This window comes from Carassius gibelio, chromosome B12, assembly GCF_023724105.1.
Source record: "Carassius gibelio isolate Cgi1373 ecotype wild population from Czech Republic chromosome B12, carGib1.2-hapl.c, whole genome shotgun sequence".
NCBI classification, from domain to species: Eukaryota; Metazoa; Chordata; class Actinopteri; order Cypriniformes; family Cyprinidae; genus Carassius; species Carassius gibelio.
In genome coordinates this window covers 21992772-22136950 of record NC_068407.1, presented here as the reverse complement: position 1 = coordinate 22136950, position 144179 = coordinate 21992772, and the positions used below count along the sequence as shown (strand labels likewise).

General features: G+C 37.4%; 1 protein-coding gene across 3 annotated transcripts; it reads right to left on the bottom strand.

Annotated features, from left to right (window-relative positions):
- Window positions 1-26069: 26069 nt before the first annotated feature.
- Window positions 26070-143329, bottom strand: LOC127968703 (integrin alpha-X-like). Of its 3 annotated transcripts, none has more exons than XM_052570042.1 (30): window positions 143141-143329; window positions 127151-127259; window positions 126816-126919; window positions 126655-126725; window positions 126368-126482; window positions 126148-126275; window positions 125860-126005; window positions 123277-123427; window positions 122810-122957; window positions 122486-122559; window positions 122201-122327; window positions 121807-121943; window positions 121259-121405; window positions 117542-117742; window positions 117275-117408; window positions 116951-117093; window positions 116715-116863; window positions 46853-46984; window positions 46678-46748; window positions 45623-45764; window positions 45288-45386; window positions 29225-29304; window positions 29060-29146; window positions 28891-28969; window positions 28693-28788; window positions 28379-28459; window positions 28140-28250; window positions 27946-28056; window positions 27637-27747; window positions 26070-27557 (listed from the first exon to the last, which is right to left on the bottom strand). In XM_052570042.1, exons 1-30 carry the CDS (start codon window positions 143235-143237, stop codon window positions 27471-27473), a joined length of 3468 nt encoding a protein of 1155 aa, XP_052426002.1. In that variant the 5' UTR covers window positions 143238-143329; the 3' UTR covers window positions 26070-27470. The 3 variants fall into 3 exon arrangements, with proteins under 3 accessions (XP_052426002.1, XP_052426003.1, XP_052426004.1); XM_052570043.1 differs by lacking the exon at window positions 143141-143329 and adding an exon at window positions 135669-135821; XM_052570044.1 differs by lacking the exons at window positions 126816-126919; window positions 143141-143329 and adding an exon at window positions 135669-135821.
- Between the last annotated feature and the right edge of the window lie 850 nt (window positions 143330-144179).

Genomic DNA, 144179 nt, shown 5'->3' with positions numbered 1-144179 from the left:
ACCCGCTGTGTCTTTGAAAAACAGACTTGATGAGAAGAGCGTCTCCAACGCATCTTTGCTGTAGTTGATAAGACTCTCAATGATGCAATGGTAGGGGTAAGTGCTTAAGCTCTGCAATATCAATCAATATCCAAGACTGATGTCAACTTGTGAAAATATAGTAGAACCAGGGTCATTTATTAAGGCTCCATTTGTAGGGTCTGCGATATCTCCCCCTTTAGGTTTAATCATTTTAAGTATTAGGAACAGTAGCGTGTTGTTTAGGTCTATGTCATCTTCACTGATTCCGGTAATAGAAAACTCAAGAGGTGATGAGTCTAACATAGCCGATAAAGGTGGTACTTCTAAATTCAGGTGAACCCTCGGATGTCCCCTCCATCGACTGCTGGTTCCGGGAGAGTGAGAGGGTCAGGGACACGGCACACCACCAACTCCAACGATCATTGCGCAGATGGAGAATGACAGCCGACCTTCGCCGATCAGAGGCCCCAACTTACCAACCCGGTCAGAAGGTCTGGCTGTCCACCCGGGACATGCACCTGTGTCTACCCTGCCGCAAGCTAAGTCCCAGATTCATTGGCCCATTCACCATCATCCAGCAGATCAATCCGGTCACATACAAGCTCCAGCTACCCCCTGAGTACCGGATTCACCCCACATTCCATGTGTCCCTCCTTAAACCTCACCATCCTTCTGTCTCTCCCTCCACAGAACCTGGCGAAGCCGAAGCCCCCCTCCACTCCTCCTAGACGACGACGCAGCCTATACAGTCAGTGACATCCTGGACTTCCGCCGGTGTGGTGGACAACTGGAATACCTAGTGGACTGGGAAGGATATCATCCAGAGGAACGTTTCCGGGTCCCATGCTCAGGAGCGGGCTGTGGGGAGGGGGGTACTGTTACAAACATGCCAGGTTCCACCTCTACGCACTCACCGGCATACTGATCACATCCACCTGATCCTCATCACCACCCAATCACCTTAGCACCATATTGGCCACACACACACTCAGTCATTGTCCGGTCACGTTCGCGACAAGGTCATTCCTGTATGCTTACTCTAAGGACTAACTCCTCTTCTACTTCCCTCTCTCCAGCGATTCATTGAAGACCCAGATACCCAGTGTGTGTGTGGTTCACCTTCACCCCAGGACTTCTTCACCCAGCCTACACGGATCCATCCTCTCACTCATCCCTCACTACCTGCTCCTCTGCTTGTGTCTGTATAAATAAACATCTCTGTTACTCCTCAGCCTCCCGAGTGATCCGTAACAGTTGTTACCTTAATGCTGGAAAGACCTTTATTTAATTCTAGCCCATCATGCATCTAACCATCCACTCAGCTTTAAGAGCTATTCAGATTAAAACTGGCAGCTCAGCAGTGAGTCAGTGTCATGGACGGAGGACCTGTTAATATATTTTCTAGTTTATGTTTCCATCTCGTTATGCCGGGGTTTTTTAATTTTTTTTATAGAACTTATTTGTAAATAGAGCAGACACTTTCTGTGTGTCTACACCGGACGTGAGAGTCGTCATCTGTCCCCCATAGCGAAAAGTGTCTAAACTTGATCACATCACACTATAGTGTCAAATCATCTGAATGCAGTATCAGAACATTTTGTCACAAACAGAACAAGCATCAGTTCACTGATGGGGATTGTGTCCAGTGTATCCATCACTGGGATATGTTGTCTGTTGTTGGATCGCTCCACTTGTGTCCGGTGTAGACCTGGCATGCGTTTTTTATTTTTTTATTTTTTATTTTACAGCCCTGCTTGTTTTAATGTTTTTATTAAATATCTGTATTGACTGTATGGTCATGTTATCAAATAAATTACTGCCATGCGACCTACAAAAGTAAAGCTTGGCGAGTCGATCAATGAGCATTGCTGCAGGTTGATTTTTGGCAGATGTGCTGTGCTTGTGCTCCAGCGGTCGTCTTCATTTCGTTAGGTGAAACCTCTCTCTCACTCGCAGCAGAGTCTGTGAGCAGCAACAACTTCCCCTCCATGCGCACTGATACCAGAAACATGGTCCGCCTTCACTTCGTGAATAAAGTATTTCTGTATGTTTGAAATGTTATGTTCATAACGTAGTATATAAAATAATAATAAAAAAAATAACAGGAGAGTTTCAAAGTGGCTTAAGCTATTTTGTGTAAACTTTTTCCCCCTATATCACATGCCGAAACTAATAAAATTGTAAGCATTATATCTTTAGTTGCTGCTTTCTGCTGTGAACATTTTGTTTGTGATGAAAATAACAGTACATCTTTGTCAGTTATTTTATATAAACAGATCGATCAACTTCTTCAATATTTCAAAATCAGATAATATGCTGATAATGTAGTAGCACTGTAAGATTAAATTTATTTGAATGCATTATTGCAAAAGCGATTGTGTGTGAATCTGTTTAAATCATGCTTTAACCCCGTAAATAATCAGTAAAAGAAACAGACAAACTCTTAACATCCCGCTCGACTCTTGTAGTCATTGTAACCTTCTGATCAAGCAATAGCTAAATATGTTGAATATGAATTCTTGATGAATATGCAGTTATATTACGGGCTGTTGGCATGAATTGTACTCGTGATGGAGCGCTCTTTTAGTGAGTGAAAACCACGATGCTAATATTCAAGTGTTTGTGCAATAAATATCAGGGAGGCGCCGTCTCATCACTTACATTTTTTCCTGAAAATGAATTTATATTTTTTTAATTAACATAATATCGTGGTGTATCACATACATTAAAAATATATCCACAGAAAGCTTGAAATGTTTTTTAAACGAAAACAAATTGTGTAATTTGTGAGTGTTGCATTTCTCTCGTCAGAGAGAGCCAGCACTGTGAATTTCATCCTGCAGCTGACAAGAAAACATTTGGTTATGCTTTGTGAACACTCTCGCCTTGCACGGTGGCACCGCACCTGATTTCCACAGACACACAAAACATGCAGGATTCATATACTGTCTTTTTGTGGCTTAATATTCACTGACACTAGTCCATATCATGGTTTGATTCAAGTGTACTAACCTACTTTTCATTTATGTGTCCAATATGTAGCATATTCCATCTACATTAGGGTACAGGAATTCCATTTTTATGACTGGATTATACAAACCAGTCTGTGTTTTCTGCATCGCGTAAACTATAGGGCTGTTTGTCTCAGTGCATTTACGGTAACATTTATTTTGTAATTAACTTAAGTAACACCGTTATATTAACTAGTTACTCCCCAACACTTATTAGATGTTATGTTCAACAATGAATGTTAAGTAACTGTAAGCCCACAGTCAAATAAAAACTGTAAAATATTTAAATTTAAACCCCTACAATGACACAATGAATAAGAGAGCAAACTTACCACAAAAGATGCATAATATGATGAAAAAGTTCTGGTCCATCATATCCTGTCAAAAGCAGATACGAATGATGATTGAGTCAATACACATTAATGTGAGTACTAGATGTGGTTCACAGATGTGAAAAGGGGTGGAAGCATCAAACTAAACAGGAACAAAAATTTTATAAAGAGGAAATGAGCACCTATTCAAGAAAGATGAGTCTTAAAGTGAATACATAGATATAGAATAGTCAGTCAAATCATAAATTACATTGCAGTTTATAAAGTCATTTAATAGTCATTAAGGGATTACAAAATAGGTTATCCAAGTAAAGTATTAGAAAACAGATATTTTTAATGTGGTGTATGGTTGTGTTTTTAACCTTGTAATTAAGTATCACTTATGTGATTAACCCTCTATGGTACGGTGTTACCTCCAGGCAACATAGTCTATTTTAGCAAATAAATGAAGTACTGTTGTGGCAAAAACAATTACTAACAAATAGCATCTCAGTGTAAGAGATAAAGAATCAAATTATATTTAAGGAAAGAAGTTTATTTTTCTTAAAGAGGTGCGCTCACTGTTTCAGCAGCTAGCCTGAAACACAACAAACCTGAATCACACTGAAAACAGACAGCCTTAAGGCCTGTTCACACCGGGACGAATTTCGCGCACGATATTCGCAGACATTTAACGCCTCGTGACTAAACAAAGGGTGCCAATGTGAGTGTGCACATACCAACGCGAAAAACGCCACGCTTAAAAGCGTCCTTTTTTTTAAAAAACGCCTCGTTTTCGTTTATTTTTTTTTTGGTTTGACGCACCAGAAGACGCAAAAAAACAAGAAGCTGTGGAAATTTATGAAGGTCATGGAGTTCCTCGCAACATCAACTGAATTTCGAAGGTATTATCATTAGAACATTACAATACATAGCTGTGTGAGCTCTGCTATAATGCATTGACATTAAACATAGTCTAGATGGAAACAGGGGTCCACGCGCACCCCCCGGCTTTTTTTATGCCACCGTTTTTTTTTAAATCCTTAAAGTGTCTATTTTCATAATCTGCCAGGTGCCAAGCTGAAATAATGTCCCAAAGGGTTCTTTTTTAACCCTTTGCTGCACCCGACCGGAACCCGAAAAATCTAAAAGTGCAATAGAAAGTGGCATAACATTAGAAGTAAACAACATTCAGAGACAAATGAACACATTTTCCCATACAATTCTGACCCCAGGGATTTAATGGAATAGTTATTTTTGACATTTGACAACATATTGACCTTATTTCTGGACAAAAATAGCAAAAAATGGCCAAAGATGTGTAGAGGATCAACTATTTTTTCGTTTTCTCAAGCGCATAGGGTGATTTTTTTCCACAACATATTATTTCTTTATCATTCAAGTGTCTATTATGAGATTAAATTGGGTACCAAGCTGAAATAATGTCCCAAAGGGTTATTTTTTAACCCTTTGCTGCACCCGACCGGAACCCGAAAAATCTAAAAGTGAAATAGAAAGTGGCATATCATTAGAAGTAAACAACATACAGAGACAAATGAACACATTTTCCCATACAATTCTGACCCCAGGAATTTAACAGAATGCTGTTCCAAGATTGTATGCACATCCAACTGCTTCAGCTACAGTAATGCTGAGCTGTATAGGAGGTTCGACTTAATACACTAATTTTGTTGCACCTTGGAGAATGTGAGTTCATGAGAGATGTCTTTGTCTCCCTGTAACCGTATTGCCAATTTCTCACAGCGGTATTCAGGATTAGGAAAACCTTGATTTTCCAATGTCTTCATGTACAAGTTGCATATGGATCTTAGCTGGACAACCTCTTTGCATTCAATCACATTCCTATGAATGTAATCCTTTACCACACAATATGACTTGTTATGTGCTGCTATCTTCTGGGCCTGCAGGCTGTCATTGTTGTCTGCTGCCTTTTCTACTCTCTCCCTTCCACGCTCATGGGTTTGGTACTCTGTGTTGAAGTTGTTTCTGCATGATGGATGATACTTAGTTTCCATTACAAATAGGTCTTTGCCCTGCACCTTGCGATAAAGAGCCTCTTTCTTTAATTCCTGTGCCCTAGGTTCAATAACTTTCCAGGCTGGTTCCTTGTGTTTCCAACTCTGAAACTTTGTAAGCTCTTCAGTCTTGCCCTTGAACTTGGATTTTGCTTTGTCACATAAAACACTAGTTGGGAAACAAGAAGGAACATCTTCTTGGAGCTCCTTCCGATTGAACTGACAGTGATTTGACATGGCGCAGAGAGTCCCTTTTCAATGATAATGATTCACCAGATGTAGAAGCCTTTGACACTTGTAAACAATCTACACTCACCTAAAGGATTATTAGGTACACCTGTTCAATTTCTCATTAATGCAATTATCTAATCAACCAATCACAAGGCAGTTGCTTCAATGTATTTATGGGTGTGGTCCTGGTCAAGAGAATCTCCTGAACTCCAAACTGAATGTCAGAATGGGAAAAAAGGTGATTTAAGCAATTTTGAGCATGGCATGGTTGTTGGTTCCAGACGGGCCGGTCTGAGTATTGCACAATCTGCTCAGTTACTTGAATTTTAACGGGCAACCATTTCTAGGGTTTACAAAGAATGGTGTGAAAAGGGAAAAACATCCAGTATGTGGCAGTCCTGTGGGCGAAAATGCCTTGCTGATGCTAGAGGTCAGAGGAAAATGGGCCAACTGATTCAAGCTGATAGAAGAGCAACTTTGACTAAAATAACCACTCATTACAACCGAGGTATGCAGCAAAGCATTTGTGAAGCCACAACATGCACAACCTTGAAGTGAATGGGCTACAACAGCAGAAGACCCCACCACTCATCTCCACTACAAATAGGAAAAAGAGGCTGCAATTTGCACGAGCTTACCAAAATTGGACATTTGAAGAATGGAAATGTGTTGAGTGTTGAGTGTTGTAAAATTACCATACTTAGAAAGAGTTGAGACATGTAAAATACGTGTTAGGGAACGAATCCTCTTTGGAGGCACTTCAGCTGTGTTACAATGTTTAATTTTCCCCTTGATAAGTATGTATGAAATATTGAGCCTGGAAAAAAAAAAACTTTAGCTAGTAGATACCAACTAAGCTACCACCACTGCTAGTCAAGAATACAGATTCGATTTCCGAAAGCCTGTGATAATATTAAAAACTGTTGAAAAATCACTTTAAGTTATGACTACAAAGGTATGTCTTAATTATAGCTTCAAATACTTACTGAAATTTTTCCAAAAGAGAGAGCAGTGGGAGATGTCGATCTGCAGGTATGAACCGACGACCACCAACTGCAAAGCCCCAAAATTCAAAAACTTGCAGTTTATGCTCAGTCAACTTTTTGGACCATTTTGGATTTTTTCTGTATTTTTTTATTTAGTGATTTTATTTATTTATTTAAGCTAATTTGCTTTCTTTTGTTAACTTCAAAAGTAAAACTATTTTAAATATCTTCAGGTTCAGGATAGGTGAAGTAAAAGGTTCAAATAAACCCTATTTCAGACTGTTAAGTATAATAAAAACACTGTCAAATGAACTTTTTTTTTTGCTCTTTTTGACCACAGTTGGTCAGGATGTTATAAAACAGGACAAATAGCAATTTCTGGGGTCAGAATTGTATTGAGAAATGTGTCCATTTGTCTCTGTGAGTTGTTTACATCAAAAGTTATGCCACTTTAAATCATATTTAGATTTTTCGGGTTTGGTGCAAAGGGTTAAAAATTAAGCATTTTGGAGATTATTTCAGCTTGGTACCCAATTTAATCTTATAATAGACACTTGAATGATAAATAAATAATATGTCGTGGAAAAAAAATCACCCTATTCGCTTGAGAAAACAAAAAAAAATAGTTGATCCTCTATACATCTTTGGCCATTTTTTGCAAATTTTGTCCAGAAATAAGGTCAATATGACGTCAGATGTCAAAAATAACCATTCTATTAAATTCCTGGGGTCAGAATTGTATGGGAAAATGTGTTCATTTGTCTCTGTATGTTGTTTACTTCTAATGTTATGCCACTTTCTATTTCACTTTTAGATTTTTCGGGTTCCGGTCGGGTGCAGCAAAGGGTTAAAAAAGAACCATTTGGGACATTATTTCAGCTTGGCACCTGGCAGATTATGAAAATAGACACTTTAAGGATCTTAAAAAATCAGGTGGCATCAAAAAAGCCAGGGGGTGCGCGTGGACCCCTATTTCCATCTAGACTAACATTGATTAACATGATATCATTGCATGTTCCCTGTTCACCATGTGATCACACCTCTAGTTCAATATATTAGTTTATGTTCTGTGTATAGGTAACAGACATATGGTACATTAACTTTAGTATGAATCTAAACTAAATTGTTAATTAAACATTAAGCTCTGGAGTATTTTGTCAAGATGGGTATGAAGTGTGGCTTTGCCCACAGTGTGAGTTATTGTTTCTGATGTAAACTGAATTTGTCTTTACAGTGTTCAGAGCAATATTTCTCCTGAAAATGTGGATGAAGGGATTGACCAAGTGGTGGTTCAAAAAGAAGTGAGCGGCAGAGAAGAAGCACCAGCAAGCACATCTCCAGGATCGTCCTTCTCCAGCCCAACTGTGACAAGGTCTACTGTAAACAAAGGAAAATGGCCAGAGACCCCTGACTTCTTGGACCGGTACCTCTTGTCCAAAGAAGCCAGGGAAAGTGAGAAAGAGGAGCACAGAGAGCAACGAAGAGAGCAACAAAATGATGAAAATTACTTGTTTGCTCTTGGCTTGATACCAGCACTAAGTAGATTGTCCCCAGCCGTACAGTCTTAAGTCAAATTAAAAATACATCAGCTGTTGCATGATGCTGAGTTTGGCCAGGCCTCTTCTGCTGTTTTTCCACAGCAGTCGCCGGTGTCCCCCCGCAGACCCCAACAAACTATGGTTGCTCTACAACTTCTTGGCTACCCTAATAGATGTTTGTTATATACATTTTAATTCTGTATTTTTTTACATTCAAGAAATTTAGTTGAAAATGGCTATTTCATAAATGTTTATTTTAAATCGTTCACTTGCACTACAGTCATTGTGACTTATTTGCACTACCTTTTCTGACTCCCTTTTTTACTTTATGTTTGTGATTGTTATTGCAACTTGTAGTTCATTAAAAAAAAAAATTTAATTTTTCCAAAAGAAACTGTGCATATGTGACTTAAAAGTAATATAACATATTTTGAGATTTGGAATATATTTGTACATAAGTATTCTTGACCTCTTATTGAAATAGCTATGTGCCTAATTACAGAGTCACTGCATTTATAGGCAACAGTTATAAATCTACAGGAACATAACCATTTAGGGCTAAGCATTGTGCAGGGAATGAGAACATTTTAAATAAAATGCTAGTAAAAATGTTTATTAAAAATACACATTTTCAAAAATACAACTTAAATTTAGTTGCAAATAAGTATATGTTGAAGTGATCAAATACTTTACATTTTGCAAAAAAAAAAATGTTTTAACTTTGATAGAACATGTTATATCAAAAATATTTAATTTGCTGTGGTGAGTGCTGCCATATTAATTAATGAAGAATCAGATGCAATAGATTTGATAGTGTATTCAAGTTCACAGAAATTGTATATATAGACATACATTAGCAGATTTCACAATGGAAAATGTAATGAACATGGCTCAAATTTCCAGGTTGATTTCATCTGTTCCCCAGAGCATGGTTCACATGGTCATACTGCCAAGCAACTTCTCCTGCTGGTGAGTTGAAGTACTCTTCATCTCTGAGGCAGTGCCACAATGCATCACAGGTTTCACTCACTATCAAAGCCACAGTTGACACACCAAGCCGAAAGCTGGACACAATAGTGCGGTACGAGTCCCCAGTGCTTAGAAAACTGAAATAGAAATAGACAAATACTAGTTTTTAACAACGTTTCACTTATCTTTTTACGACATTCATTGAAAGAGCCAGTAAGATGAAAATTCTAAGCTTCCTATCACTGTTTATAAGTCCTGTACATTAGGTTTAAATCCATCCAAGGTTAAAAAACATTGTCATTTTGTCAAAATATCATTTTAAAATTACCTCAATTCTCAGAGATCCCCAAACGGTTCGCGCAAAGCTTTTCAAAAGATTCAGTTTCCTTAAACCCCACCTTTCGGTAGCATACTGAGTTCTGATTGGTCAACTAACATAGTCAGGTTTGATTGGTTGTTCCGCACACAACTTCACGGTAAACTATGCGTTAGCATCTGTTTGGGGTGAATTATGTCTTATTCCTCTCATCGCGAAGCAAACAGTAAAATAAAAAACTTGAACAGTCTCGCTGCTTTTTCTTCTGTGTGGGTGTATTCAAGCTGTGCGCTTCAGTTTGAATCTGAATAGCGCGTTCAGCGCGGGGGCGTGGTCACGAAGGGAGACATGAAAAACAGACATCGCGTTGTTTTCATATGGATTACTTTATCACAGAATATCTGTTTTCGGCAGCACTTGTTTAGTTTCAAAGTAGACATGTCAAGCTTTCTATAGATATCTCTCTCATGTCTCTTCATTGAGTATTCACGGAGTTACACTTCATTTTAATGACGTGTTTGTACATGACGATCATCACAAACAAAGGCTGCAGACAGCACCCAAACTGATAAGACGCTCGGGAGAAAACAAACACATAACTTCATAATCATACTTCGCGTCTATGGCCAAACGCTTTGAAAATCCGCCTTGTACTCACCAAGATTAGAAAAGCAGTCATCAGTGAAATGTTGTGAACACAACAAAAGGGATTTGTTGTACTGCTCTGGTATTGTGGTAAAAATGATGGCAGTGAAAATAAAACAAACTTGCCTTTACAATTAAAAACAAACTGTCTCCTCGACATGATGCTATCACACCAACCAGAGCGTCTGTGTGGGGGGGTGGGGCAGGTCAGAGTTCCGTTTCTCTCAACACGGTAGGTGGAGATTATTATGCAAAGTGCTCCTAGTGACGTACATAGAGATGGGCAAAAGATTTGAAATCTATAACGACTCGTTTCAGCGATTCAGAGTCGACTCCTTACTTTAGAAGCCAATAACTTTATAAATCGTGTACTTTTTGGTTTAATTACTTTGCACATTGTTTACACTGATGGACAGCTACATCATACACTGTAATACAGGTAATTTTTGATTTCCCATCTGTGTGGCTCTTGAAGTGAATAACAATGTAAACGAACTCACCATAAACACATGGCCAAACGCTGTTCTGGGTCGATTGGTTTACGGTAGTGTGTCTGTTCTTTTGTCAGCGAGGGAGCCAGTTGTTGAAGTAAATTTAGTACTCGCTGATGGACATTCTAAAATACCCCTGAAAACACTCATGATACATTTTCAGCTCTTGTACCAGTCAATAAAACTTCCCATGTTTTTCTCTTCTCATAACTATGGGATGTATCCAATATCGGCATATTTTCCGGCGTCTTTCCTCATTCAACAGAACAATAATTTCTTCATCGCTGGAACTGGAGCTGGAGCTACTGGTGCTTGAAATATTCACATTTTCTTTGTATGATTTTGACAAGCGCGTAAATACTTGCTCTCTTCTTCTGAGTGAAAAGCGAGTGTCAGAAGCGTAAAGTTGCGCTTTACATTAAGTTGTGTTTTACATTAAGTGCCATCTAATGTCAGGGAATGAATTTGTATGTTCACTCGCCTCATCGTTAGCGAAAATCGCTTGGGTGTGAACATAAAAAAATGCGTTGAAAAACGCTGGCGAATAACGCGCGCCGATATTCATCCCGGTGTGTACAGCCCTTTATTATACTGTTATCACCCCTACTTCTTACAAGGCTCCTTCTCTGTAAATTTCCACTTAGCCCCGTAAAGCAAAACTAGTTGTTCTCAGAAAACACAATGGTCCTCCTAGCCCCCTTGGCTTTTATTATCGTCATACCCGTGAGGTCAAAGTCTTTATTTATAACTAACCCCTCTGATCTTTCCTGAGTAAATTGCCCGCACTAAAGACTTAAAAGGCTCTTTGTTTTACTGTGTGATGTCTTCGTTGAATTTCAGGTGACAAACATAAATACTGAAAGAGAAACACAAGTTAAATCAAAAGGAAAAATAAAAATATATGAAAACCCACTAAATGTCTAAGTAAATAAGAAAGAGTAAAATATAAATTTTTCTACAACAATTCCTGCTCTTTATCATTGTTACGTAAGACAGAAACAGGATGTAAATGCAAAACGCAGTTTATTAATTCAGCACAAGGTCACAAATGACGAAAAACACAGCACAGGCGGGCGGACACAAGGCAGGGTGGAACGGTGATTCAGGGACTTCGATGAACAACTGGTGGTGGTGCTCAATCCCGTGATGATCCCTCGCATGGTACTGGGACTGGTGGATTAATGGGTGCCCAAAACACGGGTTTGATCTTAGATACATGGAAGGCGGGATGGATTCTCCTGTACGTAGGAGGAAGTTTGAGTCGGACTGCCACCGGACTAATGATCTTGGTGACATGAAACGGGCCAATGAATTTAAGAGCAAGTTTATTAGACACGGAGCGGAGAGGAATGTTCTTGGTAGAAAGCCACACTTTTTGACCAACAACGTATACGGGAGGCTTTGACCGGTGGCAATCGGCCTTGTCCTTGGTGCGCGCCCCCACTTGGAGAAGAGTCTCACAGGCTCTATTCCAAGTGTGGTGACACCTCTGGATGAAGGCGTGAGCGGAGGGGACCGCGACTACGGACTCCATACTAGCAAAAACTGGTGGCTGGTAACCTAAACTACATTCAAATGGAGTAAGGCCCGTGGATGACACTGGTAATGAATTGTGGGCATACTCCACCATAGAAAGTTGTTGGCTCCAAGAGGAAGGATTCTTGGAAACCAAACATCGCAACATTCTCTCCAGATCTTGGTTGGCCCTCTCAGTTTGACCATTGCTTTGGGGATGAAACCCCGAAGAGAGACTGACAGTCGCCCCCAAAAATATACAAAATTCTTGCCAAAATTTGGACACAAATTGGGGACCCCTGTCGGAAACAACGTCCATCGGGAGGCCATGTAAACGAAAGACGTGATCTATGACAGCAACCGCTGTTTCCTTGGCTGAAGGTAATTTGGGCAAGGCAATAAAATGAGCCGCCTTTGAGAACCGGTCCACGACAGTCAAAATGACAGTCTTGCCTTGGCAGGGCGGGAGGGCGGTAATAAAATGTAGCGCAATCTGGGACCAGGGTCTCGAAGGGACTGACAGTGGTTGGAGTAACCCATCTGGGGGTCGGTTGGAAGTCTTACCAGTGGCACAAACCGAACAAGCCAAAACAAAACTGCGGATGTCGCGAGCCATTAAGGGCCACCAGAATCATTGCTTCACCAAAAAACTGGTGCGAATTACTCCTTGATGACACGCTATACTGGAGAAATGACTCCACTGAATAACTTCAATCAATCACCTTTATTTATATAGCGCTTTAAACAAAATACATTGCGTCAAAGCACTGAACAACATTCATTTGGAAAACAGTGTCTCAATAATGCAAAATGATAGTTAAAGGCAGTTCATCATTGAATTCAGTTATGTCATCTCTGTTCAGTTTAAATAGTGTCTGTGCATTTATTTGCAATCAAGTCAATGATATAGCTGTAGATGAAGTGACCCCAACTAAGCAAGCCAGAGGCGACAGCGGCAAGGAACCGAAACTCCATCGGTGACAGAATGGAGAAAAAAACCTTGGGAGAAACCAGGCTCAGTTGGGGGGCCAGTTCAAAGTCAGATTGTGCAGAAGAACTTCAGGCCGATACTCCTCAGGCACGAATAACCGGTTCGGTGGACAATCGGGCGGAGGCATTAACCCTTCTAAGGCCTTCATGACCTTCGATTCGACCTCCCATCTAAGAGTGGAGACCACTAATGTCTCGGGTAAAATACACTCGGGAGTGGATGGGCGTCCGGCATGGTCAAAAATACGAGATAAAGAATTGGGTTTGATGTTTTTGGAACCCGGGCGGTACGAAAGAGAAAAGTCAAAACATCCGAAAAAGTGCCCACCAAGCCTGCCTAGAGTTGAGTCTTTTAGCGGTTCTAATATATTCTAGGTTCTTGTGATCGGTCCAAACGATAAAAGGTACCCCTGACCCTTCTAACCAGTGACGCCATTCCTCCAGTGCTAACTTGACTGCCAACAACTCTCTGTTACCAATGTCATAATTACGTTTGGCAGGTGATAAACGATGAGACGAAAACGTGCAAGGGTGAATCTTGTCGTCTGTGGCAGAACGATGGGAAAGAACTGCTCCTACCCCCACCTCTGACATGTCGACCTCCACCACGAACTGACATTATAGGTCAGGGGCAACGAGGATGGGAGCTGAAACGAAGCGGCTCTTAAGTTTGGCAAATACAGCTTCCGCTGTATCAGACCACCAGAACATTGTTCTGGGGGAGGTCAAGGCAGTCAAACCTCTGTAGGGCCTTACGGGAATCTGGACTTGGCCAATCTATCACAGCCTTAACTTTGTCAGGATCAATACGCACTCCCTCAGACGAGACGATGTACCCTAGAAAGGGAACGGACTGTGCATGAAAAACGCATTTCTCCGCCTTGACAAAAAGCCCATTCTCTAGCAACCTCTGAAGCACTCGTCTGATGTGCTGAATGTGAGGAAAAGATCAATATGTCATCCAGGTAAACATATGAATTCATCAACCATATCTCTCAGCATGTCATTGACGAGTGCTTGGAAGACCGTGGGCGAGTTGGATAGCCCGAAGGGCATAACCAAGTATTCAAAGTGCCCCCTGGGGGTATTAAATGTGGTCTTCCATTCATCCCCCTTCCTTATGCAAACCAAATGATAAGCGATACTTAAATCCAATTTTGTGAAGATGGATGCTCCCTGTAATCGTTCGAAGGCTGAAGACATCAATGGCAAAGAATAAGTATTCTTTACCGTGATGTTGTTCAACCCTTGATAATCAATGCACGGTCGCAGAGACCCATCCTTTTTCCCCACAAAAAAGAACCCCGCCCCCGCTGGAGATGAGGAAGGTCTAAGTCTATGGCACAGTCATAGGGATGATGTGGAGGAAGAGAAGCAGCACAAGACCTACTGAACACTTCTCTTAGGTCCTGGTACTCTTTGGGCACATTAGATAAATTCACTGCCTCCTCCTGAAAAACAGACACAGGTACAGACAAACACGCTGACACTAGACATGACTCATGACACATATTACTCCACATGGATACAGAATTGTGCCCCCAATCGACTCTAGGATTCTGCTAAGTGAACCAAGGATGACCAAGTTGATAGGTGCCGGGGTGAGCCCATGAGGAGGAATGTTATAGTCTCGGTGTGGTTGCCAGACGTGGTGAGAGTAATGGGTTCAGTGGCGTGTGAAATGCTGGGAAGCTGTTGTCCATTGAGAGCATTGACAGATATCTTGTATGTGAGGGGGGTGGTAGGAATGTGAAGGCGGCGAGCCAGTTCTAAATCCATAAAATTATCTTCTGCCCCCGAATCCAGTAAGGCCTAGGTGTCGTGTGTGTTGGTTGCCCACCTTAGTCTTACCAGAAGGAGAGTAGGAGTAGATGATGATGGTGAGGATGAGGTCTTCTCGGCGGAGATCCCACCCGATAGTAGCCTCATAGTTACTACCGGGCTTGATCTTTTAACCGGCATGAGTGGATGAAGTGACCCGCCCTCCCGCAGTATAGGCAAAGGACCTCCGCCGTTCTCTCTCCTACTGGGAAAGCTGAGCTCTACCCACCTGCATGGGCTTAGGGTCGTAAAGGGGACTGACCGTATCCAGGTTCTCAGAGCATCTGGTCTCCGTGCCGCGAAACGGATGTTCTTGTTGGAAATGGCCCATTCTGCTCAGCCGAGCATCCACTCAAAGTGCAAACTCGATCAGTCCATTAAGACTAGTGGGAAGGTCCAGCATATAGATCTCCCTCTGGACACGGTCAGCCAACCCATGCAGGAATCTGTCCCACTGCGCTTCCTCGTTCCATCGGCACTCTGCAACCAGGGTGTGGAATTGGATAGAATATTCCGACACTGAACTGTGACCTTGGCGGAGATCGGCAAGTAGTCTGGCCGCCTCCCTACCCGCCAGCACCCGATCGAAAACCCTCTTCATCTCCTCGGAGAGTGCCTGGAATGAGGCGCAGCATGGGTTTTGATTCTCCCACACTACCATTCTCCAGAGAGCCGTCCTGCCGGATAACAGTGTCAGCAGAAACGCCACCTTGGATCGTTCCTGATCGAACGTCTGAGGCTGTAATGCAAAGTGCATAGAACATCGGGTCAAGAAAGCTCTGCAAAACTCTGGTTCACCTGCATATCCTTCTGTTGTCGGCAGTCTCGGTTCTCGCCGCGGCTGCGGCTCTGGTAGAGGGGGAGGAGCTGGCGGTGTGGGTGGCACAGTGGAGACTCTTAGCTGTTGTATCTGTTGGGTGAGCTCGGACACATGCGTCACAAGCGCTTGGACCGCCCGTCCTGTGAGAGAGATGTTCTCCTCTTGGGTGTCCATTCTAGCGATGCTTCGAGCCGCAAACTCGTCCCACGTGGTAGCGCCTGCTACATCCATGAGGGTCAGATCGTTCTGTTACGTAAGACAGAAACAGGATGTAAATGCAAAACACAGTTTATTAATTCAGCACAAGATCAGAAATTACGAAGTAACAGAGTAGCACAGGCGGGCAGACACAAGGCAGGGTGGAACGGTGGCACAGGGACTTTCGATGAAAAACTGGTGGTGGTGCTCAATCCCGTGATGATTCCTCGAATGATTCCCGGTAAGTGTAGTAATCCTCGTGACGGTGTTCGGTAATCCAGTGCTGAGTGGTGATCCAGGGAAGAATGATGACAACACGGGGACTCAAACTGACTATACAGACACGGGAACAGGTACACGAACACACCGGGAAGAACAGCGATCTGACAACATGAAACACAGGTTACTGAACTTATATAGGGAACAAACAATTGAATCCAGCTGGCGCTGCTGATCATCAATGATCAGTGACCACGCCCACAGACACACACACACAACAGCACACTAGACGAGAGAGAGAGAGAGAATTCATTAACCGTGACAATCATTCTCTGATAAACGATTTGGATTAATTAACATTAGTTTTGATAATAACAACTTAAAAACTCACTTGTTTTTAATTCTATGCAAACTCATACATGATTATAATATCGAAAACATAAATTATTTTAATTGTTTCAAGTCATTTCATCACAGTTAGACTCCTCATGTCTGACTTTCGTATACCTGATCAATGTGCACAAATTTCTTTTTTTTTTTTTTGTAAATGTCATCATTTTCGTCACTCTAATAATCATCACAATTGTGTTCATTATCTATTGGTTAAGCTGTCACTTTTACTGCTTGTGTGGGTGTCACGGCCCTGATTTATCTCTGTACTAAGCTGGAAATACATCTCATAATTCATTGCAAGCAAAACATGATCAGAATTCCTATCACTACAATTGGCAGAAACAGTTTGAATTATCCAGTACATTCATCCTCCCCACAAAGATACAAACCCATCCGGCCCACAGGTTGTCAGTCTGCTCGAGTTCTCTTAGGGCCTCTCTCATGGGTTCAGTTATGTTGAAAGTCAAAATGAATGTAGTCTTACAAAGTCCACACATTCCTGGCAGTTTCAATGGGTAACATGGTCTTGAACGATCTGTCTTGTCTAGTGATTGCAGGTCTTTGCAATGTCTCTGGTTGTGGCTGCACAGATCGCTTTACTCTGCTCACCGGCCTTATCACTCCTCCTGAGTGACCTTGCTCTTGCACTTGGTGTTTGGGCTCGATCTTGGGGCTTATTGTTGAACTTGTTGTTCTTGTTGCTGAGGCTCCTCCTCTTGTTGCCCTTCCGATATGGGCAGAACTCTCCTGCAGTGGCTGGCGTGCACCCATGTAGCTCTCTCTCCGACCTTCATTGCCATGTGTGTTCTCAACAAAACTTGGAATGGCCCTCACCACCGTTTCGCCCTCCAGTTCTTCCTCCTCAGGTCAGGAATTACCACGTAATCCCCCGGCCTGATCTTATGCAGAAACGTCTCAGCAACCTTCCTCTGGGCAGCTTTCACCTGCACAGAACTGTTGGATAACAGACAAGACATTTCTTTGCAGTAATTCAACATTTCATTTTCAGACACATCCGTTGATGGAAGCCTGTGTTTTTCCCTCTTCTATTCCCATGAATGGTGGTCTACCAAAGAGAATTTCGAATGTGCTCAAATTTGTTTTGACTCTCTTTCTCATTTTCATGTACAATAACATGGTTGGGAGTGCTTTCACCCATGAGAGTACAGTTTCCTCACAACACTTTGCCAATTTGTTTTTTACCGTCTGATTTTCCCGTTCAATAGCGCCTCTGCTGGCACGATGTGCAAGGCACAATGTGTTCTCATATCAATTCTTAAGAACTGCCCACCTGTTTTATTGCCTCATTGACAAAATGTGTACTCAAACTGCCATTCTAGATCTGGTTGGGTAACCCATGTGTCAGCTTAGCATAATGTTTAAAAAAAAAGAAAAAAAGAAATGTTTGGGAAAATGAGGTGTTCCAACAACGGATCTCCACATGCTATAAATAACCTGATGCCTTCCAATTGTTCTTCTCAGCTCCTGTGGAAAAAGAAAAGAAAAAAAATCAACCTGATGATGTAACAGAAACTATGGACTCTCTCTTTTCTAGCACTTTAAATACAGTTGCTCCTCTATGCTTAAGGAAGGTTAATGAAAACAGTTTGACACCATGGTATAATGAGCATACTCGCACCCTAAAGAGAGCAGCCCGAAAAATGGAGTGCAGCTGGAGGAAAACAAAACTAGAGGTATTTCGTATTGCTTGGCGGGAAAGTAACCTATCCTACAGAAAAGCATTAAAAACTACTAGATCCGATTAATTTTCTTCTCTTTTAGAAGAAAACAAACATAACCAGGCATTTATTCAATACAGTGGCTAAATTAAAGAAAAATAAAGCCTCAACAAGTGTTGACATTTCCCAACACCACAGCAGTAATGACTTTATGAACTACTTTACTTCTAAAATCGATACTATTAGAGATAAAATTGCAACCATTCAGCAGTCAGCTACAGTATCGCATCAGACAGTGCACTATAGACCCCCTGAGGAGCAGTTCCACTCATTCTCTACTATAGGAGAGGAAGAATTGTAAACAACATGCATGTTAGACCCTATACCATCTAAGCTCCTAAAATATGTGCTTCCAAAAGTTATAGATCCTCTTCTGACTATTATTAATTCCTCATTGTCCTTAGGATATGTCCCCAAAACCTTCAAACTGGTTGTAATTAAGCCTCTCATCAAAAAAACACAACTTGTCCCCAAAGAACTAGTTAATTATAGACCAATCTCGAATCTCCCTTTCCTGTCCAAGATAGAAAAAGTGGTATCCTCACAATTATATTCCTTCTTAGAGAAAAATGGTATATGTTAGGATTTCCAGTCAGGATTTAGACCGTATCACAGTACAGAGTCTGCTCTCCTTAGAGTTACAAATGATCTGCTCTTATCATCTGATCGTGGGAGTATTTCTCTATTAGTTTTATTCGATCTTAGTGCTGCGTTTGACACAATTGACCACAACATTCTTTTGCATAGACTTGAACACTTTGTTGGCATTTATGGAAGTGCATTAGCATGGTTTAAATCATACTTATATGACCGCAATCAGTTCGTAGCAGTGAATGAAGATCACAAGTGCAGTATGGAGTACCTCAAGGCTCAGTACTAGGGCTGCTACTCTTCACACTTTATATGTTACCCTTGGGAGATATCATCAGGACACATGGTGTTAGCTTTCACTGTTATGCTGATGATATTCAGCTCTATATTTCTTCACGGGCCGGTGAAAAACACCAATTTTGAAAACTAATGGAATGCATAGTCGATATAAAAAACTGGATGACGAGAAATTTCTTACTGCTAAATTCTGAAAAAAAACAGCGGTGTTAATTATAGGACCTAAAAACTCTGCTTGTAATAACCTAGAACACTGTAATAAGAGCTTGTAATAACCCCAACTGAGCCTGGTTTCTCCCAAGGTTTTTTTCTCCATTCTGTCACCGATGGAGTTTCGGTTCCTTGCTGATGTCGCCTCCGGCTTGCTTAGTTGGGGTCACTTCATCTAGAGCGATATCGTTGACTTGATTGCAAATAAATGCACAGACACTATTTAACTGAACAGAGATGACATCACTGAATTTATAACTATAATTTTGCATTATTGACACACTGTTTCCCTAATGAATGTTGTTCAGTTGCTTTGACGCAATGTATTTTGTTTAAAGCGCTATATAAATAAAGGTGACTTGACTTGACTTGACATAAGGCATAATTTAGATATATTTTGGAGATGGAAAAATGCAGTTTTACAAATGCTAGAAAATCCCTAACAATTAAAACTTTATCTGCTGCCAGCACTAACCATTCACACAACTCCTGGAACCCGCCCTGAACACATCTCCAATCGAGCACTCTCACCATTCACACTTCCTTTTTCCCCCCTCTCCCCCACACCTGCAATCAGATCAGCAAGGATGCGGTGCTCCAGGTCTTCCGGAAGCAGAAAAGGAACAAAGCACCAGGCCCAGATTGTGTTACACCAGCCTGTCTGAAATCCTGTGCTGACCAGCTGGCCCCCATCTTCACACAGATCGCTGGAACTGTGCGAAGTCCCTTCATGCTTCAAATGCTCCACCATCATCCCCATCCCAAATAAATCCAAAATTACAGGACTAAATGACTACAGGCCTGTGGCTCTAATGTCTGTAGTCATGAAGTCATTTGAAAAACTGGTGCTGGCCCACCTGAAGGACATCATTGGACCCTTGCTAGATCCTCTTCAGTTTGCCTACAGAGCAAACAGGTCTGTGGACGATGCAGTAAACATCGGACTGCATTATGTTCTGCAACACCTAGACAGACCGGGGACTTATGTGAGGATCCTGTTTGTGGACTTCAGCTCTGCCTTCAACACGATCATCCCCAACCTCCTCTTGCCCAAACTAACTCAGCTCTCCGTGCCCACCTCCTTCTGTCAGTGGATCAACAGCTTCCTGACAGACAGGCAGCAGCTAGTGAGGCTGGGTAAATACACATCCAGTACCCGTACAATAAGCACCGGAGCTCCCCAGGGCTGTGTTCTCTCCCCACTGCTCTTCTCCCTGTACACTAATGTTTGCATGTCTAAGGACCAATCTGTCAAGCTCCTGAAGTTTGCAGACGACACCGTCTGTCTGGTGCACTCTCAACAACCTGGAGCTTAACACGCTCAAAACAGTGGAGATGATCGTGGACTTCAGGAGAAACCCCCCTGCACTCCCCCCACTCACCATCATGAACAGCACTGTGACTGCAGTGGAGTCATTCAGGTTCCTGGGCACCACTATCTCTCAGGACCTGAAGTGGGACATTCACATTGACTCCATCGTGAAAAAGGCCCAGCAGAGTTTGTACTTCCTTTGCCAGCTGAGGAAGTTTAACCTGCCACAGGAGCTGCTGAAACAGTTCTACTACACCGTATCCATCGGATCCATCCTCTGCACTTGAGTAACTGTCTGGTTCAGCTCAGCTTCTAAATCTGACCTCAGAAGACTACAGAGGGTAGTCCGGACTGCTGAGCGAATCATCGGTACAACCCTCCCATCTATTCAAGAACTGTACTTATCCAGAGTGAGCAAAAGGGCTGGCAAAATCACTCTGGACCCCTCACATCCAGCACACTCCCTCTTTGAACTGTTGCCATCTGGTCGATGCTACTGAGCACTGAGCACTAGAACGACCAGACACAGGACCAGTTTCTTCCCCCAGGCAATCCATCTTATGAACAGCTGATAATAACTGTGGAACACACTACACTATTTATATTTATATACACATAAACTTATTTATCTAAAACACATACTTAGCATACACTTACATTTTTTGCACATAAAAACCTGATGATTACATTATTTTAAATGAGTCCACCCCCCAAGATTATTGTTATAAACACGAGCCGCGTCTAAAAGGCAAAGGGGGAGGAGTTGCTTCAATTTATAACAACGTTTACAGGATTTCTCAGAGGGCAGGCTTCAAGTATAACTCGTTTGAAGTAATGGTGCTTCATATAACATTATCCAGAGAAACCAATGTTAATGATAAATCCCCTGTTATGTTTGTACTGGCTACTGTATACAGGCCACCAGGGCACCATACAGACTTTATTAAAGAGTTTGGTGATTTTACATCCGAGTTAGTTCTGGCTGCAGATAAAGTCTTAATAGTTGGTGATCTTAATATCCATGTCGATAATGAAAAAGATGCATTGGGATCAGCATTTATAGACATTCTGAACTCTATTGGTGTTAGACAACATGTTTCAGGACCTACTCATTGTCGAAATCATACTCTAGATTTAATACTGTCACATGGAATTGATGTTGATAGTGTTGAAATTATTCAGCCAAGTGATGATATCTCAGATCATTATTTAGTTCTGTGTAAACTTCATTTAGCCAAAATTGTAAATTCTACTTCTTGTTACAAGTATCGAAGAACCATCACTTCTACCACAAAAGACTGCTTTTTAAGTTATCTTCCTGATGTATCCGAATTCCTTAGCATATCCAAAACCTCAGAACAACTTGATGATGTAACAGAAACTATGGACTCTCTCTTTTCTAGCACTTTAAATACAGTTGCTCCTTTACGCTTAAGGAAGGTTAAGGAAAACAGTTTGACACCATGGTATAATGAGCATACTCGCACCCTAAAGAGAGCAGCCCGAAAAATGGAGCGCAGCTGGAGGAAAACAAAACTAGAGGTATTTCGTATTGCTTGGCGGGAAAGTAGCATATCCTATAGAAAAGCATTAAAAACTGCTAGATCTGATTACTTTTCTTCTCTTTTAGAAGAAAACAAACATAACCCCAGGTATTTATTCAATACAGTGGCTAAATTAACGAAAAATAAAGCCTCAACAAGTGTTGACATTTCCCAACACCACAACAGTAATGACTTTATGAACTACTTTACTTCCAAAATCGATACTATTAGAGATATAATTGCAACCATTCAGCCGTCAGCTACCGTATCATATCAGACAGTGCACTATAGACCCCCTGAGGAACAGTTCCACTCATTCTCTACTATAGGAGAGGAAGAATTGTATAAACTTGTTAAATCATTTAAACCAACAACATGTATGTTAGACCCTATACCATCTAAGCTCCTAAAAGAGGTGCTTCCAGAAGTCATAGGTCCTCTTCTGACTATTATTAATTCCTCATTGTCATTAGGATATGTCCCCAAAACCTTCAAACTGGCTGTTATTAAGCCTCTCATAAAAAAGCCACAACTTGACCCCAGAGAACTTGTTAATTATAGACCAATCTCGAATCTCCCTTTTCTGTCCAAGATACTAGAAAAGGTGGTATCCTCACAATTATATTCCTTCTTAGAGAATAATGGTATATGTGAGGATTTCCAGTCAGGATTTAGACCGTATCATAGTACAGAGTCTGCTCTCCTTAGAGATACAAATGATCTGCTCTTATCATCTGATTGTGGGTGTATCTCTCTATTAGTTTTATTGGATCTTAGTGCTGCGTTTGACACAATTGACCACAACATTCTTTTGCATAGACTTGAACACTTTGTTGGCATCAGTGGAAGTGCATTAGCATGGTTTAAATCGTACTTATATGACCGCCATCAGTTCGTAGCAGTGAATGAAGATGTATCATATCGATCACAAGTGCAGTATGGAGTACCTCAAGGCTCAGTACTAGGGCCGCTACTCTTCACGCTTTATATGTTACCCTTGGGAGATATCATCAGGAAACATGGTGTTAGTTTTCACTGTTATGCTGATGATACGCAGCTCTATATTTCCTCGCAGCCTGGTGAAACACACCAATTTGAAAAACTAATGGAATGCATAGTCGATATAAAAAATTGGATGACGAGTAATTTCTTACTGCTAAATTCAGAAAAAACAGAGGTGTTAATCATAGGGCCTAAAAACTCTGCTTATAATAAACTAGAACACTGTCTAAGACTTGATGGTTGCTCTGTCAATTCTTCGTCATCAGTTAGGAACCTAGGTGTGCTACTTGATCGCAATCTTTCCTTAGAAAGCCACGTTTCTAGCATTTGTAAAACTGCATTTTTCCATCTCAAAAATATATCTAAATTACGGCCTATGCTCTCAATGTCAAATGCAGAAATGTTAATCCATGCATTTATGACTTCAAGGTTAGACTATTGTAATGCTTTATTGGGTGGTTGTTCTGCACGCTTGGTAAACAAACTACAGCTAGTCCAAAATGCAGCAGCAAGAGTTCTTACTAGAACCAGGAAGTATGACCATATTAGCCCGGTCCTGTCCACACTGCACTGGCTCCCTATCAAACATCGTATAGATTTTAAAATATTGCTTATTACTTATAAAGCCCTGAATGGTTTAGCACCTCAGTATTTGAATGAGCTCCTTTTACATTATACTCCTCTACGTCCGCTACGTTCTCAAAACTCAGGCAATTTGATAATACCTAGAATATCAAAATCAACTGCGGGCGGCAGATCCTTTTCCTATTTGGCGCCTAAACTCTGGAATAACCTACCTAACATTGTTCGGGAGGCAGACACACTCTTGCAGTTTAAATCTAGATTAAAGACCCATCTCTTTAACCTGGCATACACATAACATACTAATATGCTTTTAATATCCAAATCCGTTAAAGGATTTTTAGGCTGCATTAATTAGGTAAACTGGAACCGGAAACACTTCACATAACACCGTACTTTCTACATCATTAGAAGAATGGCATCTACGCTAATATTTGTCTGTTTCTCTCTTGTTCCGAGGTCACCGTGGCCACGAGATCCAGTCTGTGTCCAGATCAGAGGGTCACTGCAGTCACCCGGATCCAGTACGTATCCAGACCAGATGGTGGATCAGCACCTAGAAAGGACCTCTACTGCCCTGAAAGACAGCGGAGACCAGGACAACTAGAGCCCCAGATACAGATCCCCTGTAAAGACCTTGTCTCAGAGGAGCACCAGGACAAGACCACAGGAAACAATGATTCTTCTGCACAATCTGACTTTGCTGCAGCCTGGAATTGAACTACTGGTTTTCGTCTGGTCAGAGGAGAACTGACCCCCCAACTGAGCCTGGTTTCTCCCAAGGTTTTTTTCTCCATTCTGTCACCGATGGAGTTTCGGTTCCTTGCCGCTGTCGCCTCTGGCTTGCTTAGTTGGGGTCACTTCATCTACAGCGATATCATTGACTTGATTGCAAATAAAAACAGACACTATTTCAACTGAACAGAGATGACATAACTGAATTCAATGATGAACTGCCTTTAACTATCATTTTGCATTATTGAGACACTTTTTTCCAAATGAATGTTGTTCAGTGCTTTGACGCAATGTACTGTATTTTGGTTAAAGCACTATATAAATAAAGGTGATTGATTGATTGACATAATATACATGTACATACATAAATGCTCATTGTAATATACCTGCCATACATTGTCATTTGTATATTGTCATTCCTTACCCACCTATTTGTATTTTTTTGTATTTTTTATTCCTTATTGTGTTTTTTGTTCTATCGCTGTTATGTTGCTCTGTGGAGCTTCTGTCATGAAAACAAATTCCTCGTATGTGTGAACATACCTGGCAATAAAGCTCATTCTGATTCTGGGATATAAAATCAGCACACTTAAATAAATTCTGTATGATGACCTGGTGGCCTGTATACAGTTGCTAGTACAAACATTGCAGGGGATTTATCATTAACAATTGTTTTTCTGGATAATGTTACATGAAGTAGCATTACTTCAAACAAGTTATACTTGAAGCCTGCCATCTGAGAAATACTGAAAACATTGTTATAAACCTCCCCTTTACCTTTTTGACATTGCTCTAATTTCTAACAGTGATCTTGAGGGGTATACTCAATTCAAATATTGTAATCATCAGGTTTTAGCCAGGTTTCTGTCGAACAGAGCACATCTAGGTTTATGATCAGCGATCATGATTTCAGCCTCTGTCCCCGAGGTCCGAGGCTATTAGCTCCGCCCACCTCACTGTTATCCTCGGCTCACACTGGTCAGTGGAAAGTGGCTAATGGGTAATGATGGCAGAAGACTGTACATTCGCAAGATGGGCTTATGCGCATCTTGTATTTTTACAATTTCATATGGCATTACAGTGTAAATATAGTCCTGTGTCTAATATGAATAGATCCAAGCAATTCACAGATATTGACAGATTATCACTTTACCTCTTTAGCAAACTTTCAACAGACTTGGATCATTTGTGATTCTGGCTAATCCACGGGTTGGGTGAATAAATTTTACTTTATTTGCAGGGCAGGCCAAATAATTTCATTAAAGTGGGACCCATGGGTTGGGTTTTTTTCCTAGAGTGCGCACCATTCAATCACACCTCACCAGAAACAAGGCAAATCGCAATTTGTGATGATGCAGACAAGACCCAGTTAGCGTTTGATTTTGCTGCCGTAAAACCGGTCTTCTTCTTCTGCTTCTTCTTTTAATTCTTCTTCTGGTGTTTTATGACTGTTTGGCAAGCCAGGTGTATTAATGCCACCTACTGATCTGGAGTGTGCATAGGTAAAACTTGTGATTTGAAGTGACAATATTTGAATTTGTGAAGAGCATGTCAGTCACCATGGGCTTTTCTGCTTACGTTTTTTTTTTTTTTTTTTTTTGGTGTATTTTATAGTTCTATTGCCAGTTCTTTTGCCCAACAAAAACAAAGTAACATGACAAATAAAGGTTAAATGATTGCAGAAATTGTATTCATTTTAAGGGTTTAAAGTCATGTCTTGTTTAACATTATGTAAGCTATTCTTGGAAACAACCTGGTTGCTATCACACAAAACAAAATAAAATATTATTTCATATAAAGTAAATGAGTAAACAATTTAATAATGCAACTGAACACATAATGTCATTGAAATGACAACTAAAAACAACAATAATAATACAATTAATGCACCGATTTCAATATTTATAAGGATTCCTTTTTAGGTGTCATCAATAAGTAAGTTTTGTAAATTTAAATGCTGAAAAACATAAGTATTTGTATGTTTAGATTATTAAAATAAGTTAGTATTGTACGCTTTAATGCCTCTAAAAACGTAAGTAAATGTACGTATTGTAGAACGACATTTTATGTCAAATACATACAAATTATATTGAGATCATGTTGCAAAATTGCATCTCCCTTCCAGAGTGTTTATTTAACTTTAATTGAATCTACTGCTTTGAAATCTCTACTTTTACCATTTATCATATCAAGCAAACCTATACAGTAAAAAAAAGAGCCAAAAATGATATATATATATATATATATATATATATATATATATATATATATATATATCTCTGCGGCAAAGTGGAAAACTGTTCTGTGGTCAGACGAATCAAAATTTGAAGTTCTTTTTGGAAAGCTGGGACGCCATGTCATCCGTACTAAAGAGGACAAGGACAACCCAAGTTGTTATCAGCGCTAAGTTCAGAAGCCTGAATATCTGATGGTATGGGGTTGCATGAGTGCGTGTGGCATGGGCAGCTTACACATCTGGAAAGGCACCATCAATGCTCAAAGGTATATCCAAGTTTTAGAACAACATATGCTCCCATCCTGCCATTGTCTCTTACAGGGAAGACCTTGCATTTTTCAACATGACAATGGCAGACCACATGCTGCATCAATTACAATATCATGGCTGCGTAGAAGAAGGATCCGGGTACTGAAATGGCCAGCCTGCAGTCCAGATATTTCTCCTCATCATAAAGCCTCATAAAGAGGAAGATATAAAAAGAAAAGGGGATGCCACACAGTGGTAAACATGGCTTTTTTGAGATGTGTTGATGCCATGAAATTTAAAATCATCTTATGTTTCCCTCAAAATTATACATGTTCTCAGTTTAAACATTTGATGTGTCATCTATGTTGTATTCTGAATAAAATATAGAATTTTGAAACTTCCACATTGTTGTACAGTGTCTAAATTTTTTTGGAATCTGACTTGTAATTAATAAATTCTGCATTAATTTTCATTTAGATTTTCCACTTCATCAGTATCTTGGGTTGGATCCTTCCTGTGTTGCTTGGCCTTTCTTTTAAAAAAACCACTCTATTAAGGAAAGGAAAATAAAACATTATTCATTACATTAACACTATTAGAGAATTATGAAAAGGCTGGTATATTGCACCTTATAGAGGGCAGCTGTGATGAGTGACATGATCAGCACTCCTCCAATAACTCCTCCAGTGACCTCCTTTAGGATGCTGAATTCCTCATAGACCTCCACCTGAGTGCTTAACTTCACAGGCACCAACACAATAAAGATTTCATACTATTAGAAGCTAAATCTCACAAATTTTGATGCATAGATAGTATAATGTTTAAGTAATGTCACTAACAGTTGGAGATTATTAGAATAATCTGTTTTGTTTAAAGTGTTATATAAATAAATATAGGTGAAATTATGATATTATCTTTAGTGAATTATACGCATTACCTCGCATACTGACACAGAGCCCAGGGAATCAGAGAAGTATATATATTTATCCTCATCATAATCCATAGATGCTGTACTGACCAACTGAAAAGATGCAGACCTAATCCCAATCTATGAAAATAAATGTTGTGTATATTAGAATGGCAGAAAAGCTCTCATCTAATAAAGATTTCACGCTCTGTAACTTCAGATACCTGCTCAATCCACCCAGAGCTCAAGTTGCTGGAAATATTATAGAACCTCCTTTCATTTCTCATTAGATTCACATCACACCTGAAAACTGCACACACCGCCACAGAGCAATTCTGACAGAAAAAAAAAAAAAAAAAAAAAACTTAAAACAGTCAAATGTTTATTTTGACACAATTTACAGTTAAATAAGATATTTTATTCAAAATAATTTCCAATTAAAATTAATACAAATCTAACCCACCAAGACATTTTTCTTTTTGAGCACTTTCAGAAAATTGGTCAAGGTGGGCTGCTCATCTCTTTCCTTGAAGCAATCTGGAATCTTTTACAAAGCAAAATATTTCTTTATGACTTAAAATGTCGGTTCACTCCAAAATATAGTTATACTTCTATAGAACCAGAAGGAAATTATTTACATTACAGACAATGAAAGTATTAAATTAAATTTGGACTGCAAAAGTTATATGGACTACAATAATGGCACCATGAAGACAAAAATTGACTTTGGTTTGTGTTTGTTTCTCCTTGATTTATTTGATTTGCACACACTTTTACCTGTAAGTTTTTATTAGTCCAGATGTTTTCAACTCCCAGTTTTACAGGTACTCTAATGAAAACTGTTAAATTTAGCTCTCTAAACTCATTCTTCACCTTTAAGACATAAACAGGAGGAGACTGATTAATACCAACAACTGATTTTATTGTGATATGTAAGAGGGAATAATGAAACACATAATTCAGAAAAAACTTTACCTCCAATATCTGTTTTAGTGGTTTTTCAAGATTATTCTTCCCACTTGTGAAATTGATGTAAAGGCTGGAATCTGTATGTCTTTAGGAGAAACATCCATTGAGAAAAGCAAACTACAAAGGATCCAGAAATCATAATTGTAAGCACACTACAGCAAACCAAAGCACTGACCTCAACAAGGCAACATAGATAGCATGTTTTACACTTATGTTTTTAATTTTCAACAGTTCACTGCTTTCAGAGTGATTTGTATTGCCACTGGAAATGACAGAACATTTTGGTTAGTGCTACTTTTCATGCTGATATAATTCATTTGATAGACACAGATTAACATACCTGGTAAGAGATGCACTCAATGTCACCTTTTGGTCAAAATTACTTTGTTTATTAATACTGTAAATAATATCAAACACTGCCTAGAAGAAAGAGGTAAGATGTTAAAAAGCATTATAAAACATTTTAAATCTAGGATGCTTACAATTAATATATTTTAATTTGTGCATATGTGTATCTAGATACAGCGGGATCAAGAAGTCAGTTGTGAGACAGTTGTAAGCTCTCCAACTCATTGAGTCTTAACCCTATTGAGTACTGGACCCCAGTCCAACTCTGAACCATCCTCAAGGATCCCCAGAGCAAAACTGAACTCATTTAGTATAATTTATATGTATGGGAGGACCAAATGCAATCAAGTATAATTCAAGTTATTGGACTTGTCCAGAAGTGGCAATATCAATATTGGATTTTTCTTTCATGGGAACATGTCATGTATAAATAAATAAAAATTGTGATATGAATACAATAGACAAATGTACATATTTATGCGCTTACTAAAAATACCCTGAAATTTGGTAAACTGGTATACCTCACTTCTGCTACATTGGAACAACTAATTTTGTGTTTAATGCATACTAATTATGTGTAAGTGCTGCTGAGATATATCTGACTGTGCTAAAGTGGAACTATTGCAAGTATACTTAAGGTGCACTTTAAATGTCTTGCATTTAAATAGTGATATTATACAGAGATCATACAGTCCTTATTAATAGTGATATTAATAGTGATAATAATAACAAAACACATTTTAGGTATAATATTATGTGCATTGAGCAATAAAGAAATGCTCCAAATAAAGTTTAATTATAATTTTAAATCATTAGATCTTAAGTGATATGTCTATATATATATATATATATATATATATATATATATATATATATATGTCAATGAATGAATGAAATAAATGTATTTTAAAGAAAATGTGCCATTTATTTTTTTTTATTTTTTTTTCACTAGGCTTCAGAATCTACAGCCATGTGTGTCTTGAGTTTGAGCTCTGTCACGTTGATTCTTTATCAACTATTTATTTTTAGGGATACCCCCGTTGACCGGCCATAAATCAGAACCAGACGGTTTTTGCTTAAAATACACAATTGGCCGGTTTTTGTTCTTTTTTTCTGGAAGTGCGTCTGCGTGCACATACTACATTGCAATCATTCGCTATCATGTAATTTGTATGGTATTTTGAAATCTGTGCGCGGGACACAGGCAGCTGTTGAGCACAGGAAGAGCAGTGCTATGGAGTCAAAATCATGCTGCATATATACACAAAAAAATAAGTTTTGCAAAAGAAAATAACGTTTTGCTGATGAAAATTAAAGCATTGAGGAAAATAAATGTGTTTTTTTTTTGCAAGCAAAAATAAAGAAAGTATTGGAAAATTATTGGGAGAAAAAAAAAAATTTTTGCAAAAAAAAATAAAGAATTGCAAAACATAAATGAAACAGCTCGAAAGCAATGATTTTGCAAAACATATTTTCCATGGTCATATCCATTAATTTATTTGCAACGCTGCTTTTATTTTGCGTATCAGTCTAGTTTGAACTTACGATAACGTTTTCCTTTTGTATTAAATTTTTCTGAGCATCTCACTTTGTGGCACTGTTTTGACATGGGGGTGAATTCAAGGGACGAGGGCGTGTACAATATGATGTCATCGGCCCATGATGCAGCTCACTGATCTGGGTACTGTCATGAGCAGTGGTTTGCCAGTGGATCGTTTCCTCTTATTCACTAGCATTAAAACTTGCATGTTTTCATTTTATTAACTTTATTGACAAATGTATGTGTGTATTAGCAGCATTGGCTCAAGTTAAAGAAGTTGTCAACATGAACATCTGCTGTTTATTTCTCTCGATGTATACAATTTTATAGCATTAAAATGTGTATTGCTTCATTTGGTTAACTTCATGTGTATTAACATTGTTTCTTTACCATCTCTTTACTTGTGGGAGGACGCCAAAACTTTATTTTCCTTTGCAAAACTTTTTTTTTTTTTTTTGCATATATGAGGCATTATTTTGACACCATACAGAGCTACATGTCTGAGACACAGATAGCAGGAAGTGAACAGTCGTTGGTATAATGGCGCACAAATAAGAGCCCTTTTCCTGGACTCAATGAAGTTGAGTGAGCGTACTGTACCTGTCCACACCCTGCACAAGCGTAGACAGTGAATCTCTGCCTACCGTGTTGGGAGAAACGGAACTCTGACCTGCCCTGCCCCCCACACACAGATGCTCTGGTTGGTGTGAGAGCATCATGTCGAGGAGACAGTGGGTTTTTAATTGTAAAGGCAAGTTTGTTTTATTTTCACTGCCAAAGAATGAAAATCAGAAGAACCAATGGCTAAAATTCATTTTTACCACAATACCAGAGCAGTACAACAAATCCTTACCAGACCAGAGCAGTTCACAACATTTCACTGATCACTGCTTTTCTAATCTCGGTGAGTACAAGGCGGGATTTTCAAAGCGTTTGGCCATAAAAGACCAACTTTATTTAGACCAACGAGCATCTCCGAATCACAACGCGAAGTATGATTATGAAGTTATGTGTTCGTTTTCTCCCGAGCGTCTTATCAGTATGTGTGCTGTCTGCAGCCTGTCTGCACTGATCTTCATTTACAAAAACGTCATTAAAATGAAGTGTAACTCCGTGAATACTCAATGAAGAGACATGAGAGAGATATCTATAGAAAGCTTGACATGTCTACTTTAAAAATAAACAAGTGCTGGCGAAAACAGATATTCTGTGATAAAGTAATCCATATGAAAACAACGCGATGTCTGTTTTTCACGTCTCCCTTCATTATATCTAATGTGACCACGCCCCCGCGCTGAACGCGCTATTCAGATTCAAACTGAAGCGCGCGGCTTGAATACACCCACACAGAAGAAAAAGCAGCGAGACTCAAGTTCAAGTTTTTTATTTTACTGTTTGCTTCGTGGTGAGAGGAATAAGACATAATTCACCCCAAGCAGATGCTAACGCCTTGTTTACCGTGAAGTTGTGTGCGGAACAACCAATCAAATTATGTCAGTTGACCAATCAGAACACAGTATGCTACCGAAAGGTTGGGTTTAAGGAAACTGAATCTTTTGAACAGCTTCGCGTGAACCGTTTGGGGATCTCTGAGAATTGAGGTAATTTTAAAATGATATTTTGACAAAATGACAATGTTTTTTAACCTTGGATGGATTTAAACCTAATGTACAGGACTTATAAACAGTGATAGGAAGATTAGAATTTTCATCTCACTGGCTCTTTAAAGAAAAAAAAAATATAAAAAAAAGAATATATATATATATATATATATATATATATATATATATATATATATATATATATATATATATATATATATATATATATATATACACACATGGAGACAGCCTTGGTCAGTTTCTAGAAAGAGTCGACAATCTACAGGTGTCTGGGAACATCGGTGGGGAACGCGAGAAAGGTATGGCTGCACTGCTCACCCGGGAGAAGTAAGGAAATGTTACAATTTTAAGTTAAGTAGAGTACTTAGAAAATGGGGGGGCGGGGTAATGGGGGGTCTGGTTAACATGTTAAATTAGGTAGAGCACTTTCAGCTGTGAGTCCCATAATGGGGCTGCTGGCTAACAGGTTAACACACCAAATAAAAATACCACCATGCATAGGCTGAAAACTGTGGAAGCAAATAAATAAGAATCATGTTTATTGTCTAGCCAATATTATTGTAATGGAGGAGTCATCACAAGACATGGAATCAATTTGCAAGCTTTTAATAAGAAATATTGTGGTCGTACAGGCAGGGGTTAATGACAGCGAACACAGCAAAGAAGGACAGACAGAATCGTAGTTGGTGCACAGGTGGAATGCCAGGGTATCAAGCAGAGAATCACAGTCCAATAAACTAGCAATAATCTGGTAGGCCGGCAGCAGTAATCGTAAACGGGAAACAGATCAAATCAATAACAAGCAGACATCAGAAATAGTAAACACTCAGAAATGCAAACCGTAGTAAGACAAGACCTCGCGATGAACACAAGAAAGCTGGCAGCTTAAATACTAAAATCCAATGAGCTGCAGTTGGAGAGTAATCAGAGTGCAAGGAAGAGTGTATTTGGGAGTGCATTTAGTGCAATAGTCATTGTGTGTGTGTGTGTGTGTGTTGTTGTAGGAAGAGTTTCAGGTGCAGGATGAATGTGAAATGGAGTTTAATGGATATGTGAAGTCCACTTTGGAGTGCCCTCTGGTGGCCATAACAGGCACTCTCACTTGTGATCATGACAATATCCCCCCTCACCCTTAAGGAGTGGCTTTCAGACGCTCCTAATTAAAGAAAAGTCCAAAGTTCAGGTGGGAGGTGGAGAGGAGGTAGAGGAGGTAGGGCCAGGTCCATGTGGAAGTGCCGACAGAGCAGGAATCCAGGGTGGAGCAGGTGGAACTGGAGCCCACCAGGGCAGAGCTAGTGGAACTGGAGCCCACCGGTGCGGAGCAGGTGGAACTGGAACCCACCAGGGCGGCGCAGGCAGAACTGGAGCCCACTGGGGAGGCGCAGGCAGAACCGGAGCCCACCAGGATAGTGCAGGCGGAACCAGAGCCCACCAGGGCGGAGCAGAAGACCACCAAAGTACAGCAGATGGGACAGAAGCCCACCAGGGCAGAGCAGACTCTTGGACAGGTTCAAGGACTGGGACAGGCTCTGGAGTGAATTCAAGGACTGAAGTGGACTCTGGAGTGGAGTCTGGAGTCAATTTCTGAACTGGAGGATGTTCTAGAAGGGGTTTATAGCCTGGAGCGAGTTCTAAAGTCCCTTCATGGGCTATAGCAGAGACATGATGACCCATTTAAAGATCTGTTGAGACATGACAAGATTCTGGAAGGTCTGTTGAGACGTTACAAGGTTCTAGAAGGTCTGCTGAGATGTGACGAGACTCTGGAGAATCTGCTGAGACGTGTCGAGGTTCTGGAGAGTCTGCTGAGACGTGACGAGGCTCTGCAGAGTCTGCTGTGATGTGACGAGGCTCTGGAATTTCTGCCAAGACGTGACAAGGCTCTGGAATGTCTGCTGATACATGACGAGGCTTTGGAAGATCTGTTGTGGTATGATGAAGCTCTGGAAGATCTGCTAAGATGTGTTAAATCTCTGGAAGATCTGCTGAGATGTGATGAAATTCTGGAAGATCCTTTGTGATTTGACTGGGCTCATAAAGATCAACTGTGACTTGATTTAGTTCACAAAGATTGGTGGTGACTTGACTTTGCTCATGAAGACTAACGGTGACTTGATTTGACTCATGAAGTTTACCTGTGACTTTACTTGACTTATGGAGATTAATGGTGACTTGGCTTTGTTTATGATGATCAACTGGGACTTGATTTTGTTCATGAAGATCAACTGTGGCTTGACTTGACTCATGAAGTTTAACTGTGGTTTTACTTGACTCATGGAGATAATGGTGACTTGACTCACAAAGATCATTGGCGACTTGACTTTGCTCATGAAGACTAACAGTGACTTGATTTAACTCATGAAGTTTACCTTTGGCTTTACTTGACTTATGGAGATTAATGGTGACTTGGCTTTGTTCATGAAAATTAACTGTGGCTTGACTTGACTCATGGGGGTTGGTTAATGGTGACTTGACTTTGTTCACGAAGATCAACTATGGTTTTACTTGACTCATAGTGGTTAATGGTGACTTGACCTGACTCTGGACAGTCAGCGGAGACTTGACCTGACTCAACTGACTTAACTGGACTTCGATTCAGGAAGATCGACAATGACTTGACTTGTGAAGATCAACGGAGACTGAACTTGATTTTGGAAGATCAACAGGGACTTGACTTAAGTCTGGAAGATCAATGGGAACGTGATGACTCCCAAAGATCAACTGTGGCGGCCATTTCATGTAGGGGGGCCGGACTGGGCTGGTGGCCATCTTGTGCAGAGGTGCTGGACTGGTGGCCATCTTGTGCAGAGGCGCTGGGCTGGCAGCTATCTTGTGCAGCAGTGTCGGCTTGACAGGCCTGGCAAAAGCAGACTCTGGAATGGCAGCCATGTCGTAGAACGTTTCTGGAATCGGAGATACTGCAGGACTGCAATGTTCCTCATCCACAACACCCACAGTGAACGCTGATCCAGCAGTCCAGAGAACATAATCCAAGAAGTTGCAGAACGATGAACAAGGACCCTCATGAATTACTTTAGACTTTAAAGGTTGATTAAGGCCATCACAGAAAAAAGTCTATTAACAGACAGTCCGGTAGATCTGAGCCATTGGCTAAGGCCAAATATTCCCCAATGTAATGTTCGATAGTCCATGTGCCCTAATACAGCTCTAGTAACAGACTTGCTGTGCTCATACCTGACCAGTGTTCATTGGGTAAGTCACTGGATTCATTCATGACGAGGTCTTCTGTAATGGAGGAGTCATCACAGGACATGGAATCCTTTTGCAAGCTTTTAATAAGAAACATTGTGGTAATGCAGGCAGGGGTCAATGACGGCGAACACAGCAGAGAAGGACAGGCAGAATCATAGTCATTGTACAGGTGGAATGTCAGGGTATCAAGCAGAGAATCACAGTCCAATAAACAAGCAATAATCCAGTAGGCTGGCAGCATTAATCGTAAATGGGAGACAGACCAAATCAGTAACAGGCAGACAACAGAAATAGTAAACGCTCAGAAATGCAAACCGTAGTAAGACAAGCACTGCATGAAAAGAGCTGTATACGGACAACTACGGGATGGGAAATCTCTGCTAAACTGTAGGTTTGCCAGATAAATGAGGCAGAGTGCTTGGAAAGGTAATATACAGAAGTAAACTTGTGAAACATCCAGAAACCTTACGTATGTGGATGTATATAGGAACTGGTGGAAGTTTCCAGGAATCCTTACAGCTGGTTGTGAGGAGGGCTGGGTGTGAGGTGTGAAGGGCTTTTTATATGTTAATGACCCCCAGGTATGGTGGGGGGAGTGGGGGGGGGGGGTAACAATGTCTCTTAAAGACAGCACATACAGTATTGTGGAACATAAAAACTGTGTTTGCTAAATACGTTTATTATTAATATAATTTAATTAGTCTATTTAAGAAACTTAGCATCATTCAAATTAACTGAAATTCAATGGACACAATTACCATTTTAATATGTGAAAATTATGTCTCTGACTTTTCATGTTCTTTTCATGATTTCATGATCACTACATTTATCAAAAATATATTTATCATTAGAAGCCTAATATTTGTTGCTAAGGACTTCATTTGGACAACTGAACGGTGACGTAAGGGAATGCAACCAATGACATGACAGTATCATTCGCGCGAACACAATTTAAATTGTCGGCATTGTGTGAAGTAATTTTTTGCGAATTGCGACTTGGTGAAACTGACTATTGTTTGTGATGGCGTGTAAAAGAAACCTGAGTTTTACTACTCCCGTGAATAATAGGGCTTTGCAACCCGCAGCAAATATGATTTAATGAAACCGTTGATCTCCGGTCAGAACGCTTTGTCTCGTCAGCTTGAGGGTTTGATGGAGAAGCAAGCTGCAAACACTGTTCTTCTCGAAGAAGATGCTATCCAGCATCTCTGTGCCTATGAGCGAAAGTTTGACGAGCAAAGACCGCAAGAGGAACAAAAGACCGCGGGAAGAGCCATTACATAAAATGATAAAGAGGGCGCAAAACATGGGCATTGCGGTAAGTTGAGTTTTATTTTAGCGGACAATATAGTAGTAAAGATGTGTATAATAAAGGCTAGATGTTTGGCCCGCACCGCATTTGGCGGCCATCTTACCACGGGGAGCTCGCTCGCAGTATTGTGTTTTAATGGTGCATGGACTTTTAAATAACCATAACTTGCTCCATGTTCTACCGATTTTCAAACGGTTTGGTTTGTTATAAACGTTAGAGATTAACCTATGACACTTAGGGATGTCATTCAATGTTACAGGAAGCTGCAAGGTGCCTTCACAATTCGGAAAACAACCCACATAAATATGATCCACAAACTGGGTAAGACTGCTGTTTTTCTGCTATGTTTATTTGGCCTTTGTGGGCCATGCCGTTTATGGGGTTTTACATATTCCTTTTAAATGTATTTAATGAGACACTTCTCTCTTTCCACACAGAATAAGTTCGCCTCGTAACCAAGCAGTCATGACTTATCTGCTAGAGGAATTGAAAACTTTTGCAGATGCAGACCATGAGTGTATACAAGGTAATTTTAAAATGTTTAACAATTTTAATGTCCATAATTTTAGTGTCTTATATTTTGTCCATCTTATGATTTCAATAGTGTAGTTTCTGTCATTTATCTGAAATTTCTTTTATTCAGCGTGTTGCAAGGCATACTTTGAAACACTTCAGAGAAAGTACAATTTGTCTCAGCCAGAAAAGTCCCAGCTAAGAGATACCATTAAAACAGGAGCTAAAAAACGACAAAGGAAAAGACTGGTGAGTGTAGAAATTCATCAACTTGTCTTTAAAGGGACAGTTCACCCCGAATTGAAAATTATTTTCTTCTGATAACCACAAAAGAAAATATTTTTAGGAATGTTTTAAATCAAACTGATCATGAGCTCCAATCACTTCCATAGTTTTTTTTTTTTTTTTTTCTACTTTAAAGTCAAAGGGGCTCATGATTGGTTGGATTATAAACATTCCATCTTTTGTGGTTATCAGAACAAAGACATTTACAGGTTTGTAACAACATGAGAGTGAGTACATTGGCAGAATTTTCATTTTTGAGTGAACTATTCCTTTAAGTTTGACCAGGGCTGGCCCTGACCAATTTGCTGCCCTAGGCAAGATTTTACCTGGCGCCCCATGCATCACAGCCCATTTCACCCTGTCATTGTGTTCATGATTTAGCATACACACACATATATATATATATATATATATATATATATATATACACACACACACACACACACACACACACACATTACAGCAGAACTGTTTCCAACACTCATAATAAATCATCATATTAGAATGATTTCTAAAGGATCATGTGATAGACTGGATGTCACATGTGACACTGAAGAATGGAGTAATGATGCTGAAAATTCAGCTTTGCATCACAGAAATAAATGATAATTTAAAGTATTATAAATTGAAAACAAATTATTTTAAATTGTAATAATATATCACAATATTACATTTTTCTGTATTTTTGATCAAATAAATGCAGGCTTGATGAGCAGAAGAAACTTCTTTCAAAAACATTAAAAATAGTAATGTTTCCAAACTTTTGGCCTGTACTGTATCCCCCCAAAACTGCACAACTGTAGAGTAAAACATTAATAAAAAAGTGATAATAAAAATGCGTCTTAAAACTGACATGATTATACAAAATCACAGTCTGGGGACTCAGAACTCAGACATTAAGTTTAAGGTAAAAATAACTGCCATGAAATCATCTTACTCCTATGCAATAAATTGTTCTTTCACTACATCTCTTTACCTCTGTCTTTATCCTCTTCTCTTCTTTTTGGCACTGTATCTATCACAGACTATGCTCATTTATTATGTGTCATGTAAATTCGGCCTTCCGTCACAATCAGGAAACTTTCACCGTGTCTAGAACTGGCGCGAGCTGCCAGGCCCGTTTCTACGAGCTATGTGTTAACAAAAGCAGTGCTGTCTACATTGGATGCGGCGTCGGGCACGCTACACAACAAATTACCAACAACTGATCGTGTGCGCGCTCTGTTTCTGACGCACTTCAAGCACTCGATGGGCGGGGGAAGATTGAAGAGCCGGACTTTTTTTTTTTTTTTTTTGCTTTATTTGGTAGTATTTCGAATTAATGGTTTTAAATAGTAGTAAATAGTAGTTTTCTCTCCACCTTCAATACCACGACTTAGGTGCCCTTGAGCAAGGCAGCATAAATGGCTGCCCACTGCTCCAGGTGTGTGCTCACAGTGTGTGTGTGTGTGTGTTCACTGCTCTGTGTGTGTGCATTTTGGATGGGTTAAATGCAGAGCACAAATTCTGAGTATGGGTCACCATACTTGGCTGAATGTCACTTCACTTTCACTTTCATAAACCACAAGTCAGCACTCTTAAAAAAAAACACTATAAATTTACATTAACAGTGTTTAAAGAGATTTGGGGGGGGGGGGGGGTAGGGGCTGCGGCTTGACGTCGGCTTCCTCCTAATTTTGTTCTCCCTCTTCTCTCACAGGGTGCATTGACTGTGCTTTCCTACCGAGGATGACCGTTTCTTCCTCTGTCATCTTCTTCGTCTCTTCAACATTCGGGTCGTGGTCACCAGTAGTACGGGTCCAAGAATGTTGTCTTGCACATAAGCTGCCGGCTTGCTTCTGGCAGAGCTTTATATTTCTCATCTTAAATAGACATGATGCCAGCTTTCAGGTTGGCTGTCAGTTGTCCATCCTCATCCGATGGGGCAAATGTGTCATCTTTAATGAGACGGCGCACAGGGAGAAGAATTGATGCTGTATGCTGATCTGTGATGTAAATGTCTCTTGACAAGCAGCATTGTAGATGTGTTGAGCTTTTAATTATAATGTATGCTCTCTTTTGAACTAAATTATTTATAATGTTTTTTTTTTTTTTTTTTTTTTCGGTGGGAAAGAAATGTAACTGGTGTTGCAGCTTAAAACCGGTAACATCGTCAACACAGTCTATTGTGGAAAGCATAATACATATATAATGTCTCCAAAAACTCCAAAATGTTTTTTGTCATGTCTGTAATGCATGTGCATTTCTCAAATCTAAAATAGCATATAAAACATGTTAATTTGTACTATCTAAACCTGTTTTGCAAGTTTGAAACCCTCATAAGACAATCGACATATGATAGAGCGAGAAATTCACACCTTTATATCGACCCCCACAAACTATACAGAACTACCCCACAAAAACCCCAACCCCCTCCAGCTGAACTGAAATCGGCCTGTTCGGCATGTGTTTAATCATGTTACTGGGTTGAAATATGCCTGCACTCACAGTAGCTGTACTCTTTGTATTAATTATTTCCTCACCGCCCATATTATTATTTTCACAAGACCATAATAATAACAAATTATCAATTGATAATTAATCATTATGTTTTGCGAAAATCATTGTTATTTGTGATTGTAGGCGTTTGAGGAAGGCTTTAAGACCAAGCTGAACCCTCTGTCAGCTGCTCCCACTTTACAGTGAGTGTGAGCGCTGACTGACCCAGCTTCATCGTCAGCAAGTTTTGATTTTACAAAATCCGTTTGAGCGAATACAACTCATTGATCATGAGCCCAACATTTGGCAAGGTAGGAAAACATTCAGTCTACCTGAAAAAAAAAGTATTTTATTGTTAATTGTTCAAAGTTAATGCTGTTAAATAGAAAGTAACAAAAAAATATATATATATTGTAGGCAATTGTATATTGCTAAAATTTACTCATGCCGATGGTTTGTTTTATTTATTTTTATTTTATTTTATTTTTTAGAATAACTGTAGCCTATATTGTTAAAACAAAACGTTTTTGGTTGCAGACAGATATAGGCCTATATTATTAAAAATATATTATCATTACAAATATTTGAATCGTCCCTTACCTTAATTTCTTAAAGAATAAACACTTATTTTATAAGAATAAACATTCTAAATAAAGAATAAAAGAAAGAATCTCAATTAGCCCTTAACACCTTATTTTCCATTTCTGGAGTTAACTGGCAACTCTAATGATGATGTAATTATTTTTTGACTCCCTAAAGTGGCACCTTGCCCAAAAAAATAAAATAAATAAATCAATCCCCCTTGTAGGAGATATGCGAGTGATTCATAGATTTAAAAAAGAAAAAAGTGTGTGCTTCATTTTGGAAAATGAATACAGCTCGGAAAAAAATTATATGATGAAAAAGTCATGCTAACATATTATTAATTCATATAAATAATTTAAGCATTTAAAACCTTTTTATACTAGATTCAACTTGAATTTCAATACTATTGAACTGACTTTAAAATCTCAAGGAGTTTATAAATTGAAACCGTAAAATGTCACTATGCATGTTACAGGTCCCCTTCTTCGTGATCCCTTGTTTTAAACTTTAGTTAGTGTGTAATGTTGTTGTTAGAGTATAAATAATATCTGTAAAATTCTAAAGCTCAAAGTTCAATGCCAAGCAAGATATTTTATTTAACAGAATTCGCCTACAAAAAATGACCCGTTTGGACTACAGCCCTCTAGTTACTGCAGTAATGACGTCACTAAAACAGTTTTTTGACTAACCTCCGCCCACATGAATTCACAAAAAGGGGGCGTGGTCTTGTTGCCCTCCGACCAAGAAGAAGGAAGAGCTGCGTTTGTGTTTGCCATGTCGTTGAAACGCTGTTATTTTCATCTCGAAATCCAATAATCTTTGTTTGGGCTTCCCAGGGACACTGCACTTGGAGATTATTGGTAATAATAATAATTTATGTTTAACTCTGTTCCCGAAAATTATAATCCACATGTAAAACTTTGTGCAGCACATTTTGCTGAGGACAACTTCCTCAATCAGTTCAATGCCGAATTTGCAAAAAGGTTATTCTTTAAAGATTAAAGAGTTCCCTCTTTGTCTGGAGAAGGCGTTGTTTATGGACCACAATCGGTAAGTGTATTTTATTATTTAAGTTGGTGCGTTTAACAGTTTCTGTAACTTACTACACAAAGGGCAACGCTGTTTAGCTTTGTTAACTGTATGTTAGAGCTGTGCAAAAAAAATGGATGCGATTTTCATGCGCATCTCGTCAGTAAAAATGCTCCTGTGATTATAAGTACATCTCCAGCACATGCTCCTGCCCACTTGTTTCTCAAAACTAGTCCAATCGCGTTACCAGGAGGGCAGCCTGTATTCATCTGGTGTCGAATCACAACACAGGAACCGCTGGCCCAATCAGAACTAGTTACGTATTTCTGAGGGAGGGACTTTATAGAACAAGGAAGTCATCAGCCCGTTTTTGTGACAGAGAATACAGCAGTATACAGATAGGTGAATTGTGTGAAAAATCATGTTTTTTTTTTTTTTACACGCGAAACATGAACACATGTTATATTGCACACTGTAAACACAATCAAAGCTTCAAAAAAGCGCGAAAAAGGGGACCTTTAAATACCCTTAATGAACTTTAATCTTTATCCTAAGACCTTGATTGCATGTTAGCATAAAACTAAATCAAGTATAAAATGGGACAACAACCTTTATATCAAATATTTTTAAATTGTCCGCAGCTAGGCAATGCGAGAGGCAGGTTCTGGGCAGAGCATGTGGAGTGAATGTGATGCACAAAGTCATTTTCAGATGCAATGAAAATTAAAGCTGCAAGCAGCGATGAACGGGCCCTCGCACCCTGGCTCTCCACCACCCGGTGCCCATAGGAGGAACCCTGAACGTTGGGCCATATGCTTATAAAATAGTAAATATTTTTGCCACATTTCCTGCTGTCAACAGGTGGCGTTATGATTATAATTGAATATCGCCATGTAAATGTCTTTAGGCCAGGTCTCTTACCAAACATGCAAGGTTTCAGGCAGATCAGACATCTCATGTTTAAGTTAGTATGTAATAAGTTATTCCTGTTGCCAGCAGGTGGCGCTATACTTATAATTGAATATTGGCCTTTAGGTGTGTTCAGGCCAGGACTCTTATAAAACATGCCATTGTTGCATGCTTTAACAATTAGCTAAGTGTTGCTAGCATGTTTTATTATGCTTCTAGCATGTTGCCAGCCTATTCAACACTTTTTGACACTTTTTAATTTATAAGTTCATAACAGAATTAGCCTTGTCACTTCCTGTTACCAGCAGGTGGCGCTGTGACTATAACTGAATTTGGTCATAGGTGTTTGTCTGGAATAGAACACTTATCACACGTGTGAAGTTTGGGGAAGATTGGACATCGCTTGCCTGAGTTACAGCAACTTCCCTTTTCACTACATTATTAGCATGCTTTAGCACTTAGCTAAGTGTTGCTAGCATGTATTAGTATGTTGCCAGCCTATTTAATTTTATACTAGCATGTATAAGTATGTATCTAGAATGTTGCCAGTCTATTTAACACTTGTTTACACTTTTTAATTTGTTCCTAGGAGTCTGTAACAGTGTTAACCTTGTCACTTCCTGTTACCAGGAGGTGGCGCTATGACTATAACTGAATTTGGTCATGGGTGTTTGTTCAGGACAGAACACCTATCACACGTGTGAAGTTTGGGGAAGATCAGACATTGCATGCCTGAGTTACAGCAACTTCCCGTTTCATGGCGAAACATCGAACTTTGTCAGGCTGCCAGGGACACACCCCTTGACGAAAACTCAAAACCTTCGCAATTTAACATCACAAAGGTCTTATGATGACCCTCACCAAATTTTAAGATAATCCGATTAAAACTGTAGGAGGAGTTCGTCAAAGTACGAGGCATGGAAATGGAAAAAACTGCACAAAAATCATACAGGAAATTCAAAATAACTTACTTCCTGTTGGGTTTGGGATTTTGTACCAAGATCATTTTTTTGTAGGTAATGGTGTGTTACATGTGTGTACCGATTTTCATGAATGTACGTGAAACACAGCTCGAGGCGCACTCCGTTGAAATTTAACAGGTGGCGCTATCGAGCCATTTTGCCACACCCACTTCTGAAACCTATATCATATGTACATTTTTGCCAGTCCTGATGCGTGTGTAAAGTTTCATGAGTTTTGGAGCATGTTTAGGCCCTTAAAAATGCGCTTCATTACGGAGAAGAAGAAGAAGAAGAAGAAGAAGAAGAAGAAACGGAGCAATTCCAATAGGGTCCTCGCACTGCATTGCTCGGGCCCTAATAATAAACGGAGCAATTCTAATAGGGTCCTCGCACTGCTGTGCTTGGGCCCCAATTAAAGCTGCAAGCAGCGATGAAAGAGCCCTCGCATCCGTGCTCACTATCACCCGGTGGCCATAGGACAACAGAGAACATTTGGGCCATATGCTTACAAAAAGGTAAATATAAAAAAAAAAAAGTGACATTGAAAAAAAAAATATATATATATATATGTATTTGTGCCCCTTCTGCTGCCAACAGGTGGCACTATGTTTATAAGTGAATATCAGCATGTAAATGTCTTCAGGCCAGGACTCTTACCAAACATGCAAAGTTTCGGGCAGTTCAGACATTGCATTTTTAATGGTTTAGCTCCTGCGTACCTATCTAGTCTTCTACCATGTTACAATCCATCATGCTTCCTAGGGTCACAAAATGCTGGATTTTGGTAGTTCCTAGGATAGCAAAGTCCACTAAAGGGGGTAGAGATTTTTCGCATTTGGCTCCCAAACTCTGGAATAGCCTTCATGATAATATATGGGGTTCAGACACACTCTCTCTGTTTAAATATAGATTAAAAACACGTCTCTTTCGCCAAGCATTGAAATAATGCATCTCATAATTTTGGACGACAGTTATATATGATCAAATGCACATTATTATTCTTTGATTGGAATAGCAGCTACGCTAATTATGTCTCTGTTTTGCCATGGAATTTACATCTTGTGGTAACTAGGATTTACACAAGCTCCAGTTTGGATCCAGAACACCTGAGAAGAGATGCCAACCCTTCAGATGATGTTTAACCTTTAATAACATACAAAAACTACACAATTTTGATAAAAGTTCGCATCATATAATAATTGCTGTTAATAGTGTTCATCATCTGTTTGATTACGACTTTAATTGATTTTTCCCTACATTTCTGCCATATGCACATTAACTACACATGAACTTACAGTCATTACTGATTAGCCAATACTAAATATTGTAGAAACATAATTTATATTAAAGTTGCTTTGCGTTGATTTATATTGTGAAAAGTGCCATACAAATAAACTTGAATTGAACTGAATTTAATTGAATCCCTTTATGGTATGAATAATTGAAAACTGGGTGTCTTTCTGATATTTCATTGAAGAAGCCTATAGGGTTACTCAACCATGCATTATTTTCTAAGTTCCAAGTAGATTTTAAAACCCCAGATTTGGTCTCAGACATTTAGACCTCTTTATATCTATTTGTGTCTGTTCACACAGATTTTGACTCACAGAAGTGTTTCCTGCGAAAAGAGGTTTGTTGACCTGACAGATGGTCTCCCCTAATAAAATTCCTTGCATGCCATCTGTAGAAAGGCAATTCACTCTGCCCTGTTCAAACAGAAAAAAAAAAAAAAAAAACATAAATACTGCAAAATCCTTTTCTAAGCATCCACATGACCCTACATAATACAAATGCTTTGGAAAATAGATGGAAATTTATTTTGAAAATATTTGTATAGATGTAAACTATTAAAATTACTCAATTATGTTCAAACATTATGTTAAATAATCAGCTATTCTTGCTGTATTTAACCCCACATGCCATGGACATCATCCTGTCTTACCATTCGAGACATAATTCTCCTGTAGGAAAGTCCAGAGGGGTAGTTGAGGGTGAAATGAGTGTTGTATGAGTTTTCTCCTGTGTTTTCAACAAATACTGTCACATTGATTTCCTGCATTATCCCAACTTCTATGTTAGCAGATCTGAATCAGAGAAACAAAAGAGATGCATGGTTAAATTTAACTAATTTTAGATTACACTCAAAAAAATGACTCTTTGGCTGAACATGATTCTTTCATGGACAGTGGTTCCACATGTTTGTACCATGTTATTTGGACAAGAATAAATCAAGTTATAAGGACATGTCTACTTTTAGTTGAGTTTACTCAGTTTGCTTTAGTTCATCCTTCATGAAATATCTGAGTAGAGATAATATGTTTACATCATGTAGAACCACTGTCCATGCAAGTTTAGAGTTATAAAAACATTAGCAAGTAAGATATAACTTTTCTTTACACATGATGTTAATTGTTTGCAGTTGAAGGATGTTACTATGTGTACATCATGCACTAGCACTCTTATTAAAGTTGCTTTTTTCAAATTAAGTATTTTAGACTTTCTTTTAACCAGGTCCTCAACCCAACCACAAGCTCCACACTTCACCACAATGGTAACTCGCACCAAATACACCAATATAAAGTATTTTAAAATGCCCACATAATAGAGCATTATACATGAAAAAGTCTCCTTATTATCACTTTTTACTAAAAACTGCATAAAATAACACTTTATTTCAACATTTTCTCTCCCCATATCCAGTCCCGTGCAAAGCATGATGGGAAGCGTAAAACTTATTTTGAGGGACTTGATTGAAACATGTTCTTTCAAAATGAAAACTTTATGTTAAACCAACGAGTCACAGTTTTAAGTCAGTTTAACATGACACAATCATGTTGAAATGAAAAATAGCCAAAATGGCATTAATTCAACATGAATTGTTCAGGTAAAGTGAACAAAACTGAAAATTCATTTTTTTGAGTGTAAGTCTAATTGACTGTCCAGCCAGAGGGAATGTTCAAGATGCAGAAATGAATAAACTTTATACCATTCACTTACCCAAAGCTAAAGTCCATTTTGAGGTTGTCAACACAAAGGTTGTCTGATCCACAGTTCATTTCATAATCTAACTGTAATATGATTAAAAGTGCACATATTGTGTCATATACTGTACATTTGATCACACTATTTACACTTTGTAACAAGTTAAAATTGAATATGAAACATCTCTTACCATCCACAATGTTGTGTTTTTTATCCATGGTAAGAGAACAGGCTGTAAATTCTCTAGGCTTCGGGAGGGCAGACCCTCAAAAGTGATCATTAATTCATTAAGCAGTGGGTTGAGATGATCCTCTGTGCAAGCCTGGACAAGACAAGCAACATAATAAATTAAAGGATTATTTTTATTTTACTTTTTTACTTTTTATGTTGGTATCTTTTCTCATAAAAAAAAAAAAAAAAAAAAAAAAAAATTAATATATATATATATATATATATATATATATATATATATATATATATATATATATATATATATATATATATATATATATATATATATATATATATATATATTTTTTTTTTTTTTTTTTTTTTTTTTTTTTATTGGTAGTGCCAACAGATACACCAACATGCTGCTGTGTGCATAGGAAATATGCTGCTGCTGCATCAGTGAGCATACATAAATCCTATAGCAGATCTAGACAGGTGGAGTTCAGGGAGGTGGAGGGTATCAAAGAAAATCTGATAGCACATTGCAGGAAACTGGTATAAAAATATCTGCAAAAAAAGGCAAATAGACGTCAAATAGACGTCAGTTTTGCCTCACTTATGTGTTACATTTGACGACTGTAGTAAGGGAAAATGAAAGAAAAACACTGTAGTTAAAATAATTAATATTCACAGATGAAAATGTGGTACTTATGAAGTAATATGAATTTCTTAGAACAAATTCAAGCAGGATAAATGTCAAGCTTATGAGCCTGTGCTGATATTTTCTCTAAGCTACATTGTTTTGAATCATATTTTACATTTGACACATTTAATAGCTATGCAGTATTATTTATATAATATGAATTATGTGTTATATTATTCAAAGAAATTGTGGTTTACTTTGCATCGGAGCATTACAAGGGTTAGCCTATTTTAGTGAGCTAGGATGCATGGATTAATATGCGAAATGTCAATATTCTCATTTATTAGGCCTATATTTTAATTTATATTTTAAAATTACTTTAATAAAACAACATGCATTTTTGTTATTCATTACCTGTCCTTTATTTTGACAGATAACTTCTTGGGGAAAATGTATTTGTCTGTACACTGATTAAGAAATTGTTACATCTTTTATGAATTATTTCCTTTATTTAAGTAAAATGTGAGGCACTGTATAATTTTGTTCCCATTATTTAGGCCTCATTAGCCTAAAACAAGAAATGAATAAATTAAATCTGCACGATTTAGCTAAATCTTTGAAACTCTAAAGAATGGATGGATTAATCAAATATCCTCAAGTTTAAACTCCAGTTCTCTCATTATAATAATAATTTAAAAAAAAAAAAAAAAACTTTTTTTTGATTTTGAGAGGAAGCCTTCTTTACTTGCTTTTAGGGCTGGGTGATGCCCCAATTTTTTTTTCACAAATTAATCAGATTTACGATTTAAATAAATTTTTCGCAAATCAGTCGCGTTTTAAAATCATTCACAAAACTACCACCAGGTGGTGCAAATGGACAGATTGCGAAAAAAAGCTTATAGTAAAATGACATAAGAGGAGGAAGTAAAACAACAATAACATTATGATATAACATTGTAACATCTTTAAAAAAAACTACATAGAACTACAAAGCCTATTTTATCTCATGAATAATGGTTAAGCATCAAATATGCAACATCACAAATATGGAAACATTTGGATTTCTCCCGAGTGAGAGAATGAGAAAGCCCAACCTTACCTTATGTTTCTTCTTATTATTATAATTTTTTAGTTTATAGCTAAGCCAATATTATTATATACAGCAATTATATTTATCCATTTGAATTTATTATTTGTAATTCTTGTTTTGTTCCGGTAAATTTGTTAAATTTAAAGGTCCCGTTTTATGCGCTTTTTTGAAGCTTTGATTGTGTTTACAATGTGCAATATAACATGTGTTCATGTTTCACGTGTAAAAAAAAAAAAACAGTATTTTTCACACAATTCACCTATCTGTATACTGCTGTTTTCACTGTCATAAAAACGGGCTGATGACTTCCTTGTTCTATGAAGCCTCTCCTTCAGAAATACGTAACGAGTTCTGATTGGGCCAGCGGTTCCTGTGTTGTGATTCGACACCAGCTGAGAGCAGGCTGCCCTCCTGGTAATGTGATTGGGCTAGAACGCACGTGCTGGAGATGTATTTATAGTCACAGGAGCGTTTTTACTAACGAGATGCGCATGAAAGCCGCATTTGTTTTTTTGCACAGCCCTACCATCTAGTTAACAAAGCTAAAAAGCGTTTGCCCTTTGTGTAATAAGTTACAGAAACTGTTAAACGCACCAACTTAAATGATAAAATACACTTACCAGTTGTGGTCCAGACAAAGAGGGAACTGCTCCATCTTTCAAGAATAATCTTTGTGCAAATCCGGCATTAAACTGATTGAGATTGAGAAAGCTGTCCTCAGCAAGCTGTCCTCAGCAAAATGTGCTGCACATAGTTTTACATGTGCATATTTAACTCAGGAACCGAGTTAAACATAAATTGTAACCATTAATCTCAAAGTACAGCGTTCCTGGGAAGCCCAAAGGTGATTGGACTCAGAGATGAAAAAAAAAGCGTTTCAACGACATGGCGACAAAAACAAACAGCTCTTCCTTCTTCTCCATCGGAGCACAACAAGGCCACGCCCCCTGTTTGTGAATTCATGTAGGCGGTGGTTAGTCAAAAAAACTGTTTTAGTGACGTCATTACTACAGGAACTAGAGGGCTGTAGTCCAAACGGGTCGTTTTTTGTAGGCTAATTCTGTTAAATCAAATATCTCACTTGGCATTGAACTTTGAGCTTTAGAATTTTACAGATATTATTTATACTCTAACAACAACATTACACACTAACTAAAGTTTAAAACATGGAATCACGAAGAAGGGGACCTTTAAAGGATTTGTGGTAAAGTGAAGGGAACTGAAAATATCCTGTTGGTACATTCTAACATCATTAGGCCAGTCGTTATAGTTTCTAAATGTAATAAAATACAACTTATGACTTTTTTTTTTTTTCCTCTCACAAGCTAAATTAATTTTTTAGCGTGTTAAAAAAATAAAATAAATGCAGCGACCAAAAATAGGTGATTAATCCATGAAAATGCAAATTATGCATGATTTACATATTTTTTCCTCTCACAAACGTAATCTATTTTTCAGCGTGTTAAAAAAAAAGTGTCACTCTGGGTTAACAGGAATTATAATTATAATATACTTCGAAACAGAGCCTTTGCCTAATCTAGGCTATCCAGGTTTTTTTTTTTTTTTTTTTTCATTGCATCTGAAAATGACTTTGTGCAGCACATTCACTTCACGTGCTCTGGCACAGATCCGCCTCCTGCATTGCTTAGCTGTGAACGGTTTAGAAATGTTTGATATAAAGGTTCCTGTCCCATTTTATACAGGAATTGTTAATAAAAATAAATAAATAAATAAATAAATAAATACATACATTTACAAATTTTAGTTCTAATTATATTGTTAACCCAATTATTTAACTATTGGCTATTTAACATGCAACGTGACATTTTACCCTTTTTAATTTTTAAACTCCTTGAGATTTTAAAGTAAGTTTAATAGTATTTAAATTCAAGTTTAAAAAAAGGTTGTAATTGCTTACATTATTTCTATGAATTAATAATATGTTGTCATGTTTATTCTTGTAGAAAATAAGTGTTTATTATTTAAGAATATAAGGGAAAAAATAAGGGACGATCCAAATATTAGTTTTGTTTCACCTATTTATGTAGGCTACAATTATTAAAAAATAAATAAAAATAATAAAATAATTTCATTAAAAAATGCCATCGGCTGGAGTAAATTTGACCATTATAGAATTGTGACTTTAAAGGTTCATGATTTAGGAGTTGAAAATACTGTGTAATTACAAATGGCTTGGATTTTAGAGCATAACATATGAAGTTCTATGAAACGTAAGCCAATAAAACATTTTTGAAAAACTTCAAGTTGTGAACTAAAATTTTATTTCAACCATATAGCCTGTGAATAAATAAAATGCATACTTTTCCTAACATTTCATTATTCATAAAATGCATACAATTTCTGGTGTTTGGATTTGTACTTCAGAATAATAAGCTCCATGTTTAAAAATAGCCCTAGACTAGGTTCTCTCTCTCTCTCTCTCTCTCTCTCTATTTAATTCTTTACTTAATAGCATTAGCTCAATGAAATACGTCTGCCTTCAGGTAGAATGAATGTTTTCCTGCCTTGATTAATGATGGGCTCATGATCAATAAGTTGTATTCGCCTCAATCTGATTTAGTAAAGTCAAACTGCAGATGGTGATGGTTGGCAGAGTCCCGCTCGCTGTGAGGCGGAGCAGCTGCAGAGGATTCCGCTTGGTCAATGAATTTTGTAAAATAATCATTAATTATCAATTGAGAATTTGTTATTATCATTATGGTTTTGTGAAAATAATAATAAGGGCAGTGAAAAAATAATGAATACAAAGAGTAAGGCTGCTGTGAGTGCATACATGTTTCAGCCCAGTAACATGACAACACATTGTTCCTTCAGACAAAAAACAAAATGAATTCAGTTCAGCTGGAGGGGGTTTGTGTTTTGGGGGGTAGTTATGCATATCTTGTAGGGGTCAAGATAAAGGTGTGAATCTCTTGCTCTTTCATCTGAACAGTGTCTATAGAGGGTTTCAAACTTGCTGAGCAGGTTTAGATAGGACTCATCGTATTGGTTATACACTCTAAAAAATGGTCTGCCCCCACATAAGATTTTTCTATTTCTAGTCATTCATTTGTTATATTCAACTAATAAGAGGTTTATCTAAAATGTACTTAATCAAGTCTTATAATCTTAATATATTCCGCTCTCAAGCACATGCATTAAGTTTGCAACAAAGCACATGCAGAAGTAGCCTAATAATTGTGAGACATTTTAATTATTTATTAATAAAGAAATGTTTTGTTGTCAGCTGCAAGATGAAATTCACAGTGCTGGCTCTCTCCGATGAGAGAAATGCAACTTTGACAGATTACACAATGCTTTTGTTTTAGTTTAAAAGACATTTGAAGCTTTCTGTAGATATATTTTTAATGTGAGATACCAAAATTTTAAGTAAATTCATTATCAGGTAAAAATTGTAAAAGTTATGAGAGGGCACCTCCCTGTAATTAATGCACATAAATAATTTTTACACAAACACTTGAATATGAATATTAATTCACATTTTGCATATGCATTGTAAATAATCTTTTGCATGCAATTATCCAAAATAAAACCAAACAAGATTTGTAATGAAGATAAAACCATTAAGAATAAATGCTGCACATCGCACACAGTATCACATGAGGCAATCTACCTCATGAACAGTTAAATGTTCCCCACTTATGCTTATGCAAAAAAAAATGTGCAATATCCTTATATTTATTTGTTACCCCTCCATCCTAGTACATCCCTGCATCTTATTCAATCCTATTCCATTATCATTTAAAGCACAATTGTTTATACACTTATTTATTTGCCTATATATATATATATATATATATATATATATATATATATATATATATATATATATATATATATATATATATATATATTAGGGCCGGGACTAGATTAAAAAAAATAATCTAATTAATTAGAGGCTTTGTAATTAATTAATCGAAATTAAACCCATTTTAATCGCATATAAATATTTGACCTGAGAACAGTGAGAAGTAATTTTTTTTTCACATGGATTTATAGTATACCATTGAATAATGACTGAATACATAAGCTTAAGCAACAAAATATTGTTTATTTTTGTTCAACCAAGTCTAGCAGACCAGTGCAATTTTTGCCATGAAGTGTAGCAATAGCATATTTAGAAACAATTTAGAAATAGTACATTTCAGAAATTCAGGAAGCTTATAGGTGCTGGAACCTTCTGTAAAGTGTTTTTTTTAAGTAAAACACAATACTGTCAATTACATTCAGAACATTGGAAACACTGACTATTAGAAAACATCTCTCTGTTGCTTCAGAGGCCATAACATTCTAAGTCCAACTCTCAATAACCTTGGCCAAAACAATAACGAGTTCAACATAAACTGTTGCACCAACAAAATAATACATAGTTCAACATAAAGTGTAAAGTCCACGCTAGCTGCTATATGTTTTGCGTTGAGGTGATACTTGAGGCTCGATGTGCTGCAGTGATATGCGAACGCTAGTTGGTGCTTCAGTATGATCGGTCCGCCGAAACTCATCCGGTGAGAAACGTTCCGCGGTGCAAAAATAAGTTATTAAAAATGCTTATCTGTGTACTGGAAGCTTATGTCACTGGAAGCTTATGTCACTAAAACAAATTCCTTGTATGCGCAAGCATACTTGGCAATAAAGCTCTTTCTGATTCTGATTCTGACATGCGCCGTGAAAATCTTGCACATATTTTACACACCTGCATTTAAATGCAGCTGCAATTTTTTATATTAAATTATATGAAAGCAAGTAGGACTGGGTGATAAATCGATTTTATCGATTAACCTGAATGTTTTTTTTTTTTTATCATCTTGTCTCAGTTATACATTTGACTGGTAAATGAATGATAAAGAACTATATTAAAACTTGTTTTTAAAAATGTGTTTGTCATTTGAACATTGCTTTTAAAATCAATTTAATTCATACATTTCTGAAAAAATCAGGGATTTTTTTTTTAGGCCATATCACCCAGCCCTAAAAGCAAGTAAAGAGGGCTCACTTTAAAATCACTTAAGTTGTCAATTAATGAAGCTCTTTTTTACATTGAGTGCATTTTATAGATTATAATAAGAGAACTTGAGTTTAATCCTGAGGATGTTTTATTAATCCATCCATTTTTTAGAGTTTCAAAGATTTAGCTAAATTGTCAGGTTTAATTTATTTGTATCTTGTTTTAGGATAATAAGGCCTAAATAATGGCAACAAAATTATACAGTTCTTCACGTTTTACTAAACATGCAACAATTTCTTAATCCGTTTACAGAAAAATATATTTTTCCCAATAAGTTATCTGTCAAAATAAAGTACAGTTTATGAATAACAAAAATTAAAGTTGTTTTATTAAAGGAATAGGATAAAATATAAATTAAAATATAGCTGCAAGCAGCGATGTCGGGCTCAAGCCATCAGTGCAACGCCACCCCGGTGGCATCGGGACAACTGTGCCCAGCGGGCATAAGCATTTACAGTAACCCTCTGACAATCAAGTTTTAAGGGATGCGGCAGTTAAAGGGTTAATCCGACCAATCTAGACTTTGAAATCACATACACAGAACAATATATATAACTTTAGTAACACTTTATTTTTATATTTATAAAAATGTATAAGGTGTGCATTGTAGCTGACACCTATATGAACACATTACAATTGTTTTGTGACTGCAAGTCTTTCTTCTCAAATGCTATTGAGCTTCAAATTTGCATTTGAGCCCATGTGAAAAAGTAGCATAATTTACATATGACTTACAGTTTGTTGTAATAAATATCAAACTTTCAAAATAATTGTGCATTTTAGCTGTCACCTAGATGAACAATTAAAGTTGTTTTTATGACTGTAAGTTATTCTCTTCAAATGCTACTGACGTTAGAAAAGTGTATAACAATATCACATGTAACTTTAGAGATCGACCCTAAATTTGAGACTCTAGAAGGTCCAATGTCAAGCCAACTTTATGCCTGTTTTTGTTTTGTTTTTTACTATCTTTATTTTTCTTTTCTCTGTGCCGGATTGCTGATGTCCTATACCCAGGCATAGATGTCCATCCATCAATTACGAACATTCAGCCACAAACATGAGGTGTGAGCGGTTGCGAGCGCGGATGGGAGAATGGCGCATGTTTGTTTTTTTGTTTTTGTTTTTTTTTGAGCAACTGGGATGGTGCCCCCTCTGGGAGTTGGTGCCCTACGAAGACTGCATACTCTGCATATAGAGAGCGGCGGTACTATCTGGAAGATATATTCCTCAAACCATCATACAAGAGCTATTCAAGTGTACAGTTTCCTTTTATTGCATCTTGAAATAAATATTTCTGAATTCTGAATCAAACTGGGTTGTGTTTATTTAATAAGACAACTGAGACTTTAATCTCCTTTGTAATATATGTGCTTTTAAACCAAGAACAATTTATTTATAGATGTATTACTGCTTAATAATGACTATTATTAAGGGAAAAGGCTTTATAATCATGAACTATTTACTAATGCTTAGCTAATGAGTGCAGTTATTATCAAGTGTTACCAATGCATATACTAATGTTAACAAATTAGACATTATTTTACAGTGTTACCAAATCCTTAAATAATGTATTAGTGTTTTGTAATGATTTTAATGACCTATAAGCATTTGTGAAATAGTTTTGCTTGCATTGCAGCTTTATCTGTCAGTTGAAGAGTTTTATTGTTACATCCATGAGATTAATAAATGTCATGTCACGTCACAGGATGTCATAGGTCAGTATCAAATGAGTTTGAAATTATTTTTTGCAGCACAAATAAGGATTCTTAGGATGTTTTTAAATCCCTAAAACTGTCAGAAAAGGATAAGGCCTAAGAGATTTCTTAACCTGTAATGAAAGGAAAAAAAAACACCACCATTATCAACGTCAAAAACAATAACAATTTAAAATACAGATTTTTTTTTCCTGATTATTAAAGGAATAATTAGGTCTCTCTCTCTCTCTCTGCCAGTCAGCCCCTCCCTACAGTCCACACACACTGTCAGTCACCAAAAATTCACAGTCACCAACCCCATCACACTCCCCCTCCCTCTCCCCCTCCCTTCCCTCACACAGACAGAGTGGCCAGAGTGAGATCATGTCAGTTGAGAAGTCTGACAGTTTTTACATTTTCTTTTATCCATACAGTGTTGTAAAGTCGTGAAACTATGCATATTTCCTCAGAATGATTTGATCTCTGTATGAAAAAATGCTTTGAAGTGTTTGGAAGCTGCAATTTAAACATACAAGACAATTAATGTTTCCCTTTTTACTGTCATTTCAAAAAATCACCACGACAAAACCGTTCAAGCTAACCAAAATCCGTTCGCAATTTAAGTTCCTCAATGTTTTTTCTTCGTGTAGACAAAGTTTGGTGTGTATAGTGTACTTCCCCTGTGAGGAGTATGCATTAATTCACAACTGTAAAATCTCAAAAATACACATTCAAATCAAAATAGCTGACTTCCTGTTGGTCGTAGCTGATGACTGTGAATTAGAAAGTTGTCCGTCTTGATAAGAACAATTTATGTACCAAGTTTGGTGTCTGTAGCTAAAACGAACCCCCCCCCCCACTTTTGACAAAAGGTGGCGCTATAGCGTGCCTCCTTCATGCCCTTTTAAAAGCTTTCGCCATTGTCTAGCTATCACTTATACTGATATGTGTTTTGAGGTTCATGTAAATCTGAGGTTGTTGTCTGCCTCAAACTCACCATAACAGAACATTCAAGTTTGACACGTTGCCATGGCAACGCCATATTAGATAGCAATATCCCCACAACAGATTTACATCGGCCGTGTTTTGTCATTATTCTGATGAAGTTTTAAGTAAATCGAGTAAAAATAAGATGCTGAATTCAAAACATTTTGAAAATGACTCACTTCCTGCTGCCAGTTGGTGGCGCTATAACGTCGACTCTTAATAGTCACATATATAAGATCGGTATCATACAACGAACAAACCAATGAAGATTGATAAAATTCAGCAAATGTATGTGGATGTTATTAGACATTTCCTGTTTCTCATTTCTCGCCATAATTTCCACGCTCGCCATGGGAAAACCGTTCGAGATATCAAAAATCCCCTCACAATTTTTCATCCCCAATGTCTTGAGATCATGTTCACCGAGTTTCGTGGCTAACGGGTTGAAAACCTCAGAGGAGTATTTCAAATTCCAGAGCATGCTTTTTTTAAACAGCCCTGAATAGCTGACTTCCTGTTGGGCGGAGCCTATGACATAAAGTGTGAAAGTTGTTCGGCTCAATGAGATCTATAAGTGTACCGAGTTTCATATAAATACATGCAAGTGTGTGTGAGCTATGGTTCAAGATTTCTGACTGTGTTCCAGGGGGCGCTGTAGAGTCCCTGTGCCACGCCCGGGTCCCAGCCTCTGCAGCGTCCTGATGGCCGCAGATTTAAATGTGTGTGCCAATTTTCAAGAGTTTTTGAGCATGTTAAGGCCCCTAAAAACCCCCGGAAGGTTTAATAAAAAAAATATATATATATAGCTGCAAGCAGCGATGGCGGGCTCAAGCCACCAATGCCATCGCCACCCCGGTGGCATCAGGTAAACTGTGCCCAGCGGGCACATGCATTCACAATATCCCTCTGGCAGTGAGGTTTTAAAGGATATGGCAGTTAAAGGGTTAATCCGAATCATCTAGACTTTAAAATCACATTCACAGAACAATATATATATATATATATATATATATATATATATATATATATATATATATATATATATATATAACTTTAGTAACACTTTACAATAAGATTTCACTTATAAACATTATGTTAACATGAACAATATTTATATAGCATTCATTCATGTCAGTTAATATTCCAAACTTAAACATTAAAACATTGTTTTGTGGTGATTTTTTTCCAAGCACATTTTACCAATTCCAAACCATATCAATCTTAATAACTACCATTATTTTTTATTTAATCATTTATGAGTGCTATACAATAGTCCAGGAAAGCTGGAAGAGAAAAACTCCTTATATTCATGTGCAGAATTATTAGGCATGTTTTCTTTTACAGATGAAATGCGCTAAAAAAGAGTTTTAACTCAAACTGTTTTAACTCAAAGTCGAAAATTATGAAATACCCATGAGAAATATCAAACACAAATGCAATACAGAAATGGATAAGTTAAGATTTGACCATTGTACAAAAATGCTGACTGGGTCATGAGGTCAGAAAAGAAGAAGAAAAAAAAACAGGTCAAGAAGAACTGACAAAAATAATTGCAAAATAATTAGGAATTAATGTGAAGATTAATTTTTAGTAAATTCTGCAAGACAGACTTTCAGGAAAGGAGGTGGAATAAAAATGAGCTCCTAAATCTTAATCCCAGATTCTGTAAGATATGTTCCTCAAACCATCGGACAGGAGGAGATGGTGCTGGTCCTTCACGAGTCACTCTAATCTGTTCATAAAGCCTATATATAAAGTCTTAATATATAGTATTTCACAATACTTCATGGTATTCTAATTAAATAATTTTTTGGAATCTTAGATCTCTCAGAACCTGACACATTGTAATTCTGACACTCCAGGAAAGTGGCAGTTCTGTAAAATGTTGGTGATGGAGACTAAATGCTCCTTGATAGTTTCACACCTAATTCACTTAACACACACACACACACACACACATTACCCACAGTGACAGAGGGACAGAGTGACATCATGTCAAACATGAGTTTTTTTAATTTTCTATCATCCATATAGTGTTGTATAGTCATGAAACTATGCATATTTCCTCAGAATGACTTGTCTTCTATGTGTACATTTTTTTGAAGTGTTTAGAAGCTGCACTTAAAAAAAATAAAAGACATTCACTGGTTACTCTCTTACTGTTATTTAAAAAAAATCACCACGACAAAACCATTCAAGCTCTCCAAAATTCATCCGCACCTGTACTGTTAGATACATTCTTTAAACAGTGGTAAAAGAGGATGTGGTGCTGATCCTTCAAGAGTCACTCAAAACGTATCTGTTCATAAAGCCTATAAAGAATTATTCTTAATATATGGTTCACAATACTTCAGCTTGTTATTCTAATTAAGTGATGGTCATTTTATCAGTAAAATACATAAAATTCATATTACTTTTCTTTGAAAGATTTCTATAAATGATTTAAATCATACTTGGTTCTACAATAATTATTTAAAAGTAATCCTATAGCTCCATCTGGTGGCCATTATTGGTACTTAGAATTGCAAGCTTGATTTATATGTTATGATAGTTTTAATTTTATGCTGGCTCTTGAAAATGATAAAGCTATGAAACTTACTGTGCTTCCTTCAAATGATGACTTCTACATATATACAAAATTATGAAGAGTTGGAATTAAAAATTTTTAAAGATATAGTAAAATAACTATTGTATTTTTTTTATGTTACTTTAATAAAAATCGCTATGGCCACAACATTTAAGGTATCCTTAACCCATTCGAAATTTAACATCTCCAGTATATGGCTTCATGTTAAAACAGTTTGGTGTGAACTACTTGTGTCTTCTTGGAGGAGTATGAATTAATTTACAGGCTGAGTTTATCATAAATCCACAATAACATTTCTGAGTTCTGTATCAATCTGTGTTGTTGTTTGTTTATTTTTATTTTTCATAGGAAGATAACTGACCCTTTACTCTCCTTTTTAATAAATGTGCTTATAAACCAAGAACAAGCTATTTATAGCTGTATTTATAAACCGCTTACTACTGACTATTAATATTGGGACAAGGCTTTATAAAGCATGAACTGACTATTTACTAATGAGTGCAGTTATTATAAAGTGTTATCAATGCATTTGCTAATGTTAACAAATTAGATATTATTTTACAGAGTTATCAAATCCCTTAAATGATTTGTAAGTGTTTTGTAATGATTTTATTGACCTACAAGCATTTGTGAAAGTTCTGCTTGCATTACAGCTTAGTCTTGATCTGTGAGCTGAACAGATTTACTGTTACGTCCATGAGATTATGTAAATTCAAATAAATATCATGTCACAGGATGTCAGAGGTCAGTATCAAATTAATTTGAAATTATTATTTGCAGCACAAATAAGGTTTTTTAAGGATTTTTAAAAATCCCTAAAACTGTCAGAAAAGGATAAGGCCTAAGATTTCTATGTGAGTGGCTAAATTTATTTGTTTTTATAACTATAATGCATAAACTATGAAATTATACAAAATGTATAAAAAAGTACAACAGCTATTCTTTTCCAATGTTTTTTATTTATTTATTTATTTATTATTTTTTTGGATTTACATTTAAAAAAAAATTAGCCTACGGCAATCATTCTAAGCAGCTTGAATAAAACCTGTTAATATTTATTATAGACCACTGTAACTGTGTATAATCTAACAAACAAGTTTATTATGAAAATAAAAGTGTGTACACCAGATAAATTGGACAATAAAGAAATTGCTAACAATAGTATAATAGAGCATGTTTTAGGTTTTTAGGCGTTTAGATGCAGAAATGGACAAATCAAATGTAAAATAAAATGTAATTGATTTAATTAAATATAGATTAAGTCTTGTTAGAGCAAAATAATAAATAAATACGTACACACATTAAAAAAGCAGCCAAGATTAATGAGTTTAATTTTTTATATAGATTAAAATTGAAGACAGAAGCAGCTGGTATATGCGGTCACTTAATATTAAAATCCAGTAGATCCACTTCAGATTTATTTCTCAACAGTTTATGTTCACGTGGCTGTTTTCGTTTATATTAGCCAAGCTATTATGTATTTTGAAATAATCTTGTCCGTGATGTGTTCGTTCTTATGACGAAAGGCAGAATCCTGCAGCTCAAGAGATATATGTTATTCTGCCAGTCGCGCTTTCAAATAGTCAAATAGTCACATAAACGGGTCACAAACACCTGCGTTTAGCTCGTGTTGTGTTATAATGGGTGTATTGTGTGCATTTATGGCAATAATTTATTTTAAAAAGCTCTTAAACAAGAATAAATTCGTTTGTTTTGAACTTGTGACACTGTGCGCGCTGATCGGAGGCAGTGATTTCAGATAGGCAGCCGCGAATATTTCATTTTCACACAAACAGTTCAAAAACATCTTAATTTAGCTCTTGGTGTGCTCTAATTGGTGAATTGTGTTATATCACTGCAATACTTTATTTTTAACAGCTATAAAACAAGAATAAACTCGTTTTTCTGAGCTCATCATTCCACACGCTCCTGCTCAGAGCAGTGATTCATCTCTCGTGTTTCTCACGTATCACTGACCACACATCAATTATTAATGAGCCCTGACCCGGTAATAATCATATATGTTGGTTTAGCTTGTCAGTGTGAATTAAATCCAAGTATTTATTTGTATTTTAACCGATTTAAAAGTGAAACCAAAAGACAGTCTCCTCCCTTTTTTAGTCCAGGATATGCACCTGTAGGGGCGCTATTTCTCTCAGACAATGGAAGTCTAAGCACACACTCAAACAGAGGGACAGAGTGAGTTGAGATGTCTGACAGTTTTTTAATTTTCTGTTATCCATACAGTGTTGTAAAGTCATGAAACTATGCATATTTCCTCAGAATGATTTGATCTCTGTATGAAAAAATGCTTTGGAATGTTTGGAAGCTGCAATTTAAAAATACAAGCCAATTAATGATTCCCTTTTTAGTTCTGTGTTTGTTTATTTTTATTTATTTATTTTTTATTTTGGAAGATAACAGCCTTTAATCTCCTCAAAATAAATGTGCATATAAACTATGAACAATTTAATTATAGCTGTATTTATAAAATGCTTACTAAAATATTAATTTCGGGAGAAGGATACATAAAGCATGAACTGGCTATTTACTAATGCTTAGCTAGGAGTGCAGCTATTATGAAGTGTTACCAATGCATTTACTAATGTTAACAATTGAGACATTATTTTAAAGTGTTACCAAATCCTTAAATAATTTAAAAGTGTTTTGTTATGATTTCATTAACCTTTAAGCATTTGTGAAAGTTCTGCTTGCATCACAGCTTGGTCGTCATCTGTGAGCTGAACAGTTTTACTGTTACATCCATGAGATTATGTAAATTCAAATAAATGTCATGTCACAGGGTGTCAGAGGTCAGTATCAAATGAGTTTGAAATTATTGTTTGCAGCTAAAATAAGTATTTTTAGATTTTTTTTTAATCCCTGAAACTGTCAGAAAAGGATAAGGCCTAAGATATTTCTTAAGCTGTAATGAAAACAGCACAATTAGCAACAACAACAAAAAAATAACAATTTAAAATAATATTTTTTTCTGGTTATTAAAGACATGTTTAAGTCCGTCTCTCTCTCCCTGTCTTGTCTGCCACTCACCTCACACCTCTCCCCCACTCACACTCACACACACACACACACACACACACACACACACACAGTCAGCACACATACATTCCTCACACAGAGTGACAGAGTGAGATCAGACGTCTGACAGTTTTTTAATTTTCTTTTAATCATACAGTGCTGTAAAGTCATGAAACTATGCATATTTCCTCAGAATCACTGGTTTCCTAAATGAATTTTTTTTTTAAAGGTTTGGAAGCTGCAATTTAAAAATACAAGACGATTAATGTTTCACTTTTTACTGTTATTTCAAAAAATCACCACAACAAAACCGTTCAAGCTATCCAAAATTCATTCGCAATTTAAGTTCCTCAATGTTTTTTCTTAATGTAGACAAAGTTTGGTGTGTATAGTGTACTTCCCCTGGGAGGAGTATGCATTAATTCACAGAAGAAAATTCCCAAAAATCCATATTCAAGTCAAAATAGCCAACTTCCTGTTGGTCGTAGCTTATGACTGCGAATTAGAAAGTTGTCCGTCTTGATAAGAACAATTTATGTACCAAGTTTGGTGTCTGTAGCTAAAACTAACCCCCCACTTTTGACAAAAGGTGGCGCTATAGAGTGCCTCTTCCACGCCCTTTTAAAAGCTTTTGCCATGGTCTAGCTATCTTTAATGCTGATATCTGTTTCGAGTTTCATGTAAATCTGAGCTAGTTATCTGCCTAAAAATCACCAGAACAGAACATTCAAGTTTGACACGTTGCCATGGCAACACTATATTAGATATAAATATCCCCACGACAGATTGTCTTCGGCCGTGTTTTGTCATTATTCTGATGAAGTTTTAAGCAAATCAATTAAAAATAAGATGCTGAATTCAAAGCGTCCTGAAAATGATTCACTTCCTGCTGCCAGTTGGTGGCGCTATAACTTTGACTCCTAATAGTCACATATATACAATCAGTATCATACAACGAACAAACCAATTAAGTTTGATCAAATTCAGCAAATGTATGTGGATGTTATTATACATTTCCTGTTTCTCATTTCTCGCCATAATTTCAACGCCTCGCCACGGGCAAACAGTTCGAGATATCAAAAATCTCTTCGCAATTTAGCATCCCCAATGTCTTGAGATCGTGTTCACCGAGTTTTGTGGTGAACGGGTGGAGTTCCTCAGAGGAGTATATCAAATTCCAGAGCATGTGTTTTTCATAAAACCCTAAATAGCCAACTTCCTGTTGGGCGGAGCTTATGACATGCAGTGTGAAATTTGTTTGGTTTGATGAGTTATATATATGTACCAAGTTTCATATGTATACGTGCAAGTATGCATGATATATGGCCCTCGGTACTACAGGGGGCGCTGTAGAGCCCCTGTGCCACGCCCGTGTATCAGACTCTGCCCAGCCCTAATGGCCGCAGGTTCCAAGGTGTGTGCCAATTTTCAAGAGTTTTTGAGCATGTTAAGGACCCCAAAAGCCCCTGAAACCTTAGAAAAAAATTAGAATAATAAAAAAAAATATAGCTGCAAGCAGCGATGGCGGGCTCAAGCCACCAGTGCCAGTTAAAGGGTTAATCCGAATCATCTAGACTTTAAAATCACATTCACAGAACAATATATATATATATATATAACTTTAGTAACACTTTACAATAAGATTCCATTCATAAACATTATGTTAACATGAACAATGTTTATATAGCATTCATTCACGTCAGTTAATATTCCAAACTTAAACATTAAAACATTGTTTTATTGTGATTTTTTTCCAAGCATTTTTTACCAATTCCAAACCATATCAATCTTAATAACTACCATTATTTTTTATTTAATCATTTATGAGTGCTATACAATAGTCCAGGAAAGCTGGAAGAGAAAAACAGGTCAAGAAGAACTGACAAAAAGAATTGCAAAATAATTAGGAAATAATGTGAAGATTAATTTTTAGTCAATTCTGCAAGACAGACTTTCAGGAAAGGAGGTGGAATAAAAATTAGCTCTTAAATCTTAATCCTGGATTCTGGAAGATATACTCCTCAAACCATCGAACAAGAGGAGGTGGTGCTGGTCCTTCACGAGTCACTCTAATCTGTTCATAAAGCCTATATATAAAGCCTTAATATATAGTATTTCACAATACTTCATGGTATTTTAATTAAATCATTTTTTGGGATCTTAAGTCTCTCAGAGCCGGACACCGAGTAATTCTGGAGACTCCAGGAAAGTGGCAGTTCTGTAAAATGTTGGCGCTGGAGACTAAATGCTCCCTGATAGTTTCACACCTAATTCACTTAACACACACACAAACACACACACACACTACCCACAGTGACAGTGGGACTGAGTGACATTAGATGTATGATAGTTTTTTTTATTTTCTATCATCCATATAGTGTTGTATAGTCATGAAACTATTGTCATGAGACCAGTCATTCTGAGGAAATATGCCTCAGAATGACTTGTCTTTTATGTGTACATTTTTTTTAAGTGTTTAGAAGCTGCACTTTAAAAAAAATAAAAAGACATTTACTGGTTCCTTTTTTACTATTATTTCAAAAAATCACCACGACAAAACCATTCAAGCTATCCAAAATTCATTCACACCTGTTCTGTAAGATTAGTTCTTTAAACAGTGGTAAAAGAGGATGTGGTGCTGATCCTTCAAGAGTCACTCAAAACGTATCTGTCCATAAAGCCTATAAAGAATTATTCTTAATATACAGTTCACAATACTTCAGCTTGTTATTCTAATTAAGTGAGGGTCATTTTTATCAGTAAAATTCCTAAAATACATATTATTTTATTTGAAAGATTTCTATAAATTATTTAAATCATACTCGTTTCTACAATAATTATTTAAAAGTAATCCTATAGCTCCCTCTGGTGACCATTATTGGTACTAAGAATTGCAAGCTTGATTTATAAGTTATGATAGTTTTAATTTTAGGCTGGCTCTTGAAAATGAAAAAGCTATGAAACTTACTGTGCTTCCTTCAAATGAGGACTTCTACTTATATAAAAAATTATGAAGAGTTAGAATGAAAAATTTTAAAGATATAGTAAAATAACTATTGTATTTTTTTATGTTACATTAATAAATCTCTATGGCAACACCATTTAAGCTATCCTAAACCCATTCACAATTTAACATCTCAGTATATTGGCATCATGTTGAAAAAGGAGTATGGAGTAGTATGAGGAGGAGTATGAATTCATTTACAGGCTGATTTTATCATAAATCCACAATAAAATTTATTTTTCTGTTCTGTATCAATCTGTGTTGTTGTTTGTTTATTTTTATCTTTTATTTTTCATAGGAAGATAACTGACCCTTTACTCTCCTTTTTAATAAATGTGCTTATAAACCAAGGACAAGCTATTTATAGCTGTATTTATAAACTGCTTACTACTGACTATTAATATTGGGACAAGGCTTTATAAAGCATGAACTGACTATTTACTTTTTGAGTTTGAAATTATTATTTGCAGCACAAATTAGGGTTTTTTAGGATTTTTAAAAATCCCTAAAACTGTCAGAAAAGGATAAGGCCTAAGATTTCTATGTGAGTGGCTACATTTATTTGTTTTATAACTATAATGCATAAACTATGAAATTATACAAAATGTATAAAAAAGTACAACAGTCATTGTTTTCCAATGTTTTTTTTTTTTTTTTTTTTTGGATTTACATTAAAAAAAATTAGCCTACTGCAATCATTCTAAACAGCTTGAATAAAACCTGTTAATATTTATTATAGACCACTGTAACTGTGTATAATCTAACAAACAAGTTTATTATGAAAATAAAAGTGTGTACACCAGATAAATTGGACGATAAAGAAATTGCTAACAATAGTATAATAGAGCATGTTTTAGGTTTTTAGGCGTTTAGATGCAGATATGGACAAATCAAATGTAAAATAAAATGTAATTGATTTAATTAAATATAGATTAATTCTTGTTAGAGCAAAATAATAAATAAATAAATAAATACGTACACACATTAAAAAAGCAGCCAAGATGAATGAATTTCATTTTTTATATAGATTAAAATTGAAGACAGAAGCAGCTGGTATATGCGGTCACTTAATATTAAAATCCAGTAGATCCACTTCAGATATATTTCTCAACAGTTTATGTTCACGTGGCTGTTTTCGTTTATAGTCGCCAAGCTATTATGTGTTTTGAAATAATCTTGTCCGTGATGTGTTCGTTCGTACGACGAAAGCCAGAATCCTGCAGCTCGAGATATATGTTATTCTGCCAGTCTCGCTTTCAAATAGTCTTGCGCACTTAAACGGGTCACAAACACCTGCATTTACATCTTGATGTGTTACAATGGGTTTATTGTGTGCATTTGTGGTAATGTTTTATTTAAAAAAGCTCTTAAACAAGAATAAATTCGTTTGTTTTGAGCTCGACACTGTAAGCGCTGATCGGAGGCGTGATTTCAGATAGGCAGCCACAAATATTTCATTTTCACACAAACAGTTCAAAAACATCTGAATTTAGCTCTTGGTGTGTTCTAATTGGTTGAGCTTTGCAGGCTCCTAAAGGCCACAGATTCCAAAGTGTGCGCAAATTTTCAAGAGTTTTTGAGTATGTTAAGGACCCCCAAAGCCCCCACAACTTTGACGAAAAATTTGAATACTAAACCCTAAATAGCCAACTTCCTGTTGGGCGGAGCCTATGATATGCAATACAAAAGTTGTTTGGATTGATGAGATTTATATGTGTACCGAGTTTCATACGTCTACGAGCAAGAATGTATGATATATGGCCCTCCATATTCCAGGGGGCGCTGTAGAGCCCCTGTGCCACGCCCGTGTATCAGTCTCTGCCCGGCCCTAATGGCCGCAGGTTCCAATCTGTGTGCCAATTTTCAAGACTTTTTAAGCACGTTAAGGGCCCCAAAAGCCCCCGAGACGTTGAAAAAAAATAAAATAAAAAATAATAATAATAATAATAATAATAATAATAAAAAATAATCCTAAGGAAAACAATAGGCCTCTCGCCCTTTGGGCTTGAGCCCTAATTAAAGCTGCAAGCAGCGATGAACGGGCCCTCGCACCCGGGCTCACCGGCAGCGAGTGGCTTTAGTTAATAGGTGAACGGTGAGAAATATGCGTTTAAACTCATAAATATAAGTAGAATATATCAATGTTTATTCCATATATGTGCCAATCTTCCTGTTGCCAGCAGGTGGCGCTATCATTATAATGGAATATTGGCCTTCAGATGTGTTCAGGGCAGGACTCTTATCGAACATGTGAAGTTTGGGGAAGATTGAACATTTTATGCCTCAGTTACAACAACTTCTCTTGCTGTGGCGAGACATCAAATTTTGTCATGGCGCCATGGACACGCCCTTTAACAAAAACTCAAGATCTCCACAATTTAACATTGCTCAGGCCTTAAGATTAGACTGACCACAAAAAATACATTAATGTCAAAAGATTTCTAGGAGTAGTTTGTTGCAGCGTAAAACATTTCACTTCCTGTTGCCAGCAGGTGGCGCTATGACTATAACTGAATATGGGCATGTAGCTCTCTTAAGGGCAGAAGTCTTATCTAACATGTGAAGTTTGGGGCAGATTGGACATTGTATGTCTGAGTTACAGCAACTTCCTTTTTCATGGCGAAACATCGAAATCTGTCAGGTCGCCATGGACACGCCCTTTAACGAAACCTCAAGATCTTCGCAATTTAACATCGCAAAGGCCTTTAGATTTAACTGACCAAGTTTGGTGGTGATCTGAATAAATCTCCAGGAGGAGTTTGTTAAAGTACATCCCCTGAAAATGGCAAAAACAACGCCAATTTTGCAGAGAAAATTCTAAATAACCGACTTCCTGTTGGGATTCGGATTTCCTACCAAGAGACTTTGTGGTAGGTATTTTGTAGGTATCTACCAATGCATTTACTAATGTTAAAAAATGAGACATTATTTTAATTTGTTACCAAATCCTTAAGTAATTAAAAGTGTTTTGTTATAAATTTATTGACCTATAAGCATTTGTGAAATAGTTCTGCTTGCATCACAGCTTGGTCGTCATCTGTGAGCTGAACAGTTTTACTGTTACATCCATGAGATTATATAAATTCAGATTAATGTCAATCACAGGGTGTCAGAGGTCAGTATCAAATGAGTTTGAAATTATGGACCCACTTTATATTAAGTGGCCTTAACTACTATGTACTTACATTTTAATTAATAATTTAGTACAATGTACTTATTGTGTACATACATGTTTTTACATTGTACAAAAACTACATGTAATTACATCTGTATTTAATTTCTGTAATTGCATTTATAAATACACTGTTGACCCATACTTTACACCTTAACCCACCCTTAAACTTACCCATACCTCCAACCCTCTCCCTAACCTTACCCCTATCCCACCTCAATAGCAGCAAAAGTGTTTTAAAATACAATATGAACACAATAAGTACATTGTACTTATTTTTTTATGTAAGTACATAGTAGTTAAGGCCACCTAATATAAAGTGGGACTAAAATTATTATTTGCAGCACAAATAAGTATTTTTAGAATTTTTTTTTAATCACTGAAACTGTCAGAAAAGGATAAGGCCTAAGATATTTCTTAAGCTGTAATGAAAACAGCACAATTAGCAACAACAACAACAACAAAAACAATTTAAAATAATATTTTTTTTTCTGGTGATTAAAGAGATGTTTAAGTCCCTCTCTCTCTCCCTGTCTGTCTGCCACTCAGCTCATGCCCATCCCCCACTCACACTCACACACACACACACACACACACACACACACACACACACTCAGTCAGCACACATACATTCCTCAAACAGAGGGACAGAGTGAGATGAGATGTCTGACAGTTTTTTAATTTTCTTTTAATCATACAGTGTCGTAAAGTCATGAAACTATGCATATTTCCTCAGAATGATTTGATCTCTGTATGAGAAAATGCTTTTAAGTGTTTGGAAGCTGCAATTTAAAAATACAAGACAGTTAATGATTCCTTTTTTGACTGTCATTTCAAAAAATCACCACGACAAAACCGTTCAAGCTAACCAAAATCCGTTTGCAATTTAAGTTCCTCAATGTTTTTGCAACATGTAGATAAAGTTTGGTGAGTATAGTGAACTTTTCCTCTGAGGAGTATGGATTAAATCACAGCTCAATTTTTTTTCAAAAATACATATTCAAATCAAAATAGCAGACTTCCTGTTGGTCATAGCTGATAACTGTGAATTAGAAAGTTGTCCATCTTGATAAGAACAATATACGTACCGAGTTTGGTGTCTGTAGCTAAAACTAACCCCCCCACTTTTGACAAAAGGTGGCGCTATAGAGTGCCTCTCCCACGCCCTTGTAAAAGCTTTTTCCATTGTCTAGCTATCAATAATACTGATATGTGTTTTGAGTTTCATGTAAATCTGAGGTTGTTATCTGCCTCAAAATCACCATAACAGAATATTCACGTTTGACACGTTGCCATGGCAACAATATATAAGATATCAATATTCCCACAACAGGTTTACATCGGCCATGTTTTGTCATTATTCTGATGAAGTTTGAAGCAAATCGAGTAAAAATAAGATGCTGAATTCAAAGCATTTTGAAAATGACTGAATTTCCTGCTGCCAGTTGGTGGCGCTATAACGTTGACTCTTAATAGTCACATGTATACGATCGGTATCATACTTCGAACAAACCGATGAAGTTTGATCAAACTCAGGTAATGTATGTGGATGTTATTAGGCATTTCCTGTTTCTAATTTTTTGCCCTAAATTCAACGCCACGCCACGGGCAAACCCTTCGAGATATCAAAAATCCCCTCGCAATTTTTCATCCCCAAAGTCTTGAGCTTATGTTCACCGAGTTTCGAAGCAAACGGTTGAAAGTCCTCAGAGGAGTATTTCAAATTCCAGAGCATGCTTTTTTTAAACAGCCCTGAATAGCTGACTTCCTGTTGGGCGGAGCCTATGACATAGCGCGCAAAAGTTGTTCAGCTCAATGAGATCTATAAGTGTACTGAGTTTCATATAAATACATGCAAGTGTGTGTGAGCTATGGTTTAAGGTTTCTGACTGTGTTCCAGGGGGCGCTGTAGAGCCCCTGTGCCGCGCCCGGGTCCCAGCCTCTGTGGCGTCCTGATGGCCGCAGGTTCCAATGTGTGTGCCAATTTTCAAGAGTTTTTGAGTATGTTAAGGCCCCCAAAAACCCCCAGAAGGTTCATAAAAAATAAAAATAATAATAAGAATAATCCTTAGGGGAACAATAGGGCCCTGCGCCCATTGGCTCGGGCCCTAAATATAGCTGCAAGCAGCGATGTCGGGCTCAAGCCATCAGTGCAACGCCACCCCGGTGGCATCGGGAAAACTGTGCCCAGCGGGCATAAGCATTTACAGTAACCCTCTGACAATCAAGTTTTAAGGGATGCGGCAGTTAAAGGGTTAATCCGACCAATCTAGACTTTGAAATCACATACACAGAACAATATATATATATAACTTTAGTAACACTTTATTTTTATATTTATAAAAAAATGTATAAGGTGTGCATTGTAGCTGACACCTATATGAACACATTACAATTGTTTTGTGACTGCAAGTCTTTCTTCTCAAATGCTATTGAGCTTCAAATTTGCATTTGATCCCATGTGAAAAAGTAGCATAATTTACATATGACTTACAGTTTGTTGTAATAAATATCAAACATTCAAATTAATAGCTAATGAGTGCAGTTATTATAAAGTGTTACCAATGCATTTACTAATGTTAACAAATTAGACATTATTTTACAGTGTTACCAAATCCTTAAATAATTTATTAGTGTTTTGTAATGATTTTAATGACCTATAAGCATTTGTGAAATAGTTTTGCTTGCATTGCAGCTTTATCTGTCAGTTGAAGAGTTTTACTGTTACATCCATGAGATTAATAAATGTCATGTCACGTCACAGGTTGTCATAGGTCAGTATCAAATGAGTTTGAAATTATTATTTGCAGCACAAATAAGGATTCTTAGGATGTTTTTAAATCCCTAAAACTGTCAGAAAAGGATAAGGCCTAAGAGATTTCTTAACCTGTAATGAAAGGAAAAAAACACCACCATTAGCAACAACAAAAACAATAACAATTTAAAATACAGATTTTTTTTCCTGATTATTAAAGGGATGATTAGGTCTCTCTCTCTCTCTCTCTCTCTCTCTCTCTCTCTCTCTCTCTCTGCCAGACAGCCTATCCCTACAATCCACACACACTGTCAGTCACCAAACATTCACAGTCACCAACCCCCTCACACTCCCCCTCCCTCTCCCCCTCCCTTTCCTCACACAGACAGAGTGGCCAGAGTGAGATCATGTCAGTTGAGAAGTCTGACAGTTTTTTTAATTTTCTGTTATCCATACAGTGTTGTAAAGTCGTGAAACTATGCATATTTCCTCATAATGATTTGATCTTTGTATGAAAAAATGCTTTGAAGTGTTTGGAAGCTGCAATTTAAACATACAAGACAATTAATGTTTCCCTTTTTACTGTCATTTCAAAAAATCACCACGACAAAACCGTTCAAGCTAACCAAAATCTGTACGCAATTTAAGTTCCTCAATGTTTTTTCTTCATGTAGACAAAGTTTGGTGTGTATAGTGTACTTCCCCTGTGAGGAGTATGCATTAATTCACAACTGTAAAATCTCAAAAATACACATTCAAATCAAAATAGCCGACTTCCTGTTGATCGTAGCTTATGACTGTGAATTAGAAAGTTGTCCGACTTGATTAGAACAATTTATGTACCAAGTTTGGTGTCTGTAGCTAAAACTAACCCCCCCACTTTTGACAAAAGGTGGCGCTATAGAGTGCCTCCTTCACGCCCTTTTAAAAGCTTTTGCCATTGTCTAGCTATCAATAATACCGATATGTGTTTTGACTTTCATGTAAATCTGAGCTTGTTATCTACCTCAAACTCACCATAACAGAATATTCAAGTTTGACACGTTGCCATGGCAACACTATATTAGATATCAATATCCCCACAACAGATTTTCATCGGCCGTGTTTTGTCATTATTCTGATGAAGTTTGCAGCAAATCGAGTAAAAATAAGATGCTGAATTCAAAGCATTTTGAAAATGACACACTTCCTGCTGCCAGTTGGTGGCGCTATAACGTTGACTCTTAATACTCACATATATACGATCGGTATCATACAGCGAACAAACCGATGAAGTTTGATCAAACTCAGGCAATGTATGTGGATTTTATTAGGCATTTCCTGTTCCTCATTTATTGCTCCAATTTCAACGCCTCGCCACGAGCAAATCGTTCGAGATATCAAAAATCCCCTCGCAATTTGTCATCCCCAATGTCTTGAGATCATGTTGACCGAGTTTCGTGGCAATCAAGTAAAAAACCTAGGACAAGTATATTAAATTCCAGAGCATGCTTTTTTTAAACAGCCCTGAATAGCTGACTTCCTGTTGGGCGGAGCCTATGACATAGAGCGCGAAAGTTGTTCAGCTCAATGAGATCTATAAGTGTACTGAGTTTCATATAAATACATGCAAGTGTGTGTGAGCTATGGTTCAAGATTTCTGACGGTGTTCCAGGGGGCGCTGTAGAGCCCCTGTGCCACGCCCGGGTCCCAGTCTCTGTGCCGTCCTGATGGCCGCAGATTCCAATGTGTGTGCCAATTTTCAAGAGTTTTTGAGCATGTTAAGGCCCCCAAAAATGCCCGGAAGGTTTAAAAAAAAATAAAAAAATAATAATAAATATAGCTGCAAGCAGCGATGGCGGGCTCAAGCCACCAATGCCATCGCCACCCCGGTGGCATCAGGTAAACTGTGCCCAGCGGCCACATGCATTCACAATATCCCTCTGGCAGTGAGGTTTTAAAGGATATGGCGGTTAAAGGGTTAATCCGAATCATCTAGACTTTAAAATCACATTCACAGAACAATATAAATATATATAACTTTAGTAACACTTTACAATAAGATTCCATTCATAAACATTATGTTAACATGAACAATGTTTATATAGCATTCATTCACGTCAGTTAATATTCCAAACTTAAACATTAAAACATTGTTTTATTGTGATTTTTTTCCAAGCATTTTTTACCAATTCCAAACCATATCAATCTTAATAACTACCATTATTTTTTATTTAATCATTTATGAGTGCTATACAATAGTCCAGGAAAGCTGGAAGAGAAAAACAGGTCAAGAAGAACTGACAAAAAGAATTGCAAAATAATTAGGAAATAATGTGAAGATTAATTTTTAGTCAATTCTGCAAGACAGACTTTCAGGAAAGGAGGTGGAATAAAAATGAGCTCTTAAATCTTAATCCTGGATTCTGGAAGATATACTCCTCAAACCATCGAACAAGAGGAGGTGGTGCTGGTCCTTCACGAGTCACTCTAATCTGTTCATAAAGCCTATATATAAAGCCTTAATATATAGTATTTCACAATACTTCATGGTATTCTAATTAAATCATTTTTTGGGATCTTAAGTCTCTCAGAGCCGGACACCGAGTAATTCTGGAGACTCCAGGAAAGTGGCAGTTCTGTAAAATGTTGGCGCTGGAGACTAAATGCTCCCTGATAGTTTCACACCTAATTCACTTAACACACACACAAACACACACACACACACACACTACCCACAGTGACAGTGGGACTGAGTGACATTAGATGTATGATAGTTTTTTTATTTTCTATCATCCATATAGTGTTGTATAGTCATGAAACTATTGTCATGAGACCAGTCATTCTGAGGAAATATGCCTCAGAATGACTTGTCTTTTATGTGTACATTTTTTTTAAGTGTTTAGAAGCTGCACTTTAAAAAAAATAAAAAGACATTTACTGGTTCCTTTTTTACTATTATTTCAAAAAATCACCACGACAAAACCATTCAAGCTATCCAAAATTCATTCACACCTGTTCTGTAAGATTAGTTCTTTAAACAGTGGTAAAAGAGGATGTGGTGCTGATCCTTCAAGAGTCACTCAAAACGTATCTGTCCATAAAGCCTATAAAGAATTATTCTTAATATACAGTTCACAATACTTCAGCTTGTTATTCTAATTAAGTGAGGGTCATTTTTATCAGTAAAATTCCTAAAATACATATTATTTTATTTGAAAGATTTCTATAAATTATTTAAATCATACTCGTTTCTACAATAATTATTTAAAAGTAATCCTATAGCTCCCTCTGGTGACCATTATTGGTACTAAGAATTGCAAGCTTGATTTATAAGTTATGATAGTTTTAATTTTAGGCTGGCTCTTGAAAATGAAAAAGCTATGAAACTTACTGTGCTTCCTTCAAATGAGGACTTCTACTTATATAAAAAATTATGAAGAGTTAGAATGAAAAATTTTAAAGATATAGTAAAATAACTATTGTATTTTTTTATGTTACATTAATAAATCTCTATGGCAACACCATTTAAGCTATCCTAAACCCATTCGCAATTTAACATCTCAGTATATTGGCATCATGTTGAAAAAGGAGTATGGAGTAGTATGAGGAGGAGTATGAATTCATTTACAGGCTGATTTTATCATAAATCCACAATAAAATTTATTTTTCTGTTCTGTATCAATCTGTGTTGTTGTTTGTTTATTTTTATCTTTTATTTTTCATAGGAAGATAACTGATCCTTTACTCTCCTTTTTAATAAATGTGCTTATAAACCAAAAACAAGCTATTTATAGCTGTATTTATAAACTGCTTACTACTGACTATTAATATTGGGACAAGGCTTTATAAAGCATGAACTGACTATTTACTTTTTGAGTTTGAAATTATTATTTGCAGCACAAATTAGGGTTTTTTAGGATTTTTAAAAATCCCTAAAACTGTCAGAAAAGGATAAGGCCTAAGATTTCTATGTGAGTGGCTACATTTATTTGTTTTATAACTATAATGCATAAACTATGAAATTATACAAAATGTATAAAAAAGTACAACAGTCATTGTTTTCCAATGTTTTTTTTGTTTTTTTTTTGGATTTACATTAAAAAAAATTAGCCTACTGCAATCATTCTAAACAGCTTGAATAAAACCTGTTAATATTTATTATAGACCACTGTAACTGTGTATAATCTAACAAACAAGTTTATTATGAAAATAAAAGTGTGTACACCAGATAAATTGGACGATAAAGAAATTGCTAACAATAGTATAATAGAGCATGTTTTAGGTTTTTAGGCGTTTAGATGCAGATATGGACAAATCAAATGTAAAATAAAATGTAATTGATTTAATTAAATTAGATTGAATTAGATTAATTCTTGTTAGAGCAAAATAATAAATAAATAAATAAATACGTACACACATTAAAAAAGCAGCCAAGATGAATGAATTTCATTTTTTATATAGATTAAAATTGAAGACAGAAGCAGCTGGTATATGCGGTCACTTAATATTAAAATCCAGTAGATCCACTTCAGATATATTTCTCAACAGTTTATGTTCACGTGGCTGTTTTCGTTTATAGTCGCCAAGCTATTATGTGTTTTGAAATAATCTTGTCCGTGATGTGTTCGTTCGTACGACGAAAGCCAGAATCCTGCAGCTCGAGAGATATGTTATTCTGCCAGTCTCGCTTTCAAATAGTCTTGCGCACTTAAACGGGTCACAAACACCTGCATTTACCTCTTGATGTGTTACAATGGGTTTATTGTGTGCATTTGTGGTAATGTTTTATTTAAAAAAGCTCTTAAACAAGAATAAATTCGTTTGTTTTGAGCTCGACACTGTAAGCGCTGATCGGAGGCGTGATTTCAGATAGGCAGCCACAAATATTTCATTTTCACACAAACAGTTCAAAAACATCTGAATTTAGCTCTTGGTGTGTTCTAATTGGTTGATTGTGTGATATCGCTGTAATAATTTATTTTTAAAAGCTATAAAACAGGAATAAATTAGTTTTTTTCTGAGCTCTTTACTCCAGACTCTCGTGGTCACAGCGGTGATTCATCTCTCCTATTTCTCACGTATCTCTGGCCAGAAATAATTTATCCATGAGCCCTGAACCGGTAATAATCAGATATGTTGGTTTAGCTTGTCAGTGTGAATTAAATCTAAGTATTTATTTGTATTTTAAACCGATTTAAAAGTGAAAGTAAAAGTCCGGTAATTGCACCTGTAGGGGCGCAATTTCTCTCAGACAATGGAAGTCTGAAGCACACATACTCAAACAGAGGGACAGAGTGAGATGAGATGTCTGACAGTTTTTTAATTTTCTGTTATCCATACAGTGTTGTAAAGTCTTGAAACTATGCATATTTCCTCAGAATGACTTTTTCATCTGTATGAAAAAATTCTTTGACGTGTTTGGAAGCTGCATTTTAAAAATACAATAATGATTCCCTTTGTAAGGTAATTTCAAAAAATCACCACGGCAAAACCATTCAAGCTATCCAAAATCCATTCACAATTTAAGTTCCTATCAGAAATACTGATGTGTGTTCAGAGTTTTGTGAAATTCTAAGTATGGTATTTGCCTCAAAATCACCTGAGAAGTATTCCAGTTTGACATGTTGCCACGCCAACAATTTTTTAGATATCAATATCCCCCTTGCAGATTTATATCGGCTGTGTTTTAACATTATTCTGATGAAGTTTGAAGCAAATCGAGTAATAATAAGATGCTGAATTCAAATCATTTTGAAAATGACACACTTCCTTCTGCCAGTTGGTGGCGCTATAACTTTGACTCCTATTAGTCACATATATGCGATCGACATCATACAACGAATAATCTGATGAAGTTTGATTAAAATCAGGAACTGTATGTGGATGGTATTAGACACTTCCTGTTTCTCATTTCTTGCCATAATTTCAACGCCTCGCCACGAGCAAACGGTTCGAGATATCAAAAATCCCCTGGCAATTTTTCATCCCCAGTGTCTTGAGATCATGTTGACCAAGTTTGGCGGCAATCGAGAAAAAAACCTATGACAAGTATTTCAAATTCCAGAGCATGCGCTTTTTACATAACTCCTGTTGGGTGGAGCCTATGACATGCAATATGAAAGTTGTTCGGCACGATGAGATCTATATGTGTACTGAGTTTCATATGAATATGTGCAAGTATGTGTGAGCTATACATCAACATTTATGACTGTGTTCCAGGGGGCGCCATAGAGCCCCTGTGCCACGCCCGGGTCCCAGCCTCTGCAGGCTCCTAAAGGCCACAGATTCCAAAGTGTGCGCAAATTTTCAAGAGTTTTTGAGTATGTTAAGGACCCCCAAAGCCCCCACAACTTTGACGAAAAATTTGAATACTAAACCCTAAATAGCCAACTTCCTGTTGGGCGGAGCCTATGATATGCAATACAAAAGTTGTTTGGATTGATGAGATTTATATGTGTACCGAGTTTCATACGTCTACGAGCAAGAATGTATGATATATGGCCCTCCATATTCCAGGGGGCGCTGTAGAGCCCCTGTGCCATGCCCGTGTATCAGTCTCTGCCCGGCCCTAATGGCCGCAGGTTCCAATCTGTGTGCCAATTTTCAAGACTTTTTAAGCACGTTAAGGGCCCCAAAAGCCCCCGAGACGTTGGAAAATAATAATAATAATAATAATAATAATAATAATAATAATAATAATAATAATAATAAAAAATAATCCTAAGGAAAACAATAGGCCTCTCGCCCTTTGGGCTTGAGCCCTAAATATAGCTGCAAGCAGCGATGTCGGGCTCAAGCCATCAGTGCAACGCCACCCCGGTGGCATCGGGAAAACTGTGCCCAGCGGGCATAAGCATTTACAGTAACCCTCTGACAATCAAGTTTTAAGGGATGCGGCAGTTAAAGGGTTAATCCGACCAATCTAGACTTTGAAATCACATACACAGAACAATATATATATAACTTTAGTAATACTTTATTTTTATATTTATAAAAAAATGTATAAGGTGTGCAACACATTACAATTGTTTTGTGACTGCAAGTCTTTCTTCTCAAATGCTATTGAGCTTCAAATTTGCATTTGAGCCCATGTGAAAAAGTAGCATAATTTACATATGACTTACAGTTTGTTGTAATAAATATCAAACATTCAAATTAATTGTGCATTATAGCTGTCACCTAGATGAACAATTACAGTTGTTTTTATGACTGTAAGTCATTCTCTTCAAATGCTACTGACGTTAGAAAAGTGTATAACAATATCACATGTAACTTTAGAGACCGGCCCTAAATTTGAGACTCTCGAATGTCCAATGTCAAGACAACTTTATGCCTGTTTTTTTTTTTCTTTAGTTTTCTTTTCTCTGTGCCGGATTGCTGATGTCCTATACCCAGGCATAAATGTCTATCCATCAATTACGAACATTCAGCCGCAAACATGAGGTGTGAGCGGTCGCGAGCACAGATGGGAGAATGGCGCATGTTTTTTTTTTTTTTTTTCTGAGCAACTGGGATGGTGCCCCCTCTGGGAGTTGGTGCCCTACGAAGACTGCATACTCTGCAAATAGGGAGCGGCAGTACTATCTGGAAGATATATTCCTCAAACCATCATACAAGAGAAGGTGATGCTAATCCTTCAAGAATCGCTCAAAAGCTATTCAAGTGTACAGTTTCCTTTTATTGCATCTTGAAATAAATATTTCTGAATTCTGAATCAAACTGGGTTGTGTTTATTCATTTATTTAATAAGACAACTGAGACTTTAATCTATTTTGTAATATATGTGCTTTTAAACCAAGAACAATTTATTTATAGATGTATTACTGCTTAATAATGACTATTATTAAGGGAAAAGGCATTATAATCATGAACTATTTACTAATGCTTAGCTAATGAGTGCAGTTATTATAAAGTGTTACCAATGCATTTACTAATGTCTACAAATTAGACATTATTTTACAGTGTTACCAAATCCTTAAATAATTTATTAGTGTTTTGTAATGATTTTAATGACCTATAAGCATTTGTGAAATAGTTTTGCTTGCATTGCAGCTTTATCTGTCAGTTGAAGAGTTTTACTGTTACATCCATGAGATTAATAAATGTCATGTCACGTCACAGGTTGTCATAGGTCAGTATCAAATGAGTTTGAAATTATTATTTGCAGCACAAATAAGGATTCTTAGGATGTTTTTAAATCCCTAAAACTGTCAGAAAAGGATAAGGCCTAAGAGATTTCTTAACCTGTAATGAAAGGAAAAAACACCACCATTAGCAACAACAAAAACAATAACAATTTAAAATACAGATTTTTTTCCCCTGATTATTAAAGGGATGATTAGGTCTCTCTCTCTCTCTCTCTCTCTCTCTCTCTCTCTCTCTGCCAGACAGCCCCTCCCTACAATCCCCACACACTGTCAGTCACCATACATTCACAGTCACCAACCCCCTCACACTCCCCTTCCCTCTCCCCCTCCCTTTCCTCACACAGACAGAGTGGCCAGAGTGAGATCATGTCAGTTGAGAAGTCTGACAGTTTTTTAATTTTCTGTTATCCATACAGTGTTGTAAAGTCATGAAACTATGCATATTTCCTCAGAATGATTTGATCTTTGTATGAAAAAATGCTTTGAAGTGTTTGGAAGCTGCAATTTAAACATACAAGACAATTAATGTTTCCCTTTTTACTGTCATTTCAAAAAATCACCACGACAAAACCGTTCAAGCTAACCAAAATCCGTTCGCAATTTAAGTTCCTCAATGTTTTTTCTTCATGTTGACAAAGTTTGGTGTGTATAGTGTACTTCCCCTGTGAGGAGTATGCATTAATTTGCAACTGTAAAATCTCAAAAATACACATTCAAATCAAAATAGCCGACTTCCTGTTGATCGTAGCTTATGACTGTGAATTAGAAAGTTGTCCGACTTGATTAGAACAATTTATGTACCAAGTTTGGTGTCTGTAGCTAAAACTAACCCCCCCACTTTTGACAAAAGGTGGCGCTATAAAGTGCCTCCTTCACGCCCTTTTAAAAGCTTTTGCCATTGTCTAGCTATCAATAATACCGATATGTGTTTTGACTTTCATGTAAATCTGAGCTTGTTATCTGCCACAAACTCACCATAACAGAATATTCAAGTTTGACACGTTGCCATGGCAACACTATATTAGATATCAATATCCCCACAACAGATTTTCATCGGCCTTGTTTTGTCATTATTCTGATGAAGTTTGCACCAAATCGAGTAAAAATAAGATGCTGAATTCAAAGCATTTTGAAAATGACACACTTCCTGCTGCCAGTTGGTGGCGCTATAACGTTGACTCTTAATAGTCACATATATACGATTGGTATCATACAGCGAACAAACCGATGAAGTTTGATCAAACTCAGGCATTGTATGTGGATGTTATTAGGCATTTCCTGTTTCTCATTTATTGCTCTAATTTCAACGCCTCGCCACGAGCAAACCGTTCGAGATATCAAAAATCCCCTGGCAATTTTTCATCCCCAATGTCTTGAGATCATGTTGACCGAGTTTCGTGGGAATCAAGTAAAAAACCTATGACTAGTATATTAAATTCCAGAGCATGCTTTTTTTAAACAGCCCTGAATAGCTGACTTCCTGTTGGGCGGAGCCTATGACATAGAGCGCGAAAGTTGTTCAGCTCAATCAGATCTATAAGTGTACTGAGTTTCATATAAATACATGCAAGCGTGTGTGAGCTATGGTTCAAGATTTCTGACGGTGTTCCAGGGGGCGCTGTAGAGCCCCTGTGCCACGCCCAGGTCCCAGTCTCTGTGGCGTCCTGATGGCCGCAGATTCCAATGTGTGTGCCAATTTTCAAGAGTTTTTGAGCATGTTAAGGCCCCCAAAAATGCCCGGAAGGTTTAAAAAAAAATAAAAAAAAATAATAATAATAATAAATATAGCTGCAAGCAGCGATGTCGGGCTCAAGCCGTCAGTGCAACGCCACCCCGGTGGCATCGGGAAAACTGTGCCCAGCGGGCATAAGCATTTACAGTAACCCTCTGACAATCAAGTTTAAAGGGATGCGGCAGTTAAAGGGTTAATCCGACCAATCTAGACTTTGAAATCACATACACAGAACAATATATAGAACTTTAGTAACACATTATTTTTATATTTATTTAAAGATGTATTACTGCTTAATAATGACTATTATTAAGGGAAAAGGCTTTATAATCATGAACTATTTACTAATGCTTAGCTAATGAGTGCAGTTATTATAAAGTGTTACCAATGCATTTACTAATGTTAACAAATTAGACATTATTTTACAGTGTTACCAAATCCTTAAATAATTTATTAGTGTTTTGTAATGATTTTAATGACCTATAAGCATTTGTGAAATAGTTTTGCTTGCATTGCAGCTTTATCTGTCAGTTGAAGAGTTTTACTGTTACATCCATGAGATTAATAAATGTCATGTCACAGGTTGTCATAGGTCAGTATCAAATAAGTTTGAAATTATTATTTGCAGCACAAATAAGGATTCTTAGGATGTTTTTAAATCCCTAAAACTGTCAGAAAAGGATAAGGCCTAAGAGATTTCTTAACCTGTAATGAAAGGAAAAAAACGCCACCATTAGCAACAACAAAAACAATAACAATTTAAAATACAGATTTGTTTTTCTTGATTATTAAAGGGATGATTAGGTCTCTCTCTCTCTCTCTCTCTCTCTCTCTCTCTCTCTGCCAGACAGCACCTCCCTACAGTCCACACACACTGTCAGTCACCAAAAATTCACAGTCACCAACCCCCTCACACTCCCCCTCCCTCTCCCCCTCCCTTTCTCACTCACTGAGTGGCCAGAGTGAGATCATGTCAGTTGAGAAGTCTGACAGTTTTCACATTTTCTTTTATCCATACAGTGTTGTAAAGTCGTGAAACTATGCATATTTCCTCAGAATGACTTGTCTTCTATGTGTACATTTTTTTGAAGTGTTTAGAAGCTGCACTTTAAAACAATAAAATACATTTACTGGTTCCTTTTTTACTGTTATTTCAAAAAATCACCACGACAAAACCATTTAAGCTATCCAAATTCATTCGCAACTGTTCTGTAAGATAAATTCTTTAAACAGTGGTAAAAGAGGATGTGGTGCTGATCCTTCAAGAGTCACTCAAAACTTATCTGTCCATAAAGCCTATTAAGAATTATACTTAATATACAGTATTTCACAATACTTCAGCATGTTATTCTAATTAAGTGAGGGTCATTTTATCAGTAAAATACATAAAATACATATTTTTCTTTGAAAGATCTCTATAAATGATTTAAATCATACTCGTTTCTACAATAATTATTTTAAAGTAATCCTATATCTCCATCTAGTGGCCATTATTGGTACTAAGAATTGCGAGCTTGATTTATAAGTTATGATAGTTTTAATTTTATGCTGGCTCCTGAACATAATAAAGCTATGAAACTTATTGTGCTTCCTTCAAATGATGACTTGTACTTATATAAAAAAATATGGAGAGTTGGAATGAAAAATTGTAAAGATATAGTAAAATAACTATTGTATTTTTTTTATGTTACTTTAATAAATCGCTATGGCCACAACATTTAAGGTATCCTAAACCCATTCACAATTTAACATCTTCAGTATATTGGCATCATGTTGAAAAAGTTTGGTGTGAACTACTCTTCTTGGAGGAGTATGAATTCATTTACAGTCTGATTTTATCATAATTCCACAATAACATTTCTGAGTTCTGTATCAATCAGTGTTGTTGTTTGTTTATTTTTATTTTTTTTATTTTTCATAGGAAGATAACTGACCCTTTACTCTCCTTTTTAACAAATGTGCTTATAAACCAAGGACAAGCTATTTATAGCTGTATTTATAAACTGCTTACTACTGACTATTAATATTGGGACAAGGCTTTATAAAGCATGAACTGACTATTTACTAATGAGTGCAGTTATTATAAAGTGTTACCAATGCATTTACTAATGTTAACAAATTAGACATTATTTTACAGTGTTATTAAATCCTTTAATGACTTATAAGCATTTGTGAAAGCATCTTAGTCTTGATCTGTGAGCTGAACAGTTTTACTGTTACATCCATGAGATTTTAAAAATGTAGATACATGTCATGTTACAGGATGGAATAGGTCAGTATCAAATGAGTTGAAATTATTATTTGCAGCACAAATAAGTATTTTTAGAATTTTGTTTTTAATTCCTGAAACTGTCAGAAAAGGATAAGGCCTAAGAGATTTCTTAAGCTGTAATGAAAACAGCAATGTTAGCAACAACAACAAAAAATAACAATTTAAAATACTTTTTTTTTCTGGTGATTAAAGAGATGATTAAGTCTCTCTCTCTCTCTCTTTCTCTCTCTCATTGTGTCTGCCACTCAGCTCATGCCCATCCCCCACTCACACACACACACACTCAGTCAGCACACATACATTCCTCAAACAGAGGGACAGAGTGAGTTGAGATGTCTGACAGTTTTTTTATTTTCTTTTAATCATACAGTGTTGTAAAGTCATGAAACTATGCATATATCCTCAGAATGATTTGATCTCTGTATGATTTTTTTTTTTTAAGTGTTTGGAAGCTGCAATTTAAAAATACAAGACAATTAATGATTCCCTTTTTACTGTCATTTCAAAAAATCACCACGACAAAACCGTTCCAGCTAACCAAAATCTGTTCGCAATTTAAGTTCCTCGATGTTTTTTCTTCATGTAGACCTAGTTTGGTGTGTATAGTGTACTTCCCCTGTGAGGAGTATTCATTAATTCACAACTGTAAAATCTCAAAAATACACATTCAAATCAAAATAGCCGACTTCCTGTTGATCGTAGCTTATGACTGTGAATTAGAAAGTTGTCCGTCTTGATAAGAACAATTTATGTACCAAGTTTGGTGTCTGTAGCTAAAACTAACCCCCACACTTTTGACAAAAGGTGGCGCTATAGAGTGCCTCATTCACGCCCTTTTAAAAGCTTTTGCCATTGTCTAGCTATCACTAATACTGATATGTGTTTTGAGTTTCATGTAAATCTGAGCTTGTTGTCTGCCTCAAACTCACCATAACAGAACATTCAAGTTTGACACGTTGCCATGGCAACACTATATCAGATATCAATATCCCCACAACAGATTTTCATCGGCCGTGTTTTGTCATTATTCTGATGAAGTTTTAAGTAAATCGAGTAAAAATAAGATGCTGAATTCAAAGCATTTGGAAAATGACACACTTCCTGCTGCCAGTTGGTGGCGCTATAACGTTGACTCTTAATAGTCACATATATACAATCGGTATCATACAACGAACAAACCCATGAAGTTTGATCAAATTCAGGAAATGTATGTGGATGTTATTAGACATTTCCTGTTTCTCATTTCTCGCCATAAGTTCCACGCCTCGCCACGGGCAAACCGTTCGAGATATCAAAAATCCCCTCGCAATTTTTCATCCTCAATGTCTTGAGATCATGTTCACCGAGTTTCGTGGCGAACGGGTTGAAAACCTCAGAGGAGTATTTCAAATTCCAGAGCATGCTTTTTTTAAACAGCCCTGAATAGCTGATTTCCTGTTGGGCGGAGCCTATGACATAAAGTGTGAAAGTTGTTCGGCTCAATGAGATCTATAAGTGTACTGAGTTTCATATAAATACATGCAAGTGTGTGTGAGCTATGGTTCAAGATTTCTGACTGTGTTCCAGGGGGCGCTGTAGAGCCCCTGTGCCACGCCCGGGTCCCAGCCTCTGCGGCGTCCTGATGGCCGCAGATTCCAATGTGTGTGCCAATTTTCAAGAGTTTTTGAGCATGTTAAGGCCCCCAAAAACCCCCGGAAGGTTTAATAAAAAATAAAAATAATAATAATAATAACAAGAATAATCCTTAGAAGAACAATAGGGCTCTTCGCCCCTTCGGGCTTGAGCCCTAATTAAAGCTGCAAGCAGCGATGAACGGGCCCTCGCACCCGGGCTCACCGCAATCGTGTGGCTTTAGTAAAAAGGTGAAGGTGAGAAATATGCATTTCAAATCGTTAATATAAGTGGAATATGTCAAAGTCATTTATATGTGCCAATTTTCCTGTTGCCAATAGGTGGCGCTATCATTATAATGGAATATTGGCCTTCAGATGTGTTCAGGCTAGGAGTCTTATCGAACATGTGAAGTTTGGGGAATATCGAACATTTCAAGCCTGAGTTACAACAACTTCTTTTCCTATGGCGAGACATCAAATTTTGTCAAGGCGCCATGGACACGCCCTTTAACAAAATCTAAAGATCTCCACAATTTAACATTGCAAAGACCTTTAGATTAGACTGACCAAAATAAAATGTTGATGTCATAAAATTTCTTGGAGTAGTTCTTTGCAGAGTAAAACATGACACTTCCTGTTGCCAGCAGGTGGCGCTATGACTATGACTGAATATGGACATGAAGATCTGTTAAGGGCAGAAGTCTTATCTAACATGTGAAGTTTTAGGCAGATTGGACATTGTATGTCTGAGTTACAGCAACTTCCTTTTTCATGGCGAAACATCGAAATTTGTCAGGCCGCCATGGACACGCCCTTTAACGAAACCTCAAGTCCTTTGCAATTTAACATCGCAAATGGCTTTAGATTACACTGACCAAGTTTGGTGTTGATCTGAATAAATCTCTAGGAGGAGTTCGTTAAAGTACAACCCCTGAAAATGGCAAAAACAACACCAATTTTGCAGGGAAAATTCAAAATAACCGACTTCCTGTTGGGATTCGGATTTCATACCAAGAGACTTTTTTGTAGATATTGGTGAGTTACATGTGTGTACCAATTTTTGTACATGTACGTGAAACATAGCTCGAGGCACACTCCGTTGAAAGTGTATAGGTGGCGCTATCGAGCCATTCTGCCACACCCGGTGGAATATTGGCCTGCAGATCTGTTCAGGTCAGGACTCTTATCACACATGTGAAGTTTGGGGAAGATCGGACATTTTATGCCTGAGTTATAACATCTTTTATTCCCATGGCGAGACATCGAACTTCGCCATGGTGCCGTGGACACGCCTTTTAACGAAAACTCAAGATCTTCACAACTGAACATCGCACAGGCCTTTAGATTAGACTGACCACAAAAAAGACATTGATGTCAAAAAATTTCTAGGAGTAGTTCATCACAGCGTAAAATATGACACTTCCTGTTGCCAATAGGTGGCGCTATGACTATAACTGAATATGGGCATGTCAATCTGTTCAGGTTCAGAGTTTCATCAAACATGTGAAGTTTGGGGCAGATTGGACATTGTATGTGTGAGTTATAGCAACTTCATTTTTCATGGCGAATCATCGATATTCGCCAGGCCGCCACGGACACGCCCTTCAACGAAAACTCAAGATCTTCGCAATTTAATGTCGCAAAGGCCTTTAGATTAGGCATACCAAATTTGGTGTTGATTTGAAGAAATCTCTAGGAGGAGTTCATTAAAATACAACACATGGAAATGACCAAAATTACACAAAATTTGCTCATAATATTAAAAATAACCGACTTCCTGTTGGGTTTAGAATTTTGGTCCAAGAGTCTTTTTTGTAGGTATTGGTGTGTTACATATGTGTGCCAATTTTCGTGCATGTACGTGAAACATAGCTGGAAGGCTGTTTATTTTCTTAGTATAGGTGGCGCTGTCGAGCCATTTTGCCACACCCTCTTCTGAATCCTATATCAGACGAAAATTTTCACCAGGTTTGATGCGTGTGCAAAGTTTCATGACTTTTTGAGCATGTTAAAGCCCTCAAAAATGCGATTCATTCGGGAGAAGAAGAAGAAGAAGAATAATAATAATAATAATAATAATAATAATAATAATAATAATAAACAAAGCAGATACAAGAGGGTCCTCACACCATCGGTGCTCGGGCCCTAATAAGAATATAGCTGCAAGCAGCGATGTCGGGCTCAAGCCATCAGTGCAACGCCACCCTGGTGGCATCGGGAAAACTGTGCCCAGCGGGCATAAGCATTTACAGTAACCCTCTGACAATCAAGTTTTAAGGGATGTGGCAGTTAAAGGGTTAATCCGACCAATCTAGACTTTGAAATCACATACACAGAACAATATATATAACTTTAGTAACACTTTATTTTAAAATGTATAAAAAATGTATAAGGTGTGCATTGTAGCTGACACCTATATGAACACATTACAATTGTTTTGTGACTACAAGTCTTTCTTCTCAAATGCTATTGAGTGGTCGCGAACGCGGATGGGAGAATGGCGCATATTTGTTTTGTTTTTTTTGAGCAACTGGTGCCCCCTCTGGGAGTTGGTGCTCTACGAAGACTGCATACTCTGCATATAGGGAGCGGCGGTACTATCTGGAAGATATATTCCTCAAACCATCGTACAAGTGAAGGTGATGCTAGTCCTTCAAGAATCGCTCAAAACCTTTTCAAGTGTACAGTTTCCTTTTATTGCATCTTGAAATAAATATTTCTGAATTCTGAATCAAACTGGGTTGTGTTTATTGATTTATTTTATAAGACAACTGAAACTTTAATCTCCTTTGTAATATATGTGCTTTTAAACCAAGAACAATGTATTTAGATATGTATTCCTGCTTAATAATGACTATTATTAAGGGAAAAGGCTTTATAATCATGAACTATTTACTAATGCTTAGCTAATGAGTGCAGTTATTATAAAGTGTTACCAATGCATTTACTAATGTTAACAAATTAGACATTATTATACAGTGTTACCAAACCCTTTAATAATTTATTAGTGTTTTGTAATGATTTTAATGACCTATAAGCATTTGTGAAATAGTTTTGCTTGCATTGCAGCTTAATCTGTCAGTTGAAGAGTTTTACTGTTACATCCATGAGATTAATAAATGTCATGTCACGTCACAGGTTGTCATAGGTCAGTATCAAATGAGTTTGAAATTATAATTTGCAGCACAAATAAGGCTTCTTAGGATGTTTTTAAATCCCAAAAACTGTCAGAAAAGGATAAGGCCTAAGAGATTTCTTAACCTGTAATGAAAGGAAAAAAACACCACCATTAGCAACAACAAAAACAATAACAAATTAAAATATAGATTTTTTTTTCCTGATTATTAAAGGAATGATTAGGTCTCTCTCTCTCTCTCTCTCTCTCTCTCTCTGCCAGACAGCCCCTCCCTACAATCCACACACACTGTCAGTCACCAAAGATTCACAGTCACCAACCCCCTCACACTCACACTCCCCCTCCCTCTCCCCCTCCCTTTCCTCACACAGACGGAGTGGCCAGAGTGAGATCATGTCAGTTGAGAAGTCTGACAGTTTTTTCTTTTCTTTTATCCATACAGTGTTGTAAAGTCATGAAACTATGCATATTTCCTCATAATGATTTGATCTCTGTATGAAAACATGCCTTGAAGTGTTTGGAAGCTGCAATTTAGACATACAATACAATTAATGTTTCCCCTTCTTACTGTCATTTCAAAAAATCACCACGACAAAACCGTTCAAGCTAACCAATATCTGTTCGCAATTTAAGTTCCTCGATGTTTTTTCTTCATGTAGACAACGTTTGGTGTGTATAGTGTACTTCCCCTGTGAGGAGTATTCATTAATTCACAACTGTAAAATCTCAAAAATACACATTCAAATCAAAATAGCCGACTTCCTGTTGATCGTAGCTGATGACTGTGAATTAGAAAGTTGTCCGTCTTGAAAAGAACAATTTATGTACCAAGTTTGGTGTCTGTAGCTAAAACTAACCCCCCCACTTTTGACAAAAGGTGGCGCTATAGAGTGCCTCCTTCACGCCCTTTTAAAAGCTTTTGCCATTGTCTAGCTATCACTAATACTGATATGTGTTTTGAGTTTCATGTAAATCTGAGCTTGTTGTCTGCCTCAAACTCACCATAACAGAACATTCAAGTTTGACACGTTGCCATGGCAACACTATATCAGATATCAATATCCCCACAACAGATTTACATCGGCCGTGTTTTGTCATTATTCTGATGAAGTTTTAAGTAAATCGAGTAAAAATAAGATGCTGAATTCAAAGCATTTGGAAAATGACACACTTCCTGCTGCCAGTTGGTGGCGCTATAACGTTGACTCTTAATAGCCACATATATACAATCGGTATCATACAACGAACAAACCCATGAAGTTTGATCAAATTCAGGAAATGTATGTGGATGTTATTAGACATTTCCTGTTTCTCATTTCTCGCCATAAGTTCCATGCCTCGCCACGGGCAAACCGTTCGAGATATCAAAAATCCCCTCGCAATTTTTCATCCTCAATGTCTTGAGATCATGTTCACCGAGTTTCGTGGCGAACGGGTTGAAAACCTCAGAGGAGTATTTCAAATTCCAGAGCATGCTTTTTTTAAACAGCCCTGAATAGCTGACTTCCTGTTGGGCGGAGCCTATGACATAAAGTGTGAAAGTTGTTCGGCTCAATGAGATCTATAAGTGTACCGAGTTTGATATAAATACATGCAAGTGTGTGTGAGCTATGGTTCAAGAATTCTGACTGTCTTCCAGGGGGCGCTGTAGAGCCCCTGTGCCACGCCCGGGTCCCAGCCTCTGCGGCGTCCTGATGGCCGCAGATTTAAATGTGTGTGCCAATTTTCAAGAGTTTTTGAGCATGTTAAGGCCCCCAAAACACCCCGGAAGGTTTAATAAAAAATAAAAATAATAATAATAACAAGAATAATCCTTAGAAGAACAATAGGGCTCTTCGCCCCTTCGGGCTTGAGCCCTAAATAATCCTTAGGGGAACAATAGGGCTCTTCGCCCCTTCGGGCTTGAGCCCTAAATATAGCTGCAAGCAGCGATGTCGGGCTCAAGCCATCAGTGCAACGCCACCCCGGTGGCATCAGGATAACTGTGCCCAGCGGGCATAAGCATTTACACTAACCCTCTGACAATCAAGTTTTAAGGGATGCAGCAGTTAAAGGGTTAATCCGACCAATCTAGACTTTGAAATCACATACACAGAACAATATATATAACTTTAGTAACACTTTATTTTAATATTTATAAAAAATGTATAAGGTGTGCATTGTAGCTGACACCTATATGAACACATTACAATTGTTTTATGACTGCAAGTCTTTCTTCTCAAATGCTATTGAGCTTCAAATTTGCATTTGAGCCCATGTGAAAAAGTAGCATAATTTACATATGACTTACAGTTTGTTGTAATAAATATCAAACATTCAATTTAATTGTGCATTATAGCTGTCACCTAGATGAACAATTACAGTTGTTTTTATGACTGTAAGTCATTCTCTTCAAATGCTACTGACGTTAGAAAAGTGTATAACAATATCACATGTAACTTTAGAGACCGCCCCTAAATTTGAGACTCTAGAAAGTCCAATGTCAAGACAACTTTATGCCTGTTTTATTTTCTTTAGTTTTCTTTTCTCTGTGCCGGATTGCTGATGTCCTATACCCAGGCATAGATGTCCATCCATCAATTACGAACATTCAGCCGCAAACATGAGGTGTGAGCGGTCGCGAGCGCGGATGGGAGAATGGCGCATGTTTTTTTTTTTTTGTTTTTTTTGAGCAACTGGGATGGTGCCCCCTCTGGGAGTTGGTGCCCTACGAAGACTGCATACTATGCATATAGGGAGCGGCCGTACAATCTCGAAGATATATTCCTCAAACCATCTTACAAGAGGAGGTGATGCTAATCCTTCAAGAATCGCATAAAAGCTATTCAAGTGTACAGTTTCCTTTTATTGCATCTTGAAATAAATATTTCTGAATTCTGAATCAAACTGGGTTGTGTTTATTTATTTATTTTATAAGACAACTGAGACTTTAATCTCCTTTGTAATATATGTGCTTTTAAACCAAGAACAATTTATTTATAGATGTATTACTGCTTAATAATGACTATTATTAAGGGAAAAGGCTTTATAATCATGAACTATTTACTAATGCTTAGCTAATGAGTGCAATTATTATAAAGTGTTACCATTGCATATACTAATGTTAACAAATTAGACATTATTTTACAGTGTTACCAAATCCTTAAATAATGTATTAGTGTTTTGTAATGATTTTAATGACCTATAAGCATTTGTGAAATAGTTTTGCTTGCATTGCAGCTTTATCTGTCAGTTGAAGAGTTTTACTGTTACATCCATGAGATTAATAAATGTCATGTCACGTCACAGGTTGTCATAGGTCAGTATCAAATGAGTTTGAAATTATTATTTGCAGCACAAATTAGGGTTCTTAGGATGTTTTTAAATCCCTAAAACTGTCAGAAAAGGATAAGGCCTAAGAGATTTCTTAACCTGTAATGAAAGGAAAAAACACCACCATTAGCAACAACAAAAACAATAACAATTTAAAATACAGATTTTTTTTCCCCTGATTATTAAAGGGATGATTAGGTCTCTCTCTCTCTCTCTCTGCCAGACAGCCCCTCCCTACAGTCCACACACACTGTCACAGTCACCAACCCCCTCACACTCCCCCTCCCTCTCCCCCTCCCTTCCCTCACACAGACAGGGTGGCCAGAGTGAGATCATGTCAGTTGAGAAGTCTGACAGTTTTTAAATTTTCTTTTATCCATACAGTGTTGTAAAGTCGTGAAACTATGCATATTTCCTCAGAATGATTTGATCTTTGTATGAAAAAATTCTTTGAAGTGTTTGGAAGCTGCAATTTAAACATACAAGACAATTAATGTTTCCCTTTTTACTGTCATTTCAAAAATTCACCACGACAAAACCGTTCAAGCTAACCAAAATCCGTTCGCAATTTAAGTTCCTCAATGGTTTTTCTTCATGTAGACAAAGTTTGGTGTGTATAGTGTACTTCCCCTGTGAGGAGTATGCATTAATTCACAACTGTAAAATCTCAAAAATACACATTCAAATCAAAATAGCCGACTTCCTGTTGATCGTAGCTCATGACTGTGAATTAGAAAGTTGTCCGTCTTGATTAGAACAATTTATGTACCAAGTTTGGTGTCTGTAGCTAAAATTAACCCCCCCACTTTTGACAAAAGGTGGCGCTATAGCGTGCCTCCTTCACGCCCTTTTAAAAGCTTTTGCCATTGTCTAGCTATCACTAATACTGATATGTGTTTTGAGTTTCATGTAAATCTGAGGTTGTTGTCTGCCTCAAACTCACCATAACAGAACATTCAAGTTTGACACGTTGCCATGGCAACGCCATATTAGATATCAATATCCCCACAACAGATTTACATCGGCCGTGTTTTGTCATTATTCTGATGAAGTTTTAAGTAAATCGAGTAAAAATAAGATGCTGAATTCAAAACATTTTGAAAATGACTCACTTCCTGGTGCCAGTTGGTGGCGCTATAACGTTGACTCTTAATAGTCACATATATACGATCTGTATAATACAACGAACAAACCAATGAAGTTTGATCAAATTCAGGAAATGTATGTGGACGTTATTAGACATTTCCTGTTTCTCATTTCTCGCCATAATTTCAACGCCTCACCACGGGCAAACCGTTCGAGATATCAAAAATCCCCTCGCAATTTTTCATCCCCAATGTCTTGAGATCATGTTCACCGAGTTTCGTGGCGAACGGGTTGAAAACCTCAGAGGAGTATTTCAAATTCCAGAGCATGCTTTTTTTAAACAGCCCTGAATAGCTGACTTCCTGTTGGGCGGAGCCTATGACATAAAGTGTGAAAGTTGTTCGGCTCAATGAGATCTATAAGTGTACCGAGTTTCATATAAATACATGCAAGTGTGTGTGAGCTATTGTTCAAGTTTTCTGAAGGTGTTCCAGGGGGCGCTGTAGAGTCCCTGTGCCACGCCCGGGTCCCAGCCTCTGCAGCGTCCTGATGGCCGCAGATTCCAATGTGTGTGCCAATTTTCAAGAGTTTTTGAGCATGTTAAGGCCCCTAAAAACCCCCGGAAGGTTTAATAAAAAAAAAATAATAATAATAATAATAAGAAATATAGCTGCAAGCAGCGATGGCGGGCTCAAGCCACCAATGCCATCGCCACCCCGGTGGCATCAGGTAAACTGTGCCCAGCGGGCACATGCATTCACAATATCCCTCTGGCAGTGACGTTTTAAAGGATATGGCGGTTAAAGGGTTAATCCGAATCATCTAGACTTTAAAATCACATTCACAGAACAATATATATATATATATATTCCCCAAACATATATATATATATATATATATATATATATTTAGTAACACTTTACAATAAGATTTCATTTATAAACATTATGTTAACATGAACAATATTTATATAGCATTAATTTATGTCAGTTAATATTCCAAACTTAAACATTAAAACATTGTTTTATTGTGATTTTTTTCCAAGCACATTTTACCAATTCCAAACCATATCAATCTTAATAACTACCATTATTTTTTATTTAATCATTTATGAGTGCTATACAATAGTCCAGGAAAGCTGTAAGAGAAAAACTCCTTATATTCATGTGCAGAATTATTAGGCTGCTTTCTTTTACAGATGAAATGCGCTAAAAAAGAGTTTTAACTCAAACTGTTTTAACTCAAAGTCGAAAATTATGAAATACCCATGAGAAATATCAAACACAAATGCAATACAGACATGGATAAGTTAAGACTTGACCATTGTACAAAAATGCTGACTGGGTCATGAGGTCAGAAAAGAAGAAGAAAAAAAAACAGGTCAAGAAGAACTGACAAAAATAATTGCAAAATAATTAGGAATTAATGTGAAGATTAATTTTTAGTCAATTCTGCAAGACAGACTTTCAGGAAAGGAGGTGGAATAAAAATGAGCTCCTAAATCTTAATCCCGGATTCTGGAAGATATATTCCTCAAACCATCGAACAAGAGGAGGTGGTGCTGGTCCTTCATGAGTCACTCTAATCTGTTCATAAAGCCTATATATAAAGTCTTAATATATAGTATTTCACAATACTTCATGGTATTCTAATCAAATCATTTTTTGGAATCTTAGATCTCTCAGAACCTGACACCGAGTAATTCTGAGACTCCAGGAAAGTGGCAGTTCTGTAAAATGTTGGCGCTGGAGACTAAATGCTCCCTGATAGTTTCACACCTAATTCACTTAACACACACACACACACACACATACACACACACACACACACACACACACACATTACCCACAGTGACAGAGGGACAGAGTGACATCAGATGTATGATAGTTTTTTAATTTTCTATCATCCATATAGTGTTGTATAGTCATGAAACTATGCATATTTCCTCAGAATGACTTGTCTTCTATGTGTACATTTTTTTGAAGTGTTTAGAAGCTGCACTTAAAAAAATAAAAGACATTTACTGGTTACTTTTTTACTGTTATTTAAAAAAATCACCACGACAAAACCATTCAAGCTATTCAAAATTCATCCGCACCTGTACTGTAAGATACATTCTTTAAACAGTGGTAAAAGAGGATGTGGTGCTGATCCTTCAAGAGTCACTCAAAGCTTATCTGTCCATAAAGCCTATAAAGAATTATTCTTAATATACAGTTCACAATACTTCAGCATGTTGTTCTAATTAAGTGAGGGTCATTTTATCAGTAAAATACATAAAATTCATATTATTTTTCTTTGAAAGATTTCTATAAATGATTTAAATCATACTTGTTTCTACAATAATTATTTAAAAGTGATCCTATAGCTCCATCTGGTGGCCATTATTGGTACTAAGAATTGCCAGCTTGATTTATATGTTATGATAGTTTTAATTTTATGCTGGCTCTTGAAAATGATAAAGCTATGAAACTTACTGTGCTTCCTTCAAATGATGACTTCTAGGTATATAAAAAATTATGAAGAGTTGGAATTAAAAATTTTAAAGATATAGTAAAATAACTATGGTATTTTTTTATGTTACTTTAATAAATCTCTATGGCCACACCATTTAAGGTATCCTAAACCCATTCGCAATTTAACATCTTCAGTATATGGCTTCATGTTAAAAAAGTTTGGTGTGAACTACTTGTGTCTTCTTGGAGGAGAATGAATTCATTTACAGGCTGAGTTAAGCATAAATCCACAATAACATTTCTGAGGTCTGTATCAATCAGTGTTGTTGTTTGTTTATTTTTATTTTTTTATTTTTCATAGGAAGATAACTGACCCATTACTCTCCTTTTTAATAAATGAGCTATTTATAGCTGTATTTATAAACTGCTTACTACTGACTATTAATATTGGGACAAGGCTTTATGAAGCATGAACTGACTATTTACTAATGAGTGCAGTTATTATAAAGTGTTATCAATGCATTTGCTAATGTTAACAAATTAGACATTATTTTACAGTGTTATCAAATCCCTTAAATGATTTGTAAGTGTTTTGTAATGATTTTATTGACCTAAAAGCATTTGTGAAAGTTCTGCTTGCATTACAGCTTAGTCTTGATCTGTGAGCTGAACAGATTTACTGTTACATCCATGAGATTATGTAAATTCAAATAAATATCATGTCACAGGATGTCAGAGGTCAGTATCAAATTAGTTTGAAATTATTATTTGCAGCACAAATAAGGTTTTTTAGGATTTTTAAAAATCCCTAAAACTGTCAGAAAAGGATAAGGCCTAAGATTTCTATGTGAGTGGCTAAATTTGTTTGTTTTTATAACTATAATGCATAAACTATGAAACTATACAAAATGTATAAAAAAGTACAAGTTATTCTTTTCCAATGTTTTTTATTTATTTACAATTTTTTTTTTTTTTTTGGGATTTACATTTTTAAAAATTAGCCTATGGCAATCATTCTAAACAGCTTGAATAAATCCTGTCAATATTTATTATAGACCACTGTAACTGTGTATAATCTAACAAACGAGTTTATTATGAAAATAAAGTGTGTACACCAGATAAATTGGACGATAAAGAAATTGCTAACAATAGTATAATAGAGCATGTTTTAGGTTTTTAGGCGTTTAGATGCAGAAATGGACAAATCAAATGTAAAATCAAATGTAATTGATTTAATTAAATATAGATTAAGTCTTGTTAGAGCAAAATAATAAATAAATACGTACACACATTAAAAAAGCAGCCAAGATGAATGAGTTTAATTTTTTATATACATTAAAATTGAAGACAGAAGCAGCTGGTATATGCGGTCACTTAATATTCAAATCCAGTAGATCCACTTCAGATTTATTTCTCAACAGTTTATGTTCACGTGGCTGTTTTCGTTTATATTAGCCAAGCTATTATGTATTTTGAAATAATCTTGTCCGTGATGTGTTCGTTCTTACGACGAAAGGCAGAATCCTGCAGCTCGAGAGAGAAATGTTATTCTGCCAGTCGCGCTTTCAAATAGTCTTGCACACTTAAACGGGTCACAAACACCTGCATTTAGCTCGTGTTGTGTTATAATGGATGTATTGTGTGCATTTATGGCAATAATTTATTTTGAAAAGCTCTTAAACAAGAATAAATTCGTTTGTTTTGAACTTGTGACACTGTGCGCGCTGATCGGAGGCAGTGATTTCAGATAGGCAGCCGCGAATATTTCATTTTCACACAAACAGTTCAAAAACATCTTAATTTAGCTCTTGGTGTGCTCTAATTGGTGAATTGTGTGATATCGCTGCAATACTTTATTTTTAATAGCTATAAAACAAGAATAAACTCGTTTTTTTTGAGCTCATCATTCCACACGCTCCTGCTCAGAGCGGTGATTCATCTCTCGTGTTTCTCACGTATCACTGACCACACATCAATTATTAATGAGCCCTGACCTTATAATAATCATATATGTTGGTTTAGCTTGTCAGTGTGAATTAAATCCAAGTATTTATTTGTATTTTAACCGATTTAAAATCGAAACCAAAAGACAGTCTCCTCCCTTTTTTATTCCGGTAACTGCACCTGTAGGGGCGCTATTTCTCTCAGACAATGGAAGTCTAAGCACACACACTCAAACAGAGGGACAGAGTGATATGAGATGTCTGACAGTTTTTTAATTTTCTGTTATCCATACAGTGTTGTAAAGTCATGAAACTATGCATATTTACTCAGAATAACTTTTTTTCTGTATGAAAAAAGGTTTTGAAGTGTTTGGAATTTAAAAATGCAGGAAAATTAATAATTCCATCTTTATTGTCATTTTAAAAAATCCACACGACAAAACCATCCAAGCTATCCAAAACCCATTCACAATTTAAGTTCCTCAATGTTTTTTCAACATGTACACCAAGTTTGGTGTGTATAGTGTTACTCTCCTCTGAGCAGTATGCATTAATTCACAGCTAAATGTAAAAAACAATCCACATTCAAATCAAAATAGCCAACTTCCTGTTGGTCGTAGCTGATGACTGTGAATTAGAAAGTTGTCCGTCTTGATAAGAACAATTTTTGTACTGAGTTTGGTGTCTGTAGCTAAAACTAACCCCCCCACTTTTGACAAAAGGTGGCGCTATAGAGTGCCTCTTCCACGCCCTCTTATGAAATTTTGCCAGTGTCTAGCTGTCACTAATACTGATATGTGTTCTGAGTTTGATGAAATTCTAAGCATGTTATATGCCTCAAAATCACCTGAGAAGTATTCCAGTTTGACATGTTGCCACGGCAACAATATTTTTAGATATCAATATCCCCCCAGCAGATTTATATCGGCTGTGTTTTAACATTATTCTGATGAAGTTTGAAGCAAATCGAGTAAAAATAAGATGCTGAATTCAAAGCATTTTGAAAATGACACACTTCCTGCTGCCACTTGGTGGCGCTATAACTTTGACTCCTAATAGTCACATATATGCGATCGACATCATACAATGAATAATCTGATGAAGTTTGATTAAAATTAGGAAATGTATGTGGATGGTATTAGACACTTCCTGTTTCTCATTTCTCGCCATAATTTCAAAGCCTCGCCACGAGCAAACCGTTTGAGATATCAAAAATCCCCTGGCAATTTTTCATCCCCAATGTCTTGAGATCATGTTGACCGAGTTTGGCGGCAATCGAGTAAAAAACCTATGACAAGTATTTCAAATTCCAGAGCATGCGCTTTTTACATAACTCTAAATAGCTGACTTCCTGTTGGGCGGAGCCTATGATATGCTATACGAAAGTTGTTCGGCACGATGAGATCTATATGTGTCCTGAGTTTCATATTAATACGTGCAAGTATGTGTGAGCTATACATCAACATTTATAACTGTGATCCAGGGGGCGCCGTAGAGCCCCTGTGCCACGCCCAGGTCTCAGCCTCTGCAGGCTCCTTCAGGCCACAGATTCCAAAGTGTGCGCAAATTTTCAAGAGTTTTTGAGTATGTTAAGGACCCCAAAAGCCCCCACAACTTTGACGACAAATATGAATAATAAACCCCAAATAGCCAACTTCCTGTTGGGCGGAGCCTATGATATGCAATACGAAAGTTGTTTGTATTGATGAGTTCTATATGTGTACCGAGTTTCGTATGTCTATGTGCAAGTATGTATGATATATGGCCCTCCATATTCCAGGGGGCGCTGTAGAGCCCCTGTGCCACGCCCGTGTATCAGTCTCTGCCCGGCCCTAATGGCCGCAGGTTCCAATGTGTGTGCCAATTTTCAAGACTTTTTAAGCATGTTAAGGGCCCCAAAAGCCCCCGAAACCTTGAAGAAAAATAATAATAATAAATAAATATAGCTGCAAGCAGCGATGGCGGGCTCAAGCCACCAATGCCATCGCCACCCCGGTGGCATCAGGTAAACTGTGCCCAGCGGGCACATGCATTCACAATATCCCTCTGGCAGTGAGGTTTTAAAGGATATGGCGGTTAAAGGGTTAATCCGAATCATCTAGACTTTAAAATCACATTCACAGAACAATGTATATATATATATATATATATATATATATGTATGATATATACATATATATATATTTAGTAACACTTTACAATAAGATTTCATTTATAAACATTATGTTAACATGAACAATATTTATATAGCATTCATTCATGTCAGTTAATATTCCAAACTTAAACATTAAAACATTGTTTTATTGTGATTTTTTTCCAAGCACATTCCAAACCATATCAATCTTTATAACTACCATTATTTTTTATTTAATCATTTATGAGTGCTATACAATAGTCCAGGAAAGCTAGAAGAGGAAAAACTCCTTATATTCATGTGTGCAGAATTATTAGGCATGTTTTCTTTTACAGATGAAATGCGCTAAAAAAGAGTTTTAACTCAAACTGTTTTAACTCAAAGTCGAAAATTATGAAATACCCATGAGAAATATATTTTAGTCAATTCTGCAAGACAGACTTTCAGGAAAGGAGGTGGAATAAAAATGAGCTCCTAAATCTTAATCCCGGATTCTGGAAGATATATTCCTCAAACCATCGGACAAGAGGAGGTGGTGCTGGTCCTTCACAAGTCACTCTAATCTGTTCATAAAGCCTATATATAAAGTCTTAATATATAGTATTTCACAATACTTCATGGTATTCTAATTAAATCATTTTTTGGAATCTTAGATCTCTCAGAACCTGACACATTGTAATTCTGAGACTCCAGGAAAGTGGCAGTTCTGTAAAATGTTGGCACTGGAGACTAAATGCTCCCTGATAGTTTCACACCTAATTCACTTAACACACACACACACACACACACACACACACACACACACACACACACACACACACACACACAGACACATTACCCACAGTGACAGAGGGACAGAGTGACATCAGATGTATGATAGTTTTTTTAATTTTCTATCATCCATATAGTGTTGTATAGTCATGAAACTATGCATATTTCCTCAGAATGACTTGTCTTCTATGTGTACATTTTTTTGAAGTGTTTAGAAGCTGCACTTAAAAAAATAAAAGACATTTACTGGTTACTTTTTTACTGTTATTTAAAAAAATCACCACGACAAAACCATTCAAGCTATTCAAAATTCATCCGCACCTGTACTGTAAGATACATTCTTTAAACAGTGGTAAAAGAGGATGTGGTGCTGATCCTTCAAGTCACTCAAAACGTATCTGTCCATAAAGCCTATAAAGAATTATTCTTAATATACGGTTCACAATACTTCAGCTTGTTATTCTAATTAAGTGAGGGTCATTTTATCAGTAAAATACATAAAATTCATATTATTTTTCTTTGAAAGATTTCTATAAATGATTTAAATCATACTTGTTTCTACAATCATTATTTAAAAGTAATCCTATAGCTCCATCTGGTGGCCATAATTGGTACTAAGAATTGCAAGCTTGATTTATATGTTATGATAGTTTTAATTTTATGCTGGCTCTTGAAAATGATAAAGCTATGAAACTTAGTGTACTTCCTTCAAATGATGACTTCTACGTATATACAAAATTATTAAGAGTTGGAATTAAAAATTTTAAAGATATAGTAAAATAACTATTGTATTTTTTTTTTTTGTTACTTTAATAAATTGCTATGGCCACACCATTTAAGGTATCCTAAACCCATTCGAAATTTAACATCTTCAGTATATTGGCTTCATGTTAAAAAAAGTTTGGTGTGAACTACTTGTGCTTTCTTGGAGGAGAATGAATTCATTTACAGGCTGAGTTTATCATAAATCCACAATAAAATTTCTGAGTTCTGTATCAATCTGTGTTGTTGTTTGTTTATTTTTATTTTTTTATTTTTCATAGGAAGATAACTGACCCTTTACTCTCCTTTTTAATAAATGTGCTTATAAACCAAGAACAAGCTATTTATAGCTGTATTTATAAACTGCTTACTACTGACTATTAATATTGGGACAAGGCTTTATGAAGCATGAACTGACTATTTACTAATGAGTGCAGTTATTATAAAGTGTTATCAATGCATTTGCTAATGTTAACAAATTAGATATTATTTTACAGTGTTATCAAATCCCTTAAATGATTTGTAAGTGTTTTGTAATGATTTTATTGACCTACAAGCATTTGTGAAAGTTCTGCTTGCATTAGAGCTTAGTCTTGATCTGTGAGCTGAACAGATTTACTGTTACATCCATGAGATTATGTAAATTCAAATAAATATCATGTCACAGGATGTCAGAGGTCAGTATCAAATTAGTTTGAAATTATTATTTGCAGCACAAATAAGGTTTTTTAGGATTTTTAAAAATCCCTAAAACTGTCAGAAAAGGATAAGGCCTAAGATTTCTAAATTTATTTGTTTTTATAACTATAATGCATAAACTATGAAATTATACAAAATGTATAAAAAAGTACAACAGTTATTCTTTTCCAATGTTTTTTATTTATTTAATTTTTTTTTTTTTTTTTTTTTTTTTTTGGATTTACATTTTTAAAAATTAGACTATGGCAATCATTCTAAACAGCTTGAATAAAACCTGTCAATATTTATTATAGACCACTGTAACTGTGTATAATCTAACAAACAAGTTTATTATGAAAATAAAAGTATGTACACCAGATAAATTGGACGATAAAGAAATTGCTAACAATAGTATAATAGAGCATGTTTTAGGTTTTTAGGCGTTTAGATGCAGAAATGGACAAATCAAATGTAAAATAAAATGTAATTGATTTAATTAAATATAGATTAAGTCTTGTTAGAGCAAAATAATAAATAAATACGTACACACATTAAAAAAGCAGCCAAGATGAATGAGTTTAATTTTTTATATAGATTAAAATTGAAGACCGAAGCAGCTGATATATGCGGTTACTTAATATTAAAATCCAGTAGATCCACTTCAGATTTATTTCTCAACAGTTTATGTTCACGTGGCTGTTTTCGTTTATATTAGCCAAGCTATTATGTATTTTGAAATAATCTTGTCCGTGATGTGTTCGTTCGTACGACGAAAGGCGGAATCCTGCAGCTCGAGAGATATGTTATTCTGCCAGTCGCGCTTTCAAATAGTCTTGCGCACATAAACGGGTCACAAACACCTGCATTTAGCTCTTGGTGTGTTATAATGGATGTATTGTGTGCATTTATGGCAATAATTTATTTTAAAAAGCTCTTAAGAATAAATTCGTTTGTTTTGAACTTGTGACACTGTGCGCGCTGATCGGAGGTAGTGATTTCAGATAGGCAGCCGCGAATATTTCATTTTCACACAAACAGTTCAAAAACATCTTAATTTAGCTCTTGGTGTGCTCTAATTGGTGAATTGTGTGATATCGCTGCAATACTTTATTTTAAATAGCTATAAAACAAGAATAAACTCGTTTTTTCTGAGCTTGTCATTCCACACGCTCCTGCTCAGAGCGGTGATTCATCTCTCGTGTTTCTCACGTATCACTGACCACACATCAATTATTAATGAGCCCTGACCTGATAATAATCATATATGTTGGTTTAGCTTGTCAGTGTGAATTAAATCCAAGTATTTATTTGTATTTTAACCGATTTAAAAGTGAAACCAAAAGAGAGTCTCCTCCCTTTTTTAGTCCGGGAATTGAACCTGTAGGGGCGCATTTTCTCTCAGACAATGGAAGTCTAAGCACACACACTCAAGCAGAGGGACAGAGTGAGATGAGATGTCTGACAGTTTTTTAATTTTCTGTTATCCATACAGTGTTGTAAAGTCATGAAACTATGCATATTTATTCAGAATAACTTTTTTTTTCTGTATGAAAAAAGGTTTTGAAGTGTTTGGAATTTAAAAATGCAGGAAAATTAATAATTCCATCTTTACTGTCATTTAAAAAAATCACCACGACAAAACCATCCAAGCTATCCAAAACCCATTCACAATTTAAGTTCCTCAATGTTTTTTCAACATGTAGACAAAGTTTGGTGTGTATAGTGTTACTCTCCTCTGAGCAGTATGCATTAATTCACAGCTAAATGTAAAAAACAATCCACATTCAAATCAAAATAGCCGACTTCCTGTTGATCGTAGCTGATGACTGTGAATTAGAAAGTTGTCCGTCTTGATAAGAACAATTTTTGTACTGAGTTTGGTGTCTGTAACTAAAACTAACCCCCCCACTTTTGACAAAAGGTGGCGCTATAGAGTGCCTCTTCCACGCCCTCTTATGAACTTTTGCCATTGTCTAGCTATCACTAATACTGATATGTGTTTTGAGTTTCATGTAAATCTGAGGTTGTTATCTGCCTCAAACTCACCATAACAGAACATTCAAGTTTGACACGTTGCCATGGCAACACTATATCAGATATCAATATCCCCACAGCAGATTTACATCGGCCGTGTTTTGTCATTATTCTGATGAAGTTTGAAGCAAATCGAGTAAAAATAAGATGCTGAATTCAAAGCATTTGGAAAATGACACACTTCCTGCTGCCAGTTGGTGGCGCTATAACGTTGACTCTTAATAGTCACATATATACGATCGGTATCATACATCAAACAAACAAATGAAGTTTGATCAAATTCAGGAAATGTATGTGGATGTTATTAGACATTTCCTGTTTCTCATTTCTCGCCATAATTTCCACACCTCGCCACGGGCAAACCGTTCGAGATATCAAAAATCCCCTCGCAATTTTTCATCCCCAATGTCTTGAGATCATGTTCACTGAGTTTCTTGGCGAATGGGATGAAAACCTCAGAGGAGTATTTCAAATTCCAGAGCATGCTTTTTTTAAACAGCCCTGAATAGCTGACTTCCTGTTGGGCGGAGCCTATGACATAAAGTGTGAAAGTTGTTCGGCTCAATGAGATCTATAAGTGTACCGAGTTTCATATAAATACATGCAAGTGTGTGTGAGCTATGGTTCAAGATTTCTGAAGGTGTTCCAGGGGGCGCTGTAGAGCCCCTGTGCCACGCCCGGGTCCCAGCCTCTGCAGCGTCCTGATGGCCGCAGATTCCAATGTGTGTGCCAATTTTCAAGAGTTTTTGAGCATGTTAAGGTCCCCAAAAATGCACGGAAGGTTAAAAAAAAAATAAAAAAAATAATAATAATAATAATTAAAGCTGCAAGCAGCGATGAACGGGCCCTCGCACCCGGGCTCACAGCAATCGTGTGGCTTTAGTAAAAAGGTGAAGGTGAGAAATATGCATTTCAAATCGTTAATATAAGTGGAATATGTCAAAGTCATTTATATGAGCCAATTTTCCTGTTGCCAATAGGTGGCGCTATCATTATAATGGAATATTGGCCTTCAGATGTGTTCAGGCTAGGAGTCTTATCGAACATGTGAAGTTTGGGAAAATCAAACATTTCAAGCCTGAGTTACAACAACTTCTCTTGCTGTGGCGAGACATCAAATTTTATCATGGCGCCATGGACACGCCCTTTAACAAAATCTAAAGATCACCACAATTTAACATTGCAAAGACCTTTAGATTAGACTGACCAAAATAAAATGTTGATGTCATAAAATATCTTGGAGTAGTTCTTTGCAGTGTAAAACATGACACTTCCTGTTGCCAGCAGGTGGCGCTATTACTATGTCTGAATATGGGCATGTAGATCTGTTAAGGGCAGAAGTCTTATCTAACATGTGAAGTTTGAGGCAGATTGGACATTGTATGTCTGAGTTACAGCAACTTCCTTTTTCATGGCGAAATATCGAAATTTGTCAGGCCGCCATGGACACGCCCTTTAACAAAACCTCAAGATCTTCGCAATTTAACATCTCAAAGGGCTTAAGATTACACTGACCAAGTTTGGTGTTGATCTGAATGAATCTCTAGGAGGAGTTCGTTAAAGTACAACCCCTGAAAATGGCAAAAACAACACCAATTTTGCAGGGAAAATTCAAAATAACCGACTTCCTGCTGGGATTCGGATTTCGTACCAAGAGACTTTTTTGTAGCTATTGGTGTGTTACATATGTGTACCGATTTTCGTACATGTACGTGACACGTAGCTCGAGGCGCACTCCGTTGAAAGTGTATAGGTGGCGCTATCGAGCCATTTTGCCACACCCAATGGAATATTGGCCTCCAGATGTGGGCAGGTCAGTACTCTTATCAAACATGTGAAGTTTGGGCAAGATCTGATATTTTATGCCTGAGTTACAACAACTTCTACTCCCATGGCGAGACATCGAACTTTGTCACCGCGCCATGGACACGCCCTTTAACGAAAACTCAAGATCTTCACAATTTAACATTGCACAGGCCTTTAGATTAGACTGACCACAAAAAATACATTGATGTCATAAAATTTCTAGGAGTAGTTCTTCGGAGCATAAAATATGACACTTCCTGTTGCCAATAGGTGGCGCTATGACTATAACTGAATATGGGCATGTCAATCTGTTCAGTTCCAGAGTCTTATCAACCATGCGAAGTTTGAGGCAGATTGGACATTGTATGTCTGAGTTATAGCAACTTCATTTTTCATGGCGAATCATCGAAATTCGCCAGGCCGCCACGGACACGCCCATTAACGAAAACTCAAAATCTTCGCAATTTAACATCGCAAAGGCCTTTAGATGAGGCATACCAAATTTGGTGTTTATCTGAATAAATCTCTAGGAGGAGTTCGTTAAATTACAACGCATGGAAATGACAAAAATGACACAAAATTTGCTCATAAAATTACAAATAACCGACTTCCTGTTGGGTTTAGAATTTTGGTCCAAGAGTCTTTTTTGGAGGTATTGGAGAGTTACATGTGTATACCAATTTTCATACATGTACATGAAACGTAGCTCGAGGCGCACACCGTTGAACGTGTATAGGTGGCGCTGTTGAGCCATTTTGCCACACCCACTTCTGAAACCCATATCATATGTACATTTTCGCCGGTTCTGAGGTGTGTGCAAAGTTTGATGACTTTTTGAGTATGTTTAGGCCCTCAAAAATGCGATTCATTATGGAGAAGAAGAATAATAATAATAAATATAGCTGCAAGCAGCGATGGCGGGCTCAAGCCACCAATGCCATCGCCACCCCGGTGGCATCAGGTAAACTGTGCCCAGCGGCCACATGCATTCACAATATCCCTCTGGCTGTGAGGTTTTAAGGGATATGGCAGTTAAAGGGTTAATCCGAATCATCTAGACTTTAAAATCACATTCACAGAACAATATATATATATATAACTTTAGTAACACTCTACAATAAGATTCCATTTATAAACATTATGTTAACATGAACAATATTTATATAACAATCATTCAACATTGTTTTATTGTGATTTTTTTCCAAGCACATTTTACCAATTCCAAACCATACAAATCTTAATAACTACCATTATTTTTTTATTTAATCATTTATGAGTGCTATACAATAGTCCAGGAAAGCTGGAAGAGAAAAACAGGTCAAGAAGAACTGACAAAAAGAATTGGAAAATAATTAGGAATTAATATGAAGATTAATTTTTAGTCAATTCTGCAAGACAGACTTTTCAGGAAAGGAAGTGGAATAAAAATGAGCTCCTAAATCTTAATCCCAGATTCTGGAAGATATATTCCTCAAACCATCGAACAAGAGGAGCTGGTGCTGGTCCTTCACGAGTCACTCTAATCTGTTCATAAAGCCTATATATAAAGTCTTAATATATAGTATTTCACAATACTTCATGGTATTCTAATTAAATCATTTTTTGGAATCTTAACTCTCAGAGCCTGACACCGAGTAATTCTGGAGACTCCAGGAAAGTGGCAGTTCTGTAAAATGTTGGCGCTGGAGACTAAATGCACCCTGATAGTTTCACACCTAATTCACTTAACACACACACACACACACACACACACACACACACACATTACCCACAGTGACAGTGGGACTGAGTGACATCAGATGTATGATAGTTTTTTAATTTTCTATCATCCATATAGTGTTGTATAGTCATGAAACTATGGTCATGAGACCAGTCATTCTGAGGAAATATGCCTCAGAATGACTGGTCTTCTATGTGTACATTTTTTTTGAAGTGTTTAGAAGCTGCACTTTAAAAAAATAAAAAGACATTTACTGGTTCCTTTTTTACTATTATTTCAAAAAATCACCACGACAAAACCATTCAAGCTATCCAAAATTCATTCACACCTGTTCTGTAAGATTAATTCTTTAAACAGTGGTAAAAGAGGATGTGGTGCTGAACCTTCAAGAGTCACTCAAAACGTATCTGTCCATAAAGCCTATAAAGAATTATTCTTAATATACAGTTCACAATACTTCAGCTTGTTATTCTAATTAAGTGAGGGTCATTTTATCAGTAAAATACATACAATTCATATTATTCTTCTTGAAAGATTTCTATAAATGATTTAAATCATACTCGTTTCTACAATAATTATTTAAAAGTAATCCTATAGCTCCCTCTGGTGACCATTATTGGTACTAAGAATTGCAAGCTTGATTTATAAGTTATGATAGTTTTAATTTTATGCTGGCTCTTGAAAATGATAAAGCTATGAAACTTACTGTGCTTCCTTCAAATGATGACTTCTACTTATATAAAAAATTATGAAGAGTTAGAATGAAAATTTTTAAAGATATAGTAAAATAACTATTGTATTTTTTTATGTTACTTTAATAAATCTCTATGGCAACACCATTTAAGCTATCCTAAACCCATTCACAATTTAACATCTCAGTATATTGGCATCATGTTGAAAAAGGAGTATGGAGTAGTATGAGGAGGAGTATGAATTCATTTACAGGCTGATTTTATCATAAATCCACAATAAAATTTCTGAGTTCTGTATCAATCTGTGTTGTTGTTTGTTTATTTTTATTTTTTTATTTTTCATAGGAAGATAACTGACCCTTTACTCTCCTTTTTAATAAATGTGCTTATAAACCAAGAACAAGCTTTTTATAGCTGTATTTATAAACTGCTTACTACTGACTATTAATATTGGGACAAGGCTTTATAAAGCATGAACTGACTATTTACTTTCTGAGTTTGAAATTATTATTTGCAGCACAAATAAGGTTTTTTAGGATTTTTAAAAATCCCCTAAAACTGTCAGAAAAGGATAATGCCTATAAGATTTCTATGTGAGTGGCTACATTTATTTGTTTTTATAACTATGATGCATAAACTATGAAATTATACAAAATGTATAAAAATGTACAACAGTTATTGTTTTCCAATGTTTTTTTTGTTTTTTTTTTTTTTTACATTTCAAAAAATTTGCCTACTGCAATCATTCTAAACAGCTTGAATAAAACCTGTCAATATTTATTATAGACCACTGTAACTGTGTATAATCTAACAAACAAGTTTATTATGAAAATAAAAGTGTGTACACCAGATAAATTGGACGATAAAGAAATTGCTAACAATAGTATAATAGAGCATGTTTTAGGTTTTTAGGCGTTTAGATGCAGAAATGGACAAATCAAATGTAAAATAAAATGTAATTGATTTAATTAAATATAGATTAATTCTTGTTAGAGCAAAATAATAAATAAATAAATACGTACACACATTAAAAAAAGAAGCCAAGATGAATGAGTTTCATTTTTTATATAGATTAAAATTGAAGACAGAAGCAGCTGGTATATGCGGTCACTTAATATTAAAATCCAGTAGATCCACTTCAGATACATTTCTCAACAGTTTATGGTCACGTGGCTGTTTTCGTTTATAGTCGCCAAGCTATTATGTATTTTGAAATAATCTTGTCCGTGATGTGTTCGTTCGTACGACGAAAGGCAGAATCTTGCAGCTCGAGAGATATATGTTATTCTGCCAGTCGCGCTTTCAAATAGTCTTGCACACTTAAATGGGTCACAAACACCTGCATTTAGCTCTTGTTGTGTTACAATGTGTTTATTGTGTGCATTTGTGGTAATATTTTATTTAAAAAAGCTATTAAACAAGAATAAATTCGTTTGTTTTGAGCTCGACACTGTACGCGCTGATCGGAGGCGTGATTTCAGATAGGCAGCCATAAATATTTCATTTTCACACAAACAGTTCAAAAACATCTGAATTCGGCTCTTGGGGTGTTCTAATTGGTTGATTGTGTGATATCGCTGTAATAATTTATTTTTAAAAGCTTTAAAACAGGAATAAATTCGTTTTTTTCTGAGCTCTTTACTCCAGACGCTCGTGATCACAGCGGTGATTCATCTCTCCTATTTCTCACGTATCTCTGGCCAGAAATAATTTATCCATGAGCCCTGAACCGGTAATAATCAGATATGTTGGTTTAGCTTGTCAGTGTGAATTAAATCTAAGTATTTATTTGTATTTTTAACCGATTTAAAACTGAAAGTAAATTCCGGTAATTGCACCTGTAGGGGCGCTATTTCTCTCAGACAATGGAAGTCTGAAGCACATATACTAAAACAGAGGGACAGAGTGAGATGAGATGTCTGACAGTTATTTAATTTTCTGTTATCCATACAGTGTTGTAAAGTCGTGAAACTATCCATATGTACTCAGAATGACTTTTTTTCTGTATGAAAAAAGGTTTTGAAGTGTTTGGAATTAAAAAATGCAGGACAATTAATAATTCCATTTTTACTGTCATTTAAAAAAATCACCACGACAAAACCGTTCAAGCTATCCAAAATCCATTGGCAATTTAAGTTGTTTAAAATGTTTTGGCATCATGTAGACAAAGTTTGGTGAGTATAGTGTTACTCTCCTCTGAGCAGTATGCATTAATTCACAGCTAAATGTAAAAAAAAATCCACATTCAAATCAAAATAGCTCACTTCCTGTTGATCGTAGCTGATGACTGTGAATTAGAAAGTTGTCCGTCTTGAAAAGAACAATTTATGTACCAAGTTTGGTGTCTGTAGCTAAAACTAACCCCCCCACTTTTGACAAAAGGTGGCGCTATAGAGTGCCTCCTTCACGCCCTTTTAAAAGCTTTTGCCATTGTCTAGCTATCACTATTACTGATATGTGTTTTGAGTTTCATGTAAATCTGAGCTTGTTGTCTGCCTCAAACTCATCATAACAGAACATTCAAGTTTGACACGTTGTCATGGCAACACTATATCAGATATCAATATCCCCACAACAGATTTACATCGGCCATGTTTTGTCATTATTCTGATGAAGTTTTAAGTAAATCGAGTAAAAATAAGATGCTGAATTCAAAGCATTTGGAAAATGACACACTTCCTGCGGCCAGTTGGTGGCGCTATAACGTTGACTCTTAATAGTCACATATATACAATCGGTATCATACAACGAACAAACCCATGAAGTTTGATCAAATTCAGGAAATGTATGTGGATGTTATTAGACATTTCCTGTTTCTCATTTCTCGCCATAAGTTCCACGCCTCGCCACGGGCAAACCGTTCGAGATATCAAAAATCCCCTCGCAATTTTTCATCCTCAATGTCTTGAGATCATGTTCACCGAGTTTCGTGGCGAACGGGTTGAAAACCTCAGAGGAGTATTTCAAATTCCAGAGCATGCTTTTTTTAAACAGCCCTGAATAGCTGACTTCCTGTTGGGCGGAGCCTAGGACATAAAGTGTGAAAGTTGTTCGGCTCAATGAGATCTATAAGTGTACCGAGTTTCATATAAATACATGCAAGTGTGTGTGAGCTATGGTTCAAGATTTCTGACTGTGTTCCAGGGGGCGCTGTAGAGCCCCTGTGCCACGCCCGGGTCCAAGCCTCTGCGGCATCCTGATGGCCGCAGATTCCAATGTGTGTGCCAATTTTCAAGAGTTTTTGAGCATGTTAAGGCCCCCAAAACCCCCCGGAAGGTTTAATAAAAAATAAAAAAAATAATAATAAGAATAATCCTTAGAAGAACAATAGGGCTCTTCGCCCCTTCGGGCTTGAGCCCTAATAATAATAATAATTAAAGCTGCAAGCAGCGATGAACGGGCCCTCGCACCCGGGCTCACCGGCAGCGAGTGGCTTTAGTTAATAGGTGAACGGTGAGAAATATGCGTTGAAACTCATAAATATAAGTAGAATATATCAATGTTTATTCCATATATGTGCCAATCTTCCTGTTGCCAGCAGGTGGCGCTATCATTATAGTGGAATATTGGCCTTCAGATGTGTTCAGGGCAGAACTTTTGTCGAACATGTGAGGTTTGGGGAGGATTGGACATTTTATGCCTGAGTTACAACAACATCCTATTTCATGGCGAAACATCGAAATTTGTCAGGCCGCCATGGACACGCCCTTTAACGAAACCTCAAGATCTTCGCAATTTAAGATCGCAAAAGGCTTTAGATTGCACTGACCAAGTTTGGTGTTGATCTGAATAAATCTCTAGGAGGAGTTCGTTAAAGTCCAACCCCTGAAAATGGCAAAAACAACACTAATTTTGCAGAGAAAATTCTAAATAGCTGACTTCCTGTTGGGATTCGGATTTCGTACCAAGAGACTTTTTCGTAGATATTGTTACATGTGTGTACCGATTTCTGTACATGTATGTGAAACACAGCTCGAGGCGCACTCCGTTTAAAGTGTATACGCACTCCGTTGAAAGTGTATAGGTGGCGCTATCGAGCCATTTTGTCACACTCTATGGAATATTGGCCTTCAGATCTGTTTAGGCCAGGACCCTTATCACACAAGTGAAGTTTGGGCAAGATCGGACATTTTATGCCTGAGTTATAACATCTTTTATTCACATAGCGAGACATCGAACTTCATCACGGCGCCATGGACACACCTTTTAACAAAAACTCAACATCTTCACAACTAAACATCACACAGGTCTTTAGATTAGACTGACCACAAAAAAGACATTGATGTCATAAAATTTCTAGGAGTAGTTTGTCGCAGGGTAAAATATGTAACTTCCTGTTGCCAATAGGTGGCGCTATGACTATAATTGAATATTGGCATGTAGATCTGTTCAGGTCAAGAGTCTTATCCAACATGTGAAGTTTGGGGCAGATTGGACATTGTATGTCTGAGTTACAGCAACTTTCTTTTTCATGGCGAAACATCGAAATTTGTCAGGCCGCCATGGACCCGCCCTTTAACGAAACCTCAAGTCCTTCGCAATTTATTATCCCAAAGGGCTTTAGATTACACTGACCAAGTTTGGTGTTGATCTGAATAAATCTCTAGGAGGAGTTTGTTAAAGTACAACCCCTGAAAATGGCAAAAACACCACCAATTTTGAAGGGAAAATTCAAAATAACCGACTTCCTGTTGGGATTTGGATTTCGTACCAAGAGACTTTTTTGTAGGTATTGGAGTGTTACATGTGTGTACCAATTTTTGTACATGTACGTGAAACATAGCTCGAGGCGCACTCCTTTGAAAGTGTATAGGTGGCGCTATAGAGCCATTCTGCCACACCCGGTGGAATATTGGCCTGCAGATCTGTTCAGGCCAGGACTCTTATCACACATGTGAAGTTTGGGGAAGATCGGACATTTTATGCCTGAGTTATAACATCTTTTATTCCCATGGCGAGACATCGAACTTCGTCGCGGCGCCATGAACAAGCCTTTTAACGAAAACTCAAGATCTTCACAACTGAACATCGCACAGGCCTTTAGATTAGACTGACCACAAAAAAGACATTGATGTCATAAAATTTCTAGGAATAGTTCGTCGCAGCGTAAAATATGTCACTTCCTGTTGCCAATAGGTGGCGCTATGACTATAACTGAATATGGGCATGTCAATCTGTTCAGCTTCGGAGTCTCATCAAACATGTGAAGTTTGGGGCAGATTGGTCATTGTATGTGTGAGTTATAGCAACTTCATTTTTCATGGCGAATCATCGAAATTCGCCAGGCCGCCACGGACACGCCCTTCAACGAAAACTCAAGATCTTCGCAATTTAACATCGCAAAGGCCTTTAGATTAGGCATACCAAATTTGGTGTTGATTTGAAGAACTCTCTAGGAGGAGTTCGTTAAAATACAACACATGGAAATGACCAAAATTACACAAAATATGCTCATAATATTAAAAATAACCGACTTCCTGTTGGGTTTAGAATTTCGCTCCAAGAGTCTTTTTTGTAGGTATTGGTGTGTTACATATGTGTGCCAATTTTCGTGCATGTACGTGAAACATAGCTGGAAGGCTGTTGATTTTCTTGGTATAGGTGGTGCTGTCGAGCCATTTGGCCACACCCTCTTCTGAATCCTATATCAGACGAAAATTTTCACCAGGTTTGACGCGTGTGCAAAGTTTCATGACTTTTTGAGCATGTTAAAGCCCTCAAAAATGCGATTCATTCGGGAGAAGAAGAAGAAGAAGAAGAATAATAATAATAATAATAATAATAATAATAATAAACAAAGCAGATACAAGAGGGTCCTCACACCATCGGTGCTCGGGCCCTAATAATAAACGGAGCAATTCCAAGAGGGTCCTCACACCATCGGTGCTCGGGCCCTAATAATAAGAATAATCCTTAGGGGAACAATAGGGCTCTTCGCCCCTTCGGGCTTGAGCCCTAATAATCCTTAGAAGAACAATAGGGCTCTTCGCCCCTTCGGGCTTGAGCCCTAATAATAATAAGAATAATCCTTAGGGGAACAATAGGGCTCTTCGCCCCTTCGGGCTTGAGCCCTAATAATAATAATAATAATAATAATCCTAAGGAAAACAATAGGGCTCTCGCCCTCCAGATATTTCTTAAGCTGTAATGAAAACAGCACAATTAGCAACAACAACAAAAAAATAACAATTTAAAATAATATTTTTTTCTGGTGATTAAAGAGATGTTTAAGTCCCTCTCTCTCTCCCTGTCTTGTCTGCCACTCACCTCACACCTCACACCTCTCCCCCACTCACACTCACACACACACACACACACACACACACAGTCAGCACACATACATTCCTCAAACAGAGGGACAGAGTGAGTTGAGATATCTGACAGTTTTTTAATTTTCTTTTAATCATACAGTGCTGTAAAGTCATGAAACTATGCATATTTCCTCAGAATCACTGGTTTTCTAAATGAAAAATGTTTTTTAAAGGTTTGGAAGCTGCAATTTTTAAAATACAAGACGATTAATGTTTCACTTTTTACTGTTATTTCAAAAAATCACCACGACAAAATCGTTCAAGCTATCCAAAATTCATTCGCAATTTAAGTTCCTCAATGTTTTTTCTTAATGTAGACCAAGTTTGGTGTGTATAGTGTACTTCCCCTGGGAGGAGTATGCATTAATTCACAAAAGAAAATTCCCAAAAATCCATATTCAAGTCAAAATAGCCAAAATAGCTAACCCCTAACCCTCGCCCTCCAGGCTTGAGCCCTAATAATAAAAAATAATCCTAAGGAAAACAATAGGGCTCTCGCCCTCCAGGCTTGAGCCCTAATAATAATAAGAATAATCCTTAGAAGAACAATAGGGCTCTTCGCCCCTTCGGGCTTGAGCCCTAAATATAGGCATAACATATGAAAATATAGACATTTTGCATATTAATCCATGTAGCCCACCCCCCTAAAATAGGCTACCACTTTTAATGCTCCGATGCAAAGTAAACCACAAATTCTTTTGAATAATATAACAAATAATTCATGTTATATAAATAATACTGCATTCCTTTTAAATGTGTCAAATCTATAATATGGTTAAATGCCATTTAGTTTAGAGAAAAAAATAAGCACAGGCTCAGGTTTGACATTTATCCTGCTTGAAATTGTTCTAAGAAATGTGCATGACTTCATTAGTACCAAACTTTGATCTGTGAATATTAAATATGAAATATATAAAATATTTTAACTGTAGTGTTTTTCTCTCATTTTCCCTGACTGAAGCCGTTAAATGTAACACATCAGCGAGGCAAAACTGACGTCTATTTGCAAAAATGTGCTTTGATGCGCTTGATTGATAACTTAAAAGTGTTGGTTAAAGCGCCACTCAGTGGTCAAAAGCTGCAAATGCACTTCATAGACGCGGCGGTGGTAGAACCGGCATTTTGGATGGCCACCTACTGTAGTTCGTTCTCTTTCATTAAGCGGTCAAATTTATAACAGAATTTTTTTTTTTTTTTTTCAAAAAATACAAAAATAAACAATTTAAAAAAACAAATGTTATTACCTTAATGCTGGAAAGACCTTAATTTCATTTATTATTATTTTTTAAACTAGCCTATCAAGCATCTAACATCCACTCTGCATTAAGCACTGTACAGATTAAAACTGTCAACTCCGCAGTGAGTCTCATGGACGTAGGAGAGAGCAAGTGTAAATATTTTTTGTAGTCTATATTTCCATCTCGTTATGCCGCTGGTTTAGTTTTATTTTTTATTTTTATTTTTAAATAGAGCAGGCACCAGACATGAGAGTTGTCGTGCATTCCCTGCTACGGTAAAAGTGTGTCTAAACTTGAAGACATCACACCACAGTGTCAAATCATCTGAACGCAGTATCAGTACATTTCTTCATAATTAGAACGAGTATCAGTTTACTGATGGGGATCATGTCACATCACACCGTGTCAGTGTAGACAATTTTGACGCAATGCATTTTGTTTAAAGCACTATATAAATAAAGGTGATTGATTGATTGACAACATCCCTGGTTTCTATTGTCTTTTGTAGGACCGCATCACTCATGTCCGGTGTAGAGCTGGTGTGATTTTATTAATGAGTTATGTTACAGCCCTGCTTGTTTTTATGTTTTTATTAAATATCTGTATTGACTGCATGGTAATATCATCCTATTATTTACTGCCATGTGAGCCACAAAAGTAAAGCTTGGCGAGCCAAGCAACGAGCATTGCTGCAGTTTGCTTTTTGCTGTTGCAGTCGTCTTCATTTCGTAGAGTGAAACATCTGTCTCACTCGGCAGCAGAGTCTGTGAGCGGAGTGGAGCACCAACAACTTCCCAACTGCACTCAGAGCATAATCACTCCGTTCAGCGCTCACGGATAGCAGAATCACCGCTTCGCCTTCACTCCGTGGATAAAGTATTTCAGTATGTTTGAAATGTTATGTTCATAACGTAGTCAAAAATAAATAGATAGATAAAAAATCAATAAAATAAAATAAAATAAAAGGAGAGTTTCAAAGTGGTTTAGGCTATTGTGTGTAAACTTTTTTTCCCTACCACATGCCAAACTAATAACATTGTAAGCATCTATAATTGCTCCTTTCTGCTGTGCAAATTTTGTTTGTGATGGAAATAACAGTACATTTTCATCAGTTATCTTAACTAAACAGATTGATACATTTCTTACAGATTTCAAAATCATTCAAAACCAGATACTGATAATGTAGTAGCACTGTAAGATTACCTTTGTCTGAATGCATTACGAAAGTGTTTGTGTGTGAATCTGCTGTATATGTTTACAGCCGCATTTTAATCCAGGTGTGTAAAATGGCTAGTGCAAGATTTGTGATGGGAGTTTGAGGCTGAGTGCAGATGTGCAGCATTTACTCTTGTTTGGTTTTATTTTGGATAACTGCATGTAAAAAAATGAATATGCAAAATTTGAATTAATATTCATATTCAAGTGTTTGTGTGAAAATTAATGATATGAATATGTGTGCGTGAGCCACCTGCGAGACCAAACAGCTGAAACAGAAAATACTCAAATTTGGGTCACACAGTAAAAGGCATAATGAAAACATTAAGCTTTTATTTTTGAATGGATAATATATATATATATATATATATATATATATATATGTATATGTATGTGTGTGTGTGTGTGTGTGTGCGTGTGTGTGTGTGTGTGTGTGTGTGCGTGTGTGTGTGTGTGTGTGTGTGTGTGTGTAGGCCTTATATTTAATGACTGTTTAATAACAATAGCATGCATAAGATCCTTTTTTTGTAAAGGTCTTTCTTTTAATTTTTGATGAGTAGACTGTAGCCTATGTTTTGAAATGAACTTACTGTAAATCTTTTAAATGTTTTTTAAAGATGTTAAAATGTTAAATCATAATGTTATTGTTGTTGTACTTCCTCCTTTTATCTAATTTTACTATTACATTCATTTCACAATCTGTCCCTTTGCACCACCTGGCGGCAGTTTTGCGAATCTTTTTCACATGCGACTGACCTGCAGTTAACAACGTGACCCTGCGGCAGCGGTACACACAGCAGTATGACCCATTCTGGTTGTCTACCTACTGTATGTGACTTACCTCTATGAGGAATGGATGGTCTTTGCACACTTCCTCTAGTGTAACATTTACAACATCACTGAGGACACGATTTTTGGGCAAGAAGTATGCTCTGTGGTTATATCGTTTGGCATCCAGCTTTAATATATAGCTAATGCTTCCACTCATATCTGGAAATATCATTAAGTACTATTTTATGTTATTTGCATTAAAACATTTTTAAAATAAAACAAAATATGTCATTAAATTGGGGAAACCTGTTATAGCATGTTTGTATCCACTCATGTTGAAGCATACTGTCAAGGTGTTTTCCAGTGGCTTGGTGCAGTTTGTTTGACTGGTTGAGATTTTTGATGGGCTGTATGTTACTTTCACATCGACAAGCATTATGGGTCTAGATCTGTTTGTTTTAGAAATGTACACATTATACACTTGCAAAACATAACAAATAAATAGATCAGATTGGTCTCTCTATGTTTCTACCTGTGAATTCAGTGGATCTTTACTTGTAATTAATCAGTTTATTCTATTAAATAGAATAAGTGTGTGAATTTACTGAAGTCGCAGGACGAACACTGTACCTAAGAAGCACAACAGCTCCTTTTGATCCAACAGCAATGTCTGGTAGACTGTCTCCACTGTGATCTAAGGAGGACTGACTCAGAGCTTGTCCAAAAAACTGTAAACCTGAGCGTACAGATGATCCAGTAATTCTCTAAAACCACACACAAAATAACAGAACAGAGAAACTGCTAATAATCTTCAAAAATAAGTGGTTTAACGTGGCAGTCAACAAAAGGATAAACATGAAACTCAAGGAACAACACTAAGTACTAAAATACACAGACCTGAGAATATGTGGGATTTATTTGATCTACTCCTCCATTGAAGATATAGATGGTGCCCTGTCTGTCCTCCTCTAAAGGAGCTCCAATCAGCACATCCCTGAAACCATCACCATTCAGATCTGCTGGACTGGCCAGAGAAGAGCCAAATCGACCCCTGTGACCTGCCATTCCCATCAGCGCCACAGAGAAAGTGAAGTATGGCTACAAAAAGAAAAAAAAAAAAAACACAAGGGTATAAAGGGTATGAGTATAACATTAAAGAAAAACGTCTAAGGTTACATATGTAACCCTGGTTCCTCGAAGGAACGAGACGCTGCATCGAAAACGAATGGGGAACACGTCCAGCATGACGTCTCTGAATAACGTGTATAATCAGTCAAATTTTAAGGGTGAGACGTCATAGGCGGGTGATGTCAGAGACCAGGAAGCATAAAAGCTTGAGCGGCGAAGCCAGTAATCATCCTCAGAGTAAGAAGCAAGCGCCGGCCAGAGATGCCGGAAGTCTGGCACTGCGACGCAGCATCTCTTTCCTTCGAGGAACCAGGGTTACATACGTAACCTTAGACGTTCCTCTTCAGGAACTCGAGCTGCGTATGGGGAACGAGAATGCCCACGCCTCCAGACTTTCAAATCTCTGCCTAGTGTGAAAGAGCACAGCTAAAGCAAGAGCAGGAGAAGAAGCCTGCGAAAATCGGGGACAACCCGTTCAATGGCCAAACTTCAGAAGGAGGGAGTCTTGACCCCCAGGAGAGGCTTAGGATAGCATCCTGATCACCGCTTAGCATAAGCTTCTTCTGGCCGGAGGCCTCTGCCTCAGCACACCATGGAGGAAACATGTAACCAGAAGGTTTCTGCCCACTGACTGGCCACTGAAAGGGGCATGGTAGGCCACCATTGCCACCACGTAGACCTTCAGGATGGAGTGGGTCAACCCTGCATAGAGCCTGCAGGAACTCCAGCACCATCCGGGCAGTTAACTGGGTCGAGCTGGCGGTCTCCACACCAAGAAGTGAAAAGCCTTCACTTCAAGGCATACAGTTTCCTCATTGAGGGAGCTCTGGATTGGAGAACGATCTTACAACCTCGGTTGTACAACCCCTTGGTCTTGAGCCACCACTGTAGGGGTCTCATGTACAGCAGGCCAATAGTATTCACGTTGGACGCAGCTGACATCAGACCCAGCAATCTCTGTGACTGCTTGACAGCGAGTGACCGGCCTTCTCTCACTCTCGCGACTGAAGTGAGGATCGACTCGATCCGAGCAGGTGACATTCGTGCCTGCATCATGGTCGAATCCCACACCATGCGCAGATAAGTGGTTCTCTGAACTGGAGAAAGCACACTTTCTTGGCGTTAAGTCTTAACCCCAGCTCTTTCATGTGAGCGAGAACGACACCTCGATGCCAAACCGTCATCTGCTCAGATTGAGCGGATATCAACCAATCGTCAATGTGGTTTGAGTCGTGAAAATGTGGGGTGAGAGTGCAAGGCCAGTGGAAGATCCCTTTTGGTAGGCTTTTGCCCCCAAAAGCAAACCTCAGGAACTTCCAATGAAGGATGGAGATAAGTGCATCTTTTGATAGATCGTGACACACCAGTCCTCGTGCTAAACCTCAGTCCCCTGACTGAGCGGTTCAAAAAGCACAGATCTAGAAATGGACACAACACCTCATCCTTCCTCGGAACAGTGAAGTACCGGCTGTAGGACCCGGACTCTGCAACCCAAGGAGGGACCACCTCGATGGTCTCCGTCCTAAGAGAGAGTCTATTTCTGTTCCATTACCAGAGCCTTCTTGGGGCCCACCAGAACTGGATTCTGTGGCCTCTCACTACAGTGTGCAGGACCCACTGAGACACATTTCGCAGTAGTTTTCATGCTGCAAAATAGTCTACTAAGGGAATCAGCCTCTCAAGACCGATCTCTGGTGGCATCAGAGCAATTAGCTCGGTGCCCTGAAGTGGCACACCCACAAGAGTTGGCCGAACTAGCTGCTCTGGAAACCTCCCAGGAGTTCGCGAGCCTCTTAGCACCTCTACGATTTCGGGCGGTAACAGAGAAGTGCTCGCTGGAGACCGCTGCACCCTGGAACACCAGCAGGGTTGGCAGATCGATCTCCTGAGGGCACTGAGGAGAGACGGGCACCGTGTAATGTGGTGTACACCACTCTTCCCCAGAGGGAGCTGCCCCTCAAAACGTCCTAGGCCTAGGCGTCAGGACATTATAATGAAGGCTATCCAGTGAAAACAACGGTCTGTAGAACTGCTTTCCACTAGAAGCCTTCGGCCTGGGAACGCCACTCTGACTCTTGCGTCTGCGGAGTACAAAATTGACACCCCTGGCCCAAGGGGCTGGGACACGGTTGGGACTGCTCCGCCCAGCAGCCCCTGACCGCCTCAACCTCCTCAGAGGAAGAGTAGTACACACGTGTTCTCACACAAGAAATTACATCCCTAGAGCCCCTGTAAATCTAACTTCACATAGTCAGATAAAGATGTCATTTTATTCCTTCGAATTAAATGTAGTCAGCAACCAGACTAGTCAACACGGTCTGGTGTAGAAAAAAAACTCACATAAAAATGAAACAATGTAATACACGCGTTGCCTCGGCAGCTCGCATGTCTCATATATATATATATATATATATATATATATATATATATATATATATATATATATATATATATATATCATTTTTTTTTTTTTTTTATGCTACTCAGTCACACAAACAACATCAATCTCCTCAGAGAAAGATGGATGCTGCAGCTAGCTCTGCCTCCGAGGATGAGGAAACCGCAGTGCTGGTTTCCAAATTTCGAGAACGAGCTCTAGTTCTAGTGAACACGGGTGGAGATCGGATGAGCCGTCGCGAGAGCTGACTGCGCGAGCTCCACTCTTAATTAATGATGCTTATATTAAAATTATGCATAATATGCTTGTGACTGGTGCATGTGCAACTGGCGAGCTCATCGACGCCTTTCCAAATCAATCTCCTCAGAGAAAGACAGGCAGCGCGTCGCGCCCTCTCATCGGGGAGAAAGTACCGCAAATGCGGGCTTCCGACCCCCGAGAGCGGGCACCGGATCTGATGGCTAAGAAAGAAGATCGGGACTTGCCCGTCTTACATTCCTTCCAGCAGATGCAAAAACGAATCCCGCAAGCACAACCACCACTCCGCCTCGGCGAAAGCAGGGCTGGCACCGCGAGAAACACCAGTGAAAGCTCTCTCCTCAAAGAGAGCCTTCTGAGAGTGAATCAAAGGCTCGCATCGCAGTCGTCAACTCCCTCGTGAGCTGACAATACGCGCTTCACTCTCAAGCAGACAACACATGAGCTGCGTGTGTCCATACCTTTTTGGGGGGGGGGGGGGGGGGGGGGCAGGTAAAACACACAGCCTGAACACTGCCTGCTCTCGCCCAAAGCTTCTCTTGATTGAAGCTTTGACAATGGAGTTTATCAGTGGAAAAACGACACTAAATATGACTCACAAACAGATAGCGACTGACACAGACACACAGAGCAGATTACCGGCTACGCCGCTCATGCTTTTATGCTTTTATGCTGGTCTTTGACGTCACCCGCCTATGACGTCTCGCCCCTTACAATCGGACTGCTTATACATGTTATTCAGAGACGACACGCTGGACACGTTCCCCATTCCTTTTTCGACGCAGCTCGAGTTCCTGAAGAGGAAGTAGGATTGGTATTTTACCCTATACCTGCCGAGAGTAAAAGTACACAAAAACTCTGCCTTCAGAATGAGAGTCTACGTAGGTTGGTGCGGATATTAATAGTAGATCTGTTTTTGTGTCAGAGTTCAGATCAACCACACAGACCTCGGCTCCAAAGTATGATCCAATCTGAGGCTGAGAAAGAAGAAAAAAAAAATCTGTTCAAAATTAAATCCTCTGCCAACTAAACTGTAGCCTTTGACTTGTTTTCTGTAGTGCTGATTTATTGCTTAAATAGGCTTATTTTTTGAAGGGCTGCTTATAGCTGAACTAAGCTTATTTCATAATTGATGAATTTTACAGTTATTGAGCTGAACTGAATCAACACCAAACTGTCTTTAATTTAGGTACATTTATCAGGAATCATCATTAAGTAACTAAATATAATTTCTGGTCTTTGAATCTATGTGTATATTCAGAAGTATTTCTAGATCATTGATACTGGTGTACAAAAGCAGAAAATATTATATAAGAGTACAATAACGTTACTTTTGGAAAATAACATATACTGTATTTGTTGAAATATTTATATGTACCTTGGGTGAATCCACCAGCAGGTTGGTTGCATTATTTCCAATTATTGAAATCATCACTTGTCCTTTATGCCTGTATCTTGGTGCTCCCAAAATGACAAGCCTCTTTTTAGACCGTGTTGCTATTGTCATTGAATAACCTGATACACTCAGAAATAAAAAATAGTCATTACTTACCCTCACAATACCATCGGTCACAACATGCTTTCCTTACATGTGTAAATATTGTACTCAGAATTAGTTTTCTGTGTTTCACAGATAAATACATTTATAAGGATTTGGAAATGAATATATGCTAATTTAGTCTGGGGGGTCTGCAGGATTTTATTATTATTATTAGATAAAAAAATTATATCTATCCTCAATAAACTTAAGGCCAGTTTGAGGTTTTTCTCACCAAAATAACTATCTTCCTCACTTCCCACTTGGAAGTCTGATGAATGGCCATAGTGTTGGGACTGATAGTGTTCCTGATATCCACCCTTCCCCTGGAAAGCTCCGACAGAACTCACGATCAGGCTTTCCTGAACAAATAGGTTTGAATCTGTTGGTTTTCTTTCTCTCTTCACCACTTTTCATGATGTCTGGTTGCCTTAAACTAAGGATTTCTTAGTTTAACTACAGTTGATTAATAAATAATGGCCAGTAAAGATAGTTATCAAATGCTTGCAAAGTGAGTTACATTGGATGTAAACACGGCAGTAAATCCATCCTGAGCAAACTCCATTGTGGCAGAACTGCCAGTGGACTGGACACCTGAAATAATATATTGGGGAAAAATTATATAAAAGAAGTTAAAACGATCTAACATAATATCATAAGCAATATTGTGTTGACTGTTGACTGTGCTGTTATGATATTAGCATTGCTGTGATTTGAAAGGTGAAGTTTTTTGTTAGTTTGTTTTTTTGTATGGAACTCATGCAACACTGACTGTCAAATCCATTTTCATTGTTTCCCTCATCTACACCTTTATTGTGTTCTTTGTTCTTATTTGTCATTTTACCTTCAATAGCAATGTTTTCTTCCAGTTGTTCACGGATGCTGTCCAATGCGTCAAAGTCAGTCACATTGAACACATACTTAGCAAGAGGAGCAGATGCAATAACATGTAACTGCTGCTTTGTTTCGGCATCATCAAAAGCTTCACCGATCTTTGGGATTTGAAAAGACTAGATGGGTCATTTTGGGACATTAAAAAATGTAATCCTATTATATCTTGTTAAATGCAAAGATAAAAAGGTAAAAAAAAGTTTGTGCAAAGACAAAAACACAATGAAAGTACAATAAAAGAATGTTAGATGTTTATAAACTGAAACAACTAATTCAATGAAAAAACTGATTCAAAAGAGTGACTTGTTGACAACTTGGACACTCTATTTAGAGGACTACATTAATTCTACTTTTTGTATTTTTGTTTTCCATCCCTTTTGATGCTTGCAGTCCTTTAGTTGAAGAAAACATGGATCTTACGCCAATAGCAAATCTGATAATATTCTTCTTTTCTGCCTTTTCAACAGCACCTCTGAGATAAGGTTCATCATTTGATCTACCATCAGTAATAACAATTAGGATTTTAATTGCTGATTGCCTCGCCCCTCCTTCAGTTACGAAGAGCTCATCCCTGTACAGTGGAAATAAGAAAAGCATCATAAACAGTGTTGAAATAAGCTATTAGAAATCACATAATTGTTTGTGTGATTTACTGCTTATGGGTGTTGCAGTTTCAAACTCAGATAAACAATTAGTTTTTATCCAGATCAGCCAAACAACCCATTAAATAAATAGTTTATTCAAAATAAAAATAAACTGCAAATTTGCTCAGCCTTAGGCCATGTAGATGAGATTCTGAACAATAGATCAGGAGTGCATCGATCTGATAATCGGGATTGGTATCGGCTCCGATACTGGCATTTTATGCGGATCAGGTATCGGTCAGACGAGACCGATCCAAAGCCGATTCTGTGTGCATACTTTGTGTTATCGTTGAGCTCCACGAAAGGCACAACAAAAAATTATAAAGCACCAAAACATTTTTGTGCACATATTTCAAGTGTTCTGAAGCTGTTCCATATTTCAGTGTGAGGTACAAATTAATATTGAAGTAATTAAATTCAAGTTCACATAAACTCTTCTTTCTGCTGCGGCTATCTGTCATTTTCCATTCAGCAATCAAACTGTGTGTAGCGTTCGTTACTACAGTAATAACGATGAAACTCTCTTCAAGAGCGCACAGTAACTGAGGTTTAAAACGGTTCAAAGAAAAGGCTTAATTAACTAATGCACTGAATTAATACACTAAGTATCAATCTCTTCCATTTTTACTAGTGATATCCGGTTTGTGAATGAATCTTTTTATGTAGCCAGTTCTGTAGTGAACAAGCTGAACCAGTTCATCAAATCGAACTGAATCGGTCGAAATGGTTCGCTTCTCCATTAAGAATTTATCCACAAATTACTCAAATTATTCACTTTCTTAATGTGGCTGACACTCTCTCGCAGTCAAAATTAACCAATATCCAGGAGTAATTAATTTACTGAAACAGTACACTGACTGACAATAAAGTTTAATTTAATCTAAAAAGAGAGAACTGAACATAAACATGAGCAGAGCATCATGTGTGTACTAACTTTTCTATACAGGCTCATAGGGCTGTGCAGTCTGCACAGTGACTCCATGTTGTTTCAAGTTCATCATTCTGCAAACAGGATGCACATAATCACGCTCTGCCACTCTGTATCGGCAACTTCAGTATTATAATAATTTTCTGCAAAATCAAAGATTATTAATAGTCTTTCTTGTTCTGTCCTAACTATCATATGTTGCTGCCTTTATTACTGTGCTATACATTTAAAATAAATGTCTTTTATATTTCTATATAAATGTATATGTGTAATATTTTACCATATTTTAGACTTATTCACTTTTATTTGTAGATAATATCACTAGATTTGATTCACTAGATTGGATTATTGATCACTTACATTTGAAATTAATGTGTACCTGGGATTTTTCTAAACTCTAGAGTATCTTTTGCTGTTGAATTATCCACTAATATAGTTTTTAATAGTATTTCTGTCAAATATTATGATTATATATTTTATTTGATATTGTTCATTTGAATGAAGTTGTTTATATTAAGTAAATTGTGTTTAACACACAAACGAGTGATGATCAGGTCAACACAGAAGTATAGAAATTCTAAACTGATTAAGAAAACTGTCCTGGTATTGGATTGGATGGGTATCGGCAGATTCTCAGAATTTTCTGTATTGGATCGGTTCAGAAAAAAAAAATCATTGCATCCCTATAACAGATCTGGATAAAACTGCATTCCATCACTTGCTCAGCAGTAGATGCTCTGCAATGAATGGTTGCCAAACAGCAAATAAAACCATTGCAATAATCCACAAGTAATCCACAGCACTCCAGTCCATCAGTTAACAGCTTGAGAAGACTAAAGCTGAAATAAATCAATTTTTAAGACGTCAGTGAATAAGTGCATCTTCTGTTGTTTCTCAAATCAAAATCTGCCAATATATTTGTTTAGAGCTGTTTGGACTCTGGTTGACCAGATTTCCTTCCTGATTCAGACAGGGCACATTTTTCACCGGAGGAAGCAATCTTTTTGATATAGGACTTATATTTCAGCCAGAAGCAACACTTTACAGTTAAATTTGTTTCTTATAAACATGCAGGTTTCTGCTTCTTAAAATGTTGACAGATGGACTAGACAGGAGTTCATTACTTGTGGATGATTGTGCTGTTTCTATCCGCTGTTTGGACTCTCATTCTGATTGCACCCATTCACTGCATATGATGCATTGCTGAGACTGCGATGCAATGACACATTTCTCCAAATCTCATCTACATTTTTGATGGCCTCAAGATTTTCTGCTAATTTTAATTTTTGGGTTAACTATTCCTTTAATTTCCTACAAAGATTTAGAAGAACTGAAAGTCTGATTTGGATCAAATAAAATACAGTTTGCATAAATACATTCTGAAGTGGCATTTTAAGATACTCTATAATGATAACATTAGAAGTTACATACACAAGTTTATTTATAGCCTTTGCACTGTAGGTCAATCCTTTTTGCTGTTCAATGCCACCTATTATTGTCCTCCATGAATCAATGTCATTGACTGCTTCGAACTTGGAGTGAATTTCAAAACCAGTGGAGAACTGTGCGATGGCAAACTATACAAGAAGAACACATACATCTATACATTACATGTTAGTCAAACAAGCTGCTTCTGTCTAAATTGGTGATGGCCTGCAATGTGAACTACACTTTTTTTATCAGCATCTAAATGTAAAAATTGGCCATATGGACTCCTACCTGAGAACTGCAGTCGGAAAAACTCTGGATTATTGTTATGACAAAAGTTTTCATTTTAACAAAATCTACTTCTTCTACACTCCCAGAGCCATCTATTAGAAAAGCGATGTCTATTTTTAGAGGGCAGCCTGTGAAGGAAGTGTGTAGGAAAACAGGCATACAATTTGATTATCAATCAGCAATACAAAGAAAAATCTAGGTAATTCTTAATTTTACTTACTTCTTAAAGCACTTGGTATAGGTGCACTCACTGCATTGCTTCCGTTCACGATAAAACACATACCGTTGAGGGTAGTAAGCACTTTGCAGTCCTTAGGAATGGTTGGACCACAAACCTGAAGGAGATTCATTGTATTGAAGACATGTCAAACATTGTATCAATGTTGAAAGTACAAATCCCAGAATCCTGATTTAAAATCTTGCGATCTGTGCAACATCCAGCACAACATTTATATAAGGTATCTATATATGTATTTATTTGTGTTTTAGGATGAACATACAACATACCACTGAATTAGAAGATTGTATATCCTTAGTCATAGAAAGTCCAAGAGACATGTTAACAGCTTCAGAGGGCACTGTCATTGCATAAATAATTTAAACCGTTTAGATTTTACATGTAAAACAGACTGATCACTTGTACATTTGAAACATGAAAAACAAAATACCATTAATTGTCACTGGCAGGCAAGTTTCCTGTGAAATGCCACAGCTATAAACTTGTCCTCTTTTGTTATGGCTATATTGTACTAAAGGATCACTCACAAGAAAACTATAAAAAAGTAAAGGAAAACATGTTAGGTTTCAATTACATATTTTATGAATTGCGATGGTTGTACTGTAATGGTTGCTCACACAGCAAAAAAAAAAAAGTCTACAAAATAGTCTTAAATAAATTAATGAACATATATATATATACATATATATACATATATATACATATATATATATATATATATATATATATATATATATTTTAATTCTAAAATTATTTTTATCTCACCTAGATGTATCCACCTGTATCACTCTATAGCCAAAGCCAACATCATTGTTTCTTGTGAAGTACTTCCAAGACACAGGATCGATGTTGAATGTCAGCACTGAGTGAAATTCTGGATGACGAAAATTAAGACCATTATATCACACACACACACTATGTTTGTCTCGAGAGACAAACAGGCCTTTTTTGGTGCTATGTCAAAGCCTTAAATAAAAAAAAAAAAAAAAAAGATCAACACAAGTAAGCTGTGGGGTTTGCAGTTTGCCCCATCATTCAAAAACAACCTCTTGTAGCAGATTATTAAAATGGTTCTATGCAGAACCTAATCCTCATTTCAAGTGCTGTTTGAGGAACTCCATTTATTTAGCATGTAACAGTATAAAAAATTACCTTTTAATATTTATTATTGTATTTCTTCTGGCAATTGCTTAAAAATAGGTTTCTGGGTCAAATGCTTGAGGGCACTAATGCATGGTAGCTACCAGATATAAGCCAAAAAAAAAAAAAAAAAACATGAACAAGTCAGTTCAGTTTGGTAAAGGGAAACCTCATTGGTAACTTTTATGCTACCTGCTAGCTGTTGGAAGTCCGGTTTTGAGAACTTGTAGACTTTAAGCTCAGATGACTTTACATTATTGGATCAGCGCTATCGCACACTGTTTGTTAAATGGATGTGGTTGTATAATCCACTACTGTAACGACTGGTGAAAGGAGCAAGTGCGAGTAAATAGATATTTAATATAATGAAGGACACAGTACATGAAGACAGAAACACCGGTGATACTTGGCCGTGGATACACAGTCCGAGAAGATGCAGGTGAGTGGAGGGTCCGAAGTGTGGTGATGAGATGGCAGCAGCAGAGGGTGACACAGGAACTGCGGGGAAGCGAGCCGAGAGGTAAGTGATGAATCCAATGGTGAGATGAGATGAGATGAGTGGACGGGGTTCCGGGGAGACAAGAACATCCAATCGAAGAAACAACAAAGAGAGCAGAACATGAGACGAGGAATTGAAACAACGCTCTGACAAACACAAGACTTTAAACAGGGCAATATATAGGGAGGAGTAATGAGTGACAGCTGTTGCTGATGACAATTAGTGGAGACGCCCACAAGAAACAATCAGTGCTGACGCGTAGCACACAGACTTCAGCCATATAGTGAAAAACCCCGAGATCACAGCTTCCCAACCGTGACAGTACCCCCCCACTCTAGGAACGCCTCCTGGAGTTCCCAGAAGGGCCTACCTGCTGATTGTAATCATCAATAAGGGAGTGAGCCAGTATGTCCCTAGCAGGTACCCAACTCCTCTCCTCTGGACCGTAACCTTCCCAGTCCACCAAGTACTGGAATCCTAGTCCCCTCCGTCCTGAGTCCAGAATCCGATTTACCGAATAAGTTGTCCCCCCATCTATAAGACGCGGCGGTGGGGGAACCGGGGTAGGTGGATTAATGCGTGAATAAAACACGGGCTTAATTTTGGACGCATGGAAGGCGGGATGAATCCTCCTGTATGCCGGAAGACTAATGATCTTGGTGACAGGAAACGAGCCAATAAATTTTGGAGCTAATTTATTAGAAACGGAGCAGAGCGGAATGTTGTTAGTAGAAAGCCACACTTTTTGACCCACGACATATACGGGAGGCTTCGACCGGTGGCGATTGGCTTTGGCCTAAGTGCGCTCCCTCATCTGCAGCAGAGTTGTATAGCATTGCAGGCCATCACCAGAGTTGTAACAATTTGTATTGTAAAAAGCGCTATACAAATAAACTTGAATTGAATTGAATCTGGAGGTCGGTTAGATGACTTACCACTGGCGCAAACTGAGCAAGCCAAAAGCCATAAGTGGCCACCAGAATCATTGCTTAACTAAACCCTTGGTTCAGCTTATCCCTGGATGACAAGCAACATTAGAGCAGTGACCCCACTGAATAACCTCTGACCGTAACTCTTCCGGCACAAATAAACGATTCGGTGGGCATCCAGGGGGAGGCTTTACCCCTTCTAAAGCCGTCTTGACCTTCGATTCAACCTCCCATACGAGTGCTGAGATGACTATATTCTCAGGTAAAATACACTCGGGAGTCACCGGGCATTCGAAAGGATCAAAAAGATGTGGCAAAGAATCGGGTTTAATGTTTCAGCTCTCAGTAGTCAATACAAGGTCACAGAGAACCATCCTTCTTACCCACAAAAAGAATCCCTCCCATGCTGGAGAAGAGGAAGGGCGGATGAACCTCATTGCCAAGGAATCAGAAATTTATTTATCCATGGCCTCCCTGTCCGGAATAGAAAGAGAGTAAAGCTTGCCCTTAGGCGGAGACTTACCTGGAACTAAGGCTATGGCACAGTCAAAGGGGTGATGAGGAGGAAGAGGAGCTGCGCGGGACTTACTGAACACTTCCTTCAGGTCCAAGTACTCTGCGGGCACGTTTGATAAAACCATGGTCTCCTCCTGAAAGACAGAAACAGACAGAACAGGACAAGCAGAAACCAGACACGACTCATGACAACTTTCACTACACAAAGTGACGGTGTTGGAACCCCAGTCCACTCGTGGACTGTGTTTAACCTACCAGGGATGACCTAAAACAATGGAAGCGACAGGGGAGTCCATAAGGTAAAAGGATATATTCTCGGTGTGGTTTCCTGAGGTGAGCAGAGTTATGGGTTCAGTGGTGTTAGTGATGTGTGGCAGTTCCTGGCCATTGAGTGCGGTGACATGGATAGGACGAGACACGGGAAGGACAGGAAGGTTCAGGTGATGTGCAAGGACAGTGTCAATGATATTACCTTCGGCTCCAGAGTCCAGAAGGGTGTGACAGATGGGAGTATGGTTCTCCCACCGCAGTTTCACCGGAAGGAGAGTTGAAGATGTGGTTGAGGACTTCCCGGCGGAGATCCCACCCGATAGTACCCTCAAACTTACTACCAGGCTGGCTCTTTTACCGGGCATGAATGAAGGGAATGACCCAAGCCACCGCAATATGAACACAGTCCTTGGGACCTCCGCCTCTCTCTCTCCTTCCGGGATAGTCGAGCTCTACCCACCTGCATGGCATCGTGATCGTAGATGGGACCGACCATGTTCTCTCAACTCGAGTGACCCGTTCAGGAGAGTTGTGAAGGCGTGACGGACTGGTTTGTTTACCAAGACGATTAATCCGGGCATCCACAAGGAGCACCAAGTCGATCAGACCATTGAGAGTTGGGGGCAGCTCGAGGAGGTAGATCTCCATATGAACACAGTCGCCAGCCCATGCAGGAATCAATCCCACTGTGCCTCCTTCTTCCACTGGCATGCGGCCGCCAAGGTGCCGAACTGGATGGAGTAATCCGCCACCGACAAATTCCCTTGTCGGAGGTCTGATAGCTGGTGAGCAGCTTCCTTGCCGGCCGCGGCCCGATCGAATACCCTCTTCATCTACACGGAGAGGGCGTGGAATGAGGCGCAACACGGATGATGGTTCTCCCACACCACCGGCCCCCATAAGGTGGCTCTGCCAGAAAGCAGAGTGAGAGCAAAAACAACCTTGGACTCTTCCGTCGTGAAGGTGTGTGGTTGTAAAGCAAGGTGCATGGAACACTTGTTAATATAAGTTCGGCAAAAGTCAGGCTCACCGGAGTAACTCTCTGGTGCCGGAAGTAGCCGCTCTGGCCGGAAGTGGTCATGGGAGACCTCCAGGTGGGCTGGCAGCGCAGGCGGTGCGGGTGGAGCAGCGGGAGAAGTTAACTGATGGATCTGCTGGGTGAGCTCGGACACCAGCGGTTGGATCGCGCGTCCGGTGTTTACAATACTCTCCTGCTGCTGATTCATGCGGTTGACGCTGTGGTGGATGAAGTCGGAGAGTGTAGTGGTGCTCGCTGCTTCCATGTTTGGTCAGAGCGTTCTGTAACGACTGGTGAAAGGAGTGGCAGGAGGCAAGTGCGAGTAAATAGATATTTAATATAATGAAGGACACAGTACATGAAAACAGAAACACAGGTGATACTTTGCTGGGGATACACAGTTCGAGAAGATGCAGGTTAGTGGAGGGTACGAAGTGCGGTGATGAGATGGCAGCAGGAGAGGTATGACACAGGAACTGTGGGGAAGCGAGCCGAGAGGTAAGTGATGAATCCAACGGTGAGATTAGATGAGCAGACAGGGTTCCAGGGAGACAAGAACATCCAATTGAAGAAACAACAAAGAGAGCATAACATGAGACAAGGAACTGAAACAATGCTCTGACAAACACAAGACGTTAGACAGGGCAATATATAGGGAGGAGTAATGATTGACAGCTGTTGCTGATGACAATTAGCAGAGACACCCAGAAGAAACAATCATTGCTGACGCGTAACACACAAACATCACCCATATAGAGAAAAACCCAGAGATCAGGGTTTACCAACCATGACAACTACACATCTCTCAGAAACGAGAAGTAGGCTTCTGGGTGTTATCACGTTGTAGCATGGCAACAAACGCCATTGAATGACTTCACCTCATCTTCTTTCTGAATTGAGGCATTTATATCATTGAATCGCACACAAGCAACTTCAAGGATTTCAACTCATCTCATCACTCAGCACATCCAAAGACTGGTCATTGACGTTAAGTTTCATTTATTACTTTGTCACCTTCACACAGTGATAAAGACTGTTTCAGTATATTGGTTATTGCTGGAGGAATTAAATATATTATGCATTTATGGAATAAAAAGGGGAAAAGGAGTATTTGTTAAACTGAAGTGTTACCAGTCAAATTTCTGTTGAGCCTCATGGTAACACCTTAAAAATGCATAAACTAATGAGAAAGAAGACTCAGTCTTGTTTTAGCAGAATCTTACTTTAGTAATTTTCATAAAATATGGAGAATTCACAAAAATGGACTGACTGCAAGGAAAAAGCCTTGATGAGAATTTTCTCCACCAAGGATATCTAGTCAAATCTAGTAGCCCAAACAACATTACAATCAATCACATGGTTTAAGTCTGTGAAGTTTGTAAACTGTGCTGTGAAAATGCTTATATGTGGTACAATTAATGCAATAGCTGCAATGTAGAGTTTATGTAAGACCGAATTGTATAGATTTATTGTCTTCATGCTCGGAAAGTGGAAAAAGGGACAAACACCTGTTATGTTGGCACTGAAGGGAATGAGTTAGTTGGAGGAAGCCTGGAAGAAGGAAGCCGACGCTGCAATGGATCATTTCTTACATATGTTGTTGGAGCAAGAGTCGAGAGAGGCTGCGGCACGAGCAAGAGAACTGACTGAGGAACGAGCAGAAGCTGTTGAGGTCAGACGACAACAGGCTGCATTTCAGCAGAGGTTTTTAGAACTTTTTGCAAAGCTTGTGGAGGGGAAACAAGCCTGTGTTACACCTACACTGACTGAAACTTAGCTAACAATAATATATGTATTTTTATCAAGGTCTACAGAGGTTTTCACACTTTCTATGTCAAGGCCAGGCATATATGATCATTCCCTTGTACAAAACCAATTCCAAAAAAGTTGAGACACTGTACAAATTGTGTATAAAAACAGAATGCAATGATGTGGATGTTCCAAATGTCAATATTTTATTCAGAATACAACATAGATAACATATCAAATGTTTAAACTGAGAAAATGTACGTTTAAGGGAAACATAAGTTGATTTTAAATTTCATGGCATCAACACGTCTAAAAAAGTTGGGACAAGGCCATGTTTACCACTGTGTGGCATCCCCTCTTCTTTTTATAACAGTCTGCAAACATCTGGGGACTGAGGAGACAAGTTGCTCAAGTTTAGGAGTAGGAATGTTGTCCAATTCTGGTCTAATACAGGCTTCTAGTTGCTCAACTGTTTTAGGTCTTCTTTGTTGCATTTTCCTCTTTATGATTCACCAGTTTTCTATGGGTGAAGGATCTGGACTGCAGGCTGGCCATTTCAGTACCCGGATACTTTATCTATGAAGCCACGATGTTGTAATTGATGCAGTATGTGGTCTGGCATTGTCATGTTGGAAAGATGACATCTGGATGGGAGCATACATTGTTCTAGAACTTGGATATACCTTTCAGCATTAATGGTACATTTCCAGTTGTGTAAGATGCCCATGCCACACACACTCATGCAACCCCATACCATCAGAGAAGCTGGCTTATGAACTGAGAACTGAGCACGATAGCAACTTGGGTTGTCCTTTTCAAAAATAACTTCAAATTTTAATTCGTCTGACCACAGAATAGTTTTTCACTTTGCCACAATCCATTTTAAATGAGCCTTGGCCCAGAGAAAACACCTGGGCTTCTGGATCATGTCTAGATATGGCTTCTTTTTTGACCTATAGAGTTATAGCTGGCAACGACAAATAGCACGGTTAATTGTGTTCACGACAATGTTTTCTGGAAGTATTCCTGAGACCATGTTGTGATTTCCATTACAGTAGCATTCCTGTATGTGATGCAGTGCTGTCTAAGGGCTCGGAGATCACAGCTATCCAGTATGGTTTTCCACTCTGAGAGGCTTTTTTATACCCAATCATGTTGCCAATTGACCTAATAAAGTTGTAAATTGGTCCTCCAGCTGTTCCTTATATGTACATTTAAATTTTTTGACCTCTTATTGCTACCTGTCCCAACTTTTTTGGAATGTCTTGCTCTCATGAAATCCAAAATGAGCTAATATTTCAAAATGTCTCACTTTCAACATTTGACATGTTATCTATATTCTATTGTGAATAAAATATAAGTTTGAGATTTGTAAATTATTCCATTCCTTTTTTACTCACAATTTGTACAGTGTCCCAACTTTTTTGGAATCGGGTTTGTACTTAATACATAATAATTATGGGTTGCATGTAGAAACACTAATTTCTTTGAGAAAAATAAAAGGTGTGAATTAGACCGACTAAACGCTTTAGATGTAATTTATTATCTACCAATAACTACTTTATAAAAACAACATAATACTTGATTGATTGATCATTATTGATAGGTTTTGTGGAAACAAACAGAAAGAGACTGTTAGAGTTCTCAAGTGACAGAGTAAAGGGGAAGATGGCTAACTTATATAGAAGTTGCCAAACCGATGCGATGGAGTAATAGTTTCTACTCTAGTGACAGTAAGTTTACAAAAAAAAAAAAAAAAAAAAGTGGGGTAGTATATACACATCTTCTTAATCATGTATTTGAAGCTGTGAATACAAAATACAGTGCTGCCACAACATGTCCTCCAACCAATAAGCCCGCATAGGTCATTTATCCAAATCCCTGAAATATGACCCATCAGAGGTCAATTGCGCCCCTATTGACAACAGGACACTTTCATATTAATCCTTTGTACACTGTGATCTGAATCATAATACAGGTATTGTATAGCTCCGTTGACAGAGCATCGTGTTATATGACATGTGATGAGTCAGCTGCCACCTCCCAAATGATCATTGGCTGCCCTTCATCAGGTTCCCAACAGGAGCGGTCGTGTGTCTTTTTTTTTTATTTTTATAAAAGGCCTGCACTGGATGAGTCTTTCCTTGTTGCAAAAAGGCACTAAAATATTTGCAGTCCTGTCAGCCTACATCTTAAAAATAAATAATAAACTCACTCAAGACCTTGATGTACGGATCACCAAATTTGTAGCCAACAAAATAGTTTGACAGCAACACAATAAAATAAATAAACAATAGACTAAAACATCTGAACATAAATAGATATGAAACAGTATGAATTGTCATATCACAATTAAAGTGACCAAAATGTTGTCAATATTATCACCGTAATATTAATATGTGCTAGAATTGTTAAAAAAGTAAAATAACCTTAAAAATTATGGTTGAATTTTAAACAAACAAAAACATTGGTTGGGTGGCTTAAAACCTTACATGGTATATAATAACTTGTAATTAAACCTTTATTCATGTTTTCACACAAACCAAACCTGCGCTGGATGTTGCGCCTGTATGGGTCAAACTTTGCTCAATGCTGACGAGTATTTAGTGCATTTAAGTTTTTCAAATCACAATAATAAAATTTCAAGCATTCTTTTTTTAATCAACACTTGAATGAAAGTTTATTTTTAAGCAAAAAGCTAAGTTATGTTTAAAATTACGTTTTCATCAAATATTACATCTGTATCATATTCAGTATGATGACCAAAGCATAGATGCAGTAGATCAATTCCATCAACACTACCAAAGCTTCAAAGTCCTAAACCACTTCCTGGATCAACATTTCACCCTGTTAACATTAGGCCGTTTTCATTTATATTCTGTTTATTGTTGATGGTCATATTATTATTCATATGCATCTGCTTACATATGAATTTGCTTGTCCCTGCATCTTCCTCACATGTGTTTTTTAATTGGGAGACTCATCTCATTCAGAAAATGTGTAATAGCACCCTGACTGAATAGGAGTAAAAATTTTAAATTCATTATAATTTTAATGAAACATACATTTTGACAACTGATAGTCCTTCTTTTGGTCAACAGGTGCTATTCTACATTTGCGCCAATTTGAAAAAGTTCACATTACATCATGTTTTGGTCTTACCACAAAACAGGTACAAAAAGATGCAGAAATTCCAATCCATGTTCATATCAGGCTCAGAGGCAATGGTGACATGAAAGGTCCAAATCTTCTATTATATGAAAAACAAAACAAGCTTTTATTGAGAAAGAGTTTATGCAAGAGTCAGTACATTCAACTAAGGAGGGGCAGCCAAAAATGCAGAGGAAATGGATATAACGGCCCCGAATGACTAAGCAAAATTAGAAAGATATAATCAAAGGCCATGATGAACCAGAAAATGAAAAAAAAAAAACTTCAAGAAATACTGTATGCTCTTGGACTGCAATATCAGAGTGGCTAAATGACTGGACTGCACTGTTGCTATATATATATATATATATATATATATATATATATATATATATAAAATGATAAACAAGTAGTAAAAAAAAAATAAAAAAGACTAGCTTCAATTTTAGGTATACTGTACCGGTGGCTCTGTCAATTGACAGTACCAAAAATTGGTCTGAGAATTTTAAGATCCTTCTGAATGGCCCCAAAGTTAAAAACATTTTCTTCAACAAAATAGGCCATTAAAAAGCCAATGGAAAATGTAAATCAACAATATATTCTTGCCACAGTTATGTTTTGTACTCGGTTTTTGTCTTTTTTGTCCATTAGTTCCTGTGGTTCCCTTTCAAGGGAACTTCGAACCGCGTCCTCTAGGGGGCACTATGGGTAACACCTCATCGTGACCTGTGTCTGAAGCATACAAATGAAAAAACACCAACTTGTTAGCCGGAAACAGCCTCCGATGTCACTACCGGCGCGATAATAAACAGACACTGGGAGAACACGTAATTTTCTTCGTCTTCACTGACTGTTCTGTTTAAAGCATGCATCTGAAAGAACCGGTAAGAGTGATCTTTCTCTGTATGTCATGGCGACTACTAGCAAACGTTTAGACAATGTGTCCATCCGTGTCTGCATTTGACACCGGATCACACACACACGATCTTTGCGTCATTTGTTTGGGCGAAGAGCACGCACGCAATGTCTTTGAGGAGGCAATCTGTGTGCATTGGGAGCGTTTTTCTAAAAGAAAAAACTCCATTCTCACTCGTCTCTCTTTCCGAGGTTTTTATCTTCCCAATTCCACCTACCCCTTCCCCTTGTCCCTTGAAACAGAGTGTCAAGGGGTAGGGGAGAAAATATTCCCCTGGATTGGGACACCACTACTATGCCTTCACACATCATCATCCGTCGTCTAGCTCTTACAATACACCTATATACTGGAGTGCATTAGAGCCTTTAATTATAGTTCTGGATTAATGAGCTGCATACTGACACACACATATTAGAAAACGCGCAGCTCACATATCCAGGAATAATAAACGTTCCAACGCTGCCCCACGACTTTTATTAAAAGACAGTTTAAACACTGAATTGCTACATTATATTTTCCAGTGACGAGAAGATACAATCGCTGTTTTCAAGTAAATTCACTCTAAAAAGTTAAACGCACAGACGCGAATACATCTCTCTCTCTTTCCCTCTCTTTTTTTTCCTCTCTCGAATAGGCAGTATGAGAAAATGGTTTATGATTTCTCCTTGGATTTGGAGAGAATTGGGGGGATTAGCCCCCATCAATGTCTACCATATGCTGTGCCACTATCATGCAGTCTGTAATGATATGACATTGGCAAATATTAGCGATTTTCTGCAAACATTTCTTTGAGTAACATGACCATTAATATGAACTCACAATTGAATGTAACAAATGAATACTTTTCGTTAAAATCTTTATGCCAGAAAAGTTTACATTTATGTGTATTTTTGTTTGCTGTAGCAGCCATGTTGCTGAGATAATTCATACCCCTTCGTTTGAAGTGTGGTCTGGAAAAATCTTAGTTTGAAGGGCTATCTGGCCCTTTTCCCTACCCCTACCCCTACAACCAAAAGATAATCGAGACCCTGCATACAAAACAGACTGTGTCGAAGCAGCTTTACAGTGTTAAACAGAAGAACAGTGACAATAATGCAAACAAAAATTATATTCTGCTGTGAAGCAGCTCTAAGAGGAGGACAATAATCGTTACATTTTGATTCAGTGATGTCATCATGCAGTTCAGTTCTCTTCAAACTGTATCTGTGCAATATAGTGTTGTCACAAATTAAGCATACCCAACTAAGCAAGCCAGAGAAGAAAGTGGCAAAGAACCAAAATTCCATCTGTGACAGAAATTGAGAAACATTTTTGGGGCCAGTCTCCCCTTATAAGTAGTTGTAAATATTGAAAGTATAAAAATTACTGCATGGTCATTGACAATGAAGTACAAAACCACAGTGGAAAGACTTTGGTGGTTTACAGAAAATGTCATATGCGTTTAGTCAGACCATCTGCTAGGACGAGAAAAAGAATATACTGCATTTCTTTGCCTTGTACCTTACATGTGCAATGACAATAGTTGAATCTAATCTAAAAATGACATTTTTGGTCAAAAGAATTGATTGACCTTTGTACCTTAAAAGAGATTACCATTAAAGGGTTGCACCATTTATTGTGTTAAACCATGGGCGTGTGAATATATCAAATGAGGTGTTGCAATTTTTAACCTTGCAAAAGACAACAGTGTTGAATTTTTCTTTCCTGTTTTTTTTTATTTTTTTACTCTGCTCACAGTGTCAAACAATTGATCATTCAATGTCTTTTTATCACAGCTTGAAATTTTCCCTCATTTAAAGTTTAAATCAATGCATATGACCTATCCATTCTCTTATAAATCCAGAAAGCGTATAATAGTGATCACTGAATATCTAAAAAAAAAAAAAAAAAAATTGGGCAATTGTTAATTTTAGAAGAAAAAAAAATTAACAGTATCTCCAGCAGGTTAAGGATACAGCTACTAACCATCTCTCACTTTCTCTATTCTGTCTTTTATCATTTTTTGCTGAAAAGCTCATTTGTCATTGAGTAAAACTGCATGTTGTAAGGCACTTTTCTTTATGCTGCCCTGTTGTAGACACTTACATTTTCTACTATGTTTAATACATAACTATAATACCTGCAGTGAGCAGGTATTAAAGGGATAGTTCACTTTCAAATTAAATTTGATAGGTTTTAGCTTACCTCAAGGACATCCAAGATGTAGGTGTCTTTGTTTCCTCAGTAGTTTCCATTTTGATATTTTTAGGTCAAACCGTTCTTGTCTGTGACTCATATAATGGAGGTCTATGGTCACCACCTCAAAGAACATGCACAGAGGAGTCCAAATTAAACAATTACCCATCGTAAGTACACATTGATGACCTTAGACACGAAAGGAGCGGTTTGTGTAAGAAAACGAACAGTATTTATATAGTTTTTACCTCTTGTACACGACCACGTCCAACTGATCTGAGGGCGCGAGTGCTTCCTGATGTCGTGACTCTTGCGACGTTTGCACATGCTCCGGCTTAGTCTGTGCAAGCACGGAAAGCGCCGGAAGTGATCACTCTCGTGTGTGTATGTCACTCATTGTTTACGGTTTACCACATGATACGCCACCAATCTGCACTGTCTAAAATATAATGCAGTAAATTGTAATTAGTTTGTTTATAATGCACCCTATAATCGTTGCAATTATAATAAAAATACAACACATTACTCACTCTATTGACAGCGTGCCATTCGGTCCCTCTAGCCTTGGACGTCACCTCCAGTTTATACGTCGCAAACTAAACACAACGTGCAAAACGCTGCGTCTCAACAGCGGAGAGATCTCAGGAACTTCAGTCAGGCAGGTGTGTGATGCGATACGGTCAATGTCCTCGTCGTCGTCTTGTAGTTGTGACATTGCTATGTTCCATTCGTGACAACATATGCTCTCCACTTCTGTTGGCATTTAAACACTTGCTACTAAAACACCACCAATTTTGAAGAATCTGTCTCTCTGAGGCTTGAAGACGTGCTGCTCCAGCGGTGCTTCCTCCATCGCTCCTGAGTATTTGATCTGTGTATTCTGGTTCAAATAAATATGGTTGTGAAAAAAATTCAGCTTTGTCAACGTTCAATTTCCTGTGCATCTAAACATGTTCAGATCTTCACAGTGAAAGGTAACCCTTCCGAAATCCCTGTGTAAACCATAGACATTAAGTGTAAACAATGAGTGGCTGAAACAAAGACACCTACATCTTGGATGCCCTTGAGGTAAGGTAAAACATATCAAAATTTAATTTGAAAGTGAACCATCCCTTTAAAGCTATATTTTGGTAGTTAAGAATTATAGTGAGGCCTCTGTGGGTCGATGTTGAGCTTAAAATATCCATATTAAAATCACTTAAATTAATTTGATAAATACTTGTCATATAACAGTTAAAATTACCCTTTCCTGATACCTACAAAATTAATATAATCCCAGGACAATTACCACTGTAACGATGTTATGTTGCTTGCATGTTTCATGAAAATTGCCAGGTGAAATGGGCCATGCATGCGGCTAAAAGTATTTATGTATAAGGTAACAATCCCAGGGAACACATGTTAGGAGAAAATTGTTAGCATGAATACAATATAAGCCGCTTTGGATAAAAAAAGTCTGCTAATTTTTTATTTTTTTTAAAATAACAGAAATAGGAGAGTATGGCGGCTTTACTGGTGCACCTAGATAGGTGGTTCTCTGAACTGGAGAAAGTACACTCTTCTTGGTGTTTAGTCTCAAATTGATTGATGGTGGATCAGCACCTAGAAAGGACCTCTACTTCCCTGAAAGACAGTGGAGACCAGGACAACTAAAGCCCCAGATACAGATCCCCTGAGACAAGGTATTTACAGAGGACCACCAGGACAAGACCACAGGAAACCGATGATTCTTCTGTACAAATCGGACTTTGCTGCAGCCTGGAATTGAACTACTGGTTTCGTCTGGTCAGATGAGAACTGGCCTCCCAACTGAGCCTGGTCTCTCCCAAGGTTTTTTTTATCCTTTCTGTCACCGATGGAGTTTCGGTTCCTTGCTGCTGTCGCCTCTGGCTTGCTTAGTTGGGGTCACTTCATCTACAGCGATATCATTGACTTGATTGCAAATAAATGCACAGACACCATTTCAACTGAACAGAGATGACATAACTGAATTCGATGATGAACTGCCTTTATCATTTTGCATTATTGAGACTGTTTTCCAAATGAATGTTGTTCAGTGCTTTGACTCAATGTATTTTTTTAAAGCGGTATATAAATAAAGGTGATTGATTGAGCTTAAAATCAACCAATCGTCGATATAGTTCAGAATGCGGATGCCCTGCATATGAAGGGAACAGAGCCACATCTACACATTTCAGGAACATGCGGGGTGAGAGTGCATCGATATTGGTAGGCTTTGCCCCTGAAACCGAACCTCAGAAACTTCCTGTGTTGTGGAAGGATGGATATATGGAAGTATGCGTCTTTGAGATCTATTGTGACAAACCAGTCCTCGGATCTGATTTGAGATACAACCTGTTTGAAAGCAAGCATTTTGAACTTCAGTGACATTGAGAGGTTTAGATGACATAAGTCTAAGATCGGATGCAACCCCCCATCCTTCTTTGGAACTATGAAATACCGGCTGTAAAACCCGGACTCCATCTAGAGGGACCACTTCAATGGCCTCCTTCCTTAACAGGCTGAGAAGTCGCTGGCCCAGAGCGTTGCTTCAGCCTCTGGTCCCGAAGTGGGGAACGCGGGCGGCAACACGCTGTTTGTACGTGGAGGGGGCTGCTCCTGCCCAGTAGTCCTTTCGATACATCTAACTTCACAAGTTAAATAACTGTAAATACATTCCTCAGAATTTAATGCAAACAATCAGACAAGTAAACACGTTCTAGATTGTGATAAAGTATACACTGAAATGATAGAACTAACTCCTCCTTATTAAATGGAGTTTAAACAACCAGACACGCAGTCAGGTATGGAAACATTCACATCAAAACTGAAAATGTAACGATGCACTTGTTAAAATTACAAACGACATGCTTCTTGCATCAGATCAAGGTTGCATCTCATTGCTAGTTTTACTTGATCTTAGTGCTGCGTTCGACACCATAGATCATGACATACTCATAGATCGATTAAACCTATACAGGTATTCAAGGGCAGGCTCTAAGATGGTTTAAATCCTACCCGTCCAATCGCTACCATAGTTTGTTTAAAGGGAGTGCCACAAGGAGCCGTCCTAGGTCCCCTTCCATTTTTAATATACGTTGCCCCTTGGTAATATTATTAGAAAATATGGGATTAGTTTCCATTGCAATGCTGATGATATTCAGTGATCTCAACGAGACCAGATGAAACTTCTAAATCAGAGTGTGTTTTTCTCTTTTTAAATTCGGATAAGACCGATATTAAATTACTGGAACACAAAAAAAAAAAAAAAAAAAAAAAAAAAAAAAAAAAAAAAAAAAAAAAAAAACAGTACACAGATTCTAGTAGATTACAATTTGCAACCAAAAGGATACACTGCTACTTCCTCTACAGTCAAAAATATGGGTGTTATATTAGACAGCAACTTGCCTTTTGAAAATTGTGTTTCCCCATGTTACAAAAACTGCATTCTTCCATCTTAGAAACATTGCCAAGCTACGAAACATGTTATCTGTTTCTGATGCAAAGAAGCTAGTTCATGCATTCATGACCTCTAGACTGGACTATTGTAATGCACTTCTAGGTGGTTGTCCTGCTTCTTCAATAAACAAGCTACAGGTAGTCCAAAATGCAGCAGCTAGAGTCCTTACCAGGTCAAGAAAATAGGATCATATTACCCCAATTTTATAGACTGTGCACTGGCTACTTATTAATTTCCGTATCAGTTACAAGTTATCATTACTTACCTATAAGTCCCTAAATGATTACAATCCATCTCCCTCCCTAAGTTCACAAAACACTGGACTTTTGGTAGTTCCTAGGATAGCAAAGTCCACTAAAGGAGGTTGAGCTTTTTCACATTCGGCTCCCAAACTATTTTGTCAAGCATTTGAATAAGGAATTTCTTAAATTGCGACTGCAGTTGTATCTGATCAAATGGACATTCTTAATCTTTAGCTTGGGTTAAACTAATTAGTTTTACTTTGTTGGAACAGCAGCTATACTAATAATGTCTTTATTTGTTTCTGTTTTGCCACAGGATTTACATCCCGTGGTAACTAGGATTTACACAAGCTCCAGTCTGGATCCAGAACACAGGAAAAGAGGACAGAAGACCTGAGATGATGCTAACCCTGAATCAACAACAGAACTAATAAAATATTACTACAAGTGTGGGGAGTCCTTCCTCAACGACACCCACAGTGAATGAAGAGTCAGCAGACAGCAAAGCATAGTCAGTAAAGTCCCCGAGACAACAATTAAACTTTCCCTCAGGTAACCATGATTTTATGGGCTCATTTAGCCTCAAGTACGTTCTCATTACATGGTAACTTAAAATAATTAGCAAAACTAAGCGACATTCCTCAATGAACTAATAATCGCAGGTCAAGCAGCTGCTCAAATGGGTCCATACCTGGCCAGGGTCCATTAGAAAAGCCGCTGGATTCTTGTGCGGCCGAGTATCCTATAACAGGGCTGATGTGTCGTGAGATGTATGGATTCATGTGCATTATTTTTATAATCAAGAAACTGAAAGAACACAATGAAAACTAGAAACTAACACAGGAAGCCTTACGTAACACAGCTAAGAGAGGAATATGTCCTGATCAATACACAACAGTTTGAAAGTGATCTAAGTGAGTTTTATATAGTGAATGTATGATGGGTTACAGCTGTGTACAATCAGTGCCTTCAGCTGTATGTGTGTAATTAGTGCAATGGATGATGGGAACTGTAGTCCAGGGTGATGTGCAACAGTTAGTATGGTGCAAGACATTTTGTGAGCGGGTGACCTCTGGTGGTGAGTGAATTGAAGTTCATCGACCAGATCATGACAGATTTTAATGGTTCACACAACAAAACCATTTAGCTAAACCATTAATGAATGAAACTAAACTATTAATTTGGAATGATTATAAACAATCTGACTAAACGTAATTATAAAAAATAATATATCATCAGTGCTTGGGTCTCTGAGGGTTCAAGTGTAGAAACAAATCAAATACTTTTTGTACTTTTTGTACAATAAACCATTGTACTTATTGCACTTATTGTTATCGAACACTTATTGGTTGCAGCCTGCAATGTTCACCAATGGAACAAACAGAACAAATGAAAACAATATACATTAAAACCTTTTGGAGATATATATATATATATATATATATATATATATATATATATATATATATATATATATATGAACAGCTGGTAGGCACTGGTTTATATATAGTCAGAACTCTTAGACAGAAGTATCAAAAAGGGCTAAGGTAGAATCAGTGAATGTAGGGGGTGACAAGAAAAGAGCTTGTCCTACATAACTTATATAAAAGTCAACAATGAGAGTAGCAAGTCTTTATACATGTGTACAAAACTTTTGAGGAGGTCAGAAAGCAGGAGTAAGTGACAGCATTATGAGGAAATGAAAAGAAAGAAAGATAAAAGTTAAGAGC

What these genes read in the sequence shown, in the direction of transcription:
- LOC127968703 (XM_052570042.1), bottom strand. Translation starts at nt 143,237, where the DNA reads ATGCACATGAATCCATACATCTCACGACACATCAGCCCTGTTATAGGA. An exon ending in TTTCCGACTGCAGTTCTCAG is followed by an intron (nt 126,006 to 126,147) that starts GTAGGAGTCCAT and finishes CTTCTTGTATAG; the next exon opens with TTTGCCATCGCACAGTTCTC. An exon ending in TTGAGTGCATCTCTTACCAG is followed by an intron (nt 29,147 to 29,224) that starts GTATGTTAATCT and finishes TGTCATTTCCAG; the next exon opens with TGGCAATACAAATCACTCTG.